Source organism: Phaeoacremonium minimum (genome assembly GCF_000392275.1).
Source record: "Phaeoacremonium minimum UCRPA7 unplaced genomic scaffold PA7_03_scaffold_492, whole genome shotgun sequence".
In the NCBI taxonomy this organism is placed as follows: Eukaryota; Fungi; Ascomycota; class Sordariomycetes; order Togniniales; family Togniniaceae; genus Phaeoacremonium; species Phaeoacremonium minimum.
The window spans coordinates 80-135,796 of record NW_006921394.1 but is presented as its reverse complement, the minus strand read 5'-3'; the positions used below and the strand labels follow the sequence as shown (position 1 = coordinate 135,796).

Here is a 135,717-nt window from a genome sequence, read left to right as displayed (position 1 = left end):
ACGAAGCCGTCGCCGTTCAGCTCGACGTCGCCTCTCGATCTCCTGCACAAGCTCCAGCAAGACACGCGCTTCGACGGCCTCTTCAAAGACCGCGGGTTTGACAATATTGATGTTCTGTTTGAGAAGCACGAGCCACTCATTCTGGAGTACTGGAATGCGTGGAAGTTTGAGGATCCCCTAAAGCAATTCCAGGAATCCCAGGAGGCAGCAGTCGCCCTCCTTGTTGCAACCGTACCACCGGGAACTCACTCGTATAATTTCTTTGTCGTTCATCTACTTACAACCAGCCACGCCGTCAGGATACTTCTGCCAGTCATTCCTGTCAAGTTCCATGTCAACCTGGTTAGGGAATGGTGGCTGTTGACGCTGGCAGTATACATCGCGGAGCTGCGACCCAAAATCGATCCTGACTACATTCCGTCTCCGTCAGGCAAAGGGTGGACATACGTGGAGGACAAGGCGATCAACTCGCGATGGGCCACCGATGCACACTTCGTCAAGGGTGTTAGAGCCATGAAGGAGGCAGCACGGACCTGGGGCGATGTCCATGATCGATACTTAGCGGCAGCCGTGAGGTTCGTCGACGATTTCGAAGGTTGGACGTTTTAGTGTCTTTGATTCTCTGGTAAGTTCTGTTGCGGGTGACTGTAGGATTCGTGACTTTAAAACGGAGTTGACAGTCCGGGCATTGGCGCTGGTTGTTGAGCATTAGTGCACCTTGCTAGTGTTAACGCATGGTATGATGGTACTCAAAATTGAATCGGAAATGGATAGCTGTTGGATACTTCCACTCCTTTCTGACAAGCCAGTTAATTCAAAAAAAATCTACGTTTGGCAAAAACCAGCTGTCTTTGTGAACTTACAGACCTCTTCTACTTATTCGACATTCAGCAACACCGCTGATAAGTCAGTGATCGTGAATTGGTCCGGCCGACTGGAACCGATTCTCGCCCCACCATCCCGTCATCGGTACTACCTTCGGCACCGGGGCTGTCTCACCGATCGATAAATAGTCTGCCTCGACGACCCTCGATAGCAGTTGCTAAGTCTCCAGGTAGACTTTGAGCTGTGTTCAAGTTGGCAATTGCCCACAATGCAGGCCGTCAAGTCGATTGCGAGGCAACAGAATGGCCTCCGAGCTGCTGCTCGTGGGGCCCTCGCTCTCAGCAGCGCACCGTCACGAGCCGCCCGCTTGTCACCGAGCTCTGCCTCCCCGATGCACCGCCAGCTGCGTCCGACATGGCTCGCGCTGGCAGCGAGTCCCGCCGCCTCCAGATCCTACGCCTCCGCTCCCTCCGACTCACAGGGTGAGCTCCAGAAGACGCCGCTCTACGACCTCCACCTCGCCCATGGCGGCAAGATGGTCCCCTTCGGCGGCTTTCACATGCCCGTGCAGTACTCGTCACTGTCCGTCAGCGCCTCCCACAACTTCACCCGCGAGAAGGCCTCCCTCTTCGATGTCAGCCACATGGTCCAGCGCATCTTCCGCGGAGACGGCGCCGCGGACTTCCTGCAGAAGGTCACTCCGTCCGACGCCAAGGGCCTAGGTCAGCACCGCAGCACGCTGAGCACACTCCTTCACCCCAAGACGGGAGGAATCGTGGACGATACAATCATCACCAAGCTGGCCGATGACACGTTCTACGTGGTCACGAACGCGGCGTGCAGGGAGAAGGACGATGCGTACTTCGAGAAGGAGCTTAGCGGTGTGGACAATGTGACCCACGAGAAGCTCGAGGGCTGGGGCCTGGTCGCGCTCCAGGGCCCATTGAGCGCTGAGATCCTGAACGAAATCCTCGCTGAGCCTGACAAGGTGGACCTGAAGCAGCTGTACTTTGGTTCCTCGATTTACGGGATGGCCAAGCTTCAAGACAACAAGCTGTCTAGCCCTATTTTAATCAGCAGAGGTGGGTACACTGGCGAGGATGGCTTCGAGATTTCCATCCGGCCGGAGGAGGCCGTTGCCGTGACCGAGGCCCTTCTGGCTGCGGGGCCGGAGAAACTACAGTTCGCCGGACTGGGAGCTCGTGACAGCTTGAGACTGGAGGCAGGCATGTGCTTGTACGGCCATGACCTGGATGACACAACGACGCCCGTCGAGGCTGCTCTGAGCTGGGTTATTCCCAAGGAGAGGAGGACGAGCGGAGGCTTCCACGGTGCTGAAGTCATCACGAAGCAGCTCGTACCCAAGACCAAGGGTGGTCTTGGCGTTGAGCGCAGGCGCATTGGTCTTGTTGTCGAAGGAGCACCGGCCAGAGAGGGCGCCGAGATTGTGAGCAAGGAGGGCGAGAAGATTGGTACCGTAACGAGTGGGTGCCCGAGCCCGACGCTGGGCAAGAACATTGCCATGGGATATATCAAAGATGGTTTCCACAAGTCAGGCACTGAGGTGGACGTTGTTGTTCGGGGCCGCAACAGGAAAGCCACTGTGACAAAGATGCCGTTTGTGCCGACAAAGTACTGGAAAGGCGCCGCGCCTGCGTAGATACTACTATACTATGTTGGGTGGTGTGGATCGATCTTGTACAAGTCAAAAGCAATACAGGTATTTTCGGCAGGAGGGCTTCTCTCAACAAAAGTCTCCGTCTTTCTGGCGCAAACGGTTTAGTCTAGGCAGCACATCCGGTATTCCACATATCCAATCCAGGAGCGGAGTTTGACGCATGAGTTAATATGATTTTCTCTAAGACGCAATTCAGCAAAAGATTGTACATGAAGCACCGAGCACACTTCTGGCTCTGAAAGTAGATATGATCGCAAACGCCAGCCACTATGCATGCTAAAATCAAGAAGCTCGAGGGGGAAAGGCATCCTATATCGCCTAGCTGCAGTACTCCATTCTCGTAATTACCCCGTCACCTACCATAACACGTACAATTGCCTGTAGTCCGTCATTCTAATCATCCGGCCTTCTCCATGTCCTTCGGGCTCGGGTCGCCAATACCGTCCTCGTTGATGGCAAACAATGTGTCACTCTCGGGTAAGCATGGACTGTCATAAATCTTGGCGATTCTCGTCTCTCCTCGGCCCTTCTTCAAGCTGATTCGCGTCGTACTGGCGTGAGCAATGATGTTGCCCCCAATGGGTTTCTTCGGGTCTGGGTTGAACATCGCAGATGGGCCACCATCGACCTGGGCCACGACCTGATTTGTGATAACGACCGCAATGCCGAACTCATCAGCCAGTCGCTGCAGAGTTCGCATGAACTTGGCTAGATGTGTCTGACGACTGCTCAACTCTCCTCGCCCCAGGAAATCTGTGCGATACAGAGATGTGGCCGAGTCGACAATCAGAAGGGAAAATCTCGTCTCGCACATCATCGCGGCTGCTTGATTCAGAAGTTGCAGTTGGTGATCGGAGTTGTAAGCACGGGCATAAGCCACATTATCAAGGACCTCTTCGCCGGACAGACCATAGCGGTTCGCGACGGAGAGGAGCCGGACCGGTCGGAAAGTGCCCTCAGTATCGATGTATAGACACTTGCCTTCGCCACCTCCCATGTCAAATGGAAGTTGGCAAGTCACCGCAAGTGTGTGGCATATCTGAGATTTGCCAGTCCTGAATTCACCGAAAATCTCGGTCACGGAACCAGTCTCAACACCGCCAGCGAGAAGTGTGTCGAGGTTCTTTGAACCAGTTGTGATCGATATTAGCTCACTGCGGCGCTGGTGCATCTCTGTGGCAGTAGTGAAGCCCATGGGAACCAGCTTAGACGCTACAAATTTGGTCAGTAAGTAGCTAAGGGCTGAATTCATGAACTTGACCTACCCTCTCCGAGGATCTTGGCGGCTTTCTGTTCTGAAATGCCTTTGATCTGCTCAAGAACTCTGCGTGGCGTATAGGCCACCGACTCGACGGTGTTGAATCCGCCATCAACAACAAGCTGGATATCACGCTTGGTGAGGCCTGCAATGCCCTTCACACGAATAATTGTGAGTAAATATGCATTGACCGGAAATTATCTCGCAAGGGCAGATTTGAGCATACCTCGAGAGCCGTGAGAGGCGTAGGAGCGCCAGGGCCGGTCATGCTACCATCCTCGCCCTCCTGGGCGGGATCATATTCCTCCATTTGCGTCATGGCGAGAGGTAGTGGCCGTGTGCAGCAGTAATGTGTAGGCTTGAGAACTTCGAAGATCCAGCGAGGATGAAGCTTCCGAGACGTCTTTTGTAGTGGACGGAAGAGCACGGGAGACGTCACAAACTGCAGATGGCGAGGTGGCGATTCTGATTGTGGTGTTTGCCAATTTCCCAGTGGTTTGTTGACGCGACGGGACGGAAAGCGCGTTTGAGCTCTTGCGGAGGCAGGAGCTTGACTGACGCCAGGTCAGATGACCTCTTTACAGGCAGACACGCGCTAAGCTTAGGCCAAAGCAGCGCTAATCCGCCGCCCGATGGGCCCCTGATGTGACCCTCCTCTAGGCTCTAGGTGCGGCCCCCACTGCAAGGCTCAGCTGAAGCCGACACCACCTACACTCTCTCGAGCCCATGCCCTCTTCTTCGTGAAGCATCTCCCTGTCAACGCCCAATTGCCTGCTATCCTAGCATCGACGGCACTCTATCGCTTCCCCCAAGTGACAGATGCTGCATCTCCGCATATTGCATGATCCGCAATGGCACCGCCTGCGAAGCGTCGCAAGCGGAACATTGTCGCGGCCGATGAGGATGACGAGGATGAGAAGCCGCAAACCAACAGGAACAGCCTGAAGAACTTCCTGTTCTCCTCCCCCGATTCGAAAGCCGGGGCAAATAGAGCGCCGTCTGCATCGCCAAGCCCCGTGAAGAAACCCGTTCGACCATCCGTGCTGGCCCAGTCTTCCTCGAATGGCTCATCCAACTCTCTTGCCAACCTGGCACGCCAGGCCAAAGCTACCACCAAGAGTCCTAGCACAAGCCCCGAGAAGAAGGTCAAAACGCAGAAGAAGTTCTCTGATGAGAAGGGGAAATCTGCTGATCTCCTCACCTTATTCTCCAAGCAAGCCCAGCGCGTTCAGACCGATGGACCGTCTAGCGGCACTAGAAAGGTTGATACGTGCCCATTGGACGATATTATCAGCGATCCCATATCCGAAGATGACGATATTGGTGTCCGAAATGTCACTGCGTCGAGTCTTGTAGGCAAAAACGCGAAGAAACGATTCAGGGAAAGCTCGCAACCTGCGGCTTCGAGTAGTGCAGGTGCGAGCCAGAGATTCCTACGGCCGCCCAAACCTACTGGGCCTTCCGCTGCCATTGACGACGATCAGCGCCCGTGGTCAGAACGGTTCGGGCCGGCCAATCTCGACGAGCTGGCAGTACACAAGAAGAAGGTGGCTGACGTGCGGAAATGGTTAGAGGATGTCACGAATGGACAGTTACGACAGCGTCTACTGATATTGAAGGGTGCTGCCGGCACTGGCAAGACAGCAACTATGCAATTGCTCGCCAAGGATATGGGCTGTGAAATTTTGGAATGGAGGAACCCTACCGGATCACTGGGTGCCACACAAGGATACTCATCGGCGTCAGCACAATTCGAGGAGTTCATGGGAAGGGGAGGGAAATTTGGTCAGCTTGATTTCGAGGATGATTCGGCACCGGCGAATACGAAACACCATGGAGCTACGGACAGTGGTTCCACAGAAGACGACAAACGGAGGATCATCCTCATCGAGGAGTTCCCCAACACGTTCATGCGCTCAGGAAGCGCGTTGACTGCGTTCAGAAAATCAATATTGCACTTTCTAGCAACGAACACTCCTGCTCTAGCGACTTTTGGAAGGCAGGGGCTCGACGAACCCATTATACCCATCGTAATGATAATATCTGAGACACTATTAACAACGACCTCTGCATCTGCGGACAGCTTTACGGCGCATCGACTCCTTGGCCCTGAAATTCTGAAGCATCCCGGAACCGGCGTGATAGAATTCAACAACATTGCTCCAACTTTACTCGCCAAGGCGTTAGAACTAGTAGTCTTGAAGGAAGCGAGAAAGTCCGGTCGTCGTCGGACTCCAGGGCCACAAGTTCTGAGACGGCTAGGAGAGATCGGCGACATTAGAAATGCTATATCTTCGCTGGAATTTCTCTGTCTCAAGGGGGACGATGATGCAGATTGGGGCTCCAAGGTCACATTCACCAAAGGGAAGAAAGCCTCCAAGGACCAAGCCCTGACCAAGGGTGAGGCAGAAAGCCTTGAATTGATCTCACAGAGAGAGGCAAGCTTGGGTATCTTTCATGCCGTTGGTAAAGTCGTCTACAACAAGCGGGATGAGACACCATTTCCAAGAGGCTCTGAGGAAGCTGAGGCTGAGGTGCTACCGGATTATCTTGCCCATTATGCACGGCCCAAAAGATCACAGGTATCCGTCGATACCCTCATTGATGAGACAGGCACAGACACCGCGACTTTTATTTCTGCTCTGCACGAGAACTACATCCTGTCTTGTGAGCCAAGCGGGCGCTCAGATCCACAATCATCCGTCGATTACATCAATGACTGTATTGAATACTTATCAGAGAGCGACCTGTTGAATCCGTCTTGGGACATATTCTTCGGTGGCAAGGGCTTCGGTAGCGGCTTTGGAAATAGGGACCAGGGAAGTCATATCTTAAGGCAAGATGAGATGGCTTTTCAAGTCGCGGTTCGCGGTCTGCTGTTTTCTCTACCGTCACCCGTGAAACGTATGACTCTAGGTTCTGGAGGCGGCAAGGGAGGAGACTCATTCAAGATGTTCTACCCTACGAGCATCAAATTATGGAGAGCTAAGGAGGAATTGGAGGGTCTAGTCGATGTATGGGCAGCGAAGATGTTGAAGGGAGAGGATTTGCCCATCACCCCTCTCCAGTCCACGACCAGCCTCACGCAAGGGGCATCCGCGTTCCGCAAGAACAAAGGCAGCAGTGTCGGCGACTGGGCAGCAAATAAGACCGAACTCAACTATGTCCGTAAACCACCACCAAAACCGGAGGCTCAGGAGGAAGAAGAGAGTGCCCCGTTGCTCTCCTTGGGCAATTCGGCTCGAAAGGAGATGATCCTTGAGCGACTGCCCTATATGGCGCATATTTCACGGCGTCGAAAAGGCTCGTTCATGTCCATGGGCACGCGTGATCTTGAGAAGATAGTGTCTTTCCAAGGAATCGGCGGTCCACAGACCGAAGAGTCATCCGACGAAGCAGACGAAGGACAAGACGCGAATGGCGAAGCTTGGGCGACAGATAAACCTACGGATGAGTCGAGTCCTCGGAAGAAGAGGGCCGCCATTCGTAGCCGGGCTGATCAGAGCGAGGGTTCTCTGGTTGGTGATTTGCATGTACACAAACTCGTCCTCAGTGACGACGATATAGAAGACGATTGAGGGACATATCACAAAACTATGTGGTGAGGGACTTTACTGTATTATATTGTTTTACTGGACAAACTCGGACAGGTCTGGATCGGCTGAGCTTCAGGCGCTCATACATTAAATTACGGATGCTTTCGACCCTGGGGCAGGTTGTTTGCATGAGAGGCTCAAGGCCCAACTCATCCACCGTTGATAGAGAATCAAAATTGTGTGTAATTCAACCTTCAGCAGGCGTCTCTTAACCAAGTCCATGCGGAATCGACCGTGCAGAACGGACGGGGAGTGCATCAACCGGCGATTGTAGCCTCCGCACGCCGAAGGATTTGCCCCGGCGCGCCAGGACCCCAAGCCGAAAATCTGGGGTCGGATATCTTAACCCGCTGGAGCCGCCTAACCCAGATCGGTCAACCTCGGCACATGCCCCTGCGTCACCTCCAGACAAACCTAGGTACATAAGCTTATCCCACCCCGAGCATATCCAGCCGGGGCGCGAGATGAGGGTAAGGGAGATAGCTGCGACTTGGCCTGGCTGAAGAGTTCTTTCGACGACATGCAATTGGATTGAGGGCAGTCTCGATCAGACCGGAAACCCTAAACACCTAAGTGCCAGCTTCCTGTCAAGACTGCTTGCAAAGCAAGCTTGCCGGTCGATTATCATGGCGGGGCGTGTGCGGCAACCCATCGACATCAAGGCCCTCGAGGCTTACATAGAAAAGAATGTGCCCGAGATCAAGGTGCCGCTTGACGTGAAGCAGGTAGGGTCTGGTTCTTTTGACGCCTCTTCACAATCATATCTAGGGCAGATAACTAACGGGAGCCTCCCCCGCTGCAGTTCGGCTTCGGTCAATCGAACCCAACATACCAGCTCACCTCCAGCACGGGGCAGCGCTTCGTGATGCGCAAGAAGCCCCCTGGAAAGCTGGTGTCCAAGACGGCGCACAAGGTCGAGCGCGAATACCGCATCATCCACGCGCTCGAGCAGACAGATGTCCCGGTGCCCAAGGCGTACTGCTTGTGCGAGGACGAGAGTATCATCGGCACGCCGTTTTACATCATGGAATTCCTGGACGGGCGCATCATAGAAGACCCGGCCATCCCCGGTGTCGATCCGGCCACGCGCACCGAGATGTGGAACGACGCCATCCGCACACTGGCCAAGCTGCACCGCGTCGACCCGGCCAAGGTTGGCCTCGGAAACTTTGGCAAGAGTAATGGCTTCTACAACCGCCAGCTCGCCACCTGGCAGACCATATGTGCGGCGCAGGCCAGCACTAAGGATGTCGAGACTGGCGAGCCCGTCGGTGTGCTGCCGCACTTTGAGGAGACGATCCGGTACTTCGGCAGTGCGGCAGCTCAGCCGCGGGACCGGGGAACTTTGATTCATGGAGACTACAAGATCGATAACCTCGTATATCACAAGACAGAGCCGAGAGTTATCGGCATTTTAGAGTGAGCCCCTCTCTTGCCTGTTCAGACCGTAACCTGCCAACCTAACGACCATTGCTTCGCAGCTGGGAGATGTCCACAATCGGCCACCCCTTGTCAGATCTCGCAAACTTCCTCACACCATTCTACACCGCCCGCCTGCACTCATCCGTCCTGTCCTCCTCCTCATCGCCGTCATCATCATCAGCAGCAGCACCATCATCATCATCAAACAATGCCCTCACCCCCATCGCCAACTCCCACGCGGGCTTCCTCCCCGGCGCGACGCCCGGCCTGCCCGCCCCGCCCGAGATCGCCGCCCTGTACGCCACCACCGCGGGCTGGGGCCCCGGCCGGTGGGACGACTCGGAGCGCGAGCTGCGCTGGTCCCAGGCCTTCAACATCTTCCGCCAGGCCGCCATCTGCCAGGGCATCGCGGCGCGCGCGGCCGCCCGCCAGGCCAGCAGCGAGGTGGCCAAGCGGTACGCGGACGCGCGGGCCCCGCTGGCCGAGTTCGCGTGGGTGCTGATCCAGGAGGCCGAGGCCGAGGGCAAGAAGAGCAGGGCGAAGCTGTAGAGTCCAAGACCGAGGGACGCGATGGAAAGGCGGTGAGGTGTTGTTCTTGTAGGGAAAAGCTAGATGTTTTGTCTCTGAGAGAGAGAGAGAGAGAAACCCTCCCATCTTCATGTAATTACACCTTATAGGGATGAAGCAAGTCTGTACTTGAACCTCCTTCAGATGCTACATGCTATGTGTTTATGATCCGGCAATTTCCTTCTGCATAGCGATAAATTGAATAGATGGGTCTGTCTGGAGAGCACATTTTGTACTTGTCCACGAAATTGTCCACAAAAAAGGGGCATAAGAAGTATCTGCGCATCATCTTGATATTATCGCGCCAACTAACTGGATATCTATCTGTTCTATCGAGGGCGGAGAGAGAGAGAGAATACGTAACAAAGCAATTACCGACGAGAAGGGGCAATAGAGACTGCAACTATAAAAAGTCATCTCTCGTGACTCCACTGCTCTTCCAGGCTTCTGTATCTCTCACGTGCGATTCAGGGATGCGAATTCGAGAATTCGCTGTCCACATTTCACGTCCGTCCTTCGACTAACTCACAACCAAAACCAAATTTGCCGTCCAGAAGCAACTGCTTCTCAGTAAAAATTGCAACCTTCACTCCACAAACTCCCAGACGGTGATAGTGAACGTTGCCAGTTGTCTCATGCCGAAGGGTAATAACGTAATGCTGATCAGGTGAAAAAGGGGAAAAGTCTCGGTCCTGAGACAGAGAATGCAATAAGGGGAAATGCCACAACAAGCTCCGCTGAATGAGCCCTGCTGAATAAAAAATCAAAATCCTCAAAACGCCAATACCCTGCCATTGCATAGCCTTGAGCGAGCAGACCTCCCTAGCCAATAGACACCCTTGTTGTGCTGTGATATGAGTTCCTGGAAATCTATATGATAATCTTCATTCGTCATTATTTCCGCGACGTGCGGGTGGTACGCTAGCATCACCGACGGCGTTCCGTCTTCGCAGGGGTTCGCTGAAGAGCTCAACCCATCCTGGTGTCTGTGTTTCTCGATCGTTTGCTCGATCCTCCTCTCGATCATCACTGGACTCTGATTCCTCCTCCAAACGTCGCTGGGCTTCGATGAACTGGGTCTCCTAGTACCCCATTTGACCACCAAGATGACCTGACATGCCTTGGAAGCCGGGTCCGGATGGACCGTCTCCCCCGACAGGAGGAAGGTGTTGCGAAGATCCGAAAGCATGTGGTGAACCGAATATGTGTTGCCCCGACTCCGCTTGCGATCCCGATGCACTGTTGTTATTCAGTGGACCCGAGGACGGCGGCTGATTCTCTGACTGCCCCATCGTACCAAATGACGGCGGTCCTGGAAGGAATGGAGGAGCATGGGGTGATGGCTCGAACGACAATGGAGAGAAAGGGGTCATGGAAGCAGGACCGGAAGGATGTCGAGGGTGTGCTGATGCATGTGTACGATGATTCTGGTTCCATCCTGGGGTATACTGTCTCGGGATGTGTGGCGTCACAGATCGACGAACCGGGCCGTTCTGATGAGAGCTGTGGTTCCACAGGTTTTGAAGATGAGGCGGCACAAATCGCTCCCGGGCAGGACTCTGCTGATGAGAGGTCGAGGATGAGCCCGCAAACGAATTCGGCCTGTTCCCATTGTTGGCTGCACCATTGCTGTTGTTTCCCGCGTTGGAGCTTGCGCTTCCGCCAGCAGCAGAGGAGGAAGGCGAACCACGAAGGCTACCATGCCGTGCACGAGTTCTACGCCGGCTGTCGTTCGAATCATCCGGCGGCGATCTTCTCTCAACAGGTTGGAACGTAACGCGTGATGATGTGCTTCCCACATCTATGTTCAGTACGTTACGATGGTTTAGAAGAGTGGTGTAGACCTCTGCACTTCCACCGCCGCCTCGCACCCATTCATCGCTTGAGGAAGTCAGTACTTGTACAAACGGGGAAATGTTTCTCGAGATCGACTTACTTTCGCTGACCAGGGTTCATATTCTCGGTAGCAACACGATGTGCCTGGTGGGCATGCCGGAAGAAACTCCTTATCGCTTCTGGTGTTGCTCGAACTTGAGGCTCAGAGGGGACCTTGTCCCTGCAATATGGGCAGCTATCCGACTCCTCGAACCATTTCTTGATGCAGTGGTCACCAAAAACGTGTTTGCACTTGGGCAAGCGCAGAGGGGCTTCATTGATACCCTCAGGATTCGGGACACCAAATTCGTTGTAGCAAATCACACATGCTATTTGCAGTTAGTTTCCATGGCTCACAGTAGCTAAATGAGCACTGTAACTTACTCCTCTCGCTTTCTGGGAGAGTGTCAATCTCTACACTCTGGAGAGACGAGATCGCACTCTTGGATGCAACCCGCTTGCTTGTCATCTGGCCCCGCAAGAGCTGATGTGCACGAACGTGGCGTTCCCCCATATCACCAATCCTAATAGGATAAGGGGTAGACCCTGAGGAGTATTGTTCCAGCACCCGCTCATGAAAGTGTTCCAGCTCATCGTCACTGTCATCAGAATTGGGCGAGAATACCGACATTCTGATTTCTCGGTGCCGTGATGGTGGGACACGGCGTACTCGTTCGGTGTTAGATGGAGCGGGGGGTGTAGAATCTGAACTCGCAACTTTTGGAGGGTTAGCTCGGGTGCGAGGAAAGAAGGCTGATTCGAGGGACTGTAGAGTAAGGACTTACCTGGAGGCTCAGAGTACTGAGAAAGCGGCCTGGTGGACTGCGAAGCAGCTTCGTGGCGATGGGACGATAATGACCTCAAAGAGAGTGGTGAAGCTGTAAATAGCCCATTCTGCCTGACCGGTCCACGTGGCGAGTCAGGTGCTGTATTGAACGTGGGACGGCGTTCTGGCGTGGAGGAAGAAGAAGAAGAGCTGCCGTCTCCAGCGGTCGACATGTTGGGCTGAGATTGGGGCTGAAGTTGAGGTAAGGAGACGTTGACCGATGGGAGGCCGACACTTCGCGGGGTTGAGGCTTGACTGTGTCTGTCTGGCGTAAACGAGGACTGAGAAGGTTGGCCCGCTGGTTGACTAACGGGATTTGGGAGGTTTGGGAGATTTGGACCTCCAGCTCTTTGGTGGCTTGGGCGGTGATGAAAGTGAAGCGGACCAAACGGATCGAGGGGCGCGGAATACTGTGGAATGGGCAGGAAGCCCGGTTGTACAGGGCCAGCAGGACCTCCAAGCCCGGCGCTCATGGAAGTAAAGTATGGATCAGAGTGGGCGGATCTTGGTTGAGCAGAAGGGCCGGTGGGAGGAGACCACTGGAAAGGATGTTGGGGGAACCATCCACCGCTCGAACCATGGACGGGATCGTAGGGCGAGTGCGGATTCCGAGTAGGCGAGAGCATGCCGTGGGGACTGGGGAGATAGGCACCGTGATCGTGGCGCCAGGCTGGACAGCCTCGTGGGGGATGGTGAGCTTGAGGAGTTGAGGGAAGCTCGGGATGCATCACGTAGTCCATCGGTTCGGGATCCATCTTGGCAGAAGCGGCCGGGGCGGCGGGACAGAAGACCAGGACCAGGAAGTTGTCGTGGAAGAGAAGCAGCCAGAGCGCCGGCCAGGGACACAAGGCGGGAAGACGAGATTAGGGAAGGGAGGAGCGGCCGGTGCTCTGCTCTGCTCTGCACGGAGGGAGAGGGAGACACCGGATTGAGGGCAATCACGGGCGGCTGCAGTCGTCTGAAGGGGTGGGTGAGGAGCTGAGGGCGACTTGACAGGCTGCAGACGAGAGGTTGAGGTTGGTGCCTCGTCCGCCTTCGGCTACGTGCTGAACCACTGCGCTGCACTGCACTGCACTGCACTGGAGTGTATTGAGTGGAAATCACCACACTGAGGGTGAACACACGAGAAATCGCTGTTCCGTAGGTTGTGAGAGGTTGGCCGTGGAAAATGGCGGTCGGGCGATCGGCGCAGAGGAGGAGGTGGAAGGCTGTCTCATGAGCAGGGCCAGGGCCAGGGCAGGGTGGATTGTGCTATAACACTGCTGGTCCTGCATGTATGACAGCTTGACTGACTGCCCGAGGTAGGTGCTTCAGGTGTAAGTGGGCGAGTAAGTAGGCGAGAGTGCACTACAGCGGCCCGACTAGCCCGTGTGCTGCTCGTTCGCTTTAACCAATGTACACGTAACGCGCGCGCACACGCACATATATATCGCAACGAGGTCAGGTCCTCTGTCTTGGATCGTCCTGGATCGAATTTGTGAGTGCGGATTATATGACGAGAGGATGGCGGGATGTGCTGGGTGGATGGAGGGGCTGTCGGAGCGGGTTCGAGCGTTTCGCAGGGGTCGATTGATAGCAGAGCAGGTGGAGTACATGCACCTTAGTACTTACTATCGTAGTAGTAGGTCGGAGGGGCGTCTTATCGATTGGTGATAAGCCCCGGCTCGGCTGGGTTTGGCTAGAAGGCGAGGGTAGAGGTAGGCTAACCCAAGAGCGTTCGTAGCGGATGACGAGAGAGAGTCAATGAATGAATGTATGAATGAATGAATGAATGAGCAAATGTGTGTGTGGGCTCAAGCGGGCCGGCAACGCAACGCAACGCAGCGCAGTGTAGGCGTCCCCCTGTCTGTCTGTTTGTTTGTCAAAGTGTTTCTGGTCTGGTCTGGACAGTCCGTGTCCGCTCGTCTCTTTTGTTCCGTTTCCTGTTAGCCAAGGTATGCGAGGTATCCGGGCTTACACTTCTCAGTGTCTATACCTACGTTTGTTAGTCGGTCGGTTGGTCGGCTTTCTTGGAGGTGACTACGGTAGGCTAGTCTTCCCGGGGTTTGGATTTGGAGTTTGGTGTTACCGATCGATTGATTTGATTGCCTTGCAACTAGTAAGAGGTGTGATGCCAACGGCTGCTGATGCAATAGAGTGAAGAGACAAGTGGGATTTGGGGGTCATGCGTGATTCGAAGAGGTGAGAGGTGATTGAGAAAAAAGCCCCGTTCGTCGCCGCAGTAGGCCGATTCGGCAACAAAGGGCGCCCCTTTTGACGTTTGTAAGTCGCAAGTAGGTGGCCAAGCCCAGCATGTAATCGTGGGACACAATCGGGAAAAAAGCCGTCCGCTTCGCACGTAAGGGCACGGCAACGGTAAATCCCCCAGCGCAGAGTTCAGTCCGTCCGTTCTTTATTGAGGCGCCTTTTTACGACTTATGGCCTGGGACAGGGCAAAGTCCTGGGGTAATGTCGAGATCTGAATAGGGTTACTGTCCCCGGAGGTGGTCGGATTCCACTGCTGCTGTTTTACCTCGATGCACGTCTCTTTCCGTCCACTCTTCTGCGATCCCGCTTTGGTTTGGTTTTGGAACTCTTTCGGTTCTCTTTCCGTGCTCTCCTCCGCAGAGCCTATTGGGACGCAACACGACGCTTTAGATCTTTTCTCCTCAGGCGTGACAATCGGGCCTTGGTCCAGATACTCGTAGGCCTCGGATCCAAGAATACGCACGCGGGAGCTGTTCCAGGAAGCACGTAGGATGCTGGCGGGGGTTGGTCGGTGGGCGTGAGCGTGTAAGTGGTGCACCCGGGTGAAGAGCCTCCCTCGTCTGGCGGGGAAAGGCTTCAGTCGCACTTACAAACGGACGCCCGCACAAGAAGGATTCCAGCTGCGAAAGGTGAAGAACGCAGGAGAGGCAAAAGGGAGGGAAAAAAGGAAGACTGTAAAAGGCCAGGCCAGCCGGGTTGGGCGGCTGCTTCGCTTTTGTAGGTCCAGTTCCGGAACTGCAAGTGAATGACACTTGGACGGCCGAACTAAGGCAAAAGGTAGGGTCATGCACACACATCTACCTGCTCTACCTAACCTAACCTAACCTGAAGTACCTACTTACCTACTCGCTGTGGGAAGCGGCTGCGGATGCGGACGGCCATGGTGAGGTGGATGGATTGTTCCCCTGCCTTGCCTTGGAGGCTTGCCTTACTTGCCCGCTGCCTTGCATATACTTTTTCTGCACAAGGATGCAAAGAGAAGGCGAGGCCACAGGTCTCACTCACTCACTCACTCACTCCAGATCTCCAAGGGCTAACGATGCAGTGTCTGATCACCTACGACTGACTGGTTGACTGAATGTACATTCACACAGCTCAGCATGGTGAAGAGATAACCCCGTTCAGTATTGCCTTCTTGAACCTGTCCTCCGTCGACTCACAAGAGGTAAAAGTACCCGTTTCCGTTTCGCTGAAATGCAGGCCTCGCCTATGCTTTGCTTGGCTTGTCTTGACTTGGACTGTGAGTCCTTCCGGGCGCCACAATTAGCCTGCAGCATCCTCGTCTCGCCCTCTTACACTGCATTTACGATTGATTACATTTTTTTCTTACCTTTTCCTCCCATCAGGACAGGTACCTTCCTGCCTTCCCGTATTGTATGATTCCTGTCCGATACTACGTGTCTTGGACTGAACGGCAGGAGAGCTGTCGCAATATTGATTCGTATGGGAGGCTGCACAATGCAGACCAAGCAGGTTATGAAAGTACTGTACATACATACATACATACTTACTGTACTGTACAGTGACTGACACCAGGTGCCGAAGGGCGGCGACAGATTGGTGATTCTCACAGTCATTAGTGCGGACATTGCGCTTCTTAACTTTCGACTTGCCTTCATGCCATGCTATGCCATGCTTTTCTTCCCTGCTTTTTGACTTCGCCCAACTGGGGCGCCCCATCGCCGCCAACCTTGCCATTTTGCCTTGCCCTTGAGCGAGAGCGACTGAGTGACTTGATGAGGGAGTAAATCGAATGGCGATGTGCTTGCTCCTCATGCACCTTGCTGGCGCATCTTCCTTGCCCCTCTTTCGTTTCTTCCTCCCTCCATCCCTCGCCTTCACTTGGGGCCTCGCTCGCTCGTGTTGCAAGGCCCCATGCCCCTACTGCAGTGGACACTTGAGGGGGTGCACCACAATTAAGACAATTGTTGGGGTACGAGCATGGTATGTGTCAACCTGGCTGGAGGCTACCTACCTAGGTAGCTAGCAGTGTGCCAGATCACGCCCGTCGTGTCCGGCAGGGCAAGGCATGAAGGGCGTGTTGGCACACATTTCGGCTTGCTTCCTGGCTGGCTGACTGGTGACGGGACCTTTAGTTACCCACTGGACGGCCTGTGCAGCGTGCAGCGCGCGGTGTAGTGCAGTGGAGGCAACATTCCCGGCCGCTTTGAGTCTCAGGTGCAGCTAGGATGGCTGCTTACTGCACCCGCCTAAGCCAAGGTCGTCAGGCTTTTGCAACACACTATGCGGGCACACTTGATCTGAGGCCGGAACTCGCATTCGTGCTTGCTTATTGAGGCGAAATTCTTGTCTTAAAGCTCTCGCCTTGCCTCCAAGCACCTCACATCCATGTGCAGATATACCTTTCATTACCGTGTAGAATAGCCTAGGGCCTCCTTCTTCTTCTCCTCCTCCTCCGCCTGAGGAGAGGGTTCCCCTCCCTCATTGCGATTGCGTGTGCCTCACCGACCAACTGGCAAGGTTTCCCACTAACATGGAATCTAATGATTCGTCTGCTCCGGTCGGGGCCCTGGCTGCGTGTGTGACTTTCTGACTGGTGTTGTTCCATCCCGTTCTATCTATCTTATATGATACCTGTTTCCCAAGGCCTGCCATCCTCGGGGCAAGCTGGACCTTAGCCTGTCGTGACTCGTCGCTCCATTACATTACATTACATTAGATGTCTTGGGCCTTCCCCGACCGCCTCTGGGCTCTCGCCTAGGGTTGGCTGTGGCAGGCCCGTGAGGTAGGTCATGGGGCTTCTTCCGGTCCTAAGAAGTGGCAGGGTAGGGTATCAGTGTAGCGGCTCTCCATAAAGACGGTGTTAATGGGCGCACGCGAAAGTATGTCTTCTCCCTGTTCATCCGCCCCGAGACCAACAACCCCAGATGCATGCACACACCTCTTGTATCCGCTTGTCTAATTATTCATTCGGCTGTGGCTCCCTTGCTGCTCTTCGGCTTTCTTAAGTGGCCTTCTCATCTGGTCAGTTATGGTCGATCCAGCGCCTCGAGAGATTGAGCCGATCCTGATTGTCCACGATATCCTTGTCCTCTTCGTACTTGCAAGCGCCGGCGGTACCGTTGGCACTCAGAGAGGCCAGAGGAAGCTGGATGGATGGGCATGGATGAGGCCCAAAAAAAGAAACCAGTGAAAGAGGACAGCCCCAGCCTCCATCCCTGGTCCTCGCCATTGACGCTGTCGCTTTTTGAAGGAAGTATCATGTGAGGCAGGAGTTTCTAGTCGGGGCCAGACCATGCACTGCGATACCTGGCCTACATGGCCCTGCTGAGCTGTAGCGGGGCCACCTCCAAGGATGGTAGAGGTATCTCAGAAAACATGGCTGAAAGCGACTTTCAAGCCTCAGCGATGCAGGCAAGGGAGACCCGTCGGAGCACGGAAGCATGGCTGCGTAGAACCGTGGGAACTCCGAAAACAAAGGGTCTGTCAATACAGCCAGGCTGAATTTACTGCTACAGGTCGTAAAGGAAGAAGCTGTGTTTGAAAAGCACAGAGGCTCACTTCAGCCTGTGATGGCCCAGGTGGGTGCTGCCAAGTAAATTCTGGCGGGTTTGAGGCGCGGGGCTGTTGGTGGTAATCATTTGTCGACGAAACTGGATCTGTGTTGCTTGAGTAGAGCTACCAGCTACCTCGACTTCCTTCATCCATGCCGCTGTTCAGCTCTGTCCTCTGACTTCGGCACTAGCAAAGCTGATCATCAAATTGTCGTCTCCAACCCCCGAGCGAGCGACGAGGCAAGCCGAGCCAAGGTAAAAGTACGGGTCTTGGAGTAATGGGTCTGCCGAAGCGCCGCCGGGCGAAATCGAGTGAGCTGGAGATGAATCAGTGAACGGAATGGCATTGCCGTGGTGTTCCCAATCAATCGCCCAGGACCAGGACCAGGACCAGGCTATGAGGTTGGCTCGCTGGGGGTGTCGACTTTTCTTTTTCTGTCTCGTTGCGTTTGTGCGTCAGCGGCTTCGCAAGGGCTTCCGTTTCTTTGAACCGAACCCCAGCCCAGACGGCGGTTTGGGGGTGGGGGGGTTTGTGTTGCACTGAGGACGGTTTTGAGGCACGATGCGCTGCATCCACCGAAGAAGGTTGGGCGGGTCAGTTTGGGACATGGCCTACCACGCAGTACTCTAGGTAATATCCATAGAGTTACGTAGGCTCGGTAGGGGTCCTCAACAGCAGCAGCAGCAGCAGCAGCACGAAATGCCACCTGGATCCAATCGACCGACCCTCCAGCCGGACAAGTCCTCCGTGATAGAGAGTGTAAACGTGGATTGCCTGCCTACCTACCTACCCAGGTATCTAGTGAGAGACGGAAATCGGGAACGATAAACCTTATCGCTCTGTCCCCGCTCCCGGTCGTTCTTGCCTAAAGGATAGATAGACATCGCGGTTGCCAAAGGAGAAAACCGAGAGATAAGAAGACCTTTTTGGAGAGAAAGTCGGCTGGTCTGGTCTAGTGTCTAGCAAGGTTCAGAAGTTGTTCAAAATGGCGATCATTCAAACAGACAAGGGTCACTCGGATATGGGAATAGGAGGGAGGTCGGAACACCAGAACTGTCTTGGGACATCGTCATACAGTAGTACCCTAGATAAAGTGGCATTTTTGGGCGCTCCCTTCATTACCCTACCGCGGGCGATCACACTTACCTTATTCCCAAAATAGAGCTATTCATGAGAAGAGATGAAAGCCCTCAGAGGTTGTCCGAGGTCTTTTCAACCTTTGACCCATCTACATGCTTACGCTGGCAGTCTTGGGGGATCGAGGCAGAATTAGCAACTCGGTTCGACAAACTCCAACTCAATCAAGCTGGAAGCGTCTTCCGTTTTGTCTTACTCTAGAAAAACCACTCTAGATCCCTGTCTGGATCTTACCTTGCCGAGCGTAGCGCATCTACTTTTGGTTCGGCCTACTCTGGCCTAATATCTACCCCGCCGTCCCGACACAGCAGATCCCTGTCTGCCATGAGGTTCGACATCCTTATCGATTGGCCCTCTGGACCTCTCTGACTTTGGCTGAGACATCTGATTCGTTCCCTCCAGCTTCACATCCCCGAGCCGATCATGGACGCCCCCGGTCACGCTGACGAGATTGCTCCAAAGCACGCATCCGCGAGGTCTGGTTTAGATACGATGGGTGGCCGATAACAAACAGATAAAGACAAGTCGAGCTGCCCCCGGTGCCCCCCCTCGACGCGATGGATGTCGTATGATATCATTGTTCATCGCGCCCGTCTTCGTCTCCATCCCAGCCTTGAGCCTCCCGGGCTGCAAGTTCAAGTGAAGCGCCACAGATGAGGCAAACTCGTATGCTCAAACATGCAGGCATATTGAAGCATCCAATGCGTGTGCGACAGTACAGCTTGCAATGGGGACCATGCAACACCTAATTCTGCCGCTTGCCAGTATGGGGGAAGGCTGGTCGGCAAGGATCCCAGGACCCCAGGACCCCAGGACCCCAGGACCAACCTTGTCCTGCCTTCGTTGGCTAAGGGTCGACTGTCTTACAGAAATCGTCCTTATTGCCAGCACGAAATGACTGACTGAATCGATCGAGCACTTCTGACGTGCCACGACTCTTCACATCCAGGCGACCGGTCAGCCAGCCAGCCAGCCAGCCAGCCAGGCCGGACTTTGTAGCGTATAAGGATCGCATCGTCTATGGTTGCCTAACGTACGTGTCTGTCGGTTTGATGGGCAGCGAGTGAGGGATCTCTCTATCCCTCATCTGTGAGAATAGTCTCGTTTTGCTTTCAAAGACCGTCTCCGACCCGCCAAAGCCCTCATATGTCCTCACATATCCCTGCTCATACTACGTCCCTCGTAACGCATACTACTCAACAGGGCTCCAGTGCTTGTCTTGGGTCTCTCGCTTGCTGTTCCTTCTTTGGTGCCAGCAGTTCTCAAGAGTGGAGGGGGTTTCGCCCCGTTTTCTGCTCGTCAAACTTTACTGATCGACCATTCGTGCCTATGGCGATGGGTCTTGGGCTGGGGGTCGTGAGAGATTTTGCACCTCTTTGCACGGCGCTACTGGCTTCTTTCCTGGAATTTGAGTTCTGGGCTTCAGATGTGCCAAGTGGCTCAAATGGCTAGGCTGACCGGCAACCCCTCCTCACACCACATCTCCAGGTCCCCCAGCCACTGCGAATCCGCCAGCGGAGAGAGAGCGCACGATTCTGTCACTGCGCATTGTGATCGTCGCCAGCCAACTTTTCGTGGACAAGACCACAGTAGGGCGCGCTTGCCTCACTCGTAACCAGCCATCCGGGCTTACCCTCTCCAGACAGCCAGAGGATGGCTGCGAGGCTGCCCTTGAGGAGCCAGCAAAGAAAGGACAGGAGCCAATTACGACAGCTGAACCCGACCAGAATGCATACTTGTTGCTATTGTATCAATAGTTTCAAATGATATATAACCCTCTTCAGCCAGCGCTGCAGTCTCCCTCTCCCCTAGCACACAAACTCTATCAGATCAAACCATGCTCAGCTGCCCTGTTCCCCGGAAGTCCACCACGCTTACTCGGCAACTCTCAGGATTCGTTCCTCTTGTTGGTCTCATATCATCTTTCCCTTGCTATCACATATTACACCGGTCGCCACCTTGAACTCGAACTGACTAAACCCTGGACTCGTCACTGCATAACTGCAGTCACTCCCGCAGTGCTCACTCCCATCCAAATGGCGGTGGCTCCAGTGAGTCTCACGCCTGAGTCATCGCATGTCGCCGATTACAGCAACGCCCATTCATCAAATTACGCTACCTCACACATCATCCGCTCGGGCAACACAGAGTTTACTGACCCTTGCTAGAGGCCAGACTGGATCAGGATGCACAAAAGCCCTCGTTCCTCGCCGTTGTTCTTGCTAAATCTACTAAGCTCCGTTGCTCAGACAAGTCACTTTTCCGGCGCACGTTTCCAACCGTTTCTGATGGATAAGTTCGGACCGGAACAGATCGACTTGCTGCGTCGTCAAGTGATGTACGCTGACAGAACCTGATTCTGGAAGATACACAACCGCTTTGAGTTTCTCCTTCCGGTGCCCTCACAGGATTCTCCAAGGAACCTCCACCCGCCTGTCTCACATGGCCACAATTCCCCGCTGACGGACAAGCAACATTACCACATGACGAGGATCACAAAAGCCATTGTTATTCATCAACCAGTCAAACGGCGGCACCGTCCCGAGTGCAGGAGACAGAGGACGGCGAAGACGGCAGCGGGGCTGGGAGGGGAAGAGAGGGGTTGTTCGTGTGTGGCTTTGACGGATACCGTCTCGGATTAAAAAAAAAAAAAATGCACCTCGATGCCACGGACGGACGCACCTGGACGCTTTTGGCATCACCTCCTCGGCGTATGCACGGGCATGCGCTTCTTGCGTCCTCTAAGCCTCTTGCCCGACCGTTTTAAGTTGCGGGTGTTGGCAGAAACCACGCCGCTGTTGCACCGGCCCATGTTTCAGGATTTCTCCCGCTCTGCCGCGTGGTAACCGATCTGGGATATTCAAGGCTCCGGATGACCCGCGCCCGTCGCTAAGCGGATTTTGCCCCGGTACACGCATCGGGACATTCCAGAGGCAGAGGGGCATTCCTAGGATTTCTTATCTTGTCTGACGCGCATTGTCTTCCGGCTATGTTGTAATGTCCGTGAGTTCCAGCGTATTGCCAGAGCTGCCGACCGTGAGCTCACGCCCTGTGTCTCCATCTTCCCATCCGGATCTATGAGTATATTCACAACAGAAAAACGACTGTTAGCATGGATGTGAACAATAAGCCCGTTACTGATCTTTCCCTCTTGAGGCCATATCTGGATCATATTACCCACGCATTTGATTGAGCAGAACCCTCTACATCATGCCGTTGGAACAATAACTTGACTATTGAAATTCAAATTCATACCTGGCATCAAACACGGAACGCAGAATCGGTTTTTTTTCTCTTTCTCCCTCTTAGTGCGCGAGGGCCCATCCGTCGGCGTGAATTCTTCTTGCCACATCGCTCTGACCGCGAAAGGAGTATTGGACATTATCAGACCTTAGTTGTTATAACCTCGATGCCGACATAGACGGCCGTGTTTGGGAGATTCTACATAGTCATTTGGCCGTTATAACGTACACATGGCATCAGGAAGCTCGAAGTTCACTTGACAGGCAAATATGTAGGTACTGAATGCAGTTCATCTCATTTCATTGATACACTGGTTCCAAGGTACATGATGAATATTTCTATGGCCACCATGAGTTGGTTCCGAGCTTTAAGAATAGCGTCCATACCAGACACATTCTCAGACTTGAGGACTCGTAGAACAGGGTAACACGGCGCCCATAAGAGTTTGGATACTAAAACCACCTCCTGTCTTGAGATGTAAAGATAATAAAAGCCGCCCATCATTTGAGGTTCATTGATTAGCGCTTCCATACGGCTGATATACGTCTTTACTTCTTCACAAGCTTGTATTTCCCACCGGCGAGCTCCAGTTCGCCGCTTTGTATCTTCTCTCCTAGAAAATCCTGTAGCTCTTCATTGCTCCAAGGGAATCCCTCGGCGATGAGCATCTTCATCATCATCGCGATCTGGAAAAGCGGCATCGTCGGACTCGAGTTGGTCAGCATGCCCACAATGAACTGCCAGTAGACAGCACGACGTTCCCTCTCCTTGGCGTCCATCGCGCCAGTGGTGCCGGGCCGTTGAAGAGGAGGCTTGCGAGGCGAGTCTCCTTCCAGGGCAGCCGGAGCTGAGGCAGCAGGGTGGAGGGGAGGCCGCGCTGCCTGTACGGTCTCTTGCCTCTCGATCACAATATATGTGTCCGGCTCGGACGAGACATGAGAGAGGATGCCTTTAGATACCCAGAATTCGGTGGCTTGGAAAACCAGCTCTTCGTCCATCCTGAGCGTTTCTTGTAGTTCGTCAGTCGTACGCCGGACAGCTGGGACATCTGGGTCATCTGCTGTATCAGGGCCCTGGAAGGCATAGATTACAGCTGCTTCGTAGGTCTTGCATTGCACAGAGACTGTGCGGTCTGCCAGGTCTAGCTCTACCGAGACTTGACCAAGATGATCCAGCCAAGTGAGTTTCCGTGACGTTTTGAGACGTTCGTATCCCTGCTCGTATTTCTGCTGTTGCTGCACGACTGGATTTGGAAGGAGGAACGTGTCTTGCACAATATTGGGCCAGTAAAGTCGTGAGAGGATGCGGGCTTGATAAGGGACGAGGTGCAATTTTGCTTCATCTGCGTCTAGCTGATGACCCATTTGTTGATAAGCAGGCGGTGTCGATGGAGGACCAAATTGCCTAGGTGGCTGTACTGGCTGCCCGAGGTGCGTCTTCCGAATTACGGCATCAACCCGGCGGGAGTCGAAGATATCTTTGATCATGACATCGCAATTCTGGAGCGCGCCGTCGCCGAATCGTTTCTTGAGAAGATTCAGCACCTTGATCTCCTGATCAAAATTGCCTTGAGCTGCGAGTAGACGTTCTGCGATGATGTTCTGAAACTCTTTGATGAATACATCCTGAGAGCCTAGTGCATTGATCAAAGTTCCGATAACGTCCTCGTTCTTCGGCCGCTTGTAGTTCACCCCAGCATCGACCGGGTCTGGCATCCATTCCATGTCGTCCCAGTCCAGTTCCTCCTCATCAACATGTACCCGTCTCTGCTGGGCAGGGTCATTGAGGAGCACCGCTAGTTCTACAAGCTTCCCATCTCCACTGACATGAGAAGCTCCTGAGTTTGTAGAACTGCCTGGTTCCGGGATATGTCTCTGTTGATATTGTTTCACTTCGTCAGGACTTGCTAGTAGACCTGTGACCACAATTCGTACAGCGTCATCTCGCTGGCAAAGGTACAACTGTAGGGCCGTCACTACGCGGCTAAGCAGCACCTTGGAGTGATCCAGTGCATGGAAAGTGCGGATCATAGAGATATACACCTGGAGAATCTCAAGCGTTGAGCAACCAGGGTGGAGGAGACGCTTCTTGAGAGCTGATGAGAAGAAATCTGTGAGCTGTCGACGTTTCTCTGGCGTGGTTACACTTGCGCGAAGGTCGTCCAAGCCGCCTTTACTATCTGGCCATGCAAGAACGATGTCAAATAGCTCAGATATGCGTAAGCTGGCGAGACGGCTAACAGCAATCTCCTTCCACTTCTTCACATCTGACAGAGAGACACCCCCTTTACCTTGCATCAACCCAGCACCTTCGATTCCGATCAGAACCTCAAATGCTAGACGAGCAAAATGATCCTCGACCCAATTGCACAGCGAAACAATACACAAAGAAGTCGTGGACAAGTCCAGCGACTTGACAGCTGTCTTGTCCAATCTTTCGCTTTGTTGTGCCTTTTTGTCCAGGGTTTTCCAGACTCGTTTATAAGATCGTTTGATAAACTCCAGCATCATCTGGTCCATGACTTCTGCAAATAAAACTTGGAATCTCTCGCCTGCTAAGCCAACCTTGTATAGCGAATCGACCAGTTGCAAAAGCCTTTTTCTCGCTGCATCGGCCACGACACTGTCTGAACGAGCTCTTCGGTCATCCAACCTTTCTTTGGAATTGCTTCCAGCTCCTTGTCCCTCATTTGGAGAAGGAGATGGCATTTGCAGTATTTTGGCTACAAGGCTCACGAGAACAGCATGGAGCGAAGCCATCAGTGAAGGAGATGCCGAGTTGCTAACAAGTGCATAGATGTCCCGCCGAAAGCGATTTACTACTACCTCTGCAGAGGGTGGTATATCCTGCAGCTCGTTATTTTGTTGAGAATTGCTGTCGATTCCATGGTTGAGTGGCTCGAGACCCCTGATAATCAATGACAGGCAGAAGAAGTATTGCCGAAGAGCTGCTTCGAGTGTCTGGATACTGCCCTCAACTATGACTATGTGATGCTCGTATGTAGATCTTGCCTTGTCATCTGCTTGGCTGTTTATGCCAGATGGTCCTGTCAGGGCAGATAATAGGGGGACTGTATGTTGAACAAAGTTCCGCCGGACTTGCTGCGTATGCCAGGAAAGAAGGTCCTCGGTATGCGTAGCACGAGGCACGTGTGTTCGGGGGTGAAGCACCACCCGGAGGCTAGCATAAAATTCGGCCTCCTCATCTTGTGAGTGGAACTGCGATTCCGGGGGCAGAGTCCCGAACGAATCCTCGGCCGTCACGGAGGAGGGCAGGACTAGCCGCGAGGTCACGGTATGCCACGCTCTATCGTAGCGGACCTGGTCATCTGCAGCACCATGATGGGAGAATTGGGGCTGTGTAGATGGAGTAAGAAATGAAGAGGCTGGGATAGTCGGAGAATAGCTTGAAGAGTTCAAGTCTGCAAAGAGCTGACCGCCCTGGCCCTGACTTGCTGGATGCAGGTGCTGCTCTGCTGCGGCGCCTGATGGCACAGCTAGAGCATGATGCTGCCTAGCCTGGGGTGTGACTGGTCCTCCAAACATCTGCCCCTGGTCGGGGAACCTTGCCGATGGTGTTGAGTATGGTGTTGGTTGCGAAATGTCGGTCTGGAAGACGGAGTGGAACACCTTGCGCCTCTTCGCCTTCCACTTAGACGATGCCACAGCAGCAGCCATATCTCACGAGCTCAGCCGCCAGTGGGGCAGTAGAGCGATCGTTGTTGGGCGTGACAGCGCAGGAAAAACGTGGGCTGCCAACAAGCAGGAAGCCACGAGTCTCAGCACAAACTAAACGCCCTCTTCCAAGCCTATGGATCACCAACAACGAAGAACATGTCCCATTCGGCTGGGTCCTGGACCAGGCTGGACGTGCAAACGAGGGGTTGTTGACGCACCAGCTCACCGTCTGACGTCGGAACCACGCCCTTGCACCGTACCCTGCAACGGAAGCTGGACTTGCACCTGAACAAGGCAGGTCTTCCGTGCGGCTTTAGTTTCCTGTTGCTGCTGGCGGCCGTGCTGGGATCATGAAGATCACCGGTAAGGGTGGTTGGTGATGGCGATGATGATGATGGTGGTGATGTTGATGCTGGCGCTTCGACGCGTCTCAATCTCGTCTGGGCTCGGTGATGGCTTCTCTGTTTGGGTGGTTTCCCGTCTAGGGATTAGCTTAACCGCCGGCGCTTGTTGTTTGGACAAATGGGGAGGGCGCGCTTAGGGAGGCGCATGCTTTCACGTCGGTAGCGGGGGTGCGGATTATCCGCGCTAGCACTTGATGACCTGTTTGGCCGTGCCGTTGCCAAGTGGGCTGCACCCTGTTCCTCGCAATCTCCTTCCACCAGCCCGTGCCGACTCGCTGCAGCATCGATGTGTCTCGGCCGTGCATACAGCGGAGGTCACGTCCGCATTCGCCGTCTTCTTTGATCACCGTCGGCGACCAGATACAAAAGCGATGGTGTTGTGATGCGCGTCTGGGAGGGTGGGTCGGGTCGCCTCTGAATACAGCGATAGGTCCGATCGAAGCGCTCAGGTTACTCCTACCACAGCAGAGGGCATTCTCGACCCCACAAACTTGCGACTCCTGCAGACTCCTATTGAAGGCCATGCGCTTCATCCTTCAAGCCATTGCCCGCTACGAATGCATCAGCAGCAGGAGCAGGAGCAGGAGCAATAGCCTTCAAGCTTACAGACAGGTCGTCGGCCGTTGGCAAACCCCTCGTCCCAGCCTCAGACAGACGACCAGCAGTGCATTAGCAGTCTTGGCTCTGCCCTGCGTCGCCCGACGGCGTCTTGCACCAATCTGGCAGCAAGAAGTCTCCGACTGTTAACTATACAGTATCGTGCGAACCCCCGCCACGCTGTAAGGGAGCGGCACAGCTCGTCTTCCTTTGTGACTTGTCCTTTGACTGTCTTGGTCTTGTACAGCACGGGATAGTCGGACACGGCGCATAATCCCGTCGAGAATTTACGAGTGTTCGCCGTGTTCGTGCATCGGCAATCCTTTCAAGAGGAAAGACGGCCCAGGATTCAACTTGTCGAGGCGGATTCCCATATTTGCAAATCTGCCTTACTCTACGAAGACCACCGCCCATGTTCAGGTGATTGTGCAGCAGGTGCTGTAATACAATCCATCAAGTTTGGGTTGCATTCTTCGCTAAGGCCTGATAATTTTCCAGGAAAGCTAAGAGATGGATGGGTAGCATTGGCTGCCACGCCGTTTATCCACGAAACTTGCGGGATTTCCAGGATGCACATTGGACGCCCCCAAAGCTTTACCAGCAGCTTGGACCACCACCTTTGAGTTGTCATTACAAGCTTCATCCTGGACCACGTACGCTAATAGCACGCAAAGTCTCCTCAAACAATAGCAAGCGATACAGAACAGACTTAACCTTAACGTCTCTCAGCCGTATCTAGATCCTATCATGCCAACAGGCCGTTCATATGGCATGCTTTGCATTGAAGCAACTAGCTCATCCGTGCGGGTTGTCAACAACAGTAGGGTACTTTCAGGGTACTGTAGTGATCTGTGACGAATGGTAGTGCACAGGGGCGGCACCTACGCCCCCACCACCGGGACGACGGTTGGACGGCTCCCAAAGCAATGGAAAAGTACCCTACAGTCCACCATCCTTTCCGAGCTAGCTTCCCACGTTTTCTGGGATACAGAGCGCGATGTGCCCTTTGGCGACATTTCGCAATGGCATCCCTGACCTGACCTATATCTGACAGCTATTCCAAAGCGATAGCAGTATTTGCATTATTTATTTGACCGCCAATGGCCCGATACACATCGGCATCAGATCATTAACTCCCCGCAAGAGTCACCACCCATCCGGCCGTAACTTTCGAGCTTTGTCTGTAGATCCCTCTACGGCAGTCCAGGCTAGGAGCCACTAGAGCTCGACCTGAATAGCTCTGGCCAAATAGCTCGTCATCGGTAACGAAACAGGGGCTGCAAGTGGTGTGGCTCGTTTGCTTCATGGAATTGTTTCGATTTGACAAGACTTGCCTGTACATAGTGAGGTTCACCACAACAGCCACCAGATTCAAAAGCATCGTGGAGGACAAGGGCGTAAGGGGCAGCAGTTCTGCGTAGAGACAGCGTAACGGCTTTTCCAGACACCCCCCTCCACACAGACAGACGTCTTTTGGCAGCACCCCTGCAAACCCTGCGCTCGAGGGCTTGGCGAAAGTCGGGTCGAACAGGGGTAGTAGTTATCGACACACCCTTCAATCCACAACCAGGGTCACCCTAGAAGGGTCGTCAATGAAACACCCTAGTGAGTCCGATAATGAGAAGCGAAAGCGGTCGAGTCGCTGTTCTGGAAATTCTGTTGCCTGGAGCTTGTTCATCCACTTCGCCTGCGACTACTGCACAGGATAAACAGGGCCGCTGGAGTGTACCACGCCGGCTTAGCTGGGCATCACACAACTTTTCTGGTCAATCCTTCCGCAATCTGATCGTCCCGCCAGTTGAGCCCCATTTAGGTGGTGGCTAAGGAAGATTTGCGTGGAGGACCAGCGGTAAAAATAGCAGTTACACCTGCCTTGCCAGGTGACCACAGGAAACCATCTCACATCGCGAAGATCGTGTAATGTGCAATCGTGAACACTCAATCGACCATAGGAGATATGTTTCCAAACGAGCATCTTGTTCTCGGATCTGACATTTCTCTTTAGCCCCCAACACCCACAAGGCCTGCCCTACGAGATTGCCGCCAGGCATATATATGTTATGCCATCCAATGAAGGCCAGCACATCGGCGATTTCAAAGTGCTTACTGTGGGCCGGCTGTTGCAAGATCCCCGGGCTGAAATCGCAGTCTAGTGCCCAAGAAGGCTATTAGTAGTGGCGACACAGCTGCGTGCCCGCATTACATTTAATAATCACATTGGAAGGGAGCGATTGGGTGCTCATTTCACACCTCTAGCTGGCAGCTTACCCAGGGTCAGCTGCTCCCCAAGTTCACAATCAAAAAAAGAGCAATAGTACAGAGACGAAGGAACCGCGGGTGTCGTCACTGTTGTGCAACACCAAATTGTGAGACCTGCTGCTCCAACGTTCCATTTTGGTAATGCAACGTCCAATTAACATCGACGGGGGTGGCCCCCAAATGCAAACCACCAGGAGATGGATGTGTATGAGATAGAGAGCATGAAATGCCCGGCCGGTGACCAGACATTTGAGTTCTGTAGCATCGGCTATGAGGGGCATTCATGTGACGGCCTCATGAACACATGCTTTGCGACCTGGTTCATTGATGGACCATGCAGTGCGGATTCTGAGACGGGCTGCCCCTACTCGCAAAGGTTCGACGCCATCAGCACCTAACATATAGCAGCCAATGCACACATCAACTCGAGCTACCACACCTGGCCAGACGTGGAACAGACTAACACCAGAAGATAACGGCCGAGACTAGACGAGCGGCAGATGCTGCAGAAGTTTAGGAGTCGAGGGATCAGGAGACTCGAGGGCACTTACTGCATTGTAGTAACTGGGTATCTCTCCTGGTCGTTGGACTCAGGTGAGATAGTGCATCTTGTTCTTGGCTGCCAGCAGTGCTAGCCCAGGTCTAGCAAGAAACAAGCGACAGCACCCGAAGGACCTTCTTCTCTCATCACGGCTACCCGACGGTGCTACGGTGGAGCGTCACTTGTGAGTGGTTAATTCAAATCTTTTCGACCAGCCAATGGTGGGAGATTGCAAAGCAGAGAGGTCACAATGCGCATCCACGTCCAGCACCACATTGCCCGGTCCTTAGCAGTGGAAGAAGAGGAAGCTAAGTGACCAAACTGACTCCTCACCGGGGGTGTCCTTATGTAAGCTGCCTACTATGGTCATGGACTTACTACTCTAGGCTTGGAGACGAGGGGGAGAGTGAACCTTGCCCACTAACCACCTGGCACGCCTTGGGTGTCCCTGGTCTGACGCGATGCCGTGTAATCCCAGCAAAGGCGCCGGGTGGGTGTGATAGGTTCCCCTTGGAGGGTGGCTGCAGCCACCAACCCCCTCGTCCACTCTCGCGGTTCCCGCGTCCGAGAAGTCAGCACGGCACCGAAGCGGACGGCTTGGGTTTATTCAGGGAAGCCCACCAAGCCAAGCACAACCCTCCCTTAATGGACCTTCTGGATGATTTCCTAAACGGTATGCTGCTATTTCTCGGACTCGGTGCTGACGAGAGAACGCTATCGTTTAAATGCAGCATTTGAAACTTTCGCTCTTTAGACAGAGGTGATGCGAGGCATTCTCTCGGACGCAACTAGCAAGTTACGGCACAGTACATTCATTCACTCACTGGCTGGATCGCCCTGGGTTTGTCGCTCGCCTGAGCCTTGTAAGGCCAGTGGCGAATTTGCCCACTGGAACAATGCTCAAGATCTCGGAGCAACTGTCAACTTTGTGAGGGGCACTGTACCGGAATACCTGGCCTGCAAGGAGATCAACGGTCGCAACTCGGGTACTTGCCCCTTTCAGAGTACCCGACAGAAGTACAATGCAGGTTGAAACACGGACGCGCTCTCATTTCCTGCCCCTAAGGACGATTTGCTGGGCAGAGTCTAGTCTAAGGCGCCCCTGGTGAGCGAACGGGTGCCAAGAAGATGCCCTAGCACGCCTGGCATTTCACCCAGTCTCCAGTTCTCCCCGGCGTATCCCTGGCGTTCCCTCCCCGTCCGTGAGGAGCAGGGTCGCAGTCCGGGACCAGAGCCGTAATGGCGGCACCATCCCTCAAGGAGACAAGCGTCCAGCAACCCAGCCAAACGGCCATGGCGCGGTTTAGGTTTAAGTTAGCGTCAAGTTGGTGCCCCCTGCGCCAAGGACTACTGCAGAGCAAGTGGACCAAGGCTTGGGAACGGTGGACGATTCGGGCTAAGACTCGCTGGTGCACAGAGCAAGGTCAGGCCAGAATGATGCACACAACAAGCTCTGCTATTTCCATCGCGGCTGTGTCTTCTTCATTCCCGCTTTAGGACCGTCGCAGCAGACCCATCCGCGTGTGCTCGTCTTGTCTTGGCCCTCGCCGCTCTCTCTTTTTCTCGACACCGTCAGGCAATCCCGTCGCTTCTCCGCCTTCTGTCTGTCAATCTGCTTGTCCTTCCAGGTCGGCGTTATTATCCCCGGCGACAATTTTGCGGTCCCGCGAGGGACGACCGGGTCCGCTGGGAGTGCGTGAGATTGGGCTGGTCGATCTGAGCGTCATTATCAGCGCCTTGTCCCAGAACGTCGTCAATTTTCGCGGCCGGGGCGTCTCAACCAGCCAGCAGACTGAATTAACGCCCATCTATCTGCTGGGACTAGGGCGGTATGCAGTGTCCTCAAGTTGCCGTCCTGCGTGGCAGGAGGCCCAAGGTGCCCTTGCCCTGACTCTTGACCCTGCTTGGTCGAGATAGGAGATATCCTAACATTGCAACTGCCAGCCGTGCCCCCAATCACTGCACCGAGACCATCCTCTGTAACAGAAGGGCCGTTGAAGACTTCATTTTACCTAGTGCGGACCGTTCAGCCCTGCCAACTCATCCTTCGCAACGGCTCATCTCGGCCGTCCTAGGATAGGGCCAACTAAGTGCAACAACTGCCATAGCTAACGTGAACCTTAGTGCGTAGTTTCTCAAGTGCCGTTCTGTTGGGCTATCCCGTGAAGACTTCTATTCTGAACTTGTACGATCGGCATTCCAAATCCACCCTGTACACACTATGCCAGGAAGAGCAAACAGTCAACTCCTTTCCGACCTAATTAACCCCGTTGTCTGTTTTCAACTCCGACCAAATGCTCCGACCACTCCGAGCTCTCGCAGAACTTTGCGAGCCTAAACCCCGCGAGGTCACTAGCATATAGGTACTTCTGCATGGCATGGCAGCCAAGGGGTGATCCGGCCGGTGTGTAAGTCAATCAGGACCAAAGCAGAAATGCGAAGTTAGGTAAGGTAACGTAGTCTTAGCGCCCTATACGCATGCACTGTTCTGTACAAACGCCAATTAGAATGACACGCGGTGCCACCTCTACGCATGGTGAACGCATTTGGGAAAAGCAACGACAAAGTCCTGCTTTTCTGTAGAAGCAAAGCAGCAGCAGAGCAGGTCCTTGCTCGCCAGAGTCGTAGCAAATCCACTGCCGCTGTGCAACCCTCCCCCCTTTCCCGTCCCTACCTCGGGCCTGGGTCCTCGAGACCAGCCAGCTTCGGGTGACGAGCGACGAGACTGGTAGGAGAGAACTGACACCAACAAGCTCGCCCACAGACTCACACTCAATGCGACCCTTCACAAGGTCAGGCTGTCTGGGACCCAGTCGTGGTGCGACCGTTGAGTGGCCCGTTCACTGAACCCCCCCAGACTGGCCGGACAGTTTGGCCTTTCTGCCCTGCCCTGACTGTACTGTGCCGTACCTACCGGGCAATGGAGAGCCATGTCCATCCATTTCACCCCTCAGGCTCAGGGGTGTATTGTGGAGGGGGGTGGCCCTGCTTTTGGCTTCACAGTCAACACCTTATTGCCGTCTACTGCGGCAGCAGCAACAACAAGAACAAGAAGTACAGTCGCTCAGTCAGTAATGCTTGGTTCTTGTTTCAAGGGACCAAACAAGCCAGTCAGCCGGCCAGCCATTGCGCATGTGTGCACACGCGCCGCACACACAGTGAAGTCCGCGCCGCCCCCCCCCCAGTCTGAATCCCTTTCGTCTCTTGTTCCATGACCGATGCAGCCGAGTACCCCGGCTTCGGGTCTGGACGTGGTGGATCATTCTTGCAAGTTGCAACCCCCCAGACCGGGATGGCCCGTGGGAACTGACTGATGGGTCCCATTGTAAAATGCAAATCTGGTCGATGATCGAAACAAACGACAGGACCAACATACCACAGACGAAACAGGAGGCTACCAAATTTTGTGGTCTATCAAAGTCACTCTAGCAGTCACAGTGGCCAAGGCACTCAAATGTCTTGAACTCATTTTCTGTATTCAGATAAAGTTGAGGGTATATTCGCTGCCCGTTGTCAATGTACGTCCCTTTTATGATGACTGTACCGCACTGCAACAAGTGCGTTGACATGAGGGGATACGCATCGTAGAGCTTCATGAGGCCAAAGAAAGGAAGCTAGAAAATAAGTAGAGACAAAAAATATAACCATAGAAAGAATCTGGGAACTTTCGCCCGTATATCCAATGATCCGTTGCAAGTACGCCTGCCGTGCTCCGCCCGCACAGCTGTCTAAATTGGGGGACATTCTTTTCCCTTTGGCAGGAGAAGAAGCCCGCAAGATGACGGAGAGAATGCGGTGTCCTCGTGTCCAAAAAAGAACCTCCCCGCTCAGCTGTAGAGAGGACTGTCCCGTTTTTTCCCAATGCCCCATTGCCTTAATCCGTACACACGTTTCTCGTGCTGACATCGCGCTCGCAATAAAAGATAACCCGTAAAAATGTCGAATCGAAGTTGTTGTTGGCAAAAACGAAGGGGAAGTCAAGTCCCACCACGCTCCTCCGTCAAACGGCCCGTGCCAAATGCAAGAAAACTCCTAGTTCCCATGCTCATCTTGCAACTCTGCTGCTGCTCAAGCGCTAGCCATCCCAGCTTACGTGCTGCGTCGCTGCTTGCACTTGTCGTGTAATAGATGGCCGTTTCGGGCAGTAGTCCTCGTGAATTCAGCACCGCAGTTGGGGCACGTTGCCTTGGCTGCCTGTCCTGACTTTTCTCGCTGGTGTCGAAGCAGGTTGCTGAAGGTTGAGAATTGACGTCCGTTGCATCCGTGCTCCCAGCATTGCGGCTTCGGCCTGCTCTGAACCACTCGAACACCTCCCTCTTGCGATGGGGCACCTCCCTGCATGACTGGCGGCATGGAGTACATCATTGACTCTGGTCCAACGGAGCTGTCATTTGGATTAGTTACTGCTTTTCTAAGTTAGACTGATTAGAAAACTCACCCGTAGTGTGCTGGCATGTTCGCACCGGTCGAAGCTGGGTATGCTCCGTAGTCCGTCATATAAGGGCCAGTAGCGTAGGGGCTTGGGAACATGCCCTGAGTTGAGCTCGGCAGGGGAGGCGAGTAGGGCGGCAGGACCAGTTGCGGTGCCAGGGTTGTGGGCTCCGTGAGAAGGGAGATATCTGTCGGTGCTGTGGTGTATACTGGGATGCTGGGAAGAGAGACTGAGCTGGTCAAGTCTGCCATGGTGGACGGCGGAGAGTTCACATCATAGCCGCCCTGAGAGGAGTTGCTGCCGGCTCTTCGAATGCGCTGAGATACCTTGGAGTCTCGGCGAGCCTGGTCGCGTTGACGCTTCAGCTCTCTTTGCTCTGGCGTCAGGGTGCCGCGAGGCGGGCTGGCAGTGACAGATCTTGATCCACTTGGGGGAGTCAGGCTGGGATCCGTGGGGTATGCTGAGAGGTCATGACCGAGGAGACCAGGACCAGACTCCAAGACTACATCTGGTGTCAGTAAGAAACCAGGAAGCTATGTCTGAGCAGAAATATCATAGACTTACCAGGCCAGGTGAAGGAGGATCGACTACCCATACTGAAGTGGTTAAAACCCGGGTCGAACTGGATGGCAGCAGTACTGTTCAAGGTGTTAGGCGTGGGGCAGGAGAAGCTTGAACGGGGAGGCTCTTCATACCTCATAGTCGCTGATTGAGAGGTCAATGAGGGGGAGCGTGTTTGGCGTTGAGAGTAATCCTGAGCGGGATCTACTCGCAATATTGGCGTGACTTCAGGTTGGGCCGGAAGATCAAACCAGTCGGCATGCAGGACACTGTCTGATAGAGAAGGAAAGGGTGAAGAGTGATGTTGAGAAGCGTTGGTAGACAAGTAAGGTGAAGTACGAGGAGAGAAGTGGCTGCTATATGCTGGAGAAGGTGCGAGTCCTTGGGATGAAGTAGGTCTGGAGGTTTGGAGGTATGTGGTTGGGGGCGACTCGACTATATGTAATCCTTGGAACAAGCTCTCAGTAGTGGAGACCCCACTGCCGGCTCTCGACCTGGGGGGTAGTGAGTAAATGTCCTCTCGACCCTCGTCTGCAGCATATGACTTTGAATTCATTTTGAAAAGGAAAAACGAAAGAAGAACAGCGAGAAGAACACCGAACTGCACATACGTAGTCTGTTTGTGTGTTTTCCTTGTAAGTGTGATCACTGTTGATGCTTCTGATCTTCCCAGGTTGCAAGCCAACAAACGACGATGGCACTCTGGGAGTATATATTCTAGTCTGGGCTCACTTTAGACTTATAAGGTGGGCGGGATGGGATGAAAGCTGGCGATGCTGTAGGCTTCAGTTTATCGAGTAGTTGAACAAGAGACTTTGAGGTCGTAGTGACTCTATCTTTAGGAAGAAGGAAGGACGCTTTAAAAGAGATCTCAGCCTCAGAGGGGGTCTGGGTCTGGGACGGAGCAGGCCAACGGGGGTATTATAAATCTCTTGGGGAGGCAGTACATGTGGAGTGGTACCGTCACCAACGTAGGAGAGACAGGGTACCGCGCCGTTGTGAATGACAGAAGGGGAAGGGAAGACGAGCCGGGGAACCTTTGGGCAAGCAAGCAATGGCAAAAAGACATGGCACGGTAAGGCATGGCATGGCATGGCATGCTACGGTATGGCATGGTAAGGGTATGGCATGGCCTAGCCTGCCCGTACAGTGCCATAGCTAGTGCAGAAAGACAGGCCCAAAACTGTTTGGGTACATTGGACTTGGAGAACAAGACTTATGACAAAAGGTGGACAGGGAACAAGCATGCAGTGTAAGTCGACAGGGCCAGGGACCGTCAATGTGGCCGGGAGATGAGAGTGAAAGAAGAGGAGGGAGGCAGAGAAGAGAGCCAGAGCCAGGGGCCAGGGGGGAGGGGTGAGACGATGAAAACCCAAGAGCAACATGGGGGAAGAGAGAAGCTAGGCTAGGGATGTCTAGCTTGACAACGGCGGCACTACATGGGAGACGGGGTGGAGAGAGAAAGAGAGAGACAGAGAGAGAGCGGGTACTTGTTGATGAATACCAAAAGTACCCAGGGGCACCCAGGACTGCCAGGGAAACTACCTCTTCAGAATAGTAGTGTAGAGTAGAGTGGATCGCGCGTTAAAGAGATGTGCAGCGAGACGGTGGATAGAGAGTGGCGCGGCACCGGTGGGATCGCAGGCTCCAGCATTTTGCTCTTCAAGAGACCCTGCCGTGCCGCGCTGGTGTTAATACTGGAAATTGGAGGGCAATGAACACACCCCCAGCCCTGCTCTGCCCTGTCCTCTCCAATCCAGTCCAGTCCAGTCCTATCTAGTCCTGTCTACACGGCAAACGACTTGGAGAGAACATGCACCCGCACCCGCACCGTACCATAACGGTACCAGGCGGGGCGTGTCTAAGGGATTATGCTGTATGTGTGTATGTACATCGGTCCAGGGTAACACACGCACAGGACAGAAGTACCTGCACAAGTACCTACTAGACGACATCCGCCGACTTGGCTCATGTCTCACGCCCTTGACGGCGATGATATGGCGCGCGTGGAGGGGTAGCAGGGGGGACCCTTCCGTCTTCCCCTTCACGCTCTTCTGCTCTCTGCTCTGGAGCATTGTGTTGTACTGTACTGTACTGTACTATACTGTAATTGTGAAGTTACGGAGGTCTCAGAAAAGTTAAGCAAGTCGAGGACATGGGGACGCTTGTCTTCATTTAGAGCCGGGCTAGAGACGCCAACCCGGAGAGAAGACGGAGACTGCGCGCGCGCTCAGGCTTTACGTGCAAGAGAAGGGGCGGCGTTTGCCGTTGACTAACTCAAACTGAGACGGTCTAGCTGCGGCACCGTCGACACAAGACCGCAGCCGACGAGCGAGAAGGTGATGGAGAGACGCAGCGAACGAAATTGGAAGGAAATTGGAATGAAGATTGAGGGAGCATCAGGGTGTGGCGTTCAGATCGCTGCTGGGCGGTAGGAACTAGTTGGCTAGCTGGCGAGCTGGTAGGGCAGCCCATCAAGCCGAGAGCAGAAGAAGAAAAAGCAACGCTCTGGTAGGGTCATGAGTGGGAGGAAGTGGGTAGGTAGTGCACACCACGCAGGGCAAGTTGGTGTGCGAGGTACGGAACCCTCTTCTCTCTTCACTCTTCACTTTTGCCGGCGCGCGCCTGTGTGCCGTCATTCGTCTCTCCGCCCAGTCCCAAGCGGTGAGCCTAACTAACTAAGTAAGCGTTCGAGAAGGAATTGACGCAGTTTGTGAGACAAGGCCTGGAGGAAGAAGAGCCATTCAAGATTCATCCAGGCTGCAGATACGCCGGCCAAACGAGACGGACAGAGACGAGAGAGACGGCCGGCTAGACCAAGCATGGCCATGTAGCCGCTGTGCTACTGTACGTCCTGGAGAGCAGCAGGGTCGAGTCGATGCAAGAATGACGGATTGTTTTCTATAAGGGGAGGCAGGTACCGAAGGCGCGGCGTCACACCGCCTGGGTACGTCTTGACTGCAGGTGGACTTCATGGCCGTCTGTATCTACCTATGCTGGTGTATGTTTTGTATCTGGCTGACCCGTCTCACCACCAAGTCCCATGTAAGCTGTTTGTGTAGCCATACATGCTATCTAGACATGACGGACGGGCTGTACGGTACAGTTTTTAGGTTGAGGTTTGTACAACACTGCTTTGTGCTGTGGTGTGCTGTGCTATGTCAATGTACCGTATGTGTGTCCATGAATGCGAGATCTATTTTTTTTTGTGCCGTCATAATGCCTGAATTAAATTGAATTCATTCAATTGAACTAGACTGGACTGGACTGGACTGACGAAAAAAGAAGCCGAAGCACCAAGACCGACTCGGGAACCTCGTACTTCCAACAATTGAAACGACGGATAGAATGATGTCCTCTTGTTCGCATCGAGCATAGTATACGTATACGGGAGCACATTATAGAGTGAGGTACGTGCGCGCGCGAGCAGGAGTCAGTCGATCCGTCAGTCTCTTCAGTAACTGACTGAGTGACAGACGGATGGACAGGGTGAAACGGGGACGGCGGGGGAGACTTTGATTGCGTCGATAGGCAAAAGATAGCGCTCCAGAAAGACAAGAAGCAGTTGAAGAGAAAGGATCGCGATCCCTGTCGCTTCTTCAGGCTCGGATGTCGAATGAGTTCTCATTCGACCATGTACGCAAGCGGCAAAACTACTGCGCTAGACCGGAGCGAGAAGGTTAGACGAGAGGACAGGCCGGGGGGGTACAAGTGTCGATACCTTCACTCTGAAGTATCCTGCCGCAGACGAGGTACTTGTTGCATCTCTGTCCTGTCCTGTACTGTACTCTACTCTACTCTACAGTAGGCGCAGCACCAGGCCGCGACATGCGCGAGGCTCTCGAGTTGGGCTTTTTTGCCCATCTTGTGCAACCTCAACCGTGCTCTCGCGTCTCATTCATCCGCCTGCCGCCCATGCCCTGGTCAGGTCATAACTTAACATCCCTTTTCTTATGTCACCCCCCCTTCTTCTTCTTCTTTCTGTTTGTGGCATTACACTCCTCTCTGCAATTAGTACCTTGCTCGCTCTTCTTCACACCACACACCTCTCCTCTCAACTCAAATACTGAGTGAAGTACCTGCGGTACATATTATCGCAGGTTCAGAAGAGCGTGGATGTGCCCCCTCCCCCGTCCCCCTGCCACTCCAACCCTGAACCCTGGGCTTGGGCCTTAACGAAGACGATCACCACTGAACGGGTGAGACAGACGAGATGATGGCACTAGGCGAGTGGGAGTGAATGACAAATGTTAGAAGCCCGCCCCCCAATCCACCTCCACCTCCTCCACCATCTCCACTCGAACCTGCCCTATTTCCTATTCCCAGCTTCAATCGAGCTTCTTGTACCCAAATTCAGCACGCTGCACTTACCTTCTATTCACATTTCCCATGGCATAAGCGACATGCCTCCATCCATCCATCCATCCATCTATATGCGTCGTGCCAGTACAGTACAGTGGCACACTCTGGCTGTTCTCTCGCGATCATCTTATCCCCTAAATGGCCCCCTTCTCCTACTCTCTTACACCTGTAATCAGAAAGTACCATCGCACTTAGGCCCTATGACCCTCTTAACGCCGGCTCTATCAAGCCCATCATCACTGAATCATTCATACCTCTTGGCATTTCAGGGTGATTGTGCACTGCTCCAGAGCCAAGTCACTGAGCGCCGCTGAGCATCAGCCAAGTACTCTGGGTCTGGAGAGCGGACTAGAGTGCGACTTCACGCCACCGACCCATCTTCTGCCATTCTGGAAGGGGTAAGAGGGTATCTCTTTCTTTAGTTAGCACGCGTTTCATCCGATTCTCCGACGGTTCTCCCGCGACTCGTGCGAGTCCTGGACCGGGGCACGGCTTCACCAGGACCCGTACTTAGCTCCCCCTTTAGCCTGCCCTTGCCTGCCCTACATACCTAGGTCCTATCACGACAGCTCAATAAGATTGTACATAGCATGGCCTTACAGCAGCGGCACAGCAGCCATAGGGCGCTGGAGGGTCTTGAGGGTCCTCTAAAAACAAACTGCGGGCCATTTTTACCCTTGAACTTCCACTTTCTTGTCAGACTCTTCACTCCATCCTGTCGTCTAAAACGGTCCCTGACTGGACCGGATGGGTGAAGAGTACGGCCGTGAGTGGACGTCGGATGGGAAATGATTCAATCGGAGCCCCATCGCGAAAACCCAAGCTGCCCTATCCACTGATCCGCAGACACGCAAATGTTTTTTTAGCAGCCCGTCGTCTGTGTAGCCCGGGGTGGTCGGGTCCTGGACCTTGCGCGCGTGTGCATCGGTCGGCCATGAGGTGTCAACCGTCGTCGCAACGTACTTTTGCTCGCTACGCGGAGTTACGTGGAGTGAGCAGTGGTGTTGTAGCGCTTTGGTCATTATCGTTCATCTGCTATCCACCTTCCTTACTGCTGACATATGGCCCAGGCTCCTTGCTGTTTGTCTGGGAAAAGAGAGTGCTGACCAGGGCTGAAGCTCCCCTTCTCAAAGGTACAGTAGTGTCCATGGAGTTATCGTAGTCCCGAAGGGGCAAAGAGCGACAAGACTGGCCCTGCCGGCCGGGACCAATGGCCGCACGATCAAAAGTTTCCCAGGCACCTTGACGGGTTCGCTCGTCTCTAACAACACACCCTTCCCAAGCTTAGGCTTAGAGTAGCGAACAAACTGCAGCTTGTCTGTCGTGGATCGTACCGTTAGCCTAGCACGCCACCCTCCTTCCCGCCATTTTGCCCCTGTTCCTTCGTGGAGTTGGGTCCAATCAATGCTGTGCAAGCCGTTGTGCTGGGGCTTGCTGGGCTGGTCTGTGCCGGCCAGCGAACAACTCTGGGCTTACCAGGTGCAGAGAAAATATGTCTCCGTGAGAAGTCTCCATGAAACAGTGAAATGAGCAGCGACAAGGACTGAACGCGTCTGTCCACCCGCCCGTCTGTCCGTGATCAGTGTCGGCTGTTTCTTGGTTGAGGTCCCGAAGTCCCCAGCATCCCGGCAATCGTCTCTCGTTGTCCGCTTGTCTCCTTCCCAAAGAGCCGTTGGAGTTCGACACACCCTGGGTCAGGATCCTTGCTCTCTGGACACCCGTTTTTTCTCTCTTCACGGCAACTACATTAGCTTCTTACTATGGTACGGCCAGGAGGATCAGGACCAGCCATTGACTGACACTGACAACCCGGCCGGCAGGGAAGGAGAATCAGGCGGATTGAACCTCGTCGCTTGGCTCATCACTATCTATCGACGTCATGGCACCTCGCAACTGTCCCAGTTGTGACTAGCTAGCTTGTAAGCTCCTGCAATGTTGCATCGCAAGTGTGTGCGCGTGTGCGTATGCTTTTGCAAATTTGCCCGTCTCTTCACCATGGTAATTAACTTAACCAGCAATATCCAGCTATTAACAGCTTCCCTGATAGGTGAAAGGGGAAAACGGACTGGGGTGATCACTGCTGCTGCCACTGATACCACTACTACGGGCCCCACGGCTACTGCATCTACGTCTTTCCGGTGGAAAAAGGATTTGCGGACGCTGTGCCGCCATCGACACAGGCAAGTCACTGGAACTTACAGCACAGTATAGCACTCTTGGCAGCATCCCCAGAATGGACTTGATTTCGCCTCGCCTCGCCTCCTCATGTTAGGTAGTCTTGATTTGCGTTACCAACAAACATACCTGGTCCTCATGCGCTTGCCGTGCCTGGAGGCACACAAGGTCGCTTGATGGTAAGTGTGCGCGCGCTTCAGCTTCCCGCGCAGCCGACTTCGCCCTGGTGGTGATCCGCATGGCGGCCATAGGCAGCGAGATTCTTGAGATTTTGACGCGCTGGTTCCAGAGCAGCGCCACGATATTGGGGGCTGGTCTCGGCGGCACGAAACACATAGCGTCAACTAACAGTGAGTGGGCACGGCAGGGAAGGGCTGGGCTGGGCTGGGCCAGGCTTGGGGCGCCAGGCTAGGGGGTGTGTGCGTGCGTGCGTGCTTGTTTAATGAGGCTTGACCAGGTCAAGACACAGGTCATTACCGTAGTGAGAGCGTCATACGGTGCGTACATATCTATAGTACAGAAGAGAAGATACCCCTACCTTGCAAGCAAGCATACTGTGCCTTGATAGCACCATTCTCATGCCAGTAATCTGGCAGCCTTACGGCTTAATCTTGTTAGCGGCCGGAATATGGCTTAAGCCACCGCCGGATCGTGCTGCTGCAAAACACCCGCGTCGCTCTTCTTCCCAAAATTAACACATTTGGGGTCCATCTCGGGGCCTGTTGTCATTCCAGACCAGGCGAGCTGAGATTTGAAGGCATCACTGAGACTAATCAGTCTGGCAGACCAGGGAGAGGCATTGATGCTATCATACATCCACACATCCATACAGCTACAGCCATCCTTCCACCTCGCCCCGCGCCCTGGGTAACCCACAAGAAGCGAACCACTCAGCTTGGTTACTAACCTGGAAACGAAACATTTAATTCTGCTGCCTGGTGCGACTCGGGCGGGCTGGCTGGCGCTTGGTCGCTTGGATCAGCGCATCACAAGCCCAACAACAAGCGCAGGGGGGGCGGGGGCAACTCAATGCTACTCCGTAGTAGACGATGCCAGGGCAGGCCAATGAGCAGATTACTTCCCAAGACAGGTAGGTCGTCTGCACATTGGATATGCTATCAGTGAATGAACCTGGGAAATCAACATCAACATCCAGCAAGGAAAGCACAGCCAACCCGAAGCTTCCGCGGCCTGATGTTGCGGTGAATGCCAGCTTGGCTAGTTGCGACTGCCGGGCTCATTGTTGGCTGTAAGTAAACTAGTCTGAGGGTCCTGATGATGCTGATGACGATGTACCGAAGCTTGGCCTGCCTGTCGCTCACTCACGGACTTCGGTGATGTTGAAAGGATCGAGTCTGGCCGGCCGGTGCGCTTGCGCCTGCTGGCAAAACTTCTAAACCCCGAGCACCGTTATGTTACGAACAGGGATGTCCCATTCGTCAACCCCTCTTCACCTGTCAAGCTGCTGTAGAGTAAACTAACCCTGCGTTCATCAATCTCTCTCTCTCTCTCTCACTTTTCACTTCCTCCAACAGAAGTCTCGCACTGACATCTCAATTCCCTAATATCGCACTGTACTTCGTCGATCTGCCTCTTCTCAAGCACACCTCGCTGTCTAGAAAAGCCCGAGCTAGAGCTGTGGCTGTTAGTGTGGCGGCTACGTAAGCCAATAGTTACTCGCCGTGTAAGCCTACCGTGAGTTGATGTGGTGAGGGAGAGGAACAGAGAGAGAGAAGGTGTGTATGTGTGTATGCCGGTTAGTTGTTGGCGACCATAGCACCACCATAGCTAGGCGCCCACCCGCGCAGGTTGACTGCATGGCGTTGGCGGACCAGGGGCCTGTCTCTCCCAATCGTGAAGGACGGCGTGGATATCATCGTGGGCCTTCAATGGCGAGCTGACCAATCTCTCAAAGGCACATGGCAGCTCAGCCTGAACATCAGCTCATAGTGTAGATAGGGAGGTAGCAACAGCGATAGCACCTAGCCTGGCTAAGAAGGCTGGGTGAGGGGAAGAAGGCCTTCTTTGAGAGCTTCAATTCTTGGTCGTCGTCGAGCTTCGTCTGGTCTAGGCTGGGATGTGAATCCTCTGGCACACCCTTGGGACAAGCACATCCCACCCATCCCGCTTTTTCAGTACTACCACTCGCTGCGATGCCTTCAGCCAGCGGACCCGTGGCCAAGGTCATGGAGGGGTGGGAACAAGGGTCCTGCCGAGACAGTGGCAGAAGGCCGTCTTTTGGAATCCTCCGATTGGGAACTCCCACTACGTAGCCTTTCCCCCTCTCCGGAAGGCCGGGCATCTCTGGCTTGTCTGGCTGCTCGGAGCTGCACTGCACACGCAACTGCAAACGCAAACGCAAACGCAGACGCAGATGCAGACTGACACAGAGCTACGTAGAAGGAGCCGAGTCCCAGCAAGGCGGCCGAACGCCAGACCCTCGAGAACCGAGCGGCGGACGTCAATCAAGCCTTCTTTCCCCTTTCTCGCCTACCCGTGCAGTAGTGGAATCCGTCATCACTAATCACATAATCAATCTCCATACCTTTCTGATCCTGCCCGAGCGAGGTTACGTTAGTAACCAGCCAGCCGGCCGCCCAGCCAGGCGAGGTAGGGTATGTGAAACCAGCAGGCAAGCAAGCAGCCCGCCCACGAGGCGTTTGACCCGCGGGAGGAATAGACGCCTACTCTCCACAACAGCTAGCTGCGGAAGATGGACACTCTAGGTCAACGGCGTAGAGAAACAGAAGCAGAGTTGCGTCCTCGCTTGCCCAAGCGCAGATACGAACGCCCCCATTGTGCATTCACGAGCCGGCTCCTGGCTCTAGGAGGAGGAGTCCCCCAAGATAGTAGCAATTGGGGCGCTTGTGCACCTTCTTGTTGTTCAAAACTGCTCGGATGAAGCAAGTAGCTGCTTCGTACCAGGCCAGGTATCTTGGTGTTACACAACAAGTCTCTCTTCTCTCCCCGCGCCGCACTGCACAGCCCCCAAGTTCTCGTCCTCCTTCGGTACATAAGCTGCGTGCAATCGGCCAGTCAGAGCACCATAGGGTCGCACAGGGGAAATGCGACATGTACAGCACAGCACTCTTAGCAGGACCAGAGAGACACGATGTGTGTGGGCCATTGCGGGCACTCGCTCAATCACATCACGGCGCCCCTACGTACTCATCCCGTTGGTGGTGGGCATGACCTCGACGATCAACCACTCCGGCTCTTCCAGCCCATGGTAACTGAATGGGATGATCTTCTCGCAATTTCGATCTGGGTAAACCACCATGTAGACTATACTGCACTGGTAGAGCCAGCCCAAACCTGAGTCACCTGGGATGCAACGCTACAGCTGCCATGGACTTACACCCCATCCACTTCTTACCGCCAGGAGTCAGTCATCGGCCCATCTAAGTCTCTATGTCTGTATTTGTGCATGCGTATCGAATGTGCCCCAAGGGCGCGCGCGATGCATACGCTCGCCGTAGATTGCGCGTTCGTGCTGACGAGCGAGCGGGGGCCGCATCACGAATGGCGAGGCATATGGCAAGTCTCTCTCTCTACAATTTCCAAATCAAGTAGATCGATCTCTGGGCGCTCGCACGCTTGGCCTGTTTTTGGCATTGGCTGTCAGCTTTTGGGCCAAGTACGTTGTAAGTGGCAAGCAACGTGATATTATGATATGCTAGCTATGGTACTCTTGGTTCAAGACGGTAGGTACATCGAGTACGAGGCCGAAGCATTCAGGCAATGTCCAAGTCAATATGATATCTTTAACTACCAGTTTTCGTTGGCGACTGTCAGCCGTCGCGGGTTGGACAGGTCGATAGGTGGATAGCTAGTGTTCGAGAAGGCTCTTGTGTCCCGGATGCCAATCTGCCGGTTCTCTCTCCCCTGTCATCCCGAGTCTGCTCGGACTCACAGCTCCAGAGATACCTACCGGAATACGGCCGAGCCGGACGAGAATGGGCTGACTGGCGCAACCCCAAAGAGCAACAAGAAGCAGATGAGAAAACAAACAGAAATGGACCAAAGAGAGTTGTGCGCTTGACTCTTCGACTTCCGCTGGGTCTTCATGTCGTACAACCGTCAGATGTGTGGCACAAAGCACCAGCGCAGCTTACGCCAAGGCTAAAGGAGACTCTCGCCAATGGACACTTTAGACGCTGCCCTCTCCACGCCGGATGGTGGCCCCCTTTATGACCAGACAGGCAAATGGTCGTCCATCTAAACTTAAAGACGCACCTTAGCCTGCTGCACATAAGGTCGTAGTGCGGGAAGCGTTGCGTGAGAAATTGGAAAGGCAGAGTCGTCGTTGATTTGCAATGTGCAGAGAGTCTAAACTCGTCGACGATGATCTCGACCCTTCGACCCTTTTGCCGCCCCCGTCTTCTTACCTTACATGACCCTCCCTCACACGAGTTGCACCAGATCCGGGTCCATGACCACAATTATGTGCGCACGCGCAGGCCATCCTGGCGTCATATCGAGGGCCAAGCAGCAGCATAACATTGCATTGCATTGGATGGGGACGGCAGGTCCAGATGTCCCGTCGTTCAAGCCTCAGAAAGAATTGTTAGCTTCACCGACACTCGCCCTTTCCCCCACAATGGACCTGCCTTGTGTAACCATGAGACCTCGCCTTCAGCCGCCGTTGCAGAGACACGACATAGGGCTACCGGCTAACCACTGTGTTATCCGGCTCAGGCGGAGTCCGTGTTACTGGTTCTGTCACGCCGTCCACTGCAAAGACCATCTCGACCGACGAGTTTCACGGCTTGAGCTCGCCGATCTGATATGCCTGTCTCCCGAGTCCGATCACGATGAGCCATAAGGTTCCGTCAAGAAAGTCCTAGGTAGCATGTACACGTAGACAAGTCACCGCGTCCGTGATATGCCAAAGCGGTCCCTCGCCAATGAGCAATTCGCATGACAGCCCTACGATTTTCAAGTGTCGCCGCATCCGCTTGCTGCTGACCAATTCAACGTATGCTGGGCGACATTGCAATCAGTCTACCTGTAGATCTCTTGATGCGTCACCCCGCTAATGCTATCTAATCGAGAAAGCTGTCTCGCCGACTCCGAAAAGGCGATCGGTGTTCATCGACCGGCCACCCCCCCTGACCCCAATACAGTGCTCCGCAACAGCAAGATGCTGTGCTATAGGCAGATCTAAACTAATGACTCACTGTGATAAATGATGAACGTTATTGTCGCCCCGGCCAGGTCGTGTACGCGGTGCTCGTCTAGAGCGCAGAAAGAGGCAGGTCGACCGGTGCGGCTGGATGGGGCGATCTCGTAAGCCCCCGCGCCCCAAGACCCAAAGAGCCAAAGAGCCAAAGAGCCAAAGAGCGTGAGCAGGGACGGCCTTGTCTTACCGGTCGGAGACGGTGCCGAGAGGCAGGACGACGACGATGAGGGACAGCACCGGGCACTCGGAGCAGTTGATTGGGTCGGCGATCCGTTGCCTCTCTGGGGCAATGGTATCTGCTGGACAGTGGCCCAGGGATTAGCGCTGTTTTTTCTTCTTCATTAATAGCATGTACCTACCTACCCAAGACTGCGTATATGCTCTATTCTAGTGGGAAGGATGCTCATCTCCCAGCGATGTTCGATTGTTGGAGTCGGTCAGAATCTTAATTCCACTATAGTATTTTGGGGCACAAGTCTCCCTGTCTCCTCAGGGGGGTATACCTACTCCTCCTGTCTTTTCTCACCATCTCGCTAGGCTGGGGGGCTAGGTACAGCCCTGTAGGGCGGCAAGGATGGCAAAATGGTGGCTCAGGGTTCAATTATTTGTCCGTCTTGTCCGTGTCACTCCGTCCGTCGGCCGGTCGGGCAATGCCTCCACAAAGGCCTACGCAAGTGCCCCCTTACGCGGTCGGTCTTACGACTCTTACCCAAGTGAAAGAGAAGAGAGGCGGATGGGGAAGGTATCCCGAGGACCACCTCAAGAGACAAGACACATGGACAGACAGAGAGAACGCCAGAACCAGAATAGCATCTCGTTTGGCCCAGCCGTTGATTAATCAACCAGATACTACTCTAAGCAGGCAGCCGCTGCCGTTTTTCGCTTTCAACGCGAGAGTTCTCCAAGGCGACCCGAGGGCTCGGACTTGGCCCGTATGTACATGTACGCAGTTCGTGCAACACTGCAAATAGCACAGACGAGTCGTCACTATGATACCAGAGGCGTCGCTTTTTTCTCCCGTGACGTCTCGGCGGTTGGTTCGAACGGTCCGCATGTCCTTCTAGAATTTTGCCCTCTTTGACAATACCTGCATCACACTGCACTGCTGCGTACGCACACACACAGTTGAGACCGAGACAGCCCATCACAAACTGCCTCATAAGATCGTTTCGTAGTCACTGGCGCCCAACAGTTGCCGACCCGGTCGTTCGCTTGCGTTGACCCGGCTTAAGCCTGGTTTCTACTAAGTGGCTAGTAAACCCGGCACTCATTTGCAAGCCCCGATCAGGGTGAGCCATGCCGTCCCCGCCATGATGTTATGTGCTACGACGATGGGCCCATCACCAAAACGGCAAATTATACGCTTTCATGAATCGTGCTTGCAAGTTGCTGAACTGGCGTACTCCGTAAGGCTTCGCAGGCGAGCCAAGACAGGACAGATATACCCTGACCCAGACAGAGCAGATGTCAAGCCCGAGCGCGATCCGAACCAGCCGTCTGTTTGTCGTGAAGCGTATTACTTGGCCTGTCTCATCACCGCTCTAACAGACACCTGACACGCCCGTTCGGCTCTCGCTTTTGGCGAGTCCGAATGCATTCCCGGCTTTAACCACATACATAGTAACTCCAGCGAAACTCGGGCACGGTAATTCGGACTCACCACAATCCAAGCGCAGCCCTATGGACTCAACTACGAAAAGACTCGGCCGACTCGAAAACAACTAAACGGCCAATCCAACGCTAATAACCTAATTAGCGCAGAAGCTATTCGGTTTCCAAGCTCATCTGCGTAGCGTGGCCATTTCAATCAACAAGAACAGCGTTGCATGTGGAACTCTCTAACTAACTAAAGACTCGACCTAGAGCACCCCCCACAGCAAGAAGGAAAGTCGGGGGCTTGCCGACTTGTTCGTAAGCTCGCGAAGCAGCGCTCAGATCGAACCTCCAAGTTTGCACTTGCAGAGACATGCGCGCGAGCTAAGTGAGTTGAGCTATCCACTCTTGTCCGCACTGTCCAAGGACAAGACGGCTACAAGGGACATGGTCGGGCGTGATGTACCAGTATTGGTGTATTCGTTGATGTTGTGTCTGCGTGTCTCCCTGCGTGATCATGTAGGACAGCGCCTTAGTGTAGGGCCGATCGTCGTCGGCCGACACGTAAGTACACGCTCTATATCGCTGTCAGATGCCCTTCCGATCGACAGTCCCCGAATAGAGGTTAAATGATTGCTGGGACTGGACGGATTTGCCCGGGCGGTGCACCAGGTTGCCATTCTCTCCTTCCCGGGAACGATCTGCGTGCTTCCCACTCTCTCCAGTCAATCGTATTGCCCTAACATGGTAAAGTGAAGACACTCTACCAGCATCATCGCCAACCCAGTACGACTACGGGTTGCCGCGTACAGCAGGCCGCGTTCCCAAACAAGCCACGCATTTGCAAGCAAGGCCTCTGACGTAGGCCATGGTTCGGCCCTATTTCTCTCAGTTTAGGAGCCAAGGCGGCGTTTTGCCGAGAAAACAAGCATATCTGTAAACTCTACTGCTTCTGTGTTAGTTGCTCGAAAAAGAGCTTGCGTCTAAGCTAGGTCTACGATCCTCCAAGAATTAAGTTACGGGTATATCAATTCCGTTGGTCTCTCTTGATCCTGCCACCAGAGTAAGTCCCTAGCGCATTGAACACGGGGTATGCATCAGCGGTCAGGAATCACGAGAATATCAAATCAGTCCTCATCCTGCCAGTCAAGGCCCCTGCTCATATCTTCCATCATCCCAGTGGGCGCAACTCCGCCAAGTCCGCAGTCCTAGTCCGGGGGCGTTGCAGACAAGCGTAGGTGTAGCATGTTGTAGATACAGAAACCACAGCTTCCTGTTCACGCCAAGGGTCTCATACCGTTGAAGGTTGAGATAAGGTCAGGAGCGCTGGGCGAAGACAGACCCCATTGGCCCATTCGTACATGCGCTTGGGAACGTTGAAGACCCGAGACGAAGAGAATGTCTGCGAAATGTACCCGAGCCGGCGCCGAGGTTAGACAGAAGTCTAATGCTCCATCTCGCGCATGCAAAGTGTTGGCTTTCTGCGGAGTAGGCGTGTCTCTTGTGGCACAAGAATGCTAGGGGCACTGTCCAGCGCCTCCTCACTCAGCCTTATGAGACGTGACAGAATGACCCTTCTGTTGTCATCGTGGCTGAAAAGCTCTGCGATGTCTGGCTGCAACTTTTGCGTGGCTGTTCGGTAGAAGTTCTATCACCGCTTCTTCGCAACGGGAACGCTTCCGTGGGAGTTCGCCACTAGAAAGTGACAAGGCTATGCCATCCATCTCCAGAGCGAATTCCGCCCTATCATTGGGGCTGTATCTAGGCTTCCGTTTAAGCTTCTGTCTCACATGTGTTTTTATCTTGGAGCGTCGCGGCTGTGATGCCTCAATCGTCGAACTACGAGGCGCAGGGCCGTAGATCCTGGGGCTAGCCGGCGGCAAATCGACTCGATCCTGCCGGGTTCCAACATCCGCCATCATCTCGGCCGGGGAGACGCATTGCCCATGGTCCAAATCCGATCCCAAGAGCCTGGTCCTATACCAACCTTGCTGTCAATTACCAACCATCCCGCTGTTCCAGAGCTGTAATTGGTAGCACACATGTAAGACTGCAAGATAGTCCTGGGAGTGAAGAGCACCACTCTCCTGGGTGAGCGGTTTAGCCTCAAAGCAGCGGTAAGATGCACAGAGGCGCTGGGGAATCTTAAGCTAGTCTATGTCGAAGACAGACTTTCGTAACTTCCTGTCAGCACCTTCTTTGTCCGGCAGAATACCTTCGGGATGGTGATCCTCCAAGCTTAACGTCGGTCTAAATGGCACAAACTTGTGCAGAGATAACGCCGAGAAAGTTGGCAAAAACGGGCAAAATTATACCTGTCGAGATAAACCTCTCCAAGCAGGTATGGAGCCACTTTGGCGCCGGTGACGATTTAGTTGCTCGAGGTCTCCTGAGAACCAGCGAATGTTATCGTCTGCCTCCTGGTTTGCTGTCCCATGACGACACAGACCAAGATCAGGAGACGGCAGTGTTGCAAACACCCTCATCGTCCCCCTGAGCAACGTGTCAACCTCCCTGGACCAAACACGCCATCGACGCCCGTTCCCACGATGCTAGACCGCCCACTGCCATACCCCAGGGGAGAGTCCAAGACCCAGAGATGCACACGCCCCCACCATCACAAAGCCCCTTTCCAAAGCTCCCGGCACCCATCATCACCAGTCTACCAGCAGGAGGCGCTGCCATTCGCCCACGAAGGACTTTGCATCGAAGGATTCCGTCGAAACCGGTGGCCCCCGTCATCCTCCAGCCCTACATCCTCCCCATGCACTGACCGTCGATAGGCCGTGGTCATGGCTCACCCCGGCTTGTTCTACCCCTTAACACCCTCCTTACAACCACCATCACCACCCCCTCTTTCTCAACCGTCCGTCCCATCTCAACAACATATCTAACCATACAGGGTTCGGCAGGCATAGAATCCACCATGTCCAAACAACGGCGTTTGAGGGTAAATTAGCCGTGGCGTCAGACGGCTCACACGTCCCGTTAGCGCCTCTGCCGCTTGTCGTAGCCGTCGATGCACGACGGAGGGGGAGATAACCACATCCTGACAATGCTTTGCTGTTGCAAAAATGAAAACGTCAATGAACCCTTCCCCCCGTCCCCCCTGTCCGAAGGATCGCCAGTGATTTCACCCTCGCCCTAGTAAGGTAGGTTGCAGTGTCTGAGGCGGCTGTGTTGGCACCCGCACAGCCGACTGGGCCACAGGACAGAAAGAGTACGCACCTTTCCGAAGTAGGACTCAAGATTCTCGACGATGCAAGATTAGTGTTTGTGTTCATGCCAAATTAGGACGCTCGTGGGAATATGCTGTATTCGTGCCTGTATGCTCTGGGGGATTAATTAGGTATGAGCGCTGTGCCACCAGTATCTCCACCCCCGTGCCGGACACTATCTCACTACGCCGTTGAATAGCATCGTGTTCACCCCAGTGTGTCGAGGTTAAATGTTCCTCCGCACAGGTGGGCGCTGGAAAAGCAAGCAGCGAGAAAAAGTCACACCGGACGCGCTGCAAAATACAACACGAAATACACCACATGATGCTGAATGATGCTCACGATGCCTTTGGGGTATCCAACAGTCCTAAATCTGTACAAATCCTGTTTTGAGTCCTTGATATGCTCGTCCTCTCCCGCTCTCTACCTGCGCAATGACGTCCCTCCTGCTTCTTCGATACCCTTTACAGTCTCCCATGGCGGGCTTTGAAGATGGCCACCTTGTCGTCGTAGAACAAGATTTCGCGTAGACGCAGGCGAGTCTTGCTGCCGCTATCCGGTTCGACGAACGAGTCCTCCGAGTCCGCCCCGTCTGAATGCTCCGACTGTGTCTCATCAGGGTCAGTAGGGCTAGTGGGGGTGCCTTCATCTTCGTCCTCCGTCTCGTCGTTATCGTCATCGTCATCGTCGTTCTCATCGTCGCTTGTATCTACGCTCTCTCCATCATCTGATGCATCTACTACAGTGACTAGGCCACTGTGGGCCCCCGTCACGCTGTCGATAGGGCTGTCTGACAAGCCGCCGTTGAGGAGGCCATTCCCGGTCTTGTCGGACAGGGGCGTCTCCAGGATTTCAAAACATTTTGTTGAGATGCCAACATAGCAGAGCTGTATTTCTGGTCTCAGTGTGATTATGTCCGCGATCTGGAGCGCTAGTTCCTTGGGTTCGAAATTGCCGATGACGTGGTCAGCAATGTATGGGATGTTGAGGGAGCGAAGCTGTGGCACGTTTGGGAGGCGCTGCAAGAACGTGTGCTGCACGAATCCTGGTGTTAGCAAGCACTACGACTATTTTTTGCCGTGACAACACAGACACAGACACAGACACAGAAAGAAGCCATTCAGAGGGGAGTTGGTATGATAGGATGCTTACCCAGTCCCTGTAGTCCATGGATACAGCCAGCTCCCTCAAGTTGCTCATGCGACCACTTGTGATGTATAGAATCATCTCCGTTGAGAGCACCCAGTTCCGCCACCTAATATTCTCTGGGCCGGATCCTGTAGCCAAAGCCTTTGCGGCACTGTCTAAAAGTAGCTTGCGAAGACTCAACCGATGCCGCTTCAAAGCCCCTCGGAAGATCGCATCGATAGTTACCGGCGGTGGTCCGCTGGCCCGTCGTCGATCCTGTAGAAACAGGGCCTCTAGGGTGTTGGGTGCCAGTGTCTCCTTGATGAAGCTGATCAGTGCAGGTGATGTGATGTCGGTGTGGATATGCTTCAGGTTGAGGTGATACTGCAACGGTGCGTTTTGTACTTGTTTGCTCGAGCTGGGGGATATCCCGAAGCCGGCAACCATGGGGGTTGGAAGGAACTGCTTCTTCAAGAGTTTCCAGAGGTTCTCATGCTGTGCACATTCCAAGATAGTCAGGTTGGTCAAAACAGTCCAGTCGAAGGCTTTGGCGCAGACTTGCATGGATAACGGTATTCTCTCCAGCTCGAGCGTCTGGAGCTTCAATTTGCCCTCCAACCTCTTCCGGCCGACGCCTTCTGCCTTTGTGGCACGAGTCAATCTCGAGCGAAGCGAACTGCTTGATTTCTCTGGGCTTGCGGTCGGAAGGTCCATTGCGAATGTCTGCTGAGGAGAGAGCGGAGTTCCCAAGGTCGCTGCTGGCTCCGATGCTTGCAACTCGGACGACACGACCACTTCGCCCTGGTTGGCTGGAGATGAGCCGATGCCATCATGCCCGACTCCGGCTGCTTGCGATGAACTTCCCGCGATGGGTATCTCATCAGACGTGGCCGGTTGCGTTACACTAGGCTCTCGCGCCTTCCCGCCACCTTTGCGTCGTATGTCATAGACCCGGCCCACCAGGACTCCAAGAACTCCTCCCAATCGTCTCTCACCTATGGTGCTCTCGCCTGGCCATCTGGCATTGTGATCAATCTGCTGCAACTTATCGCCATCCCAAGTCTGGACAAAGTCCTTGTGCGTTGCCTTGCTCGAAACACCAACTCGTAGCTCCTGCAGCTTATCCTTCGACCTCTCGACCAAAACGGCCATCTCATCCAAGTAAGCTAGCTCATCGATGTCCAATACTGTCAGGCTCTTGAGAGCTGGCAACACGCTGAATGTGGGGTATTCGACCTGGCTCTCTGAGTAAGGAATTGCCGGTCGAGGTGCTGGGTGAGCAGCACTAGGCGGTAATGAAATGCCGATGGGAGTCAGGGTGCTACCTAGCGGAACAACTGCCGTAGGCTGCGATGTTGAACTTGGACTGGAACTCGACGATGACGCCGGGCTCTCGTTGTTGTCATGCCACCTTATCCATACTCTTTCCAATTTGCACTCCTGGTTAGAGTGTTGCTCCGGCAGCGAAGACAGAGCCATGAATATGTCTGATAGCACCCCGGTTGGCATGTCCCAGACGAACGTTTCCAGATTCACCATCTTTGCCACAGCTAATGCGACCAGCGTTCCAAGCATCTTCCCGCTCTCCTTCGTAATCATATACTCGGCAACCCAGTCATTGGGCCCGTTTCCAAGCGAGAACTTGCGGGTGTACTTGGCATACTCGTTTCCGACGAACTTGGACAGCTGGCGTCCAGGCCGTACGCCGTTTCCGAAGAGACGCTGGGTTGTGCGCGCAAAGGAACTGCCAAGGCACAAAGTCGATAGCCCGTAAGTCAGCGCATCCACACTCTTGGTATCGGACGAGGTCATGTGGGCATCGGGCCAGACAATGTCGAACCTGGCATATATATGAGGCACCGCGAGGTTGTGGAGAGTGGAATTTGTCAAGGCTAGAGAGGTCAAGTCGTTTGTGTGAGTTATCTGGAGTAGAGTAAGCTGGTTAGCGAAGAGCGACACGAAGGTGTCATGACTATTTGGAAAGGTGCTCGTTCACCTCTTTGACTATCAATCGGAGGATATCCACCGGAAGCTCGAGAAGGGTGAGGGGGCCCTTCCGCTGTGATAAGGCATCCCATTCTCGCTCTTTGCCCTTGAGAAACTTGGATATGGTGGATGTTGTTCGATCCGTGGCTGTGGCTGAGGCCGGCCTCAAGCCAGCGTCGTCCTTACCAGTAACGGCATTGATCTTGTAAGCAGGTGTATGGATATGTGGCACGGGTATGTAGTCGTCGTCTACATCCATGATGCAGCTTGTTCTCGGTCGACTCGATGGGGAGATAAGATGGGTACACTCGATGCAGCGTTGTGGGCCGTCACTTCATCGAGGACATTCGCAGTTGCACATGCTCGACCTCGCGGCCGTGCATCCACGCGGAGCGGTTGCAGATTAGAGACGGTCAAGATCTGGTGAGGACGCACGGGGCTCTTTCCTTGCAAAACCCCAGATATCGCTGTAATGTGTTGTCGTATATGAATAATGTTCAGAGGTAGATACCTATGATGCCGAGGAAGGTGGTGGTGGTGGTGGTGGTGGTGGTTCGAGACAGCTGGTGATCCGCCGGCCGGGCTAGCTTAGTGAGGCTGTCAGTGCTGTTAGTTTTGGGTCGGAAGCCGGCGCACGGGCAGCACAGGGCTACCCAGGTATCTAGATAGGTACAATGCGATCTTGGCGAAGACAACCAGCTCCGAAGATACCTAGTAGCCATCAGACGCCCGACCACATTACCCTACCCACCTTACCAGTGCTATATATCACGACCTCTCGAACATAATTTTGCTTACGGTGCTAATTTAATATAAACCATACAAGTCAGGGACCAAGCACGCGTTCGTAGCTTTTGCTAGGTCTCAAGTGCCTCGACAATGACTATAAGGCCAGGCTCGTCCCACCCTATCTACCTAGGTACCTACCTTAACTTATATCATCAATCCAGGACTCTTTCGGTCTGTGATCCACGCACGACCTTCGATCCCATGTTAAGCCGCACTATGCGCCAGCTGGTTGGGCATGGATAGACTAGGATCTAGAGAGCGCTGGGGTTCAAGTTGCTTGGAGACTTGAGTGGGGGTTGGTTGCCGCGCTTGCTCATAGAATTGGAATTGTCAAGGCAAGCAGAAACGCCTGCTGCTTGACTCGATGGATACCACAAAGCGAGCGCCCAGCTTCATTACGAACTCGATACAAGAAATCGTGAAAGGTTGCATGAATCCGAAAGGCTCTCTGGCGGACTCACCCAACGTAGAGAAATTATCAGGCATAGGGCAGATCAACTATACAGACACTCCAGATCTGGCCTTGAGTGCATGTACCTAGGTGGTTAATTCTACCGTCATCTCACCTTGTTAGGTAATCAATCAGCAACCCCGGGCAGACCAGACCAGCTGCGCGTGACAGCTACCTGTTAATTAGGGTACTCCCCCGCCGCCAGCCCGCCCGCCAGCCCCTCCATCCAAGTGGCGGCCCCCTTGACTCCGACTACCTGTTCCCCCCGTCGTCGCATTCATTGAGCCCAAGGCTGCTATCCTACAACATACTCACCTCGGGGCATGAAGCAGACAGCGCATCTGTCCTTGTTGACCTGAGAGCGTCAACACTCTTTGCTGCTCGTTGCGCTCTATCTGCCTTGCTTCAGCTACTAGAGAGCCCACGGTTGACGCCTAAAAGCAACGCTTCGGCACTTGACCTTTGAAGATCTTCGGACAAAGCGCGCGGCCTCGTCACTGGCTGACGGGTCGGTTGTGCCCTACCTAGGTATAGGTATCCCCCATAACCATAAACAACACGTTGTCACAAGGCCAAGGTCAGTTAAGCGCAACCTGCCCTCCCAAATTCAAGGCTGAACCTGCGACGTTTCGTTTCCTCTTCCTCTCTTGCCTGCTTAGTTGGCCCTCAAAGCATTTACGAGCTCTCTTGCTTACTTGTCTCCAACACTTAGATCGCAAGTCTCTTGAGCAAGCCACACAACAACTACACCGGACTGGCAAACGCATGCGGCAGGGGTTCCCAAATCCAGACATCACAGATCATCATGTCCAAGTTCTTCGAGGACCTATGGGAGTCCATCTTCACCCCCGGACCGACGCCTAGTCTCCTCATCGCCACGAATGTCACCTTCGCCGCCTTGCAGGTCGTCCTTGGCGGCCTGCTCTTTGCGACATACAGCATCCACTTCGTGATACTGTCCATCTTGTGCGGTGGGCTGTGGTGGGCCATCAACTGGTTTGCGCGGGAGCTCAAGGCCAGTCATGCCCGGGAGTTGAGCGAGCAGGCAAAGGTCGCACGAAAGACTGCGCCGCTGTCCTCGTCGGACAGCGAGACAGAGGTGGAAACCGTCATCGCGAAAGCAACGGATAAGCCTATTACGGGGAGCAAGGAGGTGGAGGCAACTGAGCAAACCGGCGAGTTGACGCGTCGCCAGACCGAGGCATCATCCCAGGGAACCAAGTCAAGCGTCAGCACCGAGGACGAGTGGGAGAAGGTCTCTGAGAGCGAGAACGAGAAGAATAAATAGGCATGATGGAAGAGGCATCAATATCTCGGCCTAGTCACGGCACCTAGGAAACTAACGGCGCGGCGATCTATCAAGTCTTATTTAGAGCGAGGCTCGGGCATCTCCAGCAGTCAATCCGCGACATCTCATTGCTCTTCTACACAATCCTTGTAAATAAACGTTGAAGACCCCGATTGTCATTTTAGTCACAGCACAGAATACCCCATAGGAGACCTAGAGAATGGAATGAATGAATGGATTATATCCCAATCTTGAAGTCTCTCGAGCTATAGATATCTATGTGAAGGAGAGCTACCCCTCCGCTACCTATGTTTTGGCTCGCGGCTCTGCGGGGTTGGCTGTACTCCATAGGTACCTTGTTGATGCACCGGACTAGGCACGTGACACTAAAATTATCGATCTACCTTAGTTTGGAGCCTTGAACTGGAGTTCATCAAGGCCTTCATAAATCGGACCCTTCCGAATTGTCAATCTTAATCTCCACGAGAACGTTGTCGCGGAGTCAGACAAGATGAAGCTCGTCAGGTAAGCTACCCATGTTGCATTATCTGCTTTGCACTATGTGTGCTGAACTGGCTTCCCTCCGAAGGTGCATGTCGTCGAGCTCCCAAGCTAACCCTTTCGCCTAGATTCTTGATGAAATGCGTCAACGAGACGGTGACCATTGAGCTGAAGAATGGTGAGGCTGGAGGAGTCCTGAAAAATATAGTATTGCTCATGCTAATCTAACCCGCAGGCACCATTGTCCATGGCACAATAACATCCGTCTCACCGCAGATGAACACGGCTCTGCGAAATGTCAAGATGACCGCGAAGGGCCAGGACCCGATCCCTCTTGATGCCATGAACATTCGTGGCTCCACGATTCGCTACTTCATCCTACCAGAATCTCTGCCCTTGGACACACTCCTAATTGATGATGCGCCGAAACCGAAGAACAAGGCTCGCAAGGAGGTCGAGCGTGCCGCCGGTGGCCGTGGTGGTCGCGGTGCTCGCGGCGGAAGAGGACGTGGCGGAGGCAGAGGGCGAGGATTCAGAGGTCGAGGTTAAACGCCCTGAACTGGTGTTATGCGCGTCACCGGCCATGATGCTGGAGGACGGACCCCCTACGCGTGGCCAAAATTCACTACCGGCCCATGGCCGAGCTCGGATGCATACTATGACGACTTTCACAGTCGTACCTGTTGTTAGGAATACGGCAAATCTGTGGCATTTCTCTAAATTCTTGAGGGGCTGCCCATATCTGGCTGGACATTCACGGAGGTTCTTTGGCGTTCAGGAGAACAGAAAATGAGAAAGACTGATTGGAGGAGTCTTTGGCTAGCCTTGCGACTTTTTATTGTCGTCCGTATAGGAACGCCCAAACGCCCAGAAAATTCAATTGTGCGTTAGAGGTTCGAAGATTATGCGTCATTCTCCCTCCATATCCTAATGATTTGAAGCTTCTCCCACCCAGCTTGCTTCCCGCTCTCGCCCACTGTTAGAACCTTCCAGTCTGGCCCAAACCCTCTAATTCTCTGTTTAACCTCTTCTGGTTTATTCTGGGCGCAAAGTAGCACGTATGCACAACCCTGCTTTGATAAGACGCTTGGAAGGCTGTCGATCAAGCGATCTGTTGTTTCCATTCCATCCTTTCCACCAGCATAAGACAAGGAGAGTAAATATGAATCCCTCTCGAAGTCGGCCTTGTCCCCGGAGTCTGCATCCGAAATGAACCGCCTGTTCTGTTTGGGCAACTCGTCTGTTGGTACATAGGGGGGGTTGAACACCAGTATGTCTACCTGGCCATCCCTGAAGGGACTTGTGAGATCCCCCTGCGTTGATCCTATATACCTTCCGTGGGTTTCAGGATTCTCTTCTTCTGCCTTGGCCGCTGTTGCATATGTAGCTTTGCAGGCGAAGTTGTTGATATCGATGCCTGCAGTGAGCACGTTGCGGGTACCAAATAGAGGTTGCGCCTGTGCATTGATAAACCCTATGACAACTCCTGAGCCAGTTCCAACTTCTAATACTAGCGGCACATGGTCGCGAAATCTGCCTGTCAGGAAGCTGACCTCTGACGCTGCCGAGAGTGTATCTAGCAACAGGAACGAGTCCTCTGCTGGTTCGTAGACCCGCGAGTATGATACGTGAGACGTGTCTGGGGTAGGAAGTAAAGGCGTAGTAGTCATGGTATCATCTCGGCGCCAGTGTTGTGGTAAAGTGATGGCGAAGAGAATCTGTTAAGGCTAAAATTCAGATACGTCGATTCTGGGAGCGAAAGCTTCGCACGTGATGTCACTAAAAGTTCATCGGTCACCCTGCTCCTCCCAACTCTGAGGGGTCTTTGATCTTGTTCCATTTGTAGTATATACGATGTTTTCTCAGTGGTTGTGGACAAATTTCAACCTTTCTACCTCATGCAATTTCCCCTATCATTGGCTTGCTTCCGACAACACCTTATCCAGGGCGGCTACGAAAGCTTGAATCTCGTCGACTAACGCAACTTTAGTCCTCTGGACGGATAGAGAAATATTGGGAAATCTTACCTGTATTATAGTGCACCATACTGACTCTCACGACTCCGTCCTTTCCCAGGTCTAGAAACTCAGCTACTAAGCGGTACGAGTAAAATGATCCCCAACGAAACCCAAACTTCGACCCCTTTTCGACGGCTTCTACTAGATCTTGCGATTTCCAACCCTTGACAGTGAAGCTAATCGTCGGCACTCTAACTGCGCTGTCTGTGTTCGTCTCCCCATGAACGGTGACGTCCTCGCGGCCGTTCAGGTAGTCTAGCAATGTTTTCTGCAACTGCTGCTCCTGTTCCACGATACCCGTCCACTTGTCCGATAGATACGCTGTGATGGTGGGAATGGCTGCCACCAATTCGTAACTGGAGGCAGACAATCCCAACTTGTTCTCGAGATTCTTGTGCGGGTTGAAGAAGTGGCCGAGTGACCGCATCTGCTCTTGCGCTTGTGTGCTTGCATAAAGCATGCCAACGTGCGGGCCATAGACCTACCCAAGACTTAGCAACCGGTGAGATAATCCAGAGCTATCGAAGTAATGTCAAACCTTGTACCAGGAGAATGCATAAAAGTCTACTCCCAAATCCTTGACATCGATCTTACGGTGTGGCGCGTACGCCACAGCATCGACACACACCAGCGCATTTGGGTTCTTTGCATGAGCCGTGCTGGCGATTTTCTTAACATCGTGGATCGTCCCCAAGATGTTGCTAGCATGCGTGCAAGTGACAAGTCTCGTTTTATCAGATAGCAACGCCTCTAAGTCCTCGGCCAGCAGCTTTGGTTGCTCCTTGGTCGAAGACTTCCACCACTTTAGGGTCAAGTTCTGTCGCTCTGCCAGATCAGCCCATGGCGCAATATTTGCCTCGTGATCCAGTGCAGAGATGACAATTTCATCGCCGGCATTGAAGTTCAGCGTGTAAGAGAGGTTCCGGAAGAGTTGAGTGGTGGATGCCCCCAACACTATGCCTTGTTAATTGACATCTACGTAGGGCAACACTATATGCATACCGATCTCATCACGCGAGGCGTTGATATACTTTGCGGCAGCCTCATAGCCCTTCTCATAGAGTGATGTAGACTTTTTGCCGGTCGCATAAGTTGCGCCGAGCTGTACGTTAGTTCCGCTCAAGTAGTTGTGTATACTGGGAGCGTTTTAAAGTTAGATGCCTGATCGAAGTGACCGTAAAGTGATGGACTTGTTATTATAAGAACTCATTATCAACATACGAGTCAATAGCTTTGCCGAGAGTTTGACTTCCACCTGCATTGTCAAAATACACCTGCTCCTCCTGACTTAGAGCGGGGAATTGCCCCCTCACTGTCGTCATATCCATATTGGTATGATTTCGGGATAAAGAGATCAACGAAGCCAGGGCAGTAGAATAGAATTGAAATCGGGTAGCCAACTGACAGAATTTAGAAGTCGGGATCAACTCTTGTGGTAGCGCCGTGCACTTGTAATGCCTATGACTTATTGACGATCCTCTCCTAAAGGATGGCATATGCCCAAGTCCGTGAAGGACGCTATTTCAACATCTGACCTTCCTCATTGGTCAAAGTACAAATCCATGATTTAGTGGACACAAGGTCGGAGGTTTACAAATTGCCTTGTAACAAGCGTAGGACTTGAGTCTTCCAAAAGATTCTGCCGCTGCCCAAATTCGCACAGCTGCTCAGATTATCATAGACATATCGCTAGTTATTGCCGTGGCGGTTGGAGAACATTGCGTCGAAATAACATCGAATGTTGGGTGATGGGTAGAACTGTATAAGTCACTGCGGTAGAGAGTATGGTGATGTTTCTAAATAGTTTGTATTGTTTAGAAAAAGGAGCGATTCACTATGTCGAGTCGCTGCTACATCGATAACATTGGCAACACTCTACCATGTCCAAACTTCGACCAAGGTGAACAGGTATCTCAACCTGCACCGGCTGACCAAACTTGTCCCCGATGCACCTCGTGCAAGTAGCGATCAATTTCCGCCTGCAAGTCCCCTTGTCCCAGCGTGCAGAAGTCCAGTGATATCGGGACTTGGGCGGAATGAAGGAGTTGCCATCTGGTGTCATAATGGAGCCTGCCTCTTCCAACGCCACCATAGCTCGAAGTCCCTCGGCCAAGACTCTGGCATCCCAGCCGCCTTCCCGCCAAGTAAGTCTGGTCTCCAAGAGTTGCAGGGCACGTTCGCGCTCGTCTGGCCGTATGCGACACTTGCAGATGACGAAGACAAGAAGCGGCAAGAGAAAGACGTCAAAAGTGAAGCCGACAACGGGCGCTGTGGTCAGGGGCTGCAATTCACTTGGCGCGGGAAGAATCTCCGCGGCCTCGTTGATGATCTCGCTATATTCAGGTCCGAAGTCGTCCCAAGTAAGCCATGTGCGATCCAAGACGCTCTTGACGCAAACGTAGTATTTCTTGTGCTGGATGAGGGCGACCTTAATGCTCCTCCTCGATACTAGATCCAGCTCGGGAACCCCCAAATAGCGGTCCAGAATCTCGCGCCACCGGGCTAGATGCGCAAGAAATTGTGCTTGCATCGGCTCCATGGAAGCGGGCTCTTTGACTCTAGCACTGTTGTAGACAAAGACGAGGCAGTTTGTCCCAAAGTGGTTCCACAAAGTTAGAACATGCGCCGCATTTGTCTTCATCCAGGCCTGAGAATCGGATGAGACTTCGCATGAAACGCCCGTCTCAATGTCTCCCGGTACGACTTGATCGATGGGTGGGCATTTGTGAATACGAATTGTACTATTTTGGGACACGAAAAATGGATTGTATGAGCAGAACATGGAGAGTCGAACAAGCATGAAGGCCAGCTCGTCGAGGTCTTCGGCGATAGAAGAATTCGGAGCGGCTCTAGTATCGAGGTAATCTTTTTGTAGCTCCAGGGCAGTGGAAATGAGGGCGTCTGCAGCAGGAAGATTTCCTTGTAAAAGCTCGAATGTGATTAAAAGTAAAGTGGTGACAAGAACGGATTTGGGTGTCGCATGGTGACCGACACGATCTCGAAATGCTGAGAGCGCTTTGGTATGCTTCATTCAATATGTCAGCATACCTTTCTATCAAATTGTGTCGAACATAACGTAACGTCTATAAGGGTGTAAGGAAAGACCGGCTTTCCTGCGACTGAACAAGTATTGTGGCCAGGGATACCTTTGGAAGGCAGGAGGAGGTTTGAGGGGCATGATTACGCGAGAACAGTCGCTTACATGACATATGGCAGACCTGTGATGGTCGTTCAGGATATATGCGACACCATCGCGAAAACTCGATATTGGAACTCTGGAGAAACTCTCGTAACCCTGAGATATTGATAGACCCCGAGAGAGGGCTCCTATGGCCAAGACAGCGTAGCGGGTGCATGGGTCCGTCATGCACTCGTACAGCACTGTCTTTGTCCAGAAATTCGAGTTCAGCTGGCCAGAAAGATCGTGAATGAGCGAGTGACGAAAATAATCGAAATAACCGACATCAGCACCGCTCAAGAAGATGGACTGCCGAGACCTCGGGACGTGAATATGCAGGCCGCCGGCTTGAGGCTGGTCTGCGCGTGGAAGAATGGTTCGGCTCGAGGCGAGCTGTTTTGCAGGTTTCTTCTCGCGAGAGGCATATCCCCCACAGGGCTGCTTGGCCTTCTCGCAGCGCAAACAGCTTGGTTTCCGTTCATCGCACTTGACATGGCGGGCTTTGCAGGAGACGCAGCCGGTCCTGACCTTTGGCCTGCTGGCACGTTTCTTCTTGGGCGCACCTACTTGTAGAGATGGAGATGAAGAGCTAGTCAGATCGTCTGAGAAGTCCGGGGAAGACATCGTGACCGAGGGAGCATGGGAAGATATGAAGGTCCAGAGTCTTTCAGCTGTGAAGTGACAATGTCTGCCACGACACATCAGAGTTGCGATCCTGGGATGGCCCCTTTTAATCACGTCGCCCGGAGCTATATGAGAGCGGATTTACAGGAGCGTCTGTCGAAGTGAATCTGACTCGAAAGGCCCGGCTTAGATATCTTAGTTCAGCCTTGTGACGTACGCCTGGTATGATTGAATGAGGTCTAATGCAGCCTCTAGGGCTGTAAGTGGGAGGCGATGCCACATGCGGAAGATGTCCCAGCGGCATTTAGACTCTGCATTGCAGGGGCAGGGACAGGGGCAGGGGCAAAGGCACGCAGCGAGAACCTAACGGTCAGGCTTAGTTGCCTGCTCGTGGCGGCCTGCAGGGGGACTGTCACTGTAGGTTTGGTTTGAGCTTGGTGTCTTGTGCAGATCAGTGATTTCGAGAAGGTGAAGAGTTGCGAGTTGACAAATGTTTGCAATCTCGAAATTACCTAAGCAGCTCCCGGAGTTCTGGTAGCGTGACTCGTAAAAAGTGGCCAATGGCAGGGCCAATCGGGGCATATCGTGCAGCAAGAAGCTTCAGGGCCAAGGCAAGACTCCAAGACCTAAGGGACTTCACCACCTACCTAGATATCTGCAGCAGCAGCAGCCAGCTGGTCAATTAGTAAAAAGCAAATCTCAACCGCAGCGAACACAACGGCGTCGTCCTTGATATGCAGACAATCGTGCCCCAAAGCGGCCGAATAGGCCCGTCCGTGTCTGAAAATAGGTATAAGGTAGAGGTGCTTTGCCGAAAAGTGCCTTGCCGAAAAGTGCCATGCCACGGCTTTACCGGAGCCCTGCAGCGATCGGAGCCGGGGCGGTCATCGGTAATCCGGGGCTGTCCCCGGGGTGGTGCCGGACCGACTGCCTGCTTCTTACCTATTTGAGTTGCTCGTAGTCCAGCCTGAAGTGCCATACACAACATCCAATTGTCTGTCAATCATCGAAGGACCCGGAGATACATGAGTCTTTTCTTTTCCTCAGAACCCACATTCATTGTCTACTGCCCAGGTAGCCTGCCTGCTGTCCCACTGAGTCACTGGTACTTGGGGGCTGGTGCTAAGTTTAGACAAGACAATTCCGACGTGCACTGCCTCTACGCAGTACTTGTAACCACCCGCCTTTCCCAGGTAGGTACCTAGGTAGTCAGAACACAATCTATGCCCCCTGAGAAGGGACAGAGCATTGGGAGAAGATTGGATACACTTGCATTACCTCTACATTCTGTAGCGCCGTTCATCCTCAACCAACATCTAGTCATCTAGTGCAGCAGGCTGAGTAGGCGCCTGTCCGTCCATGCAGCCTCTGCCCGAGACTGCGAGACCCTATGATTCGCATGCCTGAGGTGATAGTGCATGAATGCTATACAGCATCGTGCCGCCGGGGGCCTTCCAGTCGGGACTTTCAGCAAGTAGGAGACCCCTTAAGCCTGAGGCGCTGTCTGGCAAATGTCGGGCTTGGACGGGCGCTTCTGGCATCATGCACACTGCTCGCTACGATGCCCAGTTGGCTTTGGCCGAACATTCAACAATTGACTTGTCTGCCACAAGCAAGTAACAGCAGGAGATGGGCGGGGCCATTGGGGCGGGAGCCAGCGATGTTTGGTGGGATCAAGTGTAAAGCGGTGAGTGGGGTGGTGCATCTTTCCAGCGACCATGGCGCCAAAAGGATACCCATGTACCCACCTAATGCAATCAATTGCACTTCCCGCCGGCGGCAGAAAAATTTCGGGAGCAGCAATCGTTCGATTCGACGGGCCCATTCTCGTTGTCGCATGAGATGAGGTGAGGCGAGGTCAGATCCAGTAGGTAGAAGAAGAGATGCTTCAGCACATTTTGTTCTTTACACTACAATTTTGCCATTTTCCATGACGTTGGATCGATGATCCCAGAGTGAACTGGCTGTCTTTCCCATTCCTTACAATCATCGTCGACATTCTTCGCAATCGCAAGATGAAGCGCAAGGCAAGCACCCAGATCGACGTCAAGAAGCCCGCCAAGAAGCGGTCGAAGAATGGTAAGAGCCTCTCCCTTTTTCCCAAGACATTCCCCCATCTCGCTGCTCATAGCTAACGCTCCATCTCAATTGCAGCCCTCACCGACGAGGAGGCAAAGGCAAGATTCAGAAAAGGCCTATTCGACCAGAGTGTCCTGAACAAGTACACCACCGAATACGCAACATCCTCCCCTTACAAGCACAGCGTCATCCACGGCCTCGTCGAGGACCAATTGCTGCGCACCGTCCGCGAGGAAATCCGCAACAATGTCTCCTTCACCCCCAAGGAGACCGACATCTACAAGATCCACCAGTCCGGCGACCTCGCCAACCTTGACGGCCTTGACGATGAAGCCCTGGCCAAGCTGCCGTCCCTGCTCGCCCTCCGAGATGCCATCTACTCCGAGTCTTTCCGCAACTACGTCTCACACATCACCGGCTGCGGCCCCCTGAGCGGCCGGAAAACGGACATGGCTATCAACATATACACACCGGGCTGCTTTCTCCTCTGCCACGACGACGTCATCGGCTCAAGAAAGGTCAGCTACATCCTGTACCTGACCGACCCGGACACGCCCTGGCAGCCCTCATGGGGAGGTGCCCTGCGGCTCTTCCCCATCTTCGAGCGTGAGGGCAAGGATGGCGAGGTCGCAAAGACGTGCGGCCCCGACGTCGTCAAAGTGATCCCCCCGGCGTGGAACCAGCTGAGCTTCTTTGCCGTCCAGCCCGGCGAGAGCTTCCATGACGTCGAGGAGGTCTACCATGCCGAGAGCAAGGAGCAACTGAAGAAGGAGGGCGGCCGCGTGCGCATGGCCATCAGCGGCTGGTTCCATATCCCCCAGATCGGCGAAGATGGCTATGTCGAAGGCGCCGAAGAGGCGCAGGCCAAGAACAGCGGTCTGATGCAGCTGCAGGGCAACCCCGATCAGCATGACCAGCCGCAAGAGAAGATCATCCCTGTGGAGCAGTCGAAAAATGGCGAGACCAGCCATGAGTTTGACGAGGCGGACCTCGAGTTTCTTCTCAAGTACATTGCGCCCACCTACCTCACCCCCGATACCCTGGAGCGCATGTCAGAGCATTTTGAAGAGAATTCAAGTATCACACTTCCTACCATACTCAATGCCAAGTTTGCAGCAAAGCTCCGAGATTATGTCACAAAACAGGAGGCGAGCAAGCTCCCGGAGAGCAGCAAAGCCATAGTAAAGCAGACCGGCTGGGAAGTAGCCCGGCCGCCGCACAAGCACCGTTTCCTATACATCGAGCCTGGCAGTGACGCCGCGGACTCGCCCATCAAGGAGCTCATCGAGACGCTTCTGCCCAGCCGCCAGTTCCGTGCCTGGCTAGAGATGGCGACAGGGTGCACCGTCGAGGGCCACAGCGTGATAGCGCGCCGCTTTCGTCGCGGGCATGATTACACTCTTGCCATGGGGCATGACGGCAAGCCGCGTCTCGAGCTCAATCTTGGCTTCACACCCACGCCTGGCTGGGGTGACGAGGCCGAGGAGGACGAAGAGGACGCAGAGGACGTCAAACCAAAGGCTCACGGCAAGGCCAATGGAAAGAGCAAAGGCAAAGGCAAAGGGAAGGCCGCACGAGAGAAGGAAGACAAGGAGCCGGAGGATGTAGGCGGCGTCGAGGTCTACATGGCTGGAGACGACGACGGCACCGAGGACGCCGCCATCTACAAGTCCAGCTCCGACGACGACAACATCCTATTCTTCCAGGCGGCGGCATGGAACAAGCTGACCATCGTGTTGCGCGACAGTGGTGCGCTGCGGTTCGTAAAGTATGTCAGCAAGAAGGCGAAGGGTGACCGGTGGGATATCAGTGGCACCTTTGACATTGAGGAAGAAGACGACGACGGTGAAGGTGCCGAGCCTAACGGCACATCTCTTCTGGATGATGACTCAGAAGAGGAGTTCAAGGGGTTCTCAGCCAGCGAGGATAGCGACTCGGACTGAATCAGCCAAAGAGGTCGAATTAAGCGTGTTGTACTTAGACGGTCGGAAAGCGGGTTATCATTGTAGACCACTTCTTTCAGGTCATGAAGCAGAGGTTTCGAAAAGGTACAGTTGGATCACACCGTGTAGGTCTCGTGCATGTAATATGTAATGGAGACCAGCCACTCAACACAAATGCAAATAAGGCGCGTACATGGTTACATTCAGAATGTGTGACACAAATATCGCTAATGCCTCGAAGGCCAGTCATGGCGTTTCGCGAGACATCCTCTATGTATTCCAAGAACAAACAAAAATACATCAAGGCTTATACTCAGACCATCGAGTCAAGTCCGCCCAAGACTCGATACATGCTTATCCGTTCTTCATGAACCCACTAAATAAAGAGGCCTTAGAAACTGCCCGTCACTTTAGACCAGACTCATTTAGCTTCGAAACTATATTTAAGCCAACCCCCGAGGGCGCGGAGACTTTCCCATCTGACATTCTCGTCTGCCTCACCCATCAGCTCCATGACCCTCGTCTTCAATCCCAGCTTCTCCAGCTGGCCTCGCCTTTCGGGCACCTCCTTGACTAGACAGCCGACGTCGTTACAGGCAATCGCCAACACGGCCTTGTCATTATCCCATGGCTTCTTCATGATCTCAGCCAGCAGCCGCAGGATTTCACCATTCTCGAACTCAAGGATCTTGCGGGCGTTTTCTGCCCAGAAAACGGTGCTGCGGTGCGGTGGTGACCATCGCAAATGACCGGACTGGACCTCAGCTACGTACTCGTCGAAGTTAGTTTTGGTCTTGGTGTATTCATCAAGCAGATCTCGCAGGGCCTGCATGTCTTCCTGCAGATCAGGGTCGGTCAGATGGCGAGTGCTTAGGTTCTGCAATAGGCCAGGTAGACGAGCGAGCACGGCAGTAGGCAGTAGTGTCTTCTGGTTGGCGACCAGAAGACTGTAGAGCGTGGAGATTAACAGGCGCGTTGTCTTCTCCTTGGGAGAAAGGCGTAGCAGCTGGGTGTAGAGAAGTACTATATCGTATTCCCTAGAGATGGTCAGTTCAGACCTAGTTGTGAGATAATAGGGGGTATGCTCACTCATTCAGATCTTCTCCAATATCCTCAGCTTCAAAGCTCAGCTGCCATAAGACTAGTAGCACATGGTAGAGTAGCTGCAGGCCTACACCACCACCCAAGGAACCTTCAAACCCGGCACTCCTCGCAGTATTCGTAGTGCCGCTCCATAGGCTAGCTGACGAGTCTGTACTTCCGACCCCGCAAGCGGTGCGCAGGATGTCTATTAGTGGAGTGACAGTCTCGCTGCGCTGCGCCCAAAACTGTTGCCGGGAAGCACGACCATAGAGCAAGGACGAGTATTCCTGTACTCCAATATCTTGTAAACCAGCATCTGAGTTCTTGGTCAAAACGGAGAGATAGCTTAGAAGTCCTGGAAGAGCTTTCTGCAGGGTCGCCGGAGACTCGTCTCTGGAGTTTGCTATGAGGCTAGTGAGCACCGTGGAGGCGAGAAGAGGTATGTAATCTTCGGAGTTATTTGAGTGCGCCAGGAGAGGTAGAAACTGTTTGTACGGATCGCCGTTCTTGAAAAGCGCCTTCGATAGAGATGGGGCACCTAAACAAGTCAATAGTCAGCATGAACAGTCTAGATGGCAATGAGAGGATGGCTTCATCTCGCTCCGTATTTGTATAGCCAGCAAATGCAGATGTCGAGGCATGCGAGCCATTGAAAAGGTATGCATCGATGATATAGACGTACTATCGAGCAAGTCGTTCAGCAGCACCAGGATGTACTGGACGACCTCGTTGCGCTTGTGCGCCAATTCTAGGACGCTGGGCTTGCCAGGCTCTCCCACGAAGAGTATCCGGTAGCCATCAAGGTCAGCCTCGACCGTCTGCTTCCGCGCATCCTTCTTGAGCCGCTCAACGGCCCTGATCTTGGCCAATTGCTCCTCGGTCAGAGAGCCCGTTCGCACGGCGCCCTCCCATGGGATGGGCCGCTGGCGGATATTGTTCTGCAGGGAAGCGAGGTATGTCGGCGGATCCAGAGACATGGTGACTGAAGGTAAGAGGCTTCGCCTGTCGCAGTATCCGGACGCTCGATCAGAGCTGTTGCGGCATAAATGGCGCGGCGCTGCGTGGCGTGGCTGTCGGGAGTTGATGTTGAGGGGGATGAGGTGTGATGCAGGCGGGAAAGCTACGACGAGGTGCAGGTGCAGATGATATCAGATGCAGCTAAAGCTAGGGAAGGTTTGGGTCAAGCTCGAGCTGTGGTGTACGCAGCATGGAGCTGTGACGGCGCTGGTGGGCTGCACGCGCACTGGCCAACCAACCAAAGGCTGGGAACGCCAATTGAATCCAAGACGATCGCAACTACACGACATACATGGCAATGTCTGTAATAATAGGCCGAATACATGACAAAGGTTTTCGAAGACTGTACTTCGATAAAGGGCTTCAAAATATGATCGATCTAAAAGGCGCTTGCAGCTATCACTCCACAGCCAAGCAGGAGCCAATTTGCAAGCACATCCCATGATGTATCATTGATAGTCGTCAATACCAAGTCTCGGGCTGTCAAATGTCCTCTCAGCCGGATCTATGAGACACTTCTTCTCCTATCTTCCGGAAGCGGATACACAAATTTGAACTTCTTGGCTCCTTCCGGTACCACAATCTCCGGCACCTCACCACTGAGGCCAACGTACGGCTTCGGCCCCAATACCTTCAAGCTGACCTTGGCACTCGAGCTCACAGGCACAGGCGGAGAGCTGGCTGCCTTGCCAGTGCAGGTCTCTCCGGCAGGAAATATCGTGTCCTCAAGGTAGTCCTTGTACGTGCCGACCTGCCACTGGATCTGGGAACTATTTGGATTGATCCCAGCAAGACCACCCGGAACCACAATATCACTCAGCGCAACCCGTCCAGCTTCGGCAAAGTCCTCTTGCCATGAGCTAGCGGCGTAGGCTGTGGGCAGAGCGCTATCCAAGTCCTGGGGCGTCTGCCAATACGAGGTGTCGCTGAAAGGCTGAGAGCCGGGATCACTCACATACTCCTCCAGAGCAAGCAGGTCGAGGATATGTGTGAACTCGTGCGCCATAGTGCCCAAGTGAAACCAATCACCGAAAATCACAGTGTATGCCCCGACCGTGTAGGCAACGGCGTTCGCTGTTGGGTTGGCCACTAGGTTGGCCACATACTCACGCATCCCAACTGGTATTTGGCCAAAGAGCTGTATAAGACGAGGCATAAGATGAGCCAATGGCTACTTGCTGATTACAATCAAAGACTCACCGTGAAAATGTCATCTGCGGAAAGCGGAGAGTCTGTATGGCGGCAGACAACCCAAGACTCGGAGCAGTCCGTATAAGTGACGTTATACACAACGTAGTCCGTCGCGCTCAGGCCATTATCGGTAGCCGCGTCGTAACAATCTTGAGGGACCCAGCCCGGAGCCCACTGCTCGTATGCAAAAGCTTTCTGCGGAAGGTATTGCCGGAGCTGAGTTTCCATAGAACCATCCAGGTCAAAGGCTGGCTGGATGGCTGGCTTGTCTAATGTAGCGGAAACTATGCCGCTCAAAGCGGCCAACAAGGACAGACGAAGCATAGTTCCGGCTTCCAGGACATAAATCCTTAAGACACTTGTCAAAATGCCAAAGCGAACTGACTCCGGGGTGCGGGTTGATAAATGACTTTATGTGCAGCAGTGCTTACTAGCCCAACCGGGCGGAGGGTGACCTCCAGCAAGCACTCAAGGCCATCGAGAACATGTATTCGAGTTCCGACAGGGGTGAATTGTACAATGAGCGTGTCAGATGATTGAGAAGACAGATTATAATGCAGGCCAGTTCTCGGTTTGCGGAGCAGACCTGCCAAGAGCAACCTAGGCTGGTTCCCCAAGCAGCCCTAGATATGGCTGTCATGGGGGCCGGATACATGACAAAGCCGCACCGTCAAGCAGATGCCGGGCGGGATCTGTCTCACTGCGCAACGGGCAGTGGTGCCATAGTGGGAAGGTAACTTGACGAAGGCTTGTCTGTTCACAGGCATATGGCGCATTTGAGAAATGGTAGACCCCACCGACACTGTGAGGGGAAATCCTTTGTAAAAGCAGTCGGCGGTAGGGTAGTTGTTCACAGGAGATACGGACTTGGCTGATCCCTTGCAGCTAGGTCTAGGTGCAAGCTAGGAGAATTTGCATGTGTGACATATGCAGAATGCCGATAAGCGGCTCTGCTTGGAGAAGCCGCAGATAGAGTCTTGTCCTTCGAATAAAGCGGAGATGTGATAGCTCTGGCGCTGGAACCCAAATATTCGTGCGGTTTGACTCTCCAGCCTTGCTGGAGTTCCGGGTCTTTCTCGGCGCAGTCGAGGCCAGAAAATGACAATGTGCACGTTACATCTCGAGCACGTATCTGTGCATGTACTTGACTCATAAACGGTGAGACTGCAGTGAACTGCCTCCATGCGGTGTATGATATCGAAGAAGGAACAACAAGATAAGAGAAAAGCTCATGGCTGAGCGAGCATTGCCAACAATCGAGGATATACTCTCTCGAATGATGAGGAAGGACACGCGCAGGTGAGTGGCCGAAGACTGACAGTATGGAATAGCTCAGACAAGACAACACCTTCGGGGAAGGTGGAAACGTCGAGTGAGAAGTGAAAGGGGAAATGATCGACATGGTTGCAGTTGCGATCGAGCAACTATGTACGCTCCTGTGAATCGCTCTGGGGAAGGTCTTTGCAACCCGTCGATAAGGACCTCACTGCAGAAGCGTAACGTTATCGAAGACACCAAAGGCGATGTGAGTCGGCTCATTTACCTTGCTGTGCGGCAAGTTGGCAGGATGATGCTTCGAAGTAGCATGGTCTTCATCGCCTTCCAAAATCAGCAGGAGGGGTGACAGGCAGTTGTCGGCAGCCCCGTCTGTTGTCATCTTGGCGAAGAAGACCTCGAGTGTTTGACAGGCATCTTGCAAGCGTAGTTGGCCGGTCAAGAGGCAGCCTTGTCGACGGTTATCTTTTCGATAGCAAACCTGCGATGCGGCTTTGGAATGGCTATACTTAAGTTTAGCCTCCGCCGCCGGATGTTTGGCTCGACGCAATCTACATTCGCGGGCCGATGCAGCTCGTCCGGGGTGCGTGAGCTTAATTCTGAAATGTCCCGGTCTATCAAAGTCAACCGGGCGCACTCTTTCAACCACATGATCATGATCATGATTGCAGAAGAGCCTCTTGGCGCAGATCTGTTGACGTTCGTTGGCTATTCCATGGGGTCAAGGTGGAAGCAACCTGATGTATGTTTCTCGTTGGAGCTATCCAGGATCTGGAGCTTTTGAACTTCCGTTCCAGTCCTTCTCTTCAGCTCGATCCGACGATGAAGACGAGAAACTTAAAGAGGGAAGAGACACCCAAAGAAAGACACTAGTGCAGAAAATGATATTCTTCTCTAGTAAGGTGAGGACAGGACCAGCATATCGAGGTAAGGTCGCAGCTTAGGTAAGAGAGTCGGGGACTTTGACCCTGGATGAGACAGGAAACCGTTTATTAACGGTCCAGGTCCCGGGATGGGCTCGAGAACCTTGGAGCCCACCTAACAAGGCCCCAAGCTAGCCAAGGTACTGTACCTAGATACTGCCTAGGTAGACTAACCGTGGAAGGATTTAAAGGTAGCGAGCGGTAGCTGGGTGGCCCCCTCCCCCTGCAATGGCCAATCGACAGCGATAAGCGCATGGGCCAGCTCTGATAATTGTCCAGTAAACGCTGGCGAGGGGCTGGGGAAGTAAACACACGGCAGCCCAAGGTGCAGGTGCAGGAAGAACACGATGGCGACCTAAGGTATGCATGAATTGCCTTGGGTGCAGCGAAGAGCCAGAAGTACCCAAGCAGACAAGGCAATAGCATACGATACCTCTTATTCCACTCCACTCCACTCCATTCCATTCCATTCAATTGCAGCGCAGAGACAAGCCTACAGCTCTGCCAGCTCATTAGGAGGTATATGCTCCGAGTGGTGTACCGTACGGTCCGTACCGTACCCGGTTGCAGAGAGAACAGAGAGCCAGAGAGACGGGAACATTAACAGACAGCAATTAAGGACAGCCTGATTTCCCTGCCCCCTCAGATTTCCTGCATGCGCTGATTGATTGCTGGCTAGATCCCTGAATTCCGTCCTTTGATTATTGTTGTTTTCTTTGGGCCCGGCCTGTGACGCAACTAAGTCCCTCTCGTTGGTTGCTGGAGCCAAAAAAAAAAGCGAGGTCATCTCGAAAAGCAGAAGGCTGGGGGCAGGAGGTTGGTGACAATCGCAGCCCACCAGCACCACCAGCACCACCAGCACCACCACCCCATCATCCACCAATACCATCAATACACCACTCACGAAGAGTCGTTTGCGAGAGGGTCTTGGCTGGCTGCAAGTTCAACCACCGGCAATTCAAATAAAACCTGCAGCCTCCATCTCCATCTCCATCTCTCCTCGTCACACCCTCTCCCGCCTTTTCCATTCCATCTTTCTTTCCGCACTCACTCTGTTCCCCTCCATTCCATCCGTCCCATCTCATCCGTATCGGTATCGGTATCACGAACCTCACCCAGCCGACGTCCAAACCAACGTCTCAGCGACTGAGACAATTTCTGTCGGTCTTTACAGAGCTAGAAAATCCCCACCGGGCGATTTGCATTCCTTCCATTCCAGCAGGTCCGACTAAAAGTAGAAACCACCGGGACGGGACGAGGCGCCAAGGGCAAGACAATTGCGGGTTCCAGACTTCAAAGTTTGTGGAGAGCGGTCACCACGCGAAGCAAGCTGTGGAGGGGCCACAGCGGCGGGACGACGAGCTCACCGCCTCGACGACGGCGACGACAATCACAGCGACAAAATTTACTTGGCCCTGGATATTCGAGAGTTTGAATTGCCCCAATTTTAAGAGCTTCGAAGCTTTGAGCTTCATCATGCGCTTCCTACAGCACCTGCGGCCGAGCCCGCTGGCTGCGCTTACATCCGTTCTCTTGCTGCGCTCAGTATCGGCCCACCCGTACCCCAAAGACGATGTACACGACAAGGGCGTGGGTTATCTCATGGACCGAGACTGCGTGCAATACTGCGGTTACAATAATATGTATTGCTGCGGCTCGGGCCAGGAATGTTATACGTCAAATGGCATTGCGGGCTGCTCCAATGCAGCCGCAGGAGGAGGATACGCTCTCTACACGACCACCTGGACGCTCACCGAGACGTTCACCTCCACCAAGAGCAGCTACTTCCCGGCAGCGACAACGCCAGCACCCGCTGCCTGTGTCCCCGAGCCGGGAACGGGCCAGATTGCCTGTGGGTCGATATGCTGCGCGAATTGGCAATATTGCGCATATGAGAACCAGTGCATGGCGAATGCTGGTGGAGGAGGTGGAGACGCCGGCACGACATGGACGACGGTAATTACCACCGGCGGAACCACCATCACGACCCAGTACAGCGCCCCTTACCGGGTGACGAGCGGCGCCACCGTGACGGCCACCACCACGGGCACAGGCGTCTTGGCCAGTGCGACAACCACCGGCAACGGCACAGCAGTCTCCAGCGGGAGCACCGGCTCCAACTTGAGTGGAGGCGCCATTGCAGGCATTGTTATCGGTGTTATCGCCGGTGTCATCCTGCTCTTGCTCCTCTGCTTCTGCTGCATCGTCCGGGGTCTGTGGCACGGCCTCCTTGCCATTTTCGGCCTAGGAAAGAAGAAGGACCGCAGGAGTCGAGAAACGGTCATCGAAGAGGAGCGGTACACCCGCCATGGGTCAGTCCACTCCCGCCGTGACAGGCATACTGGGTGGTTCGGCGGGGGTGGGCGGCCGTCGACGGTTGCAGGGTCGCGGCGCACGGAGAAGAAGAAGTCGAGCGGTGCAGGCTGGTTAGGCCTGGGCGCCGCAGCAGGCACGCTGCTTCTGCTCCTGGGTCTCAGGAGAGACAAGAAGCGGCGTGCCACGAAGACGAGGAGCGATGTTAGTAGCTCGTACTTCTCGGATTCGTACACAGCCAGCAGTCCTAGTAAGTAACCCGTTGAGCCGTTCCTGGCCATCTTTGATTCCAAAGACGGTGGCTGACCATCTGCGTTCAGGTAGCGCCAGCTCTGGCGGACGGACGAGAGACACTCGCCGCAGTCGGAGGACCGAGAGATCGCGTGTCTCTCGGGCTCCGTCTCGGCGATGATGAATTCGCCCCTTGCGATTGTATATCTCACCTTATAGCATCAGGCGCCAGCTCCTGAAGTTCCCTAGGATTCTGCATATCACCCTGGGATCGCATCTCGTATATATTAGTTCACCCCCTCCACATCACTCGGCGTTTGGCACCTGTTGATTTTTCTCCCTTTTCACGATTCGCGGCCTCTTCAAGCATGGGTTAAAACGAAATAGCAGGATATGATGAGATACCTAGAGTATAAGGGTGGATGCAAGCAGCTTGTCGTCGAATAGCGCTGCAACGTTTGGGTTATGTCGAATGTTTCATGTATGAAGACAGCTTGGGACCTAACCTAATAAGGCGGTTACGAATAGATCAGGAAGCACACGGCACAATTAATGAGAGAGCGAGCTTCCGTCGAGAAGTCTCCATTTGAATGAACCTGTTGAGTCCCTCCCTTGAAAATATGCAGTCACATAGCAATTGATCCACACCGGAGTTGGAGGGTTCGTTTGACCTGAGGTTTATTTTGTGGAATTGGCCGTTTTTATTCGTAGCATCGTGCTACATGATGATGCAAGTGCCGATGAAAACCCCTGCCACTCCTGTAAGACCCAGAAAGCACAAAGAGACCGTGGCCCAATTCCTTCACTCCTCAACAACGTTGCCCTTCTCCGAGACGTACAGACCATCCAAGAACTAAAGAGGAATGTTAGTTTTGAGAGCCGAGAAGCTATAACCCCAGAGAAGCACTTTACCTTTCGGATATCCTTGTTCCGTACTCTGCAGATCTGCTGAATGTCCGCAGCGCTCTGGGACACACCCTCCAGGGAGTTGCCCGACACGATCAGCTCATCCTTCTGGGCCTTGGAGACCTCGACATCGACACCGGGCTGCATCACGACTCTTCGGACGATCTTCTCACCGATGAAGTTTCTGTCATACCATGTCAGTACTCCAACTCCAACAATATCTCGCGTGCCTTCAGCGTCGCGGGGAGCGTCAATTTAAATCGTACCGGATCTCAACCTCGTAGTTGCCAGTCTCGCCGTTCTTGTCGATGTTGACGTTGATGGGGAAATGGGCATAGACGTATCGCATCTTGTACTTGAAGCCCTTGGTGACACCGATAATCAGGTTGTTGATGAGGGTGCGGACGGTTCGGAGAGCGGCGACATTCTTACGGACGCCGTGGTGAATCTCGATGTTGATGACGTTCTTCTTGGGTTTCGAGAAGTTAACAGCGATGTGGGAGAGGTCCTTGGTGAGCTTTCCTCGGGGGCCCTCGACGGTGACAAGTCGGGACTTGATGTGGACCTTGACTGTTAGACAAAAACTCAGTCAGCAATGATCCCAATGATCCCATTTCCCTGTGAATCCTGCCAGAATATCTCGCCCAAGCCCCGGATCCAGGCCGCTGCCGCATCATGGTACTGCACTTCGCGCAGAGGATCCGGGGTGTTCCACCTCTTGTTGGCCGAATTGACAACGGGGAGAGTCGCAAGTAATCGTACCTCCTTCCGGAATCTCCAGGGACTCCTCCGAATGAATGTACTTCATCTCGTCGGTATTTTCGTGAGGAGATGCTGGGGTGGTTATTGAAGCGTCACGTCGTAGTCCAAGTCGGCCTCGAAATTTTTGGCGGAATCAGTGGGCTTGGGAAATTCTAGGGTTTCCGCTAGGAGGGAGGATGCACGTGATGTAGGAAGAACCTCAAAAAAAATCAATGGCTGGCGGGGCATATACAACGGAGACAAGATCAGCCGAACCTCCTTAGGGCGGTGAGAAGTGGACAAATTCTCCCCTGTCTATGATCACGTGATGAAGGACATAAGCAGATTTAGTGGTAGAACAGGGCATCCAGGAGCGAAGTTCTTGAGAATATTCTGGCAGCCAAATCCTCCTCTAGTTTATTATCTATCAAAGAGCTTTTTCTTCAAGCCTGAGAACGTCTACGATCTCCTCCTGGCTGTGGTCTTCGGAAAGAAAGGTGAAGCTACACGGTTGAAAGCTACCGTCTTGGAGCTCGTGGGCGCTGATTGGTTGCACCTTTCCAAGCTCTCCAGCCCAGCCCCTGCAGGTGTACCTAGGTACCTAAGGTAGCTTGGTGGACAGTGACGCCGCCTCCGTGGAGAAGGAGCTGACGACCACCTGCACTCAAGGCACCTTCCGATAGTCAAGCACTCGATTGATACTCCGCATCGCGGTTTCGTATCCCTCAAACCATCTCTCCCGACTTGCCCGTTGCAGATATTCAAGCTGCCTAGCTCACGGGGGGCCGGCAACATGTCGTATTTCTTTGCGACACCGGTCGATATCGACATCGTCCTAGAAGATGCCGATGACCGGTCCATGGTGGATGTCAAGCTGGACAAGAACCGGCGCGAGAAAGCTCCGCTATACATGGACGGCGAGTCGGTCAAGGGCGCAGTCACAGTGCGACCGAAAGATGGCAAGCGGCTGGAGCACACCGGTATCAAGGTTCAATTTATCGGCACGATAGGTACGGCCTCCCGCCCGCGCGTTTCCGATTCTCGATCACTTGGGAAGACTTTGGACTAAGAGTGCTTACTGCAGAGATGTTTTTCGATCGCGGCAACCACTATGAGTTCCTATCCCTAGTGCAGGAGCTTGCGGCCCCAGGCGAACTCCAACATCCGCAGACCTTCGACTTCAATTTCAAAAACGTCGAGAAACAATACGAGTCCTATAATGGTATCAACGTCAAGTTGCGTTACTTTGTCCGTGTAACCGTCTCCCGACGCATGGCCGATGTCATTCGGGAGAAGGATATTTGGGTGTACAGTTATCGAATCCCGCCCGAGATGAACAGCAGCATCAAGATGGACGTTGGTATCGAGGACTGCCTGCACATCGAGTTCGAGTACAGCAAGAGCAAATATCACCTCAAGGACGTGATTGTGGGTAGGATCTACTTCCTCCTGGTGCGTCTCAAGATCAAGCATATGGAACTCTCAATCATCAGAAGAGAGACGACTGGTGCCGCGCCAAATCAGTACAATGAGAGCGAAACCTTAGTGCGGTTTGAGGTGAGTATTCGATCGCCATGCTGGCAGCTCAAGCTTGATTCAATTCCATAGTGAAGATAAAACTGACTTGCTGCTTTTAGATCATGGATGGCTCTCCTTCAAGAGGAGAGACGATCCCGATACGGCTCTTCCTCGGTGGATTTGATCTAACGCCCACTTTTCGGGATGTAAACAAGAAGTTCTCTACAAGGTACTACTTGAGTCTGGTTCTGATTGATGAGGATGCTCGGAGATACTTCAAGCAATCCGAGATCATCCTGTTCCGTCAGGCCCCAGAGCTTGCAAACGGCGCAGATGGACTACCTCTACCTCCTGAGAATAGGATAACCACTGTCCCAGCATGAGCAGAATGACTTGGGGTCGATTGTCACTTGTATGTATGAACTCGTGAAGGGGTTCCTGAGCAATTTTAGCATTGGTCGCGGCGTTAGGTATTACAAGGCTTTCTTCTAATGGATATTTGTACGCTTTCACTTGATTTGCCAGCAATGCTCCTATGGTCTATTTCTTACATTGCCCGGTGGTATCATCCCACACCCAAACTTTTTTAAGACATCATACGGGACAGGCCGTCCGTAATTTTTATTTGGTTCATGAATCATCCATAATTTCATCCTCCGCTGTAAATCCGAACTGGTTATTCTGGATGGCAGCAATTCTGTCCAGTTCGTCCTGGTACTGTTTGCGGATGTCCGCAAGCGTGACAACCTTTCTCTTAGGGGCTTCCACCTCTGTAGGTCTAGCTCGCTCCTCGACGGTTATCCACGCCTGTTTGGTATCCACACAGCATAACGTGTTGATGAGCATCAGGAACTGCTTCGTTACTGGGGTATCCAGTACATCATCGCCACTTAATTTATCGCCCGCTCCTGCCTGGCGTAGCTTCTGGAGTCGATCAAATAAGATGGCAGCTGCCCCGCGGTAGTCATTGTGACTGATACGCCAAGCATAGAGGATCTTATGGTAAGGCGTCCCTTGGACAACGTCCGTCGCCGCCTGGCACTTCTGAAGAAGAGTCTCGTCGACATCTTCCTGTAGACCTGAGAAGGGAAGAGCAATCAGCTCGGCAGTCTGTGCAGTCTCACACATCCTTTCCACCAGCTTTCTAAGGCACGAGCGCTGTAGGGCCTGGTCTGTCATTGACAAAAGGGTCGTGTGAGCTTGTTCGAAGCGAGAAATGGTTGTCGACGCTGTGAATAGTCGACTCAGCATCTCTGTCCTAATAGAGTGCGAATCCTGACCATTTGCGAACTGCAGAGATAGTCGGGAGAAGTCAACCACGTAAGAGTAGGCCTTATGGCGGTCGTAAAGGGAGACCACGTGGGAATAATAGTTGGCGAGCCCAGAATTAAGGAGCTTCCACTCGGTATCGTCCAGTAAGCCTCCGCTATGTCTGTCGGCATGCTTCATTGGAACACCTGTCATCACTGTAAGCTAAGTACATCATGTTTGGTCGGGCGAATCATACTCATCCCGATCGCTGCTTTCTTGAACAGGAGAGCAGCACTTGTATAGTCCTTCAAAGCGAGGAACACCCGGCCCTGCACGTAAGTTGAGAAAGGTGACTGACTACAGAACGGTGTCAATTCAAGCGCCAGGTCGGGTCGGTCTCGCTTTAGCAAAGAGCATTGGATGAGTGTCGGGGATAGTTCGATGTCGCTGTCTGATGCGCAGATGTCGATTACCGCTTCTGTCAAGTTCGATGCAAGTGGCTCGCCGTTGACACCAACTAAGCCTAGAAGATGACTGACATTGCCCTCGAATGCTGTGATAACCTGCATATCTTCGCCAGCTCGCTTTAATGCGGATGGAGATGCGGATATTGAGGATCTGTCAGGTTTGGGTATGGGTACACTGATTTCAGTTTCTGCCAGCCATCGCACCAGCTCCAATCTCTGTAGAGCGACAATGAGCTGGCGATATACTAGACCTATGTCGAATCTTGAGTGCAACGCATCGGCTTCGTTATCCTGGTCGAACTCGAATTCCATATGTACCAAGAGAATAAGCTGGCTGAGCAGCACCTGCCAATGTAGCCCTACTGTTTGTTGAACTGCCTTTACAATGACTTTGCGGCCGAACTCGGTCAAGGGATGTTGGATGTCTCGACTTCGTGCATCATCCGTTGCCGTCACCAGCTCTAAAAGAGCCCGATACAGCTCAAAAGTCACCGACTTGAAATCCTTTCCGAGTGCCTCAACAACTTGGGCGGCATCTTCATCCGAGACTTGACGCCAAAATCCCGACTTGTCGAAAAAAGATTGGATGCGCTCGATATCTGTCTTCGACGAGTCCTCGAACAACTCTGATCGGAGCGCGGAGGCACTTTGTTGCAAAATGCTATCCGAAAAGTTATCAAGGAAGTTCAAGCCAGCCGAGATAAGGGCTGCCACTTTCTCCGTTGTCGAGTCCGGTGCAGAAAGGCTATGATAGACCTGATCGATCGTACTGCACTGGCGCATTGCAGCAACGAGGTCTGCGCACAACACCCAAGCCATGCCTGCCTCAGAATCAAGCGCCAAAGACAAAGCCTCGCCTCTTTGTTTGTCAAGTTCAACCACAAGTCGGTAGAATCGCCGCCATTGTATCTCGCTAGTCGCTCGAAATTGCTCGAAGTCCATACCTCCTGATGAGCTTTTATCTAGCGTCGCGGTAGATCCGAGAACGGAACAGATCGACTCTGCCAAACCTTTGGTACCCCGAGAAGAGGCATCTTTTGACGAGCCTAATCCGCGTTCGTACATGGAGAGTGCTGTTTCAAGCGTTGACTTGGAAAACCGTCCTGGATGAAATAAGACCTTCAGCCACTTTTCTGTCGAGTCTACCGGGTCACATGGTCCTGAGGTTTGCGCTGTCGGCAACGCATTGTCGATGTGAACTCCCACCCAGCCATCCGACCATGACTCTCCGTTCTGCTCTGGGCTGAATTCCAGCTTCTGGACGCGATAGCTCATATTGTTCTTCCACAAGGTCCACAAATGTATCTCTCGTCCTGTAGGCTGCCCAGCTGCGAAGTCGGCAAGCGTCCACACATCTGCTGATGATGGAGCTGGAGGAACTAGCTTGCGATCTGGGAAACAGTCATGGACATAGATTGTGTTCTCGTCTTGAGTCTCCACTTTCCAGAACTTGAACTCACCCGACCCGACGGGAGAGTATGTCACGAGCAAGCGTTTGCCTTCGGAGCGTCCAACGACTCTCACAAGATTCGCCAGACCGGGTTCAATGATCCACTTGCCAATCTCTTGTGGGTTACGTTCGGTGTTCAAGATATCACCAGTGTAGAGAATGGCACCGGTTCGGATGTTCCATATCCTCAATCTGTGGTCAACGCAGACTGTGAAAAGAAAGGATGCATCGTCGAATCCCATAGAATCGATGGCGATCGAAGTCGCAGCACTCAGCTCCATGTTGACCCTCCCATGCTTGATCGTCGGGCCTCCTTGGAAGGGAATAAGGCTTCGCAAACCCTTGGCCCAGCCCTGGGCGGTGTAGATAGTGTCTTTCCATGGACGAACAACGGCTATATACAGTCAGCGAATCTGTGACAAGCATCTACTTGAAATGTATCGTGCGTACTGTCATGTCCCTTGTTCTGATCAAATCTTATGAGACCGCCATCGTGCAAAGTAACGATGATTTGGTCTGCACTAGCTGCGGATAGTCGGTGTGGGTGTTTGAAGCTAAATGTGGATGATAGATACGTCTTGCAGGAGTCGCCCAGTCCGTTCTCTGTAGCTGATCGCTTGCGAAAGTGATCGGGACGAAGCAGGAGAGTGTATAGGTAATTCGACTGGTCCAAAACAAATATGCTCAGGGCGTCGTGCTCGAGGGGATCGGCGAACGCAATGCAGGAAGGGCGGATAGCATTGGCGAAATGGAAGTGAAGAATGAGGTTTGCATCATGTGCATTCTGTTGTTTGGAGATGTCGACCGCTCGTACACTCAACACGGTGTCGTCCTCCAGCACTCTCCACAAGAAGCTGCGCGGCGCGTTGTGGTGCTTGCGGTGGTAGATGGAGGAGGCTGTCGCTAGGTTCTTTGCTCGGTATGCTCTCTCTTCCTCGGCGTATTTCTCAGAGCCAATAGTTCGACGGTCTCTGGACCTGTTCTGGGTGGCTGAGGGCAAGCGGATATGGACGATCGACGCTGTGGAAGCAGAGTCGAGATTGACCCGAGTTTCCTTGTAGATGTACGGCGGCTCCGAATCCATCTTGGCCTCGTCTCTGCACCTCGCTCCAGGCTTGTTGTCGCAGAGTTTGGGGAAACGTTGTCGGCGCGCGGAAAAGCCCAGGCGCGTCTTGAGGTTGGTGGCAGAATTTCTGTCCGCCTTCTTTCCAGGTGGTTTCTAGCGTTCTGCCTTGAAAGGAAAACAGCTAGACTAGTTAGGTAGGCCCGTGCGCTCATAGCTTCCTGTACAAGCACCGGTAGCTACCTAGCTACTTTGAACAACACCGTTTTCAATTCTCCCGCTGTCAGCAATCTGGTCGAGCATTTCTAGACCCGTCATTGAATCCTTGTTTCTACACAGTTGGAATGGCGACATGAGATTGGTCTGCAATGCTACCTGAGCCAAGGGAGAGTCCGGCAAGAGCTAAGTGGTGCTTGCTTAGAGCTCTTTTCTCGTAGAGTGTCAATCCCAATTACCTAAGTAGGTAGACACGCAGTTAAATTATGGTGGGCAATTTTGTGAACTCCTGTATAGGATCTTTTGATATTGTACCCAATGGTTACTATTTATCATTTGATTTTGTTCGCTTTTCCAAGTCTCAAGTAGATATCATCCTAGACATGCTCTGCCAGCATGTTCGAGAACAAAGCACTCCCTGTTGCCACGCAGTCAAGTAGTGTATTCGACATCCTGCCTACACTTATACGCAGCCTCGCCACACTTCCCTTATAATGATAAAAATCAATCAGATAACATAAGCCCAATGATAGGTAGCCTAGATGTTTTGAAAGTAAAAAAAAAAAAAATTTGAGATAGGCGGAGGACCCAAGGTAAGGCTCTTTCTCGGAATCGAGTTAAGGGTTTCTCCCTGAAGCGTGCCTTGTTTGGGGTAGCCACACCCGGCCTTTAAAGGCTGTACCTCGTATACCAGCTACCCTATCTCATCTCTTGAGAATATTGAGGCCTAATTTGAACATATGAAGAGTGTGCAAAATTGAGGGAGCCTCGAATGAGATCCATGCCAACCAAGCGACCACGACTAGTCCATCAGCTTGATGAGCATCGAAACTTCTGTATTCTCTACAGCCTACATAATATCAGATCCGACTTGTAGGTACAGGAGCATAGGAGTCAGGTAATATTCATGAAAATTATTGACACTTCTAAGGTTCAGGTGTTCCTCATTGTGTAAGGAGCAAAATTATGCTGTAGCAGGTGGGAAACCACGTAAACCCATTGTAAAATCAGGGGAGTTCAGGAGTTCCTCTCGCCTTGCCTTGAGCTCGTCAACATCCCAGTTCGCGAATATGAACTTTCCCTTCAGGAACGCAGCCTCTTCACTTGCAGCCCAGACAATGAAGTCGGCTGGAAGAGAGACTGGACAGTCATCGTTAGTGAAAGCTTACTATAAACCGATATCGATCGACTTACTATCATCATATGGGAACACCAGCCCCGTCTTCTCAATAATGTCCGCCGCATCTGTCTTGATGAGGCCTGGATGAACGTTCATGACTCTCAACGAAGGATTTTCGGCAGCAAAGTACTCCATGAGCTTCACCAAAGGCAGCTTGCTGCTCACATAGGCGCCCATATTAGGCAGGGGTCCCATAATGACACCGGCTGTATTAAGAGACACAAAGACAGGCTTGTCGCTGCAGTATGATAGCATTGTCTGAGCAATGATCATTGTGCCCTTAACATTTATCTCAAACGCTTCCCAGATGCCATCGACGCTTGTTGTAGCCAAAGGCCCTAAGGGGGGCAAAATCGCTGCCGCATGGACCAAGATATCGATAGCCCCAACCGCTGCCTTGACAGACGCCATGGCCTCTTTCACAGCTACAGCATCAAGGACGTCGACAGCAAATATGAGCACCTTTGTTGAGGATTGGCCACTAATCTCGTCGGCTGCGGCTTTGAGTTTCGTTTCGCTGCGACCAAGCAAGACGACAGCATTTGCGGCTGAAGCAGCAAATGACACAGCTGCGGCTTTCCCGATGCCACTGCCAGCTCCCGTCACCAGCACCACCTTGCCGGACGTAGAGAGCTCCGGCCGAGATGGCGAGATGGAGGCGTACCTGAGCGTCTCGAGTTAGAAACGAATGCAAAATGTTGTCCGATGCCTTGGCCAGGATAGAAGCAATAGCTCCCTCAAAAACTTACGTGGTGTTATGGTTTGTCTGAGACATATCGGTGTGTAATCAAGGACACCGGCAGAGCAAACAACGTATGAATAAGGGATAAAGAGTTATGTGAAGTGTTTCAAGATCCTGATCTTGACTTAGTGCTGTTCACCTGCGCATAATGGCTAACTCCAACGACATATCAGGCTCGCGTGCCATCGTCTTTATATACACTCGCGATTGATTCATTTCGCCAAAGTATTGCCCCGTTATAACAGAGCATCATGATAAAGCAGCGGAATGCTTCCGTTGCTATTTGTAAGAGACCATGAGGGTATCGACAACCTTACTAGGAACAGAACGTGTAACTAGATGCTAGAGACGGTACCATCATTTGTAAGACGGAAACTTTCCGTAGAAATAGACTGCACCTACTTGAAAAGAAATTGTGGGGGGTCGCCTTGTCATTATTCAGTAGCGGCGGGCGTTCCGCAATGGCTTTGGTAGTTTTGTCAGCGAGGCAGCGAGTCAGGGCAGACTGCTTTCAATACCATTGATTTGGCGCAACGTTCCGGGGTACGGATGGGACATTTGATCATTTCTGGCCTCAAAAACATATAGCAAGCAAGCAGCGCGCAATAAGCATCCGTTCGTCTGTATCAACGACGATGCATGGCATAGGAGGAGAAATCTCTTGTTCCAGGCCGAAGGGAAACTTCCCAATTGCGGGGGAAGATCATGTAGCCGTCTAAAACCATAGGAAACCATCACAGCCTTGTAAATGCTCCGACCTCCCTCAAACGTGCGGCAATGAGTTCATCTTGCAACTTTTCTCATGAGAAATAAGAAAACACCAAGCCGAAGTGCGGCAAATTGGCGTTGTGAGGCGTTGCTGTTGAATGTGAAAGAGAAAGGAAGGATGAAGGCAGTATAAAAAATTCGCCAGCTCTCATGCTGTGGAGCAGAATGCGCACGTACCAGTTCGCGGCCCTAGCGCACACCAGTCTCACGAAAAAGAAAGCGAGCATTCGCTCAATTTGCCTGAACAAGGACCGTAAACCTATAGCGACGCTTTTCGTTACTGGTTGAAGCAACTTGTCATTCAAGATTTCATTGTTGAGATATCATGCGAAACACGACTGCTTGCTACTATGTGGCTCGACCGCCGCCGGCTGCAAACTGTGTTACGAAATGGGATAGATCATGATGCAAGGTAAGTTGTTACAGGCCAGTCAGGTGTCCAGATCAACCCGGAGAGCTTTCCGGATATTCATAATGCTCTTTACCCCGACGGCTTTCTCAAGGACTAAATGCAAGTGGCTTGGATAAAGATTTCATCTGGTGGCATGCCATTGATGGCGACAGATCCAGTTGTGATGGACTACCCAGAGCTGGATTCCGACCAAATGTGAACACACGTTGTTCATCCTTTCAAACAAGGGCGCCAACCGTTCTCTACAAAGCAAGAGCTATGGCTTCGGGGATCGCTTTCGAGATGTTGCTCCAGGGCACGGTCTGATTCAGCAGCCACCCTGTGTCGGTCACGAATTGGGGCATCATCGTAGCCGGTTGTCCAACTACGCAAGAGGCATCTGTCCACGTGCGCCTGAAGCCATTCCCTTCGCAAAGTCAGATACGTAGCCGGATGGATGCTCGAGCAAATAACGTAGGCATGTACCAGTAGCTTAGCAGTAGGCAGGTGTGTGAGCCGAGCTGTGTTGTGTTGTCTCAGCCACTGCTGGATCTCGCCTTGCTCTCCATTGTGTCCAACACGTGGGCACAGGATTGGCCCACGGCAGAGATGTCTGGCAACGGGTGACCCAGCGACTAGTCCGCCGTGGCCAGCACCACGATACTCAGCAGCATGTGAACGGGGGTATCAACTTAACATCCCCGTACTGTCAGCCAGGCAGGTCATCAGACATTTGGCCCGACCCCACGCTCTGGTGCTGGGATGGTGGTGTTAAGAAGCCATCAAGGTGTATCGAGTGACTATCGACGCTCCTCAGGTGTGCGCCCTTCTCGGCTGCAGTCGCATTAGCTTGCCCAGGTCTGATGCTAGATTTCAAGGATCATCATGATAATGATACTAATGGATGATGAACAGGAGAAGATGAATGGAGGAAGACGCTGCTTAGTTTAGATGTACAACCTGGTCTGGGAAGGTTGTCACGGGAGAGTCCGTCTCGAGGAATATCTACGTGAAGGCTCCAGAGGCGAGCCTGGGTTGTATGTATGGATGTATGTATGTACCTAATGTATGTATGTATACCTTGGCCAGCGGCTGTATATGGGTCAAGGGTCGTCTCGATGGTTGCTTACCTACCTCACAGCGTAATCTTCACATTATTATATTTCTCCTTCTTTTCTTCCCCTTTCCCTCTTCCTTTCTACTTGCAGTCTGTTGTAGCATTTCCCCAAGTCCAGCCCCAACGGACGAGGCAAGCGCATCATATCCCCTGGGCTTGCCCTGCAGCCAGCCCCACCACACGCGGGAAGCTGTGCCATTCGCTCAGCGTTTTCAGCGCGGCGTCCAAAGTTCTGGGGCACCGCGAGACCGCCTCAAAAAGACCTACAAGTAAAGGCGGCACGGCGGATCATGTCGCTATGAAGTCATAGCTGCCCAGCGCCGCTTCTTTGCCAGCAAGCATTTCTCGTCACGCTCGGATTCTCCCCAAAGACACACCCCCAGACATACGGCTTCTGAGAGTATCCCACACCGTCTCAAGAGCCTCTCTCGACGAGATGGCGGCCTTTCGACTTGCATGCACAACAGGCGTGCTACTGCTCTGGCAGACTGCCATTGTGGTGTCTGGGCCTCTGCCTCTGCCTCTGCCTCTGCCTGCAGCCAGCGCCAACCAACCACAAGTCGTTCTCGACAAACCTCCTTTGCCTGCACCTGCGGCGCCTGCCGCTGGCCCACGGAAGCTGCAGGGCAAGTTCCTGCATATCACTGGTGAGTGCAATCGCGTATCTTGCCTTATCTCCTATTTGAAGTCCATCAGAGTCGGGGATAGATTATGGTGTGACCTCATCATGATTGTTGTCATTGCCATCCCAGCCTGCTCTTGCTCTCTAGGCTCCTGACTAACAACAGCCTGACATAGATCTGCATCCAGATGAGTTCTACAAGGTGCATTCATCCACCGACGAGGAGGCGGCCTGCCATCGTGGAGATGGCCCCGCAGGCACTTACGGCGCTGAGACATCCGACTGCGACACCCCCTTCAGTCTCATCAACGCGACATTCGACTGGATAGCGGAAAACATCGCGGACGATATCGATTTTGTCATTTGGACCGGAGATTCGGCTCGCCATGATTCTGATGAACGCATACCACGCTCACCAGCTCAGGTTCTGGGCACCAACCGCTGGATTGCCGACAAGTTCGCAGAGGTGTTTGCCAATCCCGAAGGACCCAAGGCGTTGGCCGTCCCTGTGATCCCGACTCTGGGAAACAATGATATCCTACCACACAACATTCTGCTTCCGGGCCCCAACAAATGGCTGCAGTACTATACCGATATCTGGAAGAACTTCATACCCGAGGAGCAGCGCCACAGCTTCGAGTTTGGTGGCTGGTTCTACGTCGAGGTCATCCCCCACAAGCTCGCCGTATTCAGTCTTAACACGCTCTATTTCTTCGACAGGAATGCTGGTGTTGACGACTGCGCTCAACCATCCGAGCCCGGCTTTAAACAGATGGAATGGCTGCGCATTCAACTGCAATTCATGCGTCTCCGGGGCATGAAGGCCATCATGATGGGTCATGTGCCGCCCGCCCGGACTGATAGCAAGCAACTCTGGGATGAGACTTGCTGGCAGAAATACACCCTCTGGCTTCAACAATATCGAGATGTCGTTATTGGTGGCACCTACGGCCACATGAATATTGATCACTTCCTGATCCAGGACACAAAACAGATCAACTTAGACACTGCCGATGCTGAAGCAGAGACGATGTCACTCGTTCGAGAAGCAATGGAGGGCGAACTCTCGGTGGCTTCGACTGCTGAATACCTTCAGGAACTTCGAGATGGCTGGTCAAAGCTTCCTCGACCTGTTTTGTACGCTGAAGATATGGGTGAGCTCAAGAAGAAGAAGAAGAAGAAGAAGAACAAAGGAAAAAACGGCAAAAAGCATAAAAAGAAGCTCGGAGGTCGGTGGGCAGAACGATACCAGTTGTCTCTGATCAGCCCCAGTATCGTACCTAATTATTTCCCAACCCTTCGCGTGGTCGAGTATAACATCTCCGGGCTCGAAAACGCCATACCCTGGGCCGCTTCGACGGAGCAGTTACCAATAACTGAAGATTCATCCTCGCTTGATATTTCAGGCGACCAGATGCCACTGGAACTACGATCCCTAGAAGATGCTGACTTTGGCGCTTTAAAGAAGAAGCAGGAAAAGAAGAAGGGCAAGAAGCCAGAAAGTGACAAAAAGAAGGGAGGAAAAGATAAGGATCCCAACCTAATTGTGCCGGATCCCCCAGCAAAATCATCTCCTCCGGGGCCCGCCTATTCACCGCAGCCCTTGACCTTCACTGGCTACACACAGTACTATGCCAACTTGACACATATCAACAACGATTATAAGTCCTTGGGCACGGGGCCTCAAAATAATCGCTGGCAGGACGGCAAGCACCGGGACAAGAAGCCTCCGCAGAAACCTGCGAAGCCACGTACCTTCAAGTTCGAGGTCGAATACACCACTTTCGACGACAAGCTGTATAATTTGACCGATCTAACGGTCAATAGCTTCATAGATTTGGCGTTTCGCATGGGCCAACGACAGTCCAAGTCGAAGGCTATCATAGAGGAATCAGAGACCATGGGTGAAGTGGTCGATGATGAGATTACCGATGATGAGTTCATGATGGATATGTTTGAGGAGGAACTTGAGGAAGCGGACGAGGATGGAGAAGTCGATACGCAGGGTAAGGGAGGGAAGAAAGGAAAGAAGGGCGGAAAGAAGAAGAAGAAGAAGAGGCATAATAAGGTGTGGCTGCATTTTCTCCAGCATGCATTCGTTGGTACAGTGGATGATAACGAGCTCAAGAAGCTCTCGTAGCATGGGAACAGCCTTGGTTTAGTCAGTTTGGGTATCGGCGTTGGTGGTGAATTATTGAACGGAGTATTTGGCAGATGTAAGATACCCAGCCCAAGAGACTCATAGGAGCTCTGGTGGCAAACGGGTTGCGATTACTGATAGGTGCATATCATATTAAAACTAGCATTTGAAGAGACATCGTTGAAAAGAAGCATGTGTGAATGTGAAAAATCAATGACATTCCATCTATCCTTTCCGTAGGAATATTGCAACACATCATTCGGTTATCATGCTTACTGCTCTATGCTGTAGAGGAGCATATCAAGCGCAGTTGCTTTTCCAACGCCGAGCCAATAGTCACCAATGTCTCGTTTTCCTATAACGCCAATATATGCGGGCTTGACTCCGTTGTGAGCCCTATCTGTTGGGAAAGAGAGTGATTGAATCCAATATGAATATCTTGAAAAGCATGCAGTTGCTCAGTGTGGTGACATGTCCAATTCTCGTACGATTGCCCAGCCCAAGCAGCAGGATACACCAAACGGCGGGTTTCGCCTTGGAAAGCAATATTCTGGCATTAAGGGGCTCCGGAAAGTTGGGTCTGGCTCACACTTTTCTTTCGCAGTTTCTTACGACCCCCAGTTTCACGAAGTTCGCCGCTTTCGAGATCAGGATTGGTAACCTCTACTTGCGGTGGCAGTCCAAGAAGACCAGCTGGCAGTACTTCGAATCCTTCGTTAACTCTTCTTGCAGAACGATTGTAGTGTATATCACCCGGGCCGAACGTAGGCTCCGGTATTGGCGGTCCTTGCTGGCGAGGAAGCAAAGGTAGCTGAGAGTCACTGCGACTTGGTGGAAAGCTGTGTGATGGCGTTGACAAGGGCGTTGAGAAGGCGGGCGTATCTGTCGAGCTTCCTAGTGATACATGAGGCTCTTGTTCAGGAGATCCCTGCGGTATTGCGTTGTAGCCAGGTCGGTATTGCCTAGGCACATAGTGACGGCTTGATGAGCTGGGATTTCGTGATGTATACTGAGAGCGTGGCCCGGTCCGACCAGAGCTAGATTCAGAGATCGTAGACTCCGTAGCCGAAGATGCTGATGTATGAGAGTTCTGTCTTCCTAAGATCCTCGAATGAGGAGTGTCGAATGACGAGGTGGGTATGTAGGTATTGATCCTCGCCCTTGATGTTTGGCCCTCCAATTGTCTGAGTGTCTCCTCGTTGAGAAGGCTCTTCACACGTTGGTGAGTGGCCTGGCTCCTTGCTTTCGGCGCTGCCATGTGTGGCGTGTCTTCAATACTCAGAGCCACATCACCTCTTGATTCAAAGTATTCGTTGCGAGTTGGGGACGGCCGAGACTCTCGAATGGATTTTAGGCTGCCAGAGTCGTCGCCTCGATATTTCTCTTTGCCCCTTACCTTCCTGCTTGGCTTCTCTTCATATTCTTCCACCTTAGTCGTCGATGACGCAGCTCTGCCATCACTTTTTTGTTTCTCCAGGTGTGATATAGGTGAAGTGGAACGAGAGATCCATATACCTTCCACCTCAACTCCACTTTGAATCGCTCGAACGCCGAACGGAATTTCGCCAGCCCGTCTACCGTTGGACCGGAGACCTGTCTTCCGCATCTCGGTCAATCTCGCTTGCTTCTCGGCATCGATGACCTCCTGCTTGCGGAGATGGTGGTTCGTCCAGTAGAGCTTGGCGAGGCCCGTGAAGAAGACAACGGCTATGGCCGCAGCGAGAACCTGCCCGTAGAACTATCAGTAAAGCTACATAGCAAGAGTTATGACCGAGAGAGCCCACAAAGGTCATTTGCTCCCATAGCTGCCAGGACACGAAGAATGTCGTATTCGGCATTGTGACGAAATAAGCTTCCAGCAGACAATGTCATATATTGCAGTACCGATTCAGGTGAGTCCTTTGTTGCAGTCAAGCGCTTTTTCAAAGACAGTCGAGGTAGCTTCAATCGAGCGAGAGGGGAAGCAAGCGCTTCACTGTAGACGTGTGCTTGTATTTTCTTCTTGCCAAATGGGAGCCCGTACCGAAACAGCCTGAGCATCGATTTTCAAAAAAGCCCAGAGACACCACTCAGGCTTGCGAAACAAAAATCCGTCGGCTTCGTTCTCGATTCAGGGATGGACCTGGAGAGCAGGTTGTATTTTGTGAAGTCAGGCACGAATATCTTCAGACGAACGGCAAGTCTCTTGTCCAAATTTTCAAAAGGGGGCCACAATCTCGATATGTCCCGCCGAACTGGTGGTCACGCTCTGCCTGCACTACCAACACACTTCGTACTGCGCAACTCTTGTCCTAATTATTCCATTAGTGCTCCGAGAACCCTGATCCTCCTAATGTCTCAACAGTTTATAGCTGAGCACCACGAGCAAGCCGTTCTCCTAATGTCAGGAAGATCACTGCAGCTCACGCAAGTATAACGGCGACTGTGCTTTGTTACTCCAGAGAACAAAGTCTTGACTTGGATCCACAAAGGAGTATGAAACGAGATGGAAAAGTCATAAGACTTGAGAATGGAACAGAAGCCACTACGGCTTATGAATATGGCGGTGGAAAGGATAAACACGGTGGATCTACGGTATGTATGAGACACTTCACGGGTACCAACAGCAAACTTCGGCTTGCACCCCGACCTTGCGGCTTGGCTCGCTTGTTGCACTCTCCAGTCCATATCACAACTTGATCAATAAACCAGGTGCACAGATTAAAAATAAAAAAAAAACATGGAGTGCGAGCCGGGGCCACTGCTGGCCAGCCTGTTCCTGTAATTTGGATGCAAGTAGATCGGGTTTTGACTGAGCTCTAATATGGGGTAATATATTTAGCTCGGCATCTGGGCCCGTCAAAGAATAAACGGCGGTTCCTTGCAGAAATCGCGATGGCGTCAAGGCCTGGAAGTTTGCGGGCCAGGAAATCTTTATTGTCATGCCTTGCCTCGGCAACATCCAATGTCCAGTTGGGTAAAAGCTCGTCCGGCAGACTGGACTTGCAAGTGCAGCTCCTCGGAGATTTCCTTACTTACTCTCAAGCCAGTTGCTGTACTTCTCCTATCCAGGCTAGTAGGTCGGGGATTACTCTCTTGCTTTTCGATGCAGTCAAAGCCTCTATGATGGCTTCACGCCGTTCGACTAGAGAATCGAGCATCTTGGTCGCATTGACAGCCGCATGTAGGATGTAGTATATCTTCGATCCCTAGGAGAGCACACAGGGCAGGAGACCAGTCACGCAATGCCCATCCTTCTCGCAGAAGAGATGGGGCGGTCAACTTAGATTGATGGCGTTTAGTCGGACGAGGCATTCCCCTTCACTCGTCACGGACAATAAAAAATCGTTCTTCATGGATTTGCTCGTACAACACGAGTTTTTCCGACGACCAATAAAGAAGCCTCTCACACAGGCTGATACGTCCGGTTGTGCGGAGAAGCCTAGGGGGTTTGCAGAACATGAATGTCGGAGAGCTCAGGAAAATAGCCGGGAAACGTAGCGTGGTGCCGTCAACTGCTATCCTCGCAATGTCTCCAGAATTCTGGACCTCGCGGCCAAATTCTAAACCAAGTGCACCGTACATACAATAACAGAGCACACAATTCCATCTATGCATTGTTACTCTAGGTGAAGTTGGAAGCTGAAATCGTTCCTGATGATCAAAGTCGTCGTGTTGACTTCTAGGAAGCCTTACCCCGGCAAAATGTGGTCGTTGGCAACGGGGTTGGAATTCATCCAAATGATCCATGGACAGCAAATAACAAAAAAAACAAAAAACCCTCGGCATATCTCTCGTAGTAGTACAAGCTGAAAGGTTCCAAAGACAATATCTGTGTGACCCTGAAAGGCCCTAATTGAACGACTGATAAAGGCGAGGAGGGAAGATGGCATCAAACGTGCATTGCAGACAGCCGTGATAAAATTCACCAGGCTCGGAGGTTGTCATATCCCGTAATGACTGCATGCCATTCAAGAGGGACCTCTTAGACGTGACCACAAAAGAGGATTCATCTTAACCTAGATCAGCCAGTGTTGTTAAACGGTCTGGCGAGAATGGATGTCTTCGCGCGGCTCCTGAAAATACACGAAAAGAACAAACCCTGAAGTCTTTTCCAGAACTTTTCCTACCAGCCGTTCCCATGCATCCAGGTATCCTATATTAAACAGTAGTGAAAATATGACTTGATATCTCAGAGCAGGCGACTAAGTCCACGTGCTACTGCCACCGCGGCTCTGTATCTTCTATGTAGTCAATGACGTTCGACGAATGACGCAGAGACGACTTGGGAGGCAATGGCGGAACTGCTCTTGGACTTGTCACTGTCAGCCGCCTCGATCCAGGGAAGCGATCATCCTCTGCATACCAGCCCTCGGGCATGTCCTCAGAAGACGCAGGGAAGAACTCCTCAGGTGGCACCTAGTCATCTGCGAAGGCTTCACTGCGGGCCTGGACATGGCTGGCATCTGAAGGGCGATTTGCGATGAGGCGCTATGGCGATAAGTCAGCTAGTGTAAAGAAGGCAACGACAAATGAGCGGCCAAGTATATTGCTAGGACTCAGAGGACATGTATCCACGAAAGATATGTCCTGTCCGGGCAGAGAAGTCAAAGTGAATACGTACCACCAGGTTCCGAAGAAGAACAGCGATTGTGACCTTGCCAACGGAAGGGACATAGATGGATGCTTTCTCTTTCACGGCTGGGCCATCAAAATTCCTGAATGATGAAAAGTTGATACACACGGCGCCATCTCGAATGAGGTCGGTTGGCACCTTGTAGCTCTCTGCTGGGACACCACCGATGACCACGTCGCTGAGGGGAAGGCAGTCCTTGAGGCCCCAGCCCTCCTTGTCCAGGACCTTATGACGAGGAGATTTGATGCCAGTTCCTCGGGTGAACAATTGCACTCCGTTGATGTCAACCGAGTAGACGGTGGCGCCGTCATTTGCCAGGAGTGCGGCCAGAGGACGACCATTGACTTCGGACCTGTTGATGACCGTGATTGTCTTGCCGTAGAGTCTATTTCCGTATGCCAAGATTGGGTTGTAGATCTGGAGATGCTCCAGGATCTTGACGACAGCTAGAGGAGTACACGGCAGTAGGGACTTCTTCCGATTGTCCGGTGGATCGAGGAAACGAACATTGTGGTACATGTTGTAGAGATGCTTGTGGCAGAGACCCTCCACATCCTTGGATAGGGAGACAGTTTCTTGAATGTACTTGTCGTGGGTTGCGTTGTTGGGGAAGATGGGATAGTAGACGATGATGCCGTCCACCTTGTCGTCCTCATTGGCCGCCATGATCTCTTCTTCCAAGACCTCTTTGTCAACCTTTCTTAAATCAAAAGCAAACCCACTGGAGCCCAGGTCAGCAAGTCCGTGCCACAGCAGGGTTGAATAGATGAGATAAGGATGGCATGGAGTCCCATCATCATCGTCACGGCAGGGATTTTGAGAGGAGGAAGTCTAGGAAAGGCTTACTTTTCCTCGCACGTCTTCTTTGACCACTCTGCATACTTCATCGCCGCCGGGTCATCATTGGCAAGGAATGCGACCAAAGTCGGGCGAGAGTCGCCGTTGGATATCTTCTGCAGGGTCTCCTGGACCTCTGAGAGCAGTTTTTTGGCGATGGTGTCGGCAAGGATGACCTTGCATGTCTTGGGCACATCCGCCATGGTTGGCTTAGGGTGAGTGCCTCAAATGACAACAGAGTCTGGATGCTTATGGTGGCAACGAAGAGGTGAGACTCTCTGTATCACGTCCTCCTGTCCTGTCAATTTGTTAGAAGGCAGAGCTGGGAGGGCACCCTGAAGTGTTTGTGAATAGACAACTAACCTTGCCCCACCAAGAATGTGGTACTTATACCTAGGTATTTTATGGATGTACAATTTTACAGGGCACCCAACCGTTGGATGAGAACAGACTGCAATCTTCACAGACCAAGAGAGATCCAGAAACAGCTAGTCAGGCTCTAGAGGCCAAGGTCCTGACAGCCAGAGTACCTGGTACGAAAGAGATCATGGACAGAACAAAAAGACAACTTTGCTATAAGCCAATGGGTTCCAGCCGCATGCAAGACTCAGTTCGATGGCTTGGGAGAGTGTCAAGCAGGCCCGTGCTATAATATAATGTATGCGCAGAATTGGCCCTCCGATACAGGCAAGATTCCATCGTGGGGGAGGGGAGGCAAAAAAAAAAAAAGGACGGGAAAATGTGGTGGACCCCTGGCTAGCTAGCTATACACAGTAAAGGGATGCCCCTCTTACTGCAAGAAGCTTAGTCCTGGGCCAGGTGCATCGCCGTGGTGGCCATCTCGTCACCCGTCAATCTCACCGCCTGCGCTTTTGGGCCAGAACATTTTCATTACTGCCGATTCTCTCCGGCCCCTCCAACCAGAAGTGAGGTAATCGCTAATCCAGACCTACCAACCTGACACTTACCTTGCTTGGAGTGCCTACCTACCTACCCCCTTCAGTCTGCAATCACTTTGATCGCACGCCCGCCGAGATCGACCAGTTGCACCGTTTGCCCAATGCTGTGCTACTGCTGCCGCTGAATTCTCATCGTTCTCGTCATAAGGCCAAATTTCCTGATAGACCAGATTAGTTCAGCTCCGCATGGAAGCTATCTCATGAATGCACCCAGACTGGCATCACATGCAGCATGGTGGACTTCAAGGACTTGGCAGCACAATATGTGTTGTCCGACGATGAGTCCGTAATGGAGCAGGCCTCTCTTCAGGCTGCAGTTGGTGGGTCGATCCTGTGACATTGTTGTCAGACACCTTAATCGCATGCATATGCTTGAGACAAGGAGCCTGGCACGGAGTTCAACTGACCGTACTACAGCTATCCAGAACGCAGCCAAGGACCCAGCAAGTACCAGGGGAGTCACAGCGAATTGGGTTCAGTCCGTCAACGACTGGTATCCCGGATCTAGCACCGTCCCCGACATCGATGATGGGGAGGAAGCCGGAAGCGCAGATGTCATCCTTCGAGCGAAAGGTATTTCAGTCGCACGGCCGCCACAGCTCTTTCTACCCTCAAACTGACTGTTACTGGCAGCTCTTGGCTTTTTGGCTGCGACACTCGAGGCGCTGCCAAAGGGCGTCCTGAATGGAACTCAAGGTAGGTCAAGTATTTCAAACAACTTCCCTCCCCATGCGATTTAGGAGCTTCATATTGATGCGTGTGTCGACAGTGCAACTCCTTGTTCATTTTTTCAGCGTCATGTTTGATGCGGACCACAAGGCTGGCATCCTGGCTGCGACCAAAGCTTTGCGATATTTGATCAGCATGAACGCGTTCAAGCCTCAGCTTGCTGATACGGTTGTTGGAAACATCGTCAAAATGGGCGACGACTTCCGGCTGCAGCCCCCGTCAACAAGGTTCGAAGTCTACGAGCTTCTTCATGGCTTAATCCAGGACCCTATCACTCGAGGCGAGCTTCAACACATCCATGGATCGGCTTCTGGCTTCGTCCTGGATCTCTTGAAGATGTGTCAGCATGAGAGGGATCCAAAGAATCTCCTTGAATGGTTTGCTATTCTAAAGTCGCTTCTCAGACACTACTCCATGTCACATGAGGTGCTCCAGGAAGTCTTCAAGTCCTTTTCCTCCTACTTCCCCATCTCAATTCGCAGTTCGGCAACCCCTGCGGCTATCACGACGGAACAGCTCAAGTTGGCAGTCAGAGAATGCTTCGCGGCCGACTATAGACTCGCCGATCTGTCTTTCCCGTTCCTGATCCAGAAGCTCGACCAGGGAGACAGCGTCACAGTTGGCGTCAAGGTATGTTACCCTGTCTTCCTTTTTGGATTGCACACATGCTGACCAATACCAGCTTGACATATTGAGCACAATCAAAGCTTGCGTAGAACAATATTCGCACGCTCAGAAGGGAATTGTCCCTTTTGTTGACAAAATCTGGAATTCCCTGAAGTATGAGGTTCGCAACGGCGAGATCCAGGCAACCATCCAAGCAACATTAGATGTCATGTCTGCCATTAGCAGAAAATTTGCCAAGCTCCCCCATCAAGATACCCAATTCGAAGAGCTTCAGGGTTTCGTTAACGTGGTACTGGGAGACTGTATCGATGATTTCGCTAATCCGACCTACACCAAAAACGCTGGCCAGCTTGCAAGTGCGGTGCTTGCCTCTGATATTCGAGCCTTCACTCTTACCACGCCTAGATTAATCGACTCGCTTCGAAATAATATTCGACAACCGAAGTCACCACAGCATACCAGAGATCTACTTGGTCTTCTCAACACAGTCCTAAAGGCGCGGCAGGCTATAATAGTCAATATGGGCTCCTCGGAGGCGTCTTTCGCAACTAGTCCCGGATTTCAGGTTCCAGAAAATATCTTGGATGATATTTATGTGCGCTTGTGGAGAGAAAATACGGTTGAACAGCCTACAACAGATCAAGTGACAGTCTTACGGGAGGTCATCAATGGTTTAGCCCTGCTCATTGGACAGCATGCCGTCTCTGCTGACGGGAGTGTTCAGAGAGCATATGACGACGCGAGATGTCGCGAAATCTGCATGACTCTGTCGCACCGTATTGTCAATAGTCTCCTGCTGAGTTCTGCGAGTGACACTAATGCAACTGTGGACCTGGAGAGAGAGACAGTACTTGCTTTACAGAAAGCAGTAACGGCATACCCAAGCGGTTTCGGGGTTATCGTCACTCAATCTATGAAGACGATTAGGAGCCGTGACTGGCGTGGAACCCCTTCGCAGCGCTCAATCAAGGCCCTCACGGAGCTCAGTAGGCGATTAGCCTTTGTTGGCTGCTCAGAGATTCCATCTGGTCCGGCTCCCCTTCTCAACTTTGTTTGCCTGACTGGTGCATGGTTGCAGACACTCCAAATATGGTTCCGGAGCAGAGTTGGATTTGAGATAACGATCATCGCGCTTCAGGGCATTCTCGCCGCAATGCTGAACTTTAAAGATGCTTGTTCTAAAAATTCCGTTGACAACAAAGCTGCTGATATGACCACTTTGACGAAGGAAACCCTGAATCAGGAAGTTATCGCGGCGTTGCCAGGATTCCCACGAATTGACGAAGATGCCGAGACTAGCTTTGAGGCTGATGATATAAACTCGTCAATACAATTTGGACATAAGTCACGCAACGCTCGTCAAGATTACTTGAAACTTAGCCTTTACATTTGTTCGCAGTTGTATCGCCGATCAACGAGGCTGGTCAATATTCAAGATACAGGTGTTTCTACTTTGGGTCTAAGCGGCGATTTCGCCTCTAAGCATGCTAGCGAGTTGGACGCTGAAGACGCTTATCTGTACCAACTTGGAGGAATGGCAACATTCCTCATCAAAGATCTCAGCGGACCCCAACAGGAGAGTTTAGGGCTACAAGACGACGTATTCAAGTTGTTCCGAACAGAAGGCGTACAGCAGTCATGGAGTGATGCCGATCAAGGACGAGCTAATGTTCTATCAATGGGTGTATTGAGGGCGTTACAACCTGCCGTCGTCAGCAAGCTTGTAAGTGATTTGCAACATTTCAATATGAGCCTATGGTCTAACCGAATGGTGTTCATTAAAGCCTGGAGGCGCATTATCGAATATTCTAGGAGATCCGGAAAGCATTCGATGTCTCCACGATCGATCTCAAATTGTGCGCGATGGCATGGCGTGTGTCATAGCCAATAAGTATCATAATAAAGATTCAGACGGCGAGAATGTTAGCTGGGCCGAGGTCATCACCTCCCTCACGACGATGTTGGAACCGACACACATCAAAGACTGTTTACCGGAGGTATTTTCCAGAGCATTGTTCGTAGTAGCAGGGGCAGTTGCTCGACGAGACCCTTCTATTGGCAGTTTAAGCAGCGCCATAGCACATGCGCCCGTCGAGAGCGCAAATTGCAAAGCAGAACTTGGTCGCATCATGGAAGTGCTTGTTAGCAATAAAGACTTTCTCTCTCGAGAGACCCATGCCGTCATCAAACCAACATATCGGCAATGGGTCTATCACTCTATTGTTCAACCTATCCTAAGGCTGGCTTACCCATTTCAGCCCGCCAGCGATACCAGCACAACGTATAGCATTACAGTTCTCTCGATTGTGAAACACCTTGTCTTTGACATCTACTCAGCTGATGCAGAAGATATTGCACGAATCGCGATTGCAGGTCTTTCTAGCTTAAAAAACCAGTATGACCTGGAAGCTACATGTCTTATTTTACTCGCCGTCTTGGATCAAAACCCTGAGATCTTGAAAGGGCATATCAAGACCATAGTAGACGGTGCATATGGCCTATATACCACATCAACAAACTCACAAACAATAGCGCAAGGACAGCCGCAAATCCCCGCACGCTTCCTTCGAACAGGAAGCCCCTCAAAGTGTCGAAAGGGGGCGATGAAGATATTAGAACTGCTCCCTCAGAAATTCGATACAGGCCTTCTCCTCCCCTACGCTGCTAATCTTAGGCGCGGCCTGAAGATCGCCTCCGGTGATTCAGTTCGTTATATTCGGCCCGACGTGCAAGCGGCAAGGAAGGCTTGGGACAGCGTTGTCTGACCTATGATATTGCAAATCTGCTCTGCTCTTGCAAAAGCTTTCCGTACCTCCTCAGCTAGACACTACACCGAGGAGGCCGCCTTATTCCGCAGGTCACAAACGCCAGGATCTATCTCCCCAACGTTTGGGCATGCACATGTCCGTCAAATCGTAGACGAATTTCCCTGGGGGCGCATGTCAGTTGAGGGGAGCCGAGGCTCCGTTCGAGAAATGAACCTGGATTCAAGGAGCGGGAGGAGGCATAGGCGAGCCGAGGAAGAATGGCCCTCCCCATTCCGAACGGGGTTATTCCTAAGGTTAGCGGAAACAGGCTGAAGAATAAACACAGGCCTTGGAAACGATTACGGACTTGCAAGAAAGCCCAGGGCTGTAGTTGGGTATCTCGCTCAGCATTGGGGCATTTCTCGAACATATCTAACTCCTTAAGATGTTGCTGTGATCGGTTCTTGCTGGCTCGATCAGAGCTACAAATACCAGTAAACACTTCATGCCTGTATAGTCTCCGATCTTGTGCATTCATAATATGTGGCTAAGCCTTGCGACGCTTGCCTCCTTTCTTTGGTGTCCCCGATGACTCCGCTCCAGCGTTTGCGGCGAGCACAGCATCTAGCATCTCCGTACTGTATGTTGTCCCTTGCTTGATGTCAGACGACTTTAGCGACTGCAATCTCTTGGAATCCGAGCTCGCAATCGCAGGTACGGAGGAAGCAAGCATATTCTGGAATGGCGCAGCAACAAAATGACCAGCCGCGTCGAACCACTCGGTGAAGGAACGAGCAATATTTAAGGTTTGTGGTTTGGCGGATGTGGATTTTGGAGTAATGGTGATAGCGAGATTGTAAATCGGGACGTTCTTCTTGGTCGTTGTCGCAATGGAGATCTGAAGTTGGTGGATAAGCGACCAGTCAATGAAACACCAGATCTGGTCTGGTTTAGGGCCGGACGCTGCACTTACCCTCTCTCCAGACGGTGCTGTTCCAACATAAACAGTTCCCTTCTCTTTGCCCCAGATCCAGAGCGTCAGAGCGCCATTCAGAATGGAGTATAGCACTACCGCAGCCGCAGTGTAGTACTTGGTGCTCTCGAATCCAAACTTATAGTCCCAGAGGAAGCAGGCGGCAGCGACTAGGAAGGCGCTGTATCCAAGTGCTAACCTCACATCGGTGAGGCCATGTGACTGCTTAAACTTCAAAGAGTTCAGATAGTTCGGAATTGCATCGTCAGAAGTGTTCTTGAGGTCTGTAGTCTTGTGAGCATACTGCGACGATCATCACTGCATTTCTGTCATATTGCGCAGCCGCGGGATTTGTGAGAATTCTTACCTGCAAGGTTGTAGACAGCTATCTTTTCTTGAGATACAGCCATATTGGCACAAGTGTATTGCGTGTATATGTGTAGAGCTCTAACTCAAGTGAATTGGATGTGGGATGGATACGGCTTTATTGAAGCTGATGGTGGAGCTAGATAGAGAGCTCATCTGCAACGGTGGTCTTTCGGAACTGGGAATTACTGTGGCCCGTGCCGCAGGCGACCCCGACTACAGGAGATCATAGCTTCCAACTATCTGCCACCCACACAACCTCCAACTTCGCGACTTCAAGTCATTCAATTGAACCAGCATCACAAGGTGTGAAGAGCAGGTTAGCGGTTGAAAATGGCCCAAATTCCAGTTCAGACGATCCATCGGGATCCCCAGTTGTTGTAAGTAGTCTTCTGAGCGACTTGTTGCGCGACTTAGGCTGACCTCTTTGAAGCTACTGGATCCTCTTTCCCATTACAATTGTCATGGTGAGTTGTCAAAGCATTGAAGCTATCGAGAGAAGTCTGCTTACTCAAAATTGTGCTAGATCCTGACAGGTATTCTTCGACACTATGCCTCGGTAATGCTAGCTACCGCCCCAAAGAAGGTCGACCAGAAAGCGACGCGGGAGCAGAGATCGCTCGTACACGGCATCAGTGTGCGAAGCAACTTTCACGCGCTGTCCAAGAAATCATTCAACACTCGGAGGGATGCTCTGATTACCGCCTACGAATCGGGCGCATATCTCAAGGCGCCTGAAAACCGCGGCCAAGCCCCGCCGAATCCCATGACCGACCCGAACGCTATGGAAGGCATGATGGGCATGATGAAGAATCAAATGGCGATGATCATTCCGAATACCCTGATCATGAGCTGGATCAACGCATTTTTCAGTGGTTATGTCATTAGTGAGTCCGGCATGGGACGTTTTGGCTGCGGCTTTACGCTAACACTGTGGTAGTGAAACTCCCCTTCCCGCTGACCATCAAGTTCAAGAGCATGCTCCAGGCTGGGGTTGCTACGAAAGACATGGATCCGCGGTGGATGTCAAGCATCAGTTGGTATTTCTTGTGTATTTTTGGCCTACAACCTGTCTTCAACTTCCTTCTAGGAAGCGACAATGGTATGTATTCTGCTAAGCTAGCATATTCTCATTGCTGACTGGAGCCAGCTGCAAGCCAAATGGCCCAACAGATGGGCCAGATGGGCCCTCAGGCCCCTCAGATGTTTGGACCTGGTGTGGATCCTGACAAACAGTTCATTGGAGAGGCCGAAAACATCGCGGTGATCGAGCACTACTCCGTGCTGGATGATGTGGAGGGTCGCCTGCTTCAGGGTATCAAGATATAGATGAAGTGGTAAACCTGCGTCTCGTAGGTTTCCGGGCGGCACGTTAGATGGGCGTCTGGTTCTTAGTCCTAGGATATCCTTCATGCATCGTCCCACCATATACAGCATCCGAGACCTGGCGCCTTCATGCTTCCCTTGATTTTGTAAGGGGCCAGCTTGCGCTCCTCGGGTTCCTCTCCGTACTCTACCGGTTTGGTTGGTGTCTGATCGTGCCACTCCTCACTAATGACGGTAAAACGGACCATCTCGTGGCTATCCCAGTACATATTTTGTTCCTCGAGACTCCATAGCCACAACTGCTCGCCATGGTCACTGCGAAGAGTCAGAGATGCGACGTGAAGAGGTTCGCGGGGAGAGCAGGGGGCAGTCTTACTAGACGCAGCCTTCTGGGAGCTCCTCACGCTCGACGAAGATGTCGTCGAAGAAATCGGTCCGAACTAAAAGCCCTTGGATTAGTTTTGAGACCAGCAATGCGTTGGCGATGATCGTACTATGGATGCCGTCGGGGGAGCAGCTGCTAATCCTGCCTAGCATGACCTCCCCTTTGAAGGGCCGGAAGACGATGAGGCGGAACTCGACTGTGAAAGTCTAGCGTTAGATCATGGGACTTATTCAGTAGACAATGAGACTTCTCCGTCGCACACCATTTACGTTGACCAGCCCGGTTCCATGGCCGATCAGGCCTTCGGATGCCCAGAGCAGATCGTAGAGACATACGCAGAGACCAATCTTCTGAATCACCTATCGTGGACAGTCAGTACATACATTTGGCGTAGGAAAAGGCTAGCTAATGAACCGATGCGGTTACTGTAGGACTGCGAACCTTGTTTGCATATTTGGCATTGATGTTGTCCTCAATGGCGTGGATGCTGGTCTTGTTGAAATCCTGGGGACGGATCTGGACCAGGTCCGCAATCTTGGTCTTGAGGGAGAGGGAGATCACATCAGCATCATCAACAACAATAACAACAACAAGAATATGATTGATGAACATGATCGAAAGGACAAACCAGAATGAACATGTTTGATCAAGATCAGACCAAATAGCCTGGAAGATCAGCCACCGTAGCTTCAGCTAGGTATTGTTAAAGGAGCTCAGCACAAACGTTCTCTTAGTTTGGGGGGTTTTTTTTTCTTCTTCCTTGACGAGGCTTAGTACAGAGTGTGATTTAAGTCAATGTAGGCAGGCAAGCAGATGACAAGCAAACTTGCTGTCATGAGAGATATATCGCAGGATAGTTCCATAAAGGATGCAAGGTAGGCAGTGATTCTTCAATCTTCTGAAAGTCGAGTGAGTGACTGGCTCAATCAAAAAGGGCCCCACCCCTGCCAATTTTCTGCCAGCACTAACTTCTGGGAGAGCTGCAGACCCTGGGTGTTCATCTCTCACCGCCCACCACCAGGAAGCAGCTTCTCAGACGGATAAGGCAAGACCGAAAAGCGCCACCAACTATTAAGCCCAAGCTGTTAAGCAGTCCTTTTCCCAGCGTCCGTCCATGATCATCATCTTCTTCTTCTTCACCTTCTTCACCACCACGACCATCAACCAGCCATCACCTATCCAGCCACTGTCCATATCGCGCGACTTCTTTCCTGTTGACTTGCAATCCACCGGAAACCGGCCGAGAGGGTCCCGTCGTTTTTGATTCATTGATCATTGACTGCGTTACAGCCGAACCCGAGCCCGAACTAGTTGTTCTACTCACCTCTTTTACTTTGACCATCGGACCGTGCCTTTTTCCTGCCGCCGGTTCAGTCAGTCAGTTACACACGCGTGTTGTTGTTTCAACAGCCCATCCAACCCCGTCCGCCCCTTCTTCACCTCGTCGAAGGCCTTGCACTCTGTCTCTGAAGAGCCATCGCCCAGCCTTCTCTCAAATCATCTATCCCACATCTCCCACCAAAACGCCGGGCAGTCCCAGCAACAACATCAGCCTTTAGCTGATCACATATACACTACACCACACCACACTGCTTTACACTATCTTGCGTCTCCGAGGCTGGGAGTGAGGTGGTGTAGTCGTGGAAACAGTGGCAGTGGGAGATCTCTGTTGCCGCACGAGCTCTTTTTTCATTTCTGCTGTGTTCTGTGCTCTCGTTCATCAGAACATCACCACCATCATGGCATCCTACGGCTACGGTCCTCCTCCGCCTCCTCCGGCAGCTGCAGCCTCTGCCAATCCTCCGGCTGGCTATTCACAGTATCTCCCATACCAACAGCAGGCACCTCGCGGTGGCCATCCCCCTAGATCTAGCAGAGGAGGCGGGCATCACCCAAATGGTGGCCGGCCAGAATACCACGCACCGCCTGGACCCTACGGATACAATCCCCAGCAGCCACCTCAGCCGTATGGACCTCAGAATCCCGGGCCCTATCCGACCCAACATCCCCAACCCCAACCTGGAGGCTACCCGCCGCAACAATGGCCAGACCAGGGCCACGGCCATCCCCAGCAACAAGCCCCTCCGCAGTCGAGCCTTCAACCACAGAACTATCATCCAAACTACGCTCAGCACATCTATCAACAACCTGCGTACGCCCAGCAGGCGCCCGCCTATGTACCGCCTCCGCAGCCGTATGCACAGCCGTATCCTCCACAACATCAGCCCAATGGACCACCTGCTCAGCAGTGGGGTGGTTCAGGCCCTAGCCCGCCACCACCGCAGCAGCAGCAGCACCACCCTCATCACCAGAGCCCGCCTCAGTTCGGCGGTGGGCGCGGTCGGGGTGGCCACCATAGCGATCGGGGCCCATCAAAGGCGCAGGTGATGGGGCCGCCGATACGCATGGGGTTTGATAATGGCGCTCATCACGACCACGCCGCTCCAGTGAGCAATGGCTATCCTTCGCAACCCTACGGTGCTCCCCAGGGGCCGGGCCCCTACCCGCCAGCACCTTATCAAGGATACCCGCAGTCAGGCCCGTCTCCGATGTCTGGGCCTCCCCAGTACGACAGTCACTTTAATCAGAACAATAACCGTCCTCATGGCAGGGGTGGCTTCCATAACAATAATCCCAGGAATCGTCCTCAATTTGGGGGTGATAAGATGCGTCACCAACATAACAGGAAACCAGGCGGCCCGCCTTCAACTCCCAACACGCACCATCAGAAGCCTGATGCAGCGTCGGCGGGCAAAAAGAAGAAACGCAAAACGAATACACTAGGTCTGACGCCAGGGGATGATTCTGATGAAGACGATGTTGATGAGGAAGCCAAGTTGACTGAGATGATAGGCGCTGACGCTCCGCAGTAAGTTTAGATATCGAGGGTGGCTTTTGCATATTGACTGACTTCCCAAGACCACAGGACATTTCTGCGTGGATTGCCGAGCGTCGGCGGAACTTCCCAACACAAGCGCGTGTAAAGGCTAAGTTAGCCGCCGAGAGTGTCCAGAGTAGTAATGGGATCAAAGAAGAAGACGCCGATCCCAGAGGTGTTTCGCTCTCGGCATACGAGAAGCAGCAACAGAAGGCCGACAAACTCAGGAAACAGCTAGAGAAAGTCGAGTCCAGCCTCAAGAGGAAGCGTGAGCAGCAAGATGCTGGCGACGAGATGCGAGACGTCACAATCAGCTCATCTGTTTCTTCGTCATCCAAGTCCGATGATGAAAAGCCAGAGGCACTGTCGACAAAGCAGGAGCAGCCTGCGTATCTTCCTCCGCCCCCAAAGAAGGCCGATCCTACGAAGCATTGCAAGTACTATTCTACGGGAGGTACATGTGGCAAGAAGGGCAAGTGCCGCTTCGTTCACGATCCGGCTGTTCGTGAAGCCGCATTGAAGGAGCGAGAGTTGAATGGAGGCAGGATGACTCTACAACAGCGTCTTATTCTCAATGACAAGGATCAGGAGGACCTGACCATCATCAAGACTCTTCAATATCTCAAAGAAAAGGGCTTGATGCGGGAGGATAAGACAGCTTCCGAGGCTACTGTGCTGAGTGCTCAGCTGACCAACGGCGAGGGCGCTCAGCCTAGCTCAACTCCAAAGTCGTTTCTTCCACCTCCGCCAGTTGGCCTTCCCGCACAGCCGCCGCCGAGCGTCTTGTCTGGCACCAGTACTGTTCGCTATCAGGGATGGAATCTAAGTGGCTTCGGCAATACTGGTGTAAAGTCTGGTGATTCGTAGGACCGATCACCTTCACGATCTGAACCAGAGCACAAGTTCTATAGATCCAGTCGCCGCCATCAACATCATCCCGGGCGACGACGACGTCACGCATGTAATAAGACGTAAGCTTCGTCTCGTTCAATCAACACCGATAAATGAGAAATGGTGTACTGTGCCAGTCCCCTATACCGACAACATTTTTCTTATTACACGTTAGTGGGGTTGGGCGTTATCTGCTTTCGAGATCGGTTCCCCGTTTTGACTCCAGACCGAGACTCATCCTCGGCATCCATGGTTTGCCATTAGCTGCCATCTCCCTCATAAGTGCGGAGATTACTCCGTCATCCTACTCTGACAGTGTCAGTCAACTTTACTCGAGATGGTTCAGTGAAACGGAGCCGAGATACGAAGACCGTTACTATATCTTTTTAATACATTCGTATTTAAGTCTTTCTCGTAGACCAAGGTGTTGATGTGAGAGTTTCACATGAAACATGCGATGCCGTCAATCTGTGCTCATATACAAAACATCCGCTTCTGCGTGAGAGAAACCCACCATGTTGTTGGACTAGCTTCATCTATCGAGTCAAGTGTCCATTGCCAACATCTGGTAGATTTTGTGTGGATACACTCTGTGCGAGCAATAGAATACTTATCCCGACAGTAATCTACCCCATAGCTCAAAGAATGCAAGTAGTCTTAATTTCTCACTTAATTACAAAGATCATGAGAAATACAATGTGGAAACGATAGTTGTTATCGGCTGCCAATGGTGAAAACCGTCCAAACGCCTACCGCTAATGCTATTCTAGACCTCTGCCACATGGACTGGTCCATCATTATGTATCTACAAAACGCCAAAACCGTAACATCTCGACTCCTCGGCCAGAGCCATATGTGATACGAAGCATGCATGATGACGCTGACAACTGCGAAAGTGAGAATGAAACAAACAAACAAAGCTTCTATCGTCCCTCCAAAAGCCTTCTCTTGCGCTCTTCCTTTTCGAGCTTGAGTTTCCTTTCTAATGCTTCTTCTCGGCGATCTTCCTGCCTTGCATAGATCTCAGCCCTGCGCTCTTCAACATCAATATCGGACAAGCCGGCCTCCATATCCGACTCGTCATCCTCGTCAGAGTAATCTCCGTAGCCGCGTCGGCGGTCTCCACCGTACTCAGGCTCATCGTCATCATACTCAATGAAGTCGTCCAATTCCTCATCGTAGTCATCGTCCCGATTACGACGAGCGCTGAAAGCCCCATAAGGTCGAGACTCATGGTGGCGATCTCGGGATCCGTTAGGGGCAGTTGGCTTGGATGATGATCCAGCTCTGGAAGCACCCGGAGGCGGGCGAGCAGTTCCGGTATATCCAGTTGTTGCCGTGGCAGCCTTCTTCAGCTTTTTGTCTTCCTCCACGGACTTGGCCGTCTTTCCATTCAAAGACTTCCCACCATCCTTTCTACGAGTCATAGAGCTAGTCCCACCTCTCGGGCGGTCAAGATCTCCATCACGCGACGCTCCCGAGCCGTTGGCGCCTAGCCGAGCATGTCCAGGTTTTGTGTTTTGTGGCTTCGCACCTCTCCTTAAACCTTTCGTTTGCTCGGCTTTCAGTTCCTCGCGCTCACGCTTCGTAGGGACCTTGTCTAAGGCCTTGTGTTGTATTTTACCGACCGCTCCCATCGTTGCTTGGGCCGCTTTGGCGCGAGCCATGATCTCGGCATAAGATCCTTTCTTTGGCTGTGACTTGGAGGACGATCCTTCTCCAGGGCTCGACTTCGCAGGTGCCGTAGAGTTCGTGCGTGCCACCGTAGGGCTCCTCAACGCACTGGATCTCGAGCCATTTCCAAAGGACGCACTCGTAGGCGATGGCTTAGACGGGGTGTTCATCGGTTTTCTGGCCAGTAGAGATGAAGAGGACTTGGTAGGGTTTGCCTGTGTATTCGGACCCTTTAGGGAAGCACTTCCAGTATACAACTGCCGATCAACCGGACGTGGCGATGCCGAAGCAACATCGCCTGATTTGGCTGATCCGTTTGCAAGTGGAGTCGTCCGTTGGGCCTTCTGCGCAGCGCCGCTGAGATCATCGTCGGCCTTCCGCTTCACGGACCCGAGGGTGATTTTCGTGCTCGTCGGCGTGGTGGAAGCGGTCGACGGTTTGGGCTTCTCGCCCGTGATCGATGCGAGCAAGTCACTAATCTGCTGTCATGTTAGCCCATACCCCCTCCAGCAGCTAATCTTCAACTCGGATAAGAGGACAAGTCAAGTAGATAATCTAACGCACCGGCATGGCGATAATGAGACAGCTACGCCGTCAGACCGAGCGCTCAAATGGGTGGGTGCCTTCTATGCCGTCATATATATGGTTGGGGTTGAGTCATCTGGTGAACAAAGAGAACCCGCCACGAGAGCCTGTTTAGGCGGTTCACAAGACCGATGCGCTGGACGGCCGAGCGGCGGGCGATAGTCGACACAAAAATGCTGAAAAGCGGTCGGCGTTGCTCTTAAGCGTATGCAGTGATGGAGTTGTACTCTAGAGCATGCTGCAACGGAGAAAATGGCGAGGTTCGTTTATGTACAAAGAAGAAAGCAGTAGAAGTCGCTCGTGTGATGGACTATTGCCATTTTATTCTAGATTCTTTGGGGCGCCATGCCTCCAAGAGATGACGGACGGGCCTGGCCTCATTGGACAGTGACAGCCGGGAGACGGTGCCGGCATGCTCGATTGTCCGGTTCCGTAAAGTGGGGGAGGCTGAATGGAGGGATGGTCATGCTTGATGATGCCACTCGCCTGCCAGCTGGCTGCCAGCCTCCTTCCCCACCCCACCACCAACAGACCCTAAGCCCACCAAATCGAATTAATTTTTGGCAAACTCATCGAGGTGTCACACCGAGCAATCGACTACCTTTTTTCCTTCCTCTCCACCACCACCAAAAAAGACTTTAGGACTCGAAGACTCAGTCTCCGCCCAACTCGCGGTTAAATTGATTGACATCTCGTGTTCTTACATCTCAATCGCATAAAAGTGAGCTCGCTCCGCACCCGTTCTGACTCCTGTCTCTCTTTCTTGTTTCCATCTTGCCCGCAAGCTGTACGCTTCGTCGCTGCGAATCCACCACCGCCGCAACAGCGTCGCCTGCCCAAGAATGACTTTGACCTGGCACTAACATCACACAGAAACACCTTTCACAATGAAGCACCTCGCCGCTTACCTTCTGCTTGGCCTCGCCGGCAACACCTCCCCCTCCGCCTCCGACATCAAGAAGGTCCTGTCCTCCGTTGGCATTGAGGCCGACGATGACCGCCTGGAGAAGCTTCTGTCAGAGCTTGACGGCAAGGACATCAACGAGGTACGCTGATAGAAAGCTTGGTGGAAACGTGTGATGCGACGATGCTAACAAAGCTCGATGAACAGCTGATCGCCGAGGGTAGCTCCAAGCTCGCTTCCGTCCCGTCCGGTGGCGCTGGTGGTGCTGCTGCTGCTGGTGGCGCTGCCGCTGGCGGTGCCGCCGCTGAGGAGACCAAGGAGGAGGCCAAGGAGGAGGAGAAGGAGGAGTCCGACGAGGACATGGGCTTCGGTCTGTTCGACTAAGCGGCTCATTAAGCCATCGATATGTCGATACCACCCGTTGCTCGATGGGAAGGGTCTATACTCGGTTTACGACTATTCTTGGCACGTCATTCCCGGATTTGGGGGATTTGGTTTGGCATGGCATAGGCATGGCAGGGCATAATTCTCAGGATTGGACTGCGAGAAGCTGTCAAAAGACTTAGACAGACGAGACAAGAAAAAGAATCTCGTTGCCTCCCTAACCGAAGACCAGTCGTTTTTCTATGCACCACGGTGTATGATGGCTTGTATGACATCGTTACCCGTAGGACGTGTCGGGTGTCTAAAACAAAGGTATATCGCACATTGGCGCAACCCCGAACGTATGCTGTGGCCAGTGTTTCTGTCATCTATGTAATACAAGGAGTATGTGACCAAGGGTTGTTCGCGAATAAGGCTGATAAATCTCAACTATGGCATCTGAGGAAATTTGTCGCATTGTAAAACTTTAAGTCAACTGGAGAGACAGACGAGTAAAATAAGTAGGTAGGCTCGAGGTCACTGATGAGTGAATGAAGTGTTCTCCTAGAAATGCAGCTCCAGCATCAATGGTAGAGTGCCCCAACACCCTGCTATCGCCAACATTCAATTAGTCTGCTCGTTTTAGAGATGTAAGTGGTTGCATTTACATTTAATGGCCTGCATGAATCTGCCGGAAATTTTCCTTTGCACCTGGGAGAGTGTCTAACCTAATTGGTGAGGTTCCGCGTTGCTCGCAGCAACCGGTTGTGACGGTTTAATTGGCTTGATTGGCCCGCCCGCGGTGCTGACCAAAATAACAGCCAACGCCCGGAGCCAAGGCAGATCTCCGTGTTATCCACCCCCTTCAACATTGCACATGTCGCGACGCCTTACTTCTTCCACTACCAAACCACCAAAGAATTGATCATGGACCTCGTCGACGCGAAATACGTCCCTTCAATTTGACTACAGAGATCACAACAACATCACAGATTGGGCCACTTGCCTCGTGCTGGAGCAACATTTATTATCTACTGAGCTCCGATCTCGAGATCCAGGACTTTGCCCGGTGGTGGATACCTAGAAGCTGGAAAGGCAAGCTGGAAACACCAGGATTGTACATACAAATAAACAACACAAGCTATGTCGGCAGCTTCGCCCACACCAATAGGGGCCGGCAGCCATATCTCCTCCCTTGGCCGGAGGACATCAGCGCGCCAGGCCCTACGGCGCCCGCCTTCCCGTCCACAGCTCAGTCGAAGCGAGTCAAATCCCGTGCCGAGCTCTAAGGAAGCGAAAGGGGCAGGAGCAAAATCACAACAGTACTCAACGCTGAATGAAAGCTCCGACGATGAGATACCTGTTCCAATGAAGCTCAGCGCACTTACAAAGGCCCTCCTGGACGATGGTGGAGCTCCCGCATCGGCGTCCGAGGGAATCAACTCTGTGTCGACTGCGCATCGCCCGTCCTCGCCACCCGCGAGGCCCGAGTCAAGGGTTATGACTAGAAGGCGCAGCGTATTGACCAGAAGCACGTCCTCGGCGGCCGACGAGCGGGAGAAGCCTGCCAAGGAGCCCGTGAGAGAGACTAGACGTCATGCACGGGCAGGCAGTGCACATATCTCGTCATCGAGGCCTGCATCGCCTGTGCGAACTCGGGATAGTAGCCCACCGCCACGGAAAAGAGTGGTTCGGCTCAGCACGACGCCTGGTGGCGGCGTCCTCCAGAATCCTGTACGAAGATCCCTTTCTGCTTCAACGTCCCGCAAGCGTCCGGAAAGCGGCGACAGGGTTGATGAGAAAGACGAGATTGTGAATCAGAGTGCAGCTGCCATTGTCGCAAATTCAGAGGCGGATCTCAACACTCCGGCACAAGCAGTCCGTCGGGTCCAGATAGCCGTTGGGTCTTCGGGAAGTAAAATGCGCTCAGCAGGCTCATCAGGACCTTCTTCCAAACGCTCGGGCTCTATACCTCCCAGCGATCATGACGTGCCCGAGGACCCACAAACGATAGCTCGTGGCCAGGCCGCCGTCAACCAGGGTAGTGTCTCCCGGTTTGGTGGCAGCGTGAGAGCGAGAGAGGATCCAAATCTGCAAAGCTCTATGCGTATCAAGAGAGTTGGTAAGGTTGCGGGCAGTTTCTTGAGCGGGCCCGCTCGTCGTGGGCGACGACGACAAAGTGAGGAGGATAGCCCGGTAGAGGAGAATGGTGATGGCGAGGGGTTGATATCGAGCCAGGAGCCAGAAAGTCAACAGCCCGATGGCGGTGAATTGGCAGCTGGGTCTTTGTACGCTTCCACTTACCGCGACTTTGCCGCGTCTGGGAGTCCTGTTAGCAGCAAGGATCCATCCCGAGCAGGCCATCGAAAGACAGTTTCCCACGCCGGGCTTGAACCCGCCAAAGAGGCACAGGAGGTAGATTTGCTCCAGGAGAATTGTCGTGTCCCCAGTTCGCGCCCAGAACTGCCTTCAGCTCACGACCAAGAGAACGAGGTCCCCTTGGCCATCAGAGTACCCAAAGCTTCCATGGGAATATTCTCGCAAAAGGACATTGATAAGAAGCCAGGGCGGCCATTCAGTATTGACCCGGTTGCACAAGTGCAATCTTCTGCTGTATCCCCAGAGCGAAAAGTCCTCGGTCAAATGAGCCAGAACACACCTCATGTAGTAGTCCCAATCCACCGGCCAGCGCCCCCACCGCCACCCAAAATGAGTGTCTTGGAGACGGCGACGGCACCAGCTGGGGCCGCCACGACAGGCCAGGCAAACAAGAAGAAGAGTATAATGCTCAAGGTGAACGGGAGGTCTTATCAACGAGTAGACTGCATTGGTCGGGGTGGCAGCGCGAAGGTATACCGAGTCACGGCTGAGAACGGCAAAATGTTCGCCCTAAAGAGAGTCAACATCGAAAATGCCGATGAAACTACTGTCAAGGGCTACAAAGGAGAGATCAACCTTCTCCAGAAACTATCCAACGTCGACCGTGTCATCCAGTTGTTTGACTACGAACTCAACGAAGAGAAGCAAATACTAAGCCTGGTGAGTCCATCCTATTTTCATTTATTTCAAGGCACGGCTAATATAATATGTCATACAGCTCATGGAGATGGGAGAGCTGGATCTTTATACCCTACTGAGAATTCGCCAGAACTCAGAAGGCTCTAAACTGGATCCCGTCTTCATACGATATTACTGGAAGGAAATGCTCGAGTGTCTTTCAGCAGTGCATGCACATGACATCGTGCATTCCGATTTGAAGCCGGCAAATTTTGTTTTGGTTCAAGGGCGTCTGAAGTTGATTGACTTTGGCATCGCAAATGCGATACAAACCGACGAGACCGTCAATGTGCACCGAGAGACGCAGGTCGGCACGCCGAACTACATGTCTCCAGAGAGCTTGATGGATTCTAATCAGTACTCATTTACTTCTGCCAAAGGCGGGCGCTTTCCCATTGCACATGGTCCTAAAGGGCCCAAGCTTGTGAAGATGGGCAAACCAAGCGACGTCTGGTCCTTGGGATGCATACTATATCAGATGGTGTATGGGCAGCTGCCATTCGCACACATTCAGAACATGATGGCACGCTATCATGCAATCATAAACTGGAATCATCCTATCGACTTCCCCGAGAAGGGAACGGGTGGTGTTATTGTCCCGCCCTCGCTGGTGCGGACAATCAAACGCTGCCTTAATCGGGAACAGCATTTGCGGCCCACCTGTGACGAGTTACTTGCGGAGACAGATCCATTTTTGTACCCTGCTGAGTTCGCATCTGATCTGCCGGGTTTCGCGAATGCATTGCCAATGACGGAGGAACTGCTTGGCAGGATCATTCAGAGTGTTGTCACCCGGTGTCGAGAACGCTTACCTACAGACGGTGAGGCAATGAGCGCTTGGCCAGCTGCTTACTGGGCTAGTGTGAGGAAAGCTGTATCGGTAAAAGATGGGAGGTCGTGATATTGTCTTTTTATTTTCACATTGGGTTGGAGTGGTGAGCATTCTTTGACATGGCTTGGTGAAACAGTATTGAAGAGCGTTTGGATACCTACTTGTTTCTTGGAGTTTCATAAGGCGGCTCTTGTCATTGTCGCTGGCTACAGCTCAGCCTCTCCGTCGCTGTTTCTCTCATATCTCTCCTCTACGGGAATTCACTGTTATATCTTATTTTGGTCATAGCTGCTTTAGCATCCCGTCAGCGTCCATGATTCAATGTCGAATAATCATACTATTCATATGCGAATTGGACCCGATACAGCATCGAGCCTAACATCACAGCCCTTCTGGCTCGTTCTTTATAGTGACATATAATACATATTGCTGCAAGGCAGCTATCGGTTGTCCACATTTGTAGTCCGAGGATGTTAGTGAACAGGATCGAACGATTTGATGACTATTCGGTATATCCCCTCCACAGAGTAATCGCCAACAAAGCCATGAGATTGAATCTCTCTTTATGCCTCGACTTCCTCCGGCGTGCTGATCTTGAGCTCGCTTACTCTTAACACGGTATACTTGTGTTTGCTCCTGACCGTCTTCTTCCTCCTGTTTCGCTGCTTCTTCTTGATCTTGATGCGCATTGGCTCACTTTCTACACCCAGAACCACAGCCCGGCACTCAAACAATCGTTCATCGACATAAGGAGCTCCCTTGAGAGTGAAGTCGCGGCTACCGAGGATGCTGGCACGGTTAAGCCGGAGAACATCACCTGGCAGAACGCCGGGCATTTTATAGGGTAGCCGAATGGAGTCGCCGGGGGTTACGAGATAGGGACGGCCGTGTATATGAATGGTGATATAGTGGCCATATTGTGCGGCGAGCAATGGCAGCAACGCGCGCACAGAGTCCGATAGAGGACCATTCGAAGACACAGAGGGCTCTGAGGATGGCGCGGCAACGGTTGATGCTGCTGGCTGATGTGTTTCCGGTGGCGTTTGTTGCGCAGGCGGCTTCTGATTCTGGGCGATTTGCGGAAGACCAGCGTCGGTCTGTGTAGTAGGCTCGACGATGTGCGAGGTTGAGTTGAAGAATCGTGCTCGAACGGGGAGTAGGAAGGAGGGCGGGAGCCTTGCCACAGGAGTCCGCAGCTCCAGCACAGAGCGCAGAAGAGCTCGACTCATTGTGACTGCCGCAACTGTGTCGGTGGGAGTGATGCGGCGCCTCGGGCGGCGAGGTTGCTGACAGTAGCAAGATGATGGGCCGTTGAGTCGATTCTTTAAGGTCCATCCAGGTGACCCAGGCCAGCTACGAGAAAATTCAATGGAGCTCGCCAGGTTCCAAGCATCTGGGGTGGGGCTCGCAGCGCGGTCCGTGCGGCCTGTATGTGGCCTTGGTGACGCGATACGGGAGAGTCAATCCTTTTGCAAACAATGCTCTAAGCCATCAGCCACGCAGCCGACAAAGTAGACGACTAGACACCTGACTGCTTGTCCTACAGAGATATAAATCGATCTTAACTTACAAAGTATGGCGATTTATCAAATGCGAAATGTATAGCCTTTCTTGGTGCTTGATCTGGCTCGAACCCTAGAAACACTTCTGGGCCGTCTGTCTCATACTCGTCAATTCATAAGTCATGATTCTGGCCTTCGGTATATTACTCGTGTTTCGTGTTCCCGCTGAGGATCCGTGTGCAGTTTGGAACCTTCTACAATATGAAGGTGTGAAGTCACAGGACCTCCCAGTAAGAGCAGCAGCCGTATCGAGTACATGGGGACACACATCCAGTAAATATGTACGTGCAGAGATCAAAGCAAGCAACCAGAACTCACTATCCAGTGCCAACTTCAAACAACCACATAAATGCGATGAGGAAATATAACGAGTCAATTATATCGGGAATGGTCCATAATGGCCGGTATCGTTTTCCAAGGTCGTGCAGCGCCGGGAATTATTGTTGAATGTTGAGTTACCTTAAACGTTATTCCCAGATTGAATGATTACATTCGACAAGGAATCACGACTCGAGGAATACTCGAGTAATGGCGAGCATCGAGAAATCCCTCCCTCCTATTCGCCAACATTCCGCCCCTCAGACACCCATTTTATCCTGTATTCTTCCACATATGCCTCGGATTGATATACCAGGTACCTTTTGAACCGATCCGTTAAAGATCTGTGCAATACATTTTGCAGTTTGTAGGTCCGTGATCTGTTTGACAGAATATCAGCCGGTGAATAATGTTATTGCGGACTCACAAACCATCAAGATACCGAATAATAACAAGGCCAACACCGTGTCCAGCAATCCCAAGGTTTTGGAGCCGAGAACAGATATCATGACGAGAAGTCGTGATTGCTGTGATCCTTCGAAACTCTTCTCACGATTCAGGGTTGTTCCACGAAAATCGACAGGGTCATACAGGGGCGACTAGATCGCAATATCACAAATCAAGCACCTCGGTAAGCAAAGAAAAGACAAAAATAAAGTTGAGGTGTCAGAGAAACCCTGAAGACATTATCTTATTATTCAGCCCGCCATCGGCTTCACTCTCGCCTATCAGATACTAAGGTAGCCGTTTAAAAAAAGTCGGATGCATGTAAGATCCAAGCTGAAACCCCAGGATTGGCCGACAGCCTTCAAATAGTGCAGAAAGGCACCTTTTTTGATTGGATGACATGGGGCGGCCGCTTTGGAGCGCCGTTTGGCAGCATTTGTAAAGTCTAGGCCACATAGAAACATGCATAATATCTCCGAGCTCCAAGATTCTAGCAGCGTTCAACCTGCAGACTCAGCCGCGATATGAATTAGAATCTAGCCTTTTTTGGGACAATGCTTGCTTACATGGCTCTTGGACAACCAGCCTTTTCAATGCGGTCAAGGAGAAAATCTTCCTGGAGCGGCTTTGACCGATAGCCTGGAGATGTGGATCTACGAGAGCCTTGGGTATCGCCGTTGCGTAGGCTATTATAGCCATAGTATTGCCTACTCTTAATGTCATTAGACCATCGGAAGGCGATACAGCGATAACACAACACGCATGTATAAGTTGCGGCCATTCTCGTGTCTCCCACGGTAGCTGAGATATCTTTCCCAGCCGTACGGTATCTATTTATCAAGTTTAAGTGCTTCTTACCTATTTACGGCTTAACATCGTCCCCAGTATAGACCGACACTCGATCCCTTCTCAGGATGTCCAATGATCCGGACGAGATGTCGGCGGTACGACAAACAGATGACATTAATGGCGTTGACGACGCTTCCGTGGTGATAGAAACGACAACAGACATGTCAGACACGGAGAAGGGCAACCCAATAGAACCTCCCATACGAGAGAATCCAGTGCGTAACATTCACGGTGTTAAGTGGGTCGTTGTGGTCGTCTCGATTCTCTCGTCTACGTTTCTCTTTGCTCTCGACAACACCGTCGTTGCAGATGTTCAACCGCAAATCGTTCTACAATTCGATGCGATCGACCAAATAGCCTGGCTATCTGTGGCCTTCATCATGGGCGCTCTATCATTCACCTTGCTATACGGCCAATTATATTCGCAACTTCTTCCGAAATGGTTATATATTGTGAGCGTTGTTGTTTTTGAAATTGGTAGCGCTGTCTGCGGTGCGGCACCGAATAGTAAGTATATCCTTCGACATTGGTCCACCTTTTGTTCTCCAGACACCCAAACGGCCACTTCCCGTACTCAACAGGGAGAGCTATCCGGCTTCAACACGGCCAAGACACGTCTCGTTCTATCTACTCAAGTATTAATATCAACTACAATAGTGGATGCGATGTAAGCAACTTTTGCAGTTCCTCCTGACGTATCATGGGCAAACTTCGAATATTGGAGACAAAGACGCTGTCCATTCCAGGGGATCTAGTCCTCATGAGATGTCTTGAGGCCTCTTCTCGCTCCTTCACCGTAACTAAACGGCTATTATTGACTCCAGGTGTCGTAGGATAGTTGGAAGGGCCCTCTGTGGCCTGGGAGGTATTGGAATGTACCTAGGCGTCATGACATTGGTTGCATCTACGACCTCGATCCAGGAGCGTCCGATTGTAAGCAGGTTCTCAACCTTTGTTTGTCATCTGACTGTAGCCCCCCTGTCGATTTCATGATATTGGATCGGGCTACAGTTTAGCGTTTCTTGAACACAGGGAGCATGATCACTCGTCATTCCCTCGTTCATTTCAATTCCTGTTTCGCTGACTCTGTTTGTTGCAGTATATCGCAGGCATTGGTATCACGTGGGCTATTGGCACGGTAAGTAATATTGAATTTACGTCCATATCTCGTATCTGTACTCCTAGGATTCAAGAGCTGGCCACAATCCAGATCAAGTTGCTCTTGGCATACCCATCAAAGCATCCCGGGACTTATCCACTGTTATAATTAAGCTGCTACTGACTTCAAATTCAATAGATTCTTGGGCCGATCGTTGGCGGAGCGTTCGCCGACTCTTCAGCAACATGGCGGTAAGGCAATCCCGAATCGGTCAACTTTAGCGTGACGGTAACTGATATTCGTAGGTGGGCATTCTACATCAACCTTGTCATCGGTGCTTTTGCTGGTCCAGTGTATTTATTCAGTAAGCAACCTGGCGTCCATTCTTATTTATGAGCCATATCTTGAGCATGGCTGAAAATGGCTCGGTCAACTTTGAAGGGCTAGTCTCGAAAGATATCTCTCTTCTAGCCTTCTCAAATCCTTCCACTGTCTTCAAAAGGCAATTGCTGACTCCAAATTCGAAGTGTTGCCGTCTCCTGATCCTCGGCAAGGTGCCTCACTGAAGGCCCGTTTGGTAGAAATCGACTTCGTTGGCTCGGTTCTGCTGATCGGCGCGATTGTATCCTTCACTATGGGCATAAACTTTGGCGGCATCCTCTATGAATGGTCATCGGGACCTGAGATTGCACTGTTCGTTGTCGCAGGTGTCCTCTTCATTGTGTTCGGACTTCAACAAGCTTTCACGGTTGGTGTTACGAGGAGTCGGCGCCTGTTCCCCATTGACCTTATTACGTCACCCAAGTCCGCTCGCACGGTAGTCATCATGTTCTGCACAACGGCTGCGGGCGGATGTGGCATATTTGTGCCAGTTTACTTTATTCCCCTCTTTTTCCAGTTCACGAGGGGCGATAGTGCCGTTGCAGCCGCCGTCCGTCTACTGCCATTCATACTTGTCATGGCGTTCATTACACTCGCACAAGGGGCTCTCCTATCTCATCCGTCGGGCAGGTATGGGCTGTACATGCCGTGGTTTCTGGTTGGAGGCTGTTTTGCTGTTGCAGGTGGAGTTCTCATGTATCTCGTCGATCGGACAACCTCTCAAGCATGGGTATACGGTGCCTCTGCTCTTACTGGTGCTGGAGTTGGCATGTTTACACAAGCAGGGTTTTCGATAGCACAGGCCTCCGTTCCCGATGAGCAGCATGCCATGGCTGCAGCATTCATAGCTCTCGGGCAGACTGCAGGGATCACCATCTCTTTGGCCATTGCGAATGCCGTCTTTCTCAACAGAGCAGAAGACACGCTCCAACGTATCCTTCCGCCCAGCATTGGCCAAGAACAGATTGAAGCTGCCGTGGCCGGGGTCGGTGGGAACTTCGTGGAGAAATTGAGCCCAGAGTTACAACTTCAGGTCTTGGATGCCATTGTAGAGGCAATGTGTAGACCTTATATCCTAGTCATCGTCGCGGGAGGTTTGGTGGCTGTGCTGAGTCTTATCATGAAAAGGGAGAGACTATTCCTAGCTGTCACCGCGCCTGGAGCCTAGGTGTAGTACGAAATTCGGAGCGAGATGCATAGGTGAGGCGAAGATAGGGAGACTATGGGGTATTCTTTCTTTTTCTTTCTGCCTTATAAGGGTTCGGGTAGTTACCTCTCAACGCGCGATCGAAAACCCCAGAATAAATCCGTCGGGGAAGCGATAGTCATTAACCATCATACCAAAGAGTTATGAGTCCAGCCTGAAACAACCTGATATGGGATTGCATCGACAGCATTGATGCCTCCCGATAGATCATGCATCGCGTATCGCGGTAGCTAGAATCAATTACTTCCCAGATCGCCTAGAGAGGTACTAAGGAGGACGTTAAATACTCATGGAGTAGAGAAATATGAGGCTGTCTGACAGCAGGCATCTGCTGTGTACATGATAGACTATTATTTCTAGTTTCGAAACAACTTTTCAAATGTGCGTCGTCTTCTCTGGTTCTGGTCACCACTCTCGAGATTCGCGTATGTAGTTCGGCATCTGGATAGGCGCTAAGAATTTTAAGGCAGTGTCCTGGTAGGTATAGCCGTATAGATGCTCAGAGAGGGTGGGGTCGGCAGGAAAATCCTTGTCTCCGCTTCATCGTTATCAGCGGAAAAAAACTCCAGGCGATAAGGAAATACGCCGCCACTCGATTTCCATTGCCATCCCGCAAGTATCACGATTCCCACGCACCTTGATACCATCCTCCAATCTCAGCGCCACGAACGCCTACAAAGAAGTGGCTTCTTTTCCGTAGCAGGGCGTTATATTTTACTCTCTCCAAAGTCCCTTTAGAGGGCACCGCTTGCCGCCATGGTGCGTCTGATGCAGTCTCTTCGTTGCTTGACAATATTTGCTAATCTGAAGTCACCACGAACAGCCGCAGAACGAGTATATGGAAAGGTTCCGGAAGTTGCACGGTCGACGCCTGGATCATGAAGAACGACTCAGAAAACGAACCGCCCGTGAGGGTCACGAGGCATCGGAGAAGGCCCAAAATCTTCGAGGTCTACGGGCTAAGATGCACGCCGAGAAGAGGCACAAGGAGAAGATTCAGATGAAGAAAGCCATCCGTGCCCACGAGGAACGCAATGTCAAATCTGCACCTGGCGACAAAGAGCCTTCCAACCCCGTCCCCTCATACTTGCTCGACCGATCAAACCCTAGCTCGGCAAAGGCTCTGAGTTCCGCTATCAAGAATAAGCGCTCTGAGAAGGCAGCCCGTTTCGCTGTGCCGCTACCCAAGGTTAGGGGAATTTCAGAGGAGGAGATGTTCAAAGTGTTGGTGTTTCTCTTCCCGGTTCCGGTGTGCTGATTTGCTGATGAGCGTATCTAGCGTCAACACAGGCAAGAAGACTGCGAAGAAATCCTGGAAGCGTGTTGTCACAAAGCCAACGTTTGTCGGCCCTGACTTCACTCGCCGACCAGTCAAGTACGAGAGATTCATCAGACCGATGTAAGTTAGGCCGTTTCTTCAAGAAGGGAACATTATATCGCGGAGTTTGCAAAGTCTGAATCGTGCTAACAACTGGACCAGGGGCTTGCGTTACAAGAAGGTGTGCATGCCAAATAGCCATGCTACGGTCATTCGCTAATGAGTGCAGGCCAATGTCACCCACCCAGAACTAGGTGTCACGGTTCAGCTTCCCATTATATCCGTAAGTTTTCTCTTCTGCGATGACCTATCTTGTGTGAACTGACACCCTTCTAGGTCAAGAAAAACCCTCAAAAGTAAGAAGATCCTGCTGACACACCTTCGCTCTGACCTGTTCTGGAGATGTTTGCGGAACAGTTATGTTCGCTCGCTGGAAATCTCTATTTCCCCGTTGTTTGGTGACTACTATGTCTATCACATGCTGATTTCTTGCTTTTAGCCCCCTATACACACAGCTCGGAGTTCTGACGAAAGGCACGATTCTGGAAGTGAACGTTTCAGAGATGGGTTTGACGTAAGGACTTCCACGTACCGTATCTAGAAATATGTGATGCTGACCGCGAGCGCACAGGACCACTACAGGCAAAGTTGTATGGGGAAGGTGGGCCCAGGTCACGAACAACCCCGAAGTCAGAATGGTCCCCTATTCTCAGACACCTAGTGATCCCTTGCTGACTTGCTTCTAGAATGATGGCTGTGTCAATGCTGTGCTTCTTGTCTGAAGAGACGTGATTCGTAGGATGGGAGATTCAAAAAGATGCATGGGGTGGCGTTTGGCGTAGTGCCTATTGTTGTGAATATACAGTTTTAGAGATGCGCATGGCAAGATGCAAGATGCAAGATGCAAGATGATAGCATAACCAACTTCTGATCGCACAGTCCTGTTCATGGGATATTCTGTTGCATAACTGTCCCCTTTTGCCATTTGATGCATTGATAGTTGTAACAGCTTTGCTGGGATTCCGTTGCAATATAGCTCTGGGGCTTTGCAAGGACCGCTCTCTACATTACAGCTCGTTGAGCAGATCTGCTAAAACTTCACTTCATGTTGGTAAGTTCTATAGTTGGGCCGGCACCGAGCCCGGGCCGCGCCACGTGGATCGTTGGCGACCCGGCCGTTCTCAATTTCTCACCCGCCGTCCCCATAGTTGCTTCGGTCCGCCATCACTTTGAAAACACCTCCTCGGAGTGGTCACATTTCGTAATTACTTTGGCCATCCTCGTAGACGCCCAAAGTGAAGTCCAAGAACATTCTGGCGAAGCACACGAAGCAATTGGCGGCCGGGACGAATGCTCTTGACGTATGGACAGCCCGTACCGCGCAGAGCTGCTGGTAGCAATCGGCGCTGTCCAGGAAGCAGTAGCCATCAGTCGTGCCGTTCTCTCAGTGGCAGATAGAGGAGTGATAGAGAAGGACGATTTAAGCCCAGTCACTGTTGCAGACTTTGCCATCCAGGCTTTGCTGACCGCCACAATCCACCATGCCTTTCCCAATGACAGGTTTGTGGGCGAGGAGACGGCCGCTGACCTACGAAGCAATCCTGTCCTCCTAGACCGAGTGTGGGACCTGCTTCAGACGATCACCGCGGACGACGATGTGGCTAGGGGGTGTAGAGCACCCGAGACGAAGCACCAGGCATGCGAGATGATTGACTGGTGCGGGCAGGGGCTGCCGACCGCGTCTCTTGGTGGGAGTGAGCGGGTGTGGGTATTTGACCCGATTGACGGAACAAAGACGTTTGTTCGAGGTGAGGCCTATGCCGTCAACGTGGCGCTGTTGGAGGGCGGACGACAAGTCCTAAGCGTTGTCGCGTGTCCGACGATCAGCCCCGAGGCGACGGCGCCGGTTGCGAACGACACGGTCGACCCAACAGGAAGAGGCTGCATCTTGTTCGCAGTCAAGGACTTTGGCGCATACGTAAGGCCGCTCCCGGGTTCGGTGAGCAACGTGGAGGCACAGAGACTACCTCGGCACGCGGCGGCGGCGACGATGCCGGAGCACCTTCGGTCTGTCTCGTGCTTCAACCTGCTAGACTCTGGGGTGGATGGGGTTCACAAGAAGATCACAGAGAAGCTGGGTGTGCCGTTTCCGGGCTGTGACCTGCTGGGGTGGGTGCCGAGATGGGCTGTCCTGGCACTGGGCCTGGCCAACACGACAGTTTGGGTATACAAGAGCCGGGAACGATATGCTAAGATCTGGGACCACGCAGGCGCTATACTCTTGTTTGAAGAAGTTGGAGGAAAGGTTACGGACGTGGATGGACAGGAGATTGACTGGACGGCGGGCCGGAAGCTGAAGAGCAATCATGGCTTTGTCGCAGCGCCGCCATCCTTGCACGGCTTGGTGTTGAGAACCGTCCACGAGACTTTGACGGAGGACGGCAAGGCATTCCTCTTGGAGACTCGGCATATATAGAGCCAGCTAAGCAACGAGTACTTGCAAAGATCATCGTTATGCAAACTGATAGCATTCCGAACGCAAGCCCCTTGACTACTTAGGCCGGTGGCACTTCCAGAGCTGTATCACAACGCTCTGGAGAAGATGAAGGTTCTTGGTAATCAGATTGCCCAGAACAATACATACTGAAACGAATACGGATCGTTCCTAGCTAGCTAGCTAGCTAGCTAAGGGAGATATGTTCTCACATTACTATTCCATCTCGGGGCTACGTCACAAGCCCAGGGTTCTTGGCTGAGTTGAGATGGGTTGAGATGAGTTGAGTTGCAAGGCTACATACACATAACGTTGTAATCACTACCAACCTGGACGCCAGGTGGGATCGGAAATTCACATGCAAAGGAAATTCAACTTGGCCTACAACCAGCTAAGCCTCTCCCGCTCAGGCAAGGTACCAGCGCTCCAATGGCTGAGGCTGGTCAGACGTGGCCTACGCATTATTACGCATTACCTAGCAGAGTGTTGAGTCCACATACATTACCTAGGAACAGCCTGTACTTGTACACTACTTGGGTAGGTAGCCGAAAGAGCCAGGAGCGTAGGTAAGGTCTGCGGGGGAATGTGGAGAGAGCTACCAAGCGAGCCAAGGTAGGTACCTACCTAGACTGCTAATCAATTATTCCCTAAGGTATGGGTAGGTACTTCAGCTTGCTGGTGGCGGCCATGCTCACTCACATGCCGTCCCGCGGGCAGATTAGCTTGCCTAGCCTAGGCACCTGGCAGGAGTGTACGCAGTACTGCCCAGGTAGCGGTAGCTACCTACATGTACCTCTCATACATCATTGCTTTCCACCAACTCTCACATTCCCCCCGTCACCCGATCTTGACCTTGCGCCTCGACCTCTCCATTGCTCTTGCTTTCTCGACCAGAAACAGCAAAAAAAAAAAAACCGTCGGCCGATGACGTGACCTTTTCCTATCAATCGCGGCCCTCTCGACCATCGAGTGCACGCAAAGCGACAGAGCGACAAGGAGAGAGAGAGAGAGAGAGCACGCGCGACACGCTCCAGTTGCCGCCCTGCCGGCCGCCACTGTAGATTTACCGAGGCACAATGCCAGCCGCTCTCGATGGCCTCAAGGTGCGCAATCCCCAGATGCCCGCCAACAACGCTCGCTTGGCCACACCAGCAGATCCAGATCCAGGCTGACAACGATGCTTCTTCTCACTTTGCATAGGCGGCCATTGAGCGCATCATCCTCGATCCTCGCTACCATGACCTCCTCGCCGTCCTCAAGGCCGCTCGCAATGGCGCCGTCTATGGCACCAAAGTCCGCTTTCCCCACGCGCTTGTGTACGGCTTCCCGGCCCCCCTTTCGCCATAAGAATCCAACAATGCTAACAGGCGCATACTATTCTTCAGCATGATCTTTCTCTTTCGATCTGGAACGTACGTGCTCGTCCTCATTCCAAGTCTCCTCTCTCTCGGCCCGACAATAGCCTCCTCTGACATTTGCTGAACAATAGCGTCCGCGAGAAGATCTGGCTCGTATACAAAGCAACCCGCACACACGCACGCAATCTCGCCAAGTTCGCGACCATATACAAGCTCACCTGTATGCTGCTCAAGCATTTCGGGCCAACCCCGGGCAAGGAAGGTCAGTCAACTGCTTTACGGCTTTTCATATGCGGGCCAATTAGACCCCCCGGAGAACATGGATTTGAGCTAACTGCTTGGGCTTCTTTCAGGCCCGTACGATCCTCTCATCTCCGGCCTCCTCGGCGGTTATTTTGTCTTTGGCGGCCGTTCTCGCCACGGCAAGATCTCCTCCGTCAACCAACAAATCGTCATTTACGTGTTTGCTAGAGTCGCCCTCGCCCTCGCGCGGCTAGCCGTCAGGGCGGACTCCCCGATCGGCCTGCCCATCATCTCAAAGGAGCCTGTGGCTTCCAAGGTCAGCTACTACGCCTGGCCAGTGTTCGCCAGCGTGAGTTGGGGCATGGTGATGTGGCTCTTCAGGTACTACCCAGAGGACCTGCAGCCAAGTCTCAGGAGTAGTATGAACTACATCTACGTCCAGAGTAACGATTGGGATAGTCTGAGAACGTTGCTCTGGCATAACAAGTAGTAGAGTAAGGAGCCGAGGGAGAGCAGCAGCCATCGCTGCTGCATTGTGACCATTAACATGTTAGAAAGAAGCATATCGGCGTTACGGGTATTGGGCGCTTTCACCCATGGGTGGCATCATGTGAAGAGAAGATAGAGACATCTCTTTGAGAGTTCAACCGCGGGAAATACCAACCAGCGTTGAATAGAACCATCTGCTTGCATGTTTTGTACAACTAGTCGTACTTCTAGAAGACTCAGAGATGCTTCCAGCCATTCTGCCACATGATTTGCATCTCGTTGATTATGCAAAAGTCGCCGGGTTCGATCCTGGGCAGGCCGCCATCAGGAACAGATTCCCTCCACTGGGCCAGCCTCGTCTGCACGGGAATTTGTTCCAGAGTTTGCTGCACACTGCCTCTCCAGCGTTGCCATCGGTTTATCCATGCTCCCGTCACCGTCGCGGCAACGCCGGGGAATTTGTGCCCCCTAATATCTTGGTATGCTTCCTCGTTATAGCCCACCCTGACATTAGGGTTCAACCACACACCCTTCTCCTGCTCCGTGCTCAGCGCATTGTCTGCATGGATCAGACAGCATTCGCTTGCTTCCAGGTGCAGATCCGCTAGACTGTCGGGTAGGCCCCGGAATTTGAGTGGCGGGTCTGCGTAGAACGGTGCCGCATCGAAGAGCAACATGCCGTTCCAGCATGACTTGACGCGGACAGGCTCTCCTCGCTTCGTTGCCCTCCTGGCCTCTAGACTCAGGAACCACGGCCAGTATAGCGATACAGCCTTCTGCCCCTGTTCGTCCCGTAAGGCAAATGTATCGTAATAGAGCGGATATTCCTTGAAGTCCATACTACAGGCGGCGGCATAAGAACCGTCGCGCGTATGGAGGAGAGTCAGGAAGTCCTCGGTCTGCTCGTGCAACACATCAGTGCTCATCCGACACAGTCAGCACAGAAAGGGAAAACTTACGTCAAATGCCACATCATTGAGCCACAACACCTTGTCAAACGTCCTGCCCTCTTTCTGGAGCGCTGCCAGAGGCTCCATTGCCTGGTTTCTGACCCGGGCCAGGTATGGGATTCTCCTCATATCGTAGTGGCTGTCCTCCTTGTTCCAGATCCAGCCCTCTTTCCTGGGCGCCTGGGGATCCGGACGGGCATCCAGCTCCTCCAGCTGCTCCCACACCGTCATACCCAAGACAACCGTGTTGGAAACATGGCGGGCGTCCAGTTGCTCCTTTAGTTGGGTCAAGGCTTCTTTGGTCTGGTCTTGGGAGCCGGACTCCAGTGCGACAATATGGACATTGGGAGGCCCCAAGAAGTCCACGAGGTCGAGAACCGCTTTGTTCCATGCTGACTTTAGTATACCCTCGGTGTTACGATGCACGGAAGCGATGAAAATGGTCGTGTTTGCAGACGCATCGTGTTTCTTCGAGACGCCCGAAGTGGTTCGGGGCAGGAGAGGCGTTCGGACGGTCTGCGGCCGGTCCGCGATGAGACATAGGGCGTCGATAACGAAAAGAAGGGCGATGATTTGCAGGAGAGGACGGCGATATTGGCGAAGAGATCTCAGCAGCCTCGAGAAACGGTACCGGGAGAGCAGCATCGCGAATCCGACATGGGCGCGACTTCAATGACGACAAAAAAAATTATTTATATTCAATCAAAATAAAGGAATAGAGGTCACGGGAAATGACAATCTATCAAGGGACCTACAAGAGTGTGCATCGCCTTCCCTTGCTCGAGCTCACATTGTCCTCTGCCGATCAAGTGTAACTGAAAGCGTGCCTTGTGCACGCCAAATGGTAGAGATTCCGAGGTTCCACGGACGACGCGCCAAGAGATGTCCTCTTAGGTAAAGTGGGTATCGTACGCTGGCTGGGTACCTAGGTACCTACAGTAGGGGAAGTACCTACCTAATCCACTAACGTTAATTAAATAAAGTTGGCAGTCTCACCTTCAACCACTCTTCCAGGCCAGATATGGATAGGTACCTAGATATCTTGGTGGTAGCTTCACATCTCAAGAGCGTGATTTCTACTTCGTATTGTCCAACTTATTGGAAATCAGCACGAATTCAAAGCAGAGCAGGAGCATGTAAAGTGATCCTTTCCGTGACGCTGATATTTCCTTTTGTGATTGGTTATAGAACGAGCTGCGTGGCTCAATGTGCTACCAACTGGTTAAGTCGATAGAAATGCCACGATCGACAATCACCTCGATGGGCACTGGTCTTCCCGGCGAATTCAAAAGACAGTGCTGCAGCGCAGTCCGAGGAAACATGGCAGTGAAGTGTACGATGCTCACCCTCTGAGATAAATAGGAAGAATCTATAATTCCATCGCTGGCCTTTCTCACTAATACATTGCGATACCGGAACAACGTTATAGCTACAAATAACGGCCTATTCGCGTGGTATGTTCTCCCCCCAACCTTTCGTGAGATCCCATTGGCAAGGCCTGCATCAATTTCATGATCGTGTCTGCTAGCTGTGTAATGAAGTGGGCAAGGAGACTAGACTGCAAGTACATGGTGGTATATTTGGCGGTTCGAAAAACAAGTCGAGTATAGCTGAAGAAGAAAAATCCCCCGCCAGCTCTCCAAAGGCAAACAAGCTGTCGTTACGACGGTTAGTTATGGCGGTCACGAGAATCCTTCAAGCATTCGCGTAATATCAGGTATGCGGTTCACTAGGTCGTTGGACTTCGCCAAGCAGCCGCCACAAAGTTCCCATAAATTTCACCTCTTTCAGATCATCGTCCTGCGAAACGACCTGAATCATGCCGTGAATATCGTGGTAGAGCACATGCATATCGAGATTTTGTGCCGCTTGCTTGTTCAGAACGGCGACAATCGACGATCCTCCTGGACACGAACTGCACGGAAGAAAAGCAAGAGTACTCTTCTGAATTAGGCTTACTTCACATGACTCTTGGTTTCTGTACCCCTTTCTTGCGAATATTGGGATTTGTTGACAAACCACGAAAGGCACGTCATGTGAGCAACGGGGTACGAATGAGGCAGCTTGTCCTGCAAGTTCAAGTCTATCACAGTTAAATACATGGAATATCGCGTTCTATGACTTTTATATCCATCTCGACATATCCACTTCCTTCTCGCAAAGTAAGTCTTCTCAGATCAAATGAATCATTGATACTCAAGCGTGGCGACCTCGGCCATGGTCTCCTGGACCACCTTCTTCGCGTCTTCCGAAGGAGCGGTGTACGGCCTCCTGGGTTGCATCTTCGTCACGGCATCCTCGATACCAGCAGCTTTGGCAGTGAAAATAGCAGCAGCGTACTTTGTTGCGGCAATACCACTCTTGCACGGTTGCTCTGCCAGTGCAGCCTTTTGGTGTAGGAGGAGGGCTTCCTGGGTCTTGCCTTCTTTCCACAAGTTGTAGATCTTCACAATTGTCTTGGGAAACACATTGGCAAATGCAGCGATACAGCCAGCAGAACCGCTAGCGAGGCCACCGAGTAGGAAATCCGACTGGCCCCCGAAGACGGCGAAACGCTCCGATGGTAGCTCAGCAGCAAGGCGGGTGATTTTGGCAACTGAGCCACATGTCAGTTTAACCCCGACAATATTGGAGTGTCGCTTTGCAAGCTTGGCGATCATGGCCGAGTCCAAGTCGACACCGTTGCAGACGCCCGGGAAGTTATAAATGACGACCGGTATCGGGCTCTTCTCCGCGATGTCTGCGAAAAAGCTCTCGATGACGGCAGGGGTGGTGGCCTTTCCGAAGTACGCAGGTGGAAGCACTAATAGATAATTCGCGCCGGCTGCGACTGCGTCCTCGACTAATTCCAGAGTCTGGCGGGTTGAGTGCGCGCCCACACCAGCCATCAACGGACAATCCGGGCCGCAGGCACTGCGCGCCGTTGCGATGAGTGCCTTGCGCTCCTCGCGTGTGAGGAGGAACGCCTCGGCGTTTGTGCCGAGAATGACCAGTCCTGCCAGACCCGTTTGTGATAGGTAAGAGTAATATTTGGCCTGAGCCTCCAAGTCGAGACTGTCCGTTGCTGGATCAAACATAGTGACAGCGGGACACCAGACACCGCTGGCGGGTACCTTGGGGAATGCCATGACAATATTGATTTCGGCGTTTGAAAACTACGTTATTGTGGACAGTCTTGATAAGTTTGTTGTGCTCTGAAATCGAAAGCAAGGGTTTGTGAATTCGTCGAGCGAGGGGTGAGTGAAGGAGAAGCCGGCCTGGCATCGGCAGGGGATGCCGATCGGCCCTGTCCCGATCGGCCCACCCCCGTCCCGAAATCGGCAACCAACGACCCATAGCAGATAGGATATTCTGTATTCAGCTCAATGAAATCCTCACAGATTGGTCTTAACAAATTGCTCCCGCCACATATGCAGGTTGAAGTGAATGTCGCATGTCCAAACGCAGACAGATTCTGGTCTTCTCCCGGCACTGGCCGCCGCACAATACGAGGTTCTCAGGTGCTTAATAAGTATTTTGCTATCTAGACGGGCAATTATCTATGGCTGCCACCTGGAAGGCCCGTCGTACTGGTATTTCATTGGCGTTTACTTGGTATTACTGGTCCACAATTCAAGTTGGTACACCGGAGTGGTCTTGCCATGGGAGTATTACACCTCTTGTATGACACATCATGTGTCGCGCCATGCCAGTCAGCGATTTCGTACAGCGTCATCACGAGACTTAGTACTTCCTAAACATCATCACACAGAGGAACAACATCGTAGTCTTGTTGGAATACGCTGTCATCTAGACATGATTGTCCGGTGTCTGGACACGGCTTGAACAGACGCCATTTTGTCAAGGTTATATAGAACCCTTGGTCGGATTTCGCCAGCAGAGGTCGAGGTCGAGGTCGAGGTATGAGTTGCCCGTGCCCACTATTGGTAGAACATTCATGTTTAGCAAGCCTTTGAAACGGGCTTCAGGACTATCAAGCAGGAGCCAACAGGCGCTGGATTCGATAGACGCTGTTGACGTGGATATTTGTTTTTCGTGTTGATCGTGGATAAGAGACAATCCGACAGCTCGACAGAACTGCACGATGCAATGCGGCCGGTGATGTCTGATCTACTCTACGTATTCGTTCGCCCTGGAACGAAGTACACTTGCGGTACTAAGTCATCATTTGATAAGCTCACGGATGAATGTTGATGCAAAGGATAGCTCGTTCGATTTGTTCCATGTATATCCGATCAGGTTCCCATGTGTATTGGCACAATCTTGGCCTCTCATAATCCCTCAGGTGACTGCTTACAGAGCGGTCGTCATGTCTTACCTGAGTTCATGCCAATTGTAGTCGACGAGCTCAATAGCGCCGTCGGAGTGTGGACATCAATTGGCATGTTTGTGTGGTAGATTCTTCTCGGCCGAAACAGTTGAGACATCAGTTGCATAAAATCGAAATTTAATGAGCGCTGCTAAGTACTTGAAACTCCCTATCGGAGCTACAATTTCCTATTTCTGAAGTCCATGCCATCCGCGCGGGGTTCGACAATGGGACGGCCTATGCTAAGCCTGATAGCGGTACGTTGTAGCCCGTGGCGCTGGCCCACCAGAGAAGATCTCGGATTTCTGGATTTCCCAATACGGAAATATGCATGGACTTAGGAACTGAGCATCAGCCAAGACGGATACAACGCATGTGGATAATCTGTGCTAGGCTCGGTTTACGAGAATACTCTCTGCCTCGCACTACTCGCCTCGGGTAGTGATAGGTCGTTCATGCACCGGCAGGTTCTCGGAGTAAAGACTGAATATACGTCACCGTAGAGAAAGTATAAAGGGAGCCAGCTCTGGGTGGGTTGCTACATTGCTGTCGACATGTCTCACATACTCTCAGCTATTATCCGCGTCTTCAGACCAAGCATCTGTCCCGCCCCAAGTGTAAATAATTTACTAACCTCTGCTACTACTCGCCCGCTCAACTTCAGGACACTTACCACTCGACAAATCATTCCTCCTGCCAAGAAAATGGCGATCAAGTACGCAAAAGATATGCCTGCCGGCTTCACCAATAGGATTGAGAGAGTTGCCGTCGTTGGAGTGGGTATACTACGGCGTCTATTTTGCAGATGTCGATATTAACGTTGCATCAGGCTGCTGGCCATGTCGGCAAATACTTTACCCACAGCCTTCTCGGAACAGGCAAGCACACCGTAACGGCACTCACCCGCCCTGGAAGCAAGAATGTCCTGCCCGAAGGCGTCAAAGCAATTGCTGTAGACTACACCGATGAGTCGTCCCTTGTCGAGGCCTTGAAGGGACAGCAGGTTCTGATCATCACTCTCAATGTGCGAGCACCTTCCGATACTGCAAGCAAGTTACATCGAGCCGCAGCAGAGGCCGGCGTACCGTGGGTCATCCCCAATATTTACGGTCAAGACCCTGCAGATGAGACCTTTGCCCAAGAAAGCCTCTACGGCATTCAAGGGAAGGGCTACATGAAAGAGATTGAATCCCTTGGGGTAAGCTCATATGTAGTGCTTAGTGGTGGTTATTGGTACGAATTCAGCCTCGGGGGCTCTGTGAACCACTTTGGCTTCGATTTGCGGGAGAAGAAGGTGCATCTACTCGATAATGGCGAGGCAAAGCTTACCACAAGCACTTGGGATCAGTACGGCCGGGCATGCGCTGCGTTGTTGAGCTTGAAAGAGCTACCTGAAGATGCAGACGACATTTCGCCAACTCTAAGCCAATGGCGCAACGGCACGGTATACATTGGGAGCTTCACTATCAGCCAGAGAGAGATGTTCGAGAGCGTGAAGCGTGTAACGGGCACAACAGATGCTGACTGGACAATCACAAGCGAGAATTCACACACACGTTGGCAGAAAGCCATGGAGGACCTCAAGGGTGGTGACCGTTCCGCCTACGTAAGGATGTAAGTAGATGCCGGATTTCATTTCTTCTCGTCTCGTGGCCATGCATCGAAGACGAGGACAGAAACCTGGTCCAGGTCTAAGGAGTCACTCCTTACAAAATGTTCATTGTGGCTTTTTCCTGCTCTATCGCCATATACATGTATACATAAGGCAATCGCTGACTCCACACGTCATAGTATGTATACGCGATCGTTCTTTCCGGATGGTGCAGGTAACAGCGAGGCCAAGTATGGGCTGGCGAACGAGGCACTGGGGTTGCCGAAGGAGGATTTGGACGATCGGACCAAGGAGGCTGTTCGGCTGGCACTCTCGGGAGAGTTGAACACCTATGGGTAATTGCAGCCTGAATCTTGCACAAGAAGGAACTTTTTATTGTGTCTCGTGTTGTAAGTGCACGCGATCTTGGGAAAGGCGACTTATAATTTGTTGTTCCTGATGTCCATGACCTATGAATTGCTCCCGACAGGTTCCAGTCCGCGCCTGACTTGTGAATTGAAGATGGGTGCAACATAAGATATTAACTGCTTGAAACAATATTAGATTTTTAAGATATCTCGCTCAATTTAGCCCCCTTGTAGCTATGCCATCATTCATTTCGCCGTTTACCATTTAAGACAAGTCGCTTCCGCACACACCTTGCCTGCAACGAGCAAGACTCTGTTAACAGTATGATAACACGGGGACCTTAGGGCGTACCCAAATCCCACGATGGGCCATCGACTGAGTAGGCATAGTTTTCTCGTTCGAAAATATCCGGTTGGGGGCCGCTGTTACTATTATGCAAGGATATCGTGAGTAGAGATCACTGTGCAAGGTGAGACGAGAGGGGTTTACCAGCAAGTTAATCCCAAGCTATTGCTAGGTGAAGAGAAGACTACTGCTTGCCTCCCACTCTCCTACAGAGTACCTAGGGTAGTAGTGAGGCTGTTCTTGGCCTGTGCGTAAGGGCTCCTTCAGAGACCTGTTCAGGGCCTGGTAGGTCCCTAAGATACTGCCCTTTTAGTATCATTATACTTATCCAGGGTTGGTAAATTAATATTATAGTATTAGTATTAGTTTTTACTACTATAGTAATACTATAAAAATACTAAATTAGTATTACTAAATTAGTATTACTATAATTTGGTATACTATAATTATAGTATTTACTAATTTAGTATATTATAATCAAGGTTGGTAATTTAGTAGTATAGTATTAGTATTAATAGTACTACTAATACTAATATTATAATATAATATTAAGTTTTTAAAACTCAAATAACTTTCTAAATATTTAGTATATTTTTTCTTTCTTTTTAATATAACGTACTTATATAACGAGTAAGCCAATAGACCAAAATAGGCTACTTTCGTACGCCACACCACCTTTATATAAGTTATTTCCACTATAATAACTTAAATCAATTAAAACTACTTAGAATCCTTATCCTCAGACATTTCTATATCTAATTAACATATTCATATATTATAGCTAGGCTTTCCACAATTGTTATAATATCGAATATACCGTTAGTCCCTCTTTATATAACCCTTTCCTTCACCTATTTTTATATTATCTTTAGCTATAAAGCCTCTTTCTTCTTATATTTGCTTTACCTCTTATTATAATAGTAATCTTCTTTATCAAAGATATATTTTTTTAGCTTTTTAACGTTTACTTAGTACTTTATTTGCTATCTAAAGGTCTTAGATCTTCTATTCTATTAAGACGATTTTATATATAACTTTCTTTATATTTTATATAAAAGTATCAATCTTATTATAAATATATATTAGAAAGTTATTTTAATGATAGAAGATCTTATTTTTAATTAAAATTGTTTAAAAAGTTGTTTTAATTAGATTATTTAATATTTGTCTAACTTAAGTAAAAGTAATATTAAGTTATAAGACCTAAGATATAACTAGATAAGATAGACTTTTTAGCTAAGATATTATCTTATCTAAGTTAAATAGAATAAGTCTAATTATATAAAATCTAGCTTTAATATTTATTAAAGTTATAATAATATTATATATATCTTAAAATATAGAAAAAAAGTTATTTTTTATAATATAGATAATTTATATTTATATTATCTACTTAATTACTTAACTATATAAGTTCTTTAATATACTAAAGTATCTAATATTAAGTAGCTAAAGCTTATAAAAAGAATAAGAAAGTATATAAAGTATAATAATATTATTTTTTTTATAATATTCTTTAAAATCTATTGAATGATAGCTTTTATAACTATTAAAGATAAGAAGACAATATTTACTTTTTATATATATTTTAATATATTTATTAAAATATTATAACTATTTTAAACTAATCTTATTTATTGTCTAGCTATTATTACTTATATAAACTTTTTAATCTTTTAGAAAATTATCATTAGTATATTAATTAAGAAGATAATATTAACTTTTTATAATTAAGAATAATGATACTATCTAGCTAATTATATTAACTATAATAATTATAAAATATATTCCTAATTATTAAGCTACTTTATATAAGACTATCTATATTTTTCTAAGGCTATAATAATCTTAACATATAA

General features: G+C 52.2%; 35 protein-coding genes across 35 annotated transcripts in view; 18 read left to right on the top strand and 17 right to left on the bottom strand.

Moving 5' to 3' along the window:
* UCRPA7_6719 (putative mgs207 protein) overlaps positions 1 to 609 on the top strand; it is a gene marked incomplete at both ends in the record, with an annotated part of 1,227 nt that extends 618 nt beyond the window's left edge. The window contains one exon of the mRNA XM_007919256.1: positions 1 to 609. This exon is cut by the window's left edge and continues 618 nt beyond it. Coding sequence (XP_007917447.1) covers positions 1 to 609 — 609 coding nt within the window.
* Positions 610 to 1,216: 607 nt separating this feature from the next.
* Positions 1,217 to 2,485, top strand: UCRPA7_6718 (putative glycine cleavage system t protein; the record flags this gene model as incomplete). The annotated part of the gene is made up of 1 exon (XM_007919255.1): positions 1,217 to 2,485. One exon carries the CDS (start codon positions 1,217 to 1,219, stop codon positions 2,483 to 2,485), a length of 1,269 nt encoding a protein of 422 aa, XP_007917446.1.
* Positions 2,486 to 2,900: 415 nt separating this feature from the next.
* Positions 2,901 to 4,071, bottom strand: UCRPA7_6717 (putative dna repair protein rad51 protein; the record flags this gene model as incomplete). The annotated part of the gene is made up of 3 exons (XM_007919254.1): positions 2,901 to 3,715; positions 3,769 to 3,916; positions 3,988 to 4,071. The coding sequence occupies 3 exons, from the start codon at positions 4,069 to 4,071 to the stop codon at positions 2,901 to 2,903; spliced, it is 1,047 nt and encodes a 348-aa protein (XP_007917445.1).
* Positions 4,072 to 4,612: 541 nt separating this feature from the next.
* Positions 4,613 to 7,339, top strand: UCRPA7_6716 (putative cell cycle checkpoint protein rad17 protein; the record flags this gene model as incomplete). Its single annotated transcript, XM_007919253.1, has 1 exon — positions 4,613 to 7,339. One exon carries the CDS (start codon positions 4,613 to 4,615, stop codon positions 7,337 to 7,339), a length of 2,727 nt encoding a protein of 908 aa, XP_007917444.1.
* Positions 7,340 to 7,983: 644 nt separating this feature from the next.
* On the top strand, positions 7,984 to 9,328 carry UCRPA7_6715 (putative acyl- dehydrogenase family member 11 protein; the record flags this gene model as incomplete). Its single annotated transcript, XM_007919252.1, has 3 exons — positions 7,984 to 8,082; positions 8,145 to 8,776; positions 8,839 to 9,328. 3 exons carry the CDS (start codon positions 7,984 to 7,986, stop codon positions 9,326 to 9,328), a joined length of 1,221 nt encoding a protein of 406 aa, XP_007917443.1.
* Positions 9,329 to 22,738: 13,410 nt separating this feature from the next.
* Positions 22,739 to 24,697, bottom strand: UCRPA7_6714 (putative anaphase-promoting complex subunit protein; the record flags this gene model as incomplete). The annotated part of the gene is made up of 1 exon (XM_007919251.1): positions 22,739 to 24,697. The coding sequence occupies one exon, from the start codon at positions 24,695 to 24,697 to the stop codon at positions 22,739 to 22,741; it is 1,959 nt and encodes a 652-aa protein (XP_007917442.1).
* Positions 24,698 to 33,757: 9,060 nt separating this feature from the next.
* On the bottom strand, positions 33,758 to 34,800 carry UCRPA7_6713 (putative transcription factor c2h2 protein; the record flags this gene model as incomplete). The annotated part of the gene is made up of 4 exons (XM_007919250.1): positions 33,758 to 34,052; positions 34,107 to 34,602; positions 34,665 to 34,738; positions 34,796 to 34,800. The coding sequence occupies 4 exons, from the start codon at positions 34,798 to 34,800 to the stop codon at positions 33,758 to 33,760; spliced, it is 870 nt and encodes a 289-aa protein (XP_007917441.1).
* Positions 34,801 to 51,655: 16,855 nt separating this feature from the next.
* UCRPA7_6712 (putative f-box domain-containing protein) lies at positions 51,656 to 54,503 on the bottom strand (the record flags this gene model as incomplete). The annotated part of the gene is made up of 3 exons (XM_007919249.1): positions 51,656 to 52,225; positions 52,344 to 54,242; positions 54,492 to 54,503. 3 exons carry the CDS (start codon positions 54,501 to 54,503, stop codon positions 51,656 to 51,658), a joined length of 2,481 nt encoding a protein of 826 aa, XP_007917440.1.
* A 1,847-nt stretch (positions 54,504 to 56,350) lies between these two features.
* On the top strand, positions 56,351 to 56,833 carry UCRPA7_6711 (putative pkr1-domain-containing protein; the record flags this gene model as incomplete). Its single annotated transcript, XM_007919248.1, has 1 exon — positions 56,351 to 56,833. The coding sequence occupies one exon, from the start codon at positions 56,351 to 56,353 to the stop codon at positions 56,831 to 56,833; it is 483 nt and encodes a 160-aa protein (XP_007917439.1).
* Positions 56,834 to 57,344: 511 nt separating this feature from the next.
* Positions 57,345 to 57,883, top strand: UCRPA7_6710 (putative small nuclear ribonucleoprotein sm d1 protein; the record flags this gene model as incomplete). Its single annotated transcript, XM_007919247.1, has 3 exons — positions 57,345 to 57,358; positions 57,463 to 57,512; positions 57,570 to 57,883. 3 exons carry the CDS (start codon positions 57,345 to 57,347, stop codon positions 57,881 to 57,883), a joined length of 378 nt encoding a protein of 125 aa, XP_007917438.1.
* A 1,364-nt stretch (positions 57,884 to 59,247) lies between these two features.
* On the bottom strand, positions 59,248 to 60,680 carry UCRPA7_6709 (putative cysteine desulfurase protein; the record flags this gene model as incomplete). Its single annotated transcript, XM_007919246.1, has 5 exons — positions 59,248 to 59,309; positions 59,362 to 59,833; positions 59,891 to 60,306; positions 60,355 to 60,488; positions 60,574 to 60,680. 5 exons carry the CDS (start codon positions 60,678 to 60,680, stop codon positions 59,248 to 59,250), a joined length of 1,191 nt encoding a protein of 396 aa, XP_007917437.1.
* Positions 60,681 to 65,169: 4,489 nt separating this feature from the next.
* Positions 65,170 to 67,176, top strand: UCRPA7_6708 (putative pkhd-type hydroxylase tpa1 protein; the record flags this gene model as incomplete). The annotated part of the gene is made up of 2 exons (XM_007919245.1): positions 65,170 to 65,233; positions 65,309 to 67,176. The coding sequence occupies 2 exons, from the start codon at positions 65,170 to 65,172 to the stop codon at positions 67,174 to 67,176; spliced, it is 1,932 nt and encodes a 643-aa protein (XP_007917436.1).
* A 421-nt stretch (positions 67,177 to 67,597) lies between these two features.
* UCRPA7_6707 (putative vacuolar atp synthase subunit h protein) lies at positions 67,598 to 69,236 on the bottom strand (the record flags this gene model as incomplete). Its single annotated transcript, XM_007919244.1, has 3 exons — positions 67,598 to 68,213; positions 68,266 to 68,797; positions 68,942 to 69,236. The coding sequence occupies 3 exons, from the start codon at positions 69,234 to 69,236 to the stop codon at positions 67,598 to 67,600; spliced, it is 1,443 nt and encodes a 480-aa protein (XP_007917435.1).
* Positions 69,237 to 69,781: 545 nt separating this feature from the next.
* UCRPA7_6706 (putative conidiation-specific protein (con-13) protein) lies at positions 69,782 to 70,390 on the bottom strand (the record flags this gene model as incomplete). The annotated part of the gene is made up of 1 exon (XM_007919243.1): positions 69,782 to 70,390. One exon carries the CDS (start codon positions 70,388 to 70,390, stop codon positions 69,782 to 69,784), a length of 609 nt encoding a protein of 202 aa, XP_007917434.1.
* A 3,751-nt stretch (positions 70,391 to 74,141) lies between these two features.
* On the top strand, positions 74,142 to 75,236 carry UCRPA7_6705 (hypothetical protein; the record flags this gene model as incomplete). The annotated part of the gene is made up of 1 exon (XM_007919242.1): positions 74,142 to 75,236. The coding sequence occupies one exon, from the start codon at positions 74,142 to 74,144 to the stop codon at positions 75,234 to 75,236; it is 1,095 nt and encodes a 364-aa protein (XP_007917433.1).
* Positions 75,237 to 76,011: 775 nt separating this feature from the next.
* UCRPA7_6704 (putative 60s ribosomal protein l9 protein) lies at positions 76,012 to 76,923 on the bottom strand (the record flags this gene model as incomplete). The annotated part of the gene is made up of 4 exons (XM_007919241.1): positions 76,012 to 76,062; positions 76,122 to 76,299; positions 76,382 to 76,685; positions 76,878 to 76,923. 4 exons carry the CDS (start codon positions 76,921 to 76,923, stop codon positions 76,012 to 76,014), a joined length of 579 nt encoding a protein of 192 aa, XP_007917432.1.
* Positions 76,924 to 77,649: 726 nt separating this feature from the next.
* On the top strand, positions 77,650 to 78,757 carry UCRPA7_6703 (putative vacuolar protein sorting-associated protein 26b-b protein; the record flags this gene model as incomplete). Its single annotated transcript, XM_007919240.1, has 3 exons — positions 77,650 to 77,866; positions 77,941 to 78,413; positions 78,494 to 78,757. The coding sequence occupies 3 exons, from the start codon at positions 77,650 to 77,652 to the stop codon at positions 78,755 to 78,757; spliced, it is 954 nt and encodes a 317-aa protein (XP_007917431.1).
* A 247-nt stretch (positions 78,758 to 79,004) lies between these two features.
* On the bottom strand, positions 79,005 to 82,626 carry UCRPA7_6702 (putative dna repair protein rad51 protein; the record flags this gene model as incomplete). The annotated part of the gene is made up of 4 exons (XM_007919239.1): positions 79,005 to 79,831; positions 79,882 to 80,753; positions 81,312 to 81,936; positions 81,993 to 82,626. 4 exons carry the CDS (start codon positions 82,624 to 82,626, stop codon positions 79,005 to 79,007), a joined length of 2,958 nt encoding a protein of 985 aa, XP_007917430.1.
* A 1,159-nt stretch (positions 82,627 to 83,785) lies between these two features.
* On the bottom strand, positions 83,786 to 84,776 carry UCRPA7_6701 (putative nadp(+)-dependent dehydrogenase protein; the record flags this gene model as incomplete). The annotated part of the gene is made up of 3 exons (XM_007919238.1): positions 83,786 to 83,961; positions 84,016 to 84,665; positions 84,751 to 84,776. The coding sequence occupies 3 exons, from the start codon at positions 84,774 to 84,776 to the stop codon at positions 83,786 to 83,788; spliced, it is 852 nt and encodes a 283-aa protein (XP_007917429.1).
* A 2,679-nt stretch (positions 84,777 to 87,455) lies between these two features.
* Positions 87,456 to 89,781, top strand: UCRPA7_6700 (putative endopolyphosphatase protein; the record flags this gene model as incomplete). The annotated part of the gene is made up of 2 exons (XM_007919237.1): positions 87,456 to 87,666; positions 87,818 to 89,781. The coding sequence occupies 2 exons, from the start codon at positions 87,456 to 87,458 to the stop codon at positions 89,779 to 89,781; spliced, it is 2,175 nt and encodes a 724-aa protein (XP_007917428.1).
* Positions 89,782 to 94,179: 4,398 nt separating this feature from the next.
* Positions 94,180 to 95,436, bottom strand: UCRPA7_6699 (putative methylenetetrahydrofolate dehydrogenase protein; the record flags this gene model as incomplete). Its single annotated transcript, XM_007919236.1, has 3 exons — positions 94,180 to 94,251; positions 94,385 to 95,117; positions 95,243 to 95,436. 3 exons carry the CDS (start codon positions 95,434 to 95,436, stop codon positions 94,180 to 94,182), a joined length of 999 nt encoding a protein of 332 aa, XP_007917427.1.
* A 1,124-nt stretch (positions 95,437 to 96,560) lies between these two features.
* On the top strand, positions 96,561 to 97,958 carry UCRPA7_6698 (putative dna repair transcription protein; the record flags this gene model as incomplete). The annotated part of the gene is made up of 5 exons (XM_007919235.1): positions 96,561 to 96,765; positions 96,826 to 96,888; positions 96,962 to 97,551; positions 97,604 to 97,904; positions 97,954 to 97,958. The coding sequence occupies 5 exons, from the start codon at positions 96,561 to 96,563 to the stop codon at positions 97,956 to 97,958; spliced, it is 1,164 nt and encodes a 387-aa protein (XP_007917426.1).
* A 2,884-nt stretch (positions 97,959 to 100,842) lies between these two features.
* On the bottom strand, positions 100,843 to 101,678 carry UCRPA7_6697 (putative signal peptidase complex protein; the record flags this gene model as incomplete). The annotated part of the gene is made up of 3 exons (XM_007919234.1): positions 100,843 to 101,193; positions 101,269 to 101,552; positions 101,636 to 101,678. 3 exons carry the CDS (start codon positions 101,676 to 101,678, stop codon positions 100,843 to 100,845), a joined length of 678 nt encoding a protein of 225 aa, XP_007917425.1.
* Positions 101,679 to 102,098: 420 nt separating this feature from the next.
* UCRPA7_6696 (putative transmembrane protein 111 protein) lies at positions 102,099 to 102,963 on the top strand (the record flags this gene model as incomplete). The annotated part of the gene is made up of 4 exons (XM_007919233.1): positions 102,099 to 102,101; positions 102,161 to 102,521; positions 102,575 to 102,736; positions 102,785 to 102,963. The coding sequence occupies 4 exons, from the start codon at positions 102,099 to 102,101 to the stop codon at positions 102,961 to 102,963; spliced, it is 705 nt and encodes a 234-aa protein (XP_007917424.1).
* An 80-nt stretch (positions 102,964 to 103,043) lies between these two features.
* Positions 103,044 to 103,957, bottom strand: UCRPA7_6695 (putative dna-directed rna polymerase iii polypeptide protein; the record flags this gene model as incomplete). The annotated part of the gene is made up of 5 exons (XM_007919232.1): positions 103,044 to 103,275; positions 103,337 to 103,400; positions 103,455 to 103,541; positions 103,608 to 103,704; positions 103,787 to 103,957. 5 exons carry the CDS (start codon positions 103,955 to 103,957, stop codon positions 103,044 to 103,046), a joined length of 651 nt encoding a protein of 216 aa, XP_007917423.1.
* A 1,356-nt stretch (positions 103,958 to 105,313) lies between these two features.
* On the top strand, positions 105,314 to 107,090 carry UCRPA7_6694 (putative nuclear fragile x mental retardation-interacting protein 1 protein; the record flags this gene model as incomplete). Its single annotated transcript, XM_007919231.1, has 3 exons — positions 105,314 to 105,497; positions 106,040 to 106,214; positions 106,265 to 107,090. The coding sequence occupies 3 exons, from the start codon at positions 105,314 to 105,316 to the stop codon at positions 107,088 to 107,090; spliced, it is 1,185 nt and encodes a 394-aa protein (XP_007917422.1).
* Positions 107,091 to 108,037: 947 nt separating this feature from the next.
* UCRPA7_6693 (putative spt2 chromatin protein) lies at positions 108,038 to 108,751 on the bottom strand (the record flags this gene model as incomplete). The annotated part of the gene is made up of 1 exon (XM_007919230.1): positions 108,038 to 108,751. The coding sequence occupies one exon, from the start codon at positions 108,749 to 108,751 to the stop codon at positions 108,038 to 108,040; it is 714 nt and encodes a 237-aa protein (XP_007917421.1).
* A 1,509-nt stretch (positions 108,752 to 110,260) lies between these two features.
* UCRPA7_6692 (putative 60s acidic ribosomal protein p2 protein) lies at positions 110,261 to 110,661 on the top strand (the record flags this gene model as incomplete). Its single annotated transcript, XM_007919229.1, has 2 exons — positions 110,261 to 110,419; positions 110,485 to 110,661. The coding sequence occupies 2 exons, from the start codon at positions 110,261 to 110,263 to the stop codon at positions 110,659 to 110,661; spliced, it is 336 nt and encodes a 111-aa protein (XP_007917420.1).
* Positions 110,662 to 113,349: 2,688 nt separating this feature from the next.
* On the top strand, positions 113,350 to 114,363 carry UCRPA7_6691 (putative checkpoint protein; the record flags this gene model as incomplete). Its single annotated transcript, XM_007919228.1, has 3 exons — positions 113,350 to 113,679; positions 113,738 to 114,284; positions 114,344 to 114,363. 3 exons carry the CDS (start codon positions 113,350 to 113,352, stop codon positions 114,361 to 114,363), a joined length of 897 nt encoding a protein of 298 aa, XP_007917419.1.
* A 729-nt stretch (positions 114,364 to 115,092) lies between these two features.
* On the bottom strand, positions 115,093 to 115,758 carry UCRPA7_6690 (putative aconitate hydratase protein; the record flags this gene model as incomplete). Its single annotated transcript, XM_007919227.1, has 1 exon — positions 115,093 to 115,758. The coding sequence occupies one exon, from the start codon at positions 115,756 to 115,758 to the stop codon at positions 115,093 to 115,095; it is 666 nt and encodes a 221-aa protein (XP_007917418.1).
* Positions 115,759 to 121,148: 5,390 nt separating this feature from the next.
* Positions 121,149 to 122,492, top strand: UCRPA7_6689 (putative ribosomal large subunit protein; the record flags this gene model as incomplete). Its single annotated transcript, XM_007919226.1, has 9 exons — positions 121,149 to 121,151; positions 121,216 to 121,616; positions 121,672 to 121,791; positions 121,873 to 121,891; positions 121,940 to 121,993; positions 122,047 to 122,066; positions 122,210 to 122,284; positions 122,342 to 122,399; positions 122,457 to 122,492. 9 exons carry the CDS (start codon positions 121,149 to 121,151, stop codon positions 122,490 to 122,492), a joined length of 786 nt encoding a protein of 261 aa, XP_007917417.1.
* A 2,788-nt stretch (positions 122,493 to 125,280) lies between these two features.
* On the top strand, positions 125,281 to 126,295 carry UCRPA7_6688 (putative peroxisomal membrane protein; the record flags this gene model as incomplete). Its single annotated transcript, XM_007919225.1, has 5 exons — positions 125,281 to 125,307; positions 125,405 to 125,520; positions 125,572 to 125,616; positions 125,694 to 125,824; positions 125,916 to 126,295. 5 exons carry the CDS (start codon positions 125,281 to 125,283, stop codon positions 126,293 to 126,295), a joined length of 699 nt encoding a protein of 232 aa, XP_007917416.1.
* Positions 126,296 to 126,530: 235 nt separating this feature from the next.
* On the bottom strand, positions 126,531 to 127,889 carry UCRPA7_6687 (putative polysaccharide export protein; the record flags this gene model as incomplete). Its single annotated transcript, XM_007919224.1, has 2 exons — positions 126,531 to 127,193; positions 127,254 to 127,889. The coding sequence occupies 2 exons, from the start codon at positions 127,887 to 127,889 to the stop codon at positions 126,531 to 126,533; spliced, it is 1,299 nt and encodes a 432-aa protein (XP_007917415.1).
* Positions 127,890 to 129,430: 1,541 nt separating this feature from the next.
* UCRPA7_6686 (putative dihydrodipicolinate synthetase protein) lies at positions 129,431 to 130,372 on the bottom strand (the record flags this gene model as incomplete). The annotated part of the gene is made up of 1 exon (XM_007919223.1): positions 129,431 to 130,372. The coding sequence occupies one exon, from the start codon at positions 130,370 to 130,372 to the stop codon at positions 129,431 to 129,433; it is 942 nt and encodes a 313-aa protein (XP_007917414.1).
* A 1,408-nt stretch (positions 130,373 to 131,780) lies between these two features.
* Positions 131,781 to 133,504, top strand: UCRPA7_6685 (putative oxidoreductase protein; the record flags this gene model as incomplete). Its single annotated transcript, XM_007919222.1, has 3 exons — positions 131,781 to 131,810; positions 132,383 to 133,167; positions 133,345 to 133,504. 3 exons carry the CDS (start codon positions 131,781 to 131,783, stop codon positions 133,502 to 133,504), a joined length of 975 nt encoding a protein of 324 aa, XP_007917413.1.
* Between the last annotated feature and the right edge of the window lie 2,213 nt (positions 133,505 to 135,717).